The 144,179-nt window shown below is 37.4% G+C and overlaps 6 protein-coding genes across 9 annotated transcripts; 2 read left to right on the top strand and 4 right to left on the bottom strand.

Annotated features, from left to right (window-relative positions):
- Positions 1-28,235: 28,235 nt before the first annotated feature.
- On the top strand, positions 28,236-45,087 carry LOC127504950 (hormonally up-regulated neu tumor-associated kinase homolog). Its single transcript, XM_051880122.1, has 10 exons — positions 28,236-28,811; positions 31,951-32,243; positions 35,286-35,341; positions 35,849-35,987; positions 36,130-36,257; positions 38,838-38,973; positions 39,093-39,270; positions 40,439-40,522; positions 40,622-40,853; positions 43,093-45,087. The coding sequence occupies exons 1-10, from the start codon at positions 28,596-28,598 to the stop codon at positions 43,848-43,850; spliced, it is 2,220 nt and encodes a 739-aa protein (XP_051736082.1). The 5' UTR covers positions 28,236-28,595; the 3' UTR covers positions 43,851-45,087.
- Positions 45,088-48,373: 3,286 nt separating this feature from the next.
- Positions 48,374-64,902, bottom strand: selenoi (selenoprotein I). 2 transcript variants are annotated; one of them, XM_051880120.1, is made up of 10 exons: positions 64,708-64,902; positions 60,604-60,672; positions 57,975-58,083; positions 54,566-54,640; positions 53,535-53,797; positions 52,543-52,651; positions 52,375-52,423; positions 52,032-52,212; positions 51,714-51,896; positions 48,374-50,927 (listed from the first exon to the last, which is right to left on the bottom strand). In XM_051880120.1, exons 1-10 carry the CDS (start codon positions 64,762-64,764, stop codon positions 50,820-50,822), a joined length of 1,203 nt encoding a protein of 400 aa, XP_051736080.1. In that variant the 5' UTR covers positions 64,765-64,902; the 3' UTR covers positions 48,374-50,819. The 2 variants fall into 2 exon arrangements, with proteins under 2 accessions (XP_051736080.1, XP_051736081.1); XM_051880121.1 differs by having other exon boundaries at positions 50,862-50,927.
- A 985-nt stretch (positions 64,903-65,887) lies between these two features.
- si:ch211-197l9.2 (protein SOGA1) lies at positions 65,888-84,846 on the bottom strand. The gene is given in 12 exon segments (XM_051880892.1): positions 65,888-66,934; positions 69,559-70,930; positions 71,045-71,088; positions 74,225-74,476; positions 74,672-74,833; positions 75,070-75,156; positions 76,030-77,148; positions 77,426-77,491; positions 80,455-80,610; positions 82,229-82,297; positions 82,299-82,454; positions 83,820-84,846. Coding segments are annotated over 12 exon segments (4,125 nt in total). The 5' UTR covers positions 84,315-84,846; the 3' UTR covers positions 65,888-66,787.
- A 3,287-nt stretch (positions 84,847-88,133) lies between these two features.
- Positions 88,134-100,968, top strand: osbpl2a (oxysterol binding protein-like 2a). The gene is made up of 14 exons (XM_051880329.1): positions 88,134-88,269; positions 92,871-92,968; positions 93,074-93,185; positions 93,288-93,363; positions 93,524-93,658; positions 93,748-93,845; positions 93,929-94,111; positions 96,440-96,547; positions 96,733-96,822; positions 96,977-97,103; positions 97,481-97,600; positions 97,974-98,097; positions 98,212-98,302; positions 98,612-100,968. Exons 2-14 carry the CDS (start codon positions 92,932-92,934, stop codon positions 98,712-98,714), a joined length of 1,404 nt encoding a protein of 467 aa, XP_051736289.1. The 5' UTR covers positions 88,134-88,269; positions 92,871-92,931; the 3' UTR covers positions 98,715-100,968.
- A 3,726-nt stretch (positions 100,969-104,694) lies between these two features.
- Positions 104,695-116,479, bottom strand: cables2a (Cdk5 and Abl enzyme substrate 2a). 3 transcript variants are annotated; one of them, XM_051880216.1, is made up of 10 exons: positions 115,894-116,478; positions 113,971-114,063; positions 111,205-111,282; positions 109,690-109,786; positions 109,309-109,477; positions 108,953-109,003; positions 108,208-108,302; positions 107,761-107,867; positions 107,050-107,254; positions 104,695-106,970 (listed from the first exon to the last, which is right to left on the bottom strand). In XM_051880216.1, the coding sequence occupies exons 1-10, from the start codon at positions 116,418-116,420 to the stop codon at positions 106,830-106,832; spliced, it is 1,563 nt and encodes a 520-aa protein (XP_051736176.1). In that variant the 5' UTR covers positions 116,421-116,478; the 3' UTR covers positions 104,695-106,829. The 3 variants fall into 3 exon arrangements, with proteins under 3 accessions (XP_051736176.1, XP_051736179.1, XP_051736178.1); XM_051880219.1 differs by lacking the exon at positions 111,205-111,282 and having other exon boundaries at positions 115,894-116,479; XM_051880218.1 differs by lacking the exon at positions 108,953-109,003 and having other exon boundaries at positions 115,894-116,477.
- Positions 116,480-117,755: 1,276 nt separating this feature from the next.
- On the bottom strand, positions 117,756-138,837 carry xkr7a (XK related 7a). Its single transcript, XM_051881035.1, has 3 exons — positions 138,274-138,837; positions 126,199-126,398; positions 117,756-120,450 (listed from the first exon to the last, which is right to left on the bottom strand). The coding sequence occupies exons 1-3, from the start codon at positions 138,789-138,791 to the stop codon at positions 119,486-119,488; spliced, it is 1,683 nt and encodes a 560-aa protein (XP_051736995.1). The 5' UTR covers positions 138,792-138,837; the 3' UTR covers positions 117,756-119,485.
- Between the last annotated feature and the right edge of the window lie 5,342 nt (positions 138,838-144,179).

Genomic DNA, 144,179 nt, shown 5'->3' with positions numbered 1-144,179 from the left:
TTTCTTCTAAAGTGAGTGTTGCACTTTTTCCTCAATTGAGATGAACATTTGTTTTTTGGTTGCACATCCCCTCAGTTGCTTGAGCATCTCTTTTTAACTTTATTTTATTTTATTTATTTATTTTTTGTCAAATTGCAGTAACCACCATTATTATTTTGACCTGCACAATATAATGTGTAAAAAAAAGTATGAGGAATAATGATTTTTTTTTTTTCTTCGTATTTTGGTCATCTAAATGATGCGGAACAGAGTCTAACAACTCAGCATTTATTTTTTAGAAATTACATAAAACATATATTTAGAAGTTTCTGTTTTGTATAATAATAAGAATTTTTATTTTTATTATTATTATTAGGTTTAGAAAAAAAATCACTTTTATTTAATGGAGGCTTATGATTTATTTTGTATGAATTACACAAAATTCAGCCTTACTAAATACTTTGAACCTGTTCGGTCTGAGCTGCCCATGTAGCCTAAACGTTTTACTCGATAAAAATTGAGTCCATTTAATATTTAAAATATTGTGTATTTTTCAGTAACATTTTAGGTTATTAATATTATCAGTTAAGGTTAATATTAGGTAAGAGTTCGCATGGAGAGCTGCACCTGATGTTAAAGAGTTTCATTTTGAACTAAACGTTGCACGAGACTGGCCATTCAACGTGGAAAACAAATCCTGTAGGCTGGCTACACTTGACTTTGTAACAACCTTTATTATTATTATTATTTGTACAATGCATTATTAAAGACATTTAACTGATTATGCCTACTTAAATTATTTCGAGGTCTGTTATAATGACATGAGTTTTGATTGTGTATTTTAACAAATTATGAAACAATTTATTCTGTTAATGTGGCTTTATTATGACGACTGCATCACAATATGATCACAATAATACATCCTTCAGCTAATTATAATAATAATAATAATTATTATATCAATTTGGACGTCTTAACTTGAAGCAAACGAATACATGAAACGATTATTTAATTAATTCGATTTTTTTTATAGGCTATGTTGATCTTGAATTTATAATTTGCAACAAGCGTTTATATATTTTGAATTTCTGCCTTTATGCTGATTGTATACAACAACATTTAAATGCTTTAATCTTTTTTTGAAATGATAAGCTGATCGCAGCCTATTGCAAAAACTGTTTAGCTTATTTTTTGTCCTCCAGTCTGAATATGTGTATTTATCTGCAAACCAGCATATCCTTTCCTTTTATTATTTTTTGAGCATACTTTCGTTCCTGTTTTCTTGCACCTTTAATAGTTAGTTCATGGAATGACACGCGCCTAATAATAACGGGCCTTTTTCAGCTCATAATAACGATAAAGCAGATTAAACGCTGCACGCGCTTTTTTATATCTCGCAGCTCGCCATTAACACATTTCTGTGTAATTAACTCGGCATTGCACAGCTAATTTTTAGACTTATTTATAATTGCATTGAACAGAATATTTTTTTTTACAAACGTCTTCACAATAAAAGAATGTGTTCCTTTTTGTCTCGTGACGCATCAATGAAAATGATCTGCGCACTTATTGCACAGATGAGACTGCACTCACGTGCAAAACGCGTTTGTTTACTAATCCTTGCTCTGTAACCTCTGGCATCACTGGACTCAAACCATGTCGGCTGGTTAAACTTTAGAGTCGGAATTGCTGTGTCTGGGCACCATATTGTTAACAGTTATTTTGCTAGTGCTAATGGCCGCGTGGCAGCCAGCCAAGGGCTTTATAGCGGAAGTGGCAGCGCGAGGAACGCGGGTATATGGGAGGAAGAAAAAACTATTAAGAAAAAAAATCCTTTGAAAGAAGGACGAGAGAGACCCCATTGCGACCCACTGCTGCCACCGTTATGTGTGTGCAGATATGAGAAAAAGGCCGATCACAGAACCGGTAACCGGCGGTTAAATGTCTGAGGGCACTGAAGCATCCTCAATCCGCCTCAAATGAAACGACACGCCAAACCACCCGTGACCCACAAACCCATTCATAAAGTTAATCTCCCCGTGAAAATGCGGTATTTCCTAACGTGCACCATATACCCTGATGTATTTACCGTATTTATGACAGTCTTTATGGGGCGGCGCGGACAGGGACCCCCAGCGACTCTGCCGGTATTGACATTGGATTTACGCGCTGAGCGTTACGACCTGTCACGCGGGAGTGTAGCGAAACACGCGTGGGCAGAGGTCAACTTTGTTTGTGTGACAAAATTATTAAGGGGAAGGAAGCTGAGCTGGCATGAAATATGTCCTATCGTTGTCCTTCCTTGCAGCCCAAAAGGTGAAAAAATTATGGGGATAATTTAGTCACAAGATTTCACAGGACAAGTTAATATTAGACTGTTTATTAGGATGCCCCTGTTTAAAAAATTGTGGTTTGCTGGCCTTTGGCCTCTCAGTCTGACCAGAAACCCCTCAAAAACAGCTAACAGACCAGATCTAAAACTTACAAACCAGCTGAATAATATTATAGTCTTATAGTTAAGCTACTCTGATTCTAAATGCTTTTGGTTTTGTGATCCATTCTTATTAACTTCTTATTAACTTCTTAACAATATGTTAAATGGATGAATTAATGCATTACAAATAAGAAGGGATGATATAAATAATCAACAGGCTCTCTGGAATTGGAAGTATGTGTCATTTTGTGTTGTTTTAATGGTTGTTCATGTGGTTTGATTGGTTCAAAAAGAAAATCTTTTCTCTCTTTAAGGATTGTAATAGCGATCCCTTTTTTGGTTTGTTTAGATTCTGATTTGTTGAATCTGTAAATTATTTTGCCAAATAGTAAAGCCACTGGTTTTGTTGGTGACAGTGTTTGAGGGCTGTTGGCATCTTTGTTTTTGGGAAAGATTGATATATTTCACTTGAGATTGGAGAAAATGATGGTAGTTTCTCATTTTAGCCTCTAGAGGGTGATGAAATGGTTTCTCACTCTGTAGACCCACAGCAGGGAGCGTGAGCATCACTCAGAGGGTCTCCATTCCTCTTGGGACAACATTAGCACTGGACGGATGAAGTACCAGAGAACTACTCCCTCTTGTAGAGCACAAGGAAGAAAGGAAGGGAGAAAGAGGAAGTGTTGAATAGAGAATAGGAAAGAGATCGTAGGTCAGATTGGGGGGGGGGAGAAGAGAATAAAATGAAAAGTTTAGAAAAACGTAGAGAGCGAGCAGGTGTTTTTTATGAACTCTACTCTCTTGAGAAAAGATAGTGAAAACGATTTAAATCCAAAAGCAATAAAATCATGAATGAGTGAACCGCTCAGAGGAAATGACTGGGGAAAGTAAAAGGAGGAAGAATAAATAAGGAGCAAAAGACACTTTTTTTTTTTTTTTTTTTTAGAATGAATGCGCTTAACTGAAGTTGGAAGAAAGATTTTTTTTTTTTTATCTTATTGTTACAGTTAATGGGTCTCATTATTTAGAAAAGATTTGCAGCCTTTCTGTATGCAAACCAAGAACATCAGCCGAAGGTAGTCATTTAAAAATCAATTCAATTTAAAGATCAAATAAATACCAATATAAACCAATATATAGGTTTGCTGCATGAGAAAAAGCTCTTCCATCTGCATTCTTATTATTAATTCTTTTATATATATATAAAGATCTGTAGAATACAATCCAGCGTTCATTTGGTAATGTAGTAATTAAACTAAAAAAAACTAAAAAGTGAGAGGTTGTTCCTATTTTAGAAGCACATATATACTTCAGTATGTAAAGTGTTTTATGTGTTTCATGCTCTCACACACACATGCATAAGCATACCCACACACAGCAAGTCTTATTTTAGACATTTTAGAGCGTGTAATTGAATGTAATGGTATACTGCTAGACTTTTGGAAGAAACTAGCAAAAAAGACCAGAGAGTTGAGAATTACTGAACTGGTACACACATAAAACATTCCTCCCTCCAGCGATCCATCAGCTGTCTGTTTTGTCCGTCAATCTTTCTTTAACAGTTCATTAACACATATACACTCACACACACTCTGTTGTTTAATATTTAAGGATGGGTTGCTCTGTCCCATGCTCCTTAAGCGCTGCGGTGTCCCCTGGCCGGGTATGGTTTTAATATACATATCTGTGTATAGGACTAATAGAATTATACTGTGTCTGATGTCTTCTCCGAATTCACACGGGCATCCTGCCTGGACACCTGCAATAACACCGCAAGGACCTACTGAAAATATCCACACTGTCAGGCAGCCGCAGGGCAGCCCTATTCCGGGACCTGGACTGTTTGATATTTTATGAATGGGAGGAGAGGAGAGGATGGAGGAGAGGAGAGGATGAGAGGATACTGGGGATTAAAGAAAGAAAGAGAGAGAGAGAGAGAGATCACACGTGTGCTTATGTACACACAAAAGTTGTTTTCTCTTCCTTCAGGTTGTCATCAGAAGGGCTCTCACACACAGCACACATATGGAACACTTTCAGGAATCTGACTCATTGTATTTTAAGGGCACATGGTGCAGGCAGTGAGTGAGTGAGTGAGTGTGCGATGAGGCTGGATTCCACAGACTGACATGCTGTGAAGTTCATAATCTGGGATTCAGAATAAACGTTTTAGGATTTTGAGAAAATTATGAATTCGAATTAGTGTTTCTGAACAAATCAGTTGAGTAAATGATTCAATGAATCACTCAAAAACAATCACTGTTATTTCAGATTCAGTCCATCAGTTAAATAAATCAGTGTTTGTGAATGAATTGAGGTGATGATTCAGTCAGCCACTTGTTTAAGTGTTTTTGAACAAATCAATTGTATAAATGAGTCAACGAGTCACTCATAAAGACAGTGACTTGTCTCCACCTACTGGTGTATTGATGTAACCTTCAGAAAGAGTCATTGAAAAATCCCCAAAATGTAAAATAGAAACATTTTCAATAGTCTCAGACTTTTGGACTCCACAGTATGTTGTAAAGTCTTCTTTTATGATTGGCCCCAGAGACTGAAAGAGTATTGAAGTGATTAAGTGGGTGAGTATGAGATGTGTTGTATTGTGAGTCATTATATCTGTGTGTGCGCCAAAGAAAGGAAGAAACACGACAAGAGAGTAGCCTAGGATTAACAAGTGGCAAGAGAAATAAAACTTTTCTTTTCTCTATATTCCAGTATAGGTTCACCAACTATCTCTCTTATACACACATTTGAAGAGGCCTAGGAAATCCATATAAATTAATAAAATGTAAAGATAGGGAAAGGAACATGTTTTTGTTTCTTTTGATTTTTCAGATTTCCTTTCCTCTCTACAGTATGTGGAGAGAAAATAGATGGGTGGATTCAACTAAACTGCTAAACTGAGGGCTTTTCTCTACATGTTTGTGTGCTAAATGTGATATATAGAGGATGGGAAAGATAAAAAGTAGGAAAAGCAGTAGATAAAATGAAGAAATAAACTGAATAAATTAACAGAAAAAAAGCAAAGTTGTTTAACTCTGTCCCATTTCCCTCTCTCCCTCTCTCTTTCTCTCTCTTCCTGTTTTATATGCCCCTTTATTCCCTTTCCTGCTGCTCAAAGCCAACCACCATGAAACCACTGCCACATTAGAGCCTTTAACTGGCTATGGCTGGCCCTACACTGGCATAGCCACCCCGATCATGCCACTCCACTCCTTATCAGTGTCAATCACGTTTCATCATTCTTCATTCTTCAGCTGTCATCACAGACAACCTTTAAGAGAGCCCATAAACCCAAATCTCAGTTCCTGATTCATGCTAATCCAAGACCAGTTTTTTTTAAACCAGCACATTTTTAGAGTTGTTCTTTATTGGGCTGGGCGCAGAATGTTTGTAACATTCGAGAATGGAATGGCGTCGTAAAGACCAGCTGGACTGGCATGACTTGGACGTTCTGTTAGAATGAGGTCATCAGCATGAGATGACGTATTTCTGCAGGGTCATTTTATGAGACCAGAGTCCAGTTGTGCAGTTTCACGGTCACATGTGGTCACGAAACACCCCGGTCCCCAAAGAACGCATACACTACCGTTCAAAAGTTTGGGGTCAGTAAGATTTTTAGAAAGAAATTAATAATTTTATTCAGAAAAGATGCATTAAATTAATCAAAAGTGACAGTAAAGACATTTATAATGTTACAAAAGCTTTCTATTTCAAATAAATGCTGAACTTTCTATTCATCAAAGAATCCTAAAAAAATTGTACACAACTGTTTTCAACATTGTTAATAATAATAAATGTTTCTTGAGCATCAAATCAGCATATTCGAATGATTTCTGAAGGATCATGTGACACTGAAGACTGGAGTAATGATGCTGGAAATTCAGCTTAGCCATCACAGGAATAAATTACATTTTAAAATATATATTGAAATAGAAAACAGTTATTTTAAATTGTAATAATATTTCACAATATTACTGTTTTTACTGTATTTTGGATCAAAAAATGCAGCCTTAATGAGCATAAGGGACTTCTTTTAAAAACATTAAAAAATCAAACTGATCCCAAACTTTTGAATGGTAGTGTACACATACACACACTTTACGCCATATGGTCACTCCTATAAACCTTCTCTTCTCAATGATGCCATCACATAATCAGCCAGATCTCACCAGTTCAAAAGCATTAATCTCAACATGTGGTCAAACCAATGCATTTTGATTTTTATATATATATGTGAAACTCCAGAACAAAAGCAAGCATCCAGTTGTGTTGGTGTTACACTTTGTTATAGTTTCCATTGAGTATAATTTATTCGATTTTTAAAATGAAAGGAAAGAATAGAAAGTAAGGTAAATAGGTAAAAAAAAAAAAAGTAAGAAAATATCAAGTGGACAAAAGTTGAAACAGGTGGATGTCATTATTCTTAGTCACTGCGCTCATTAGCAGTTGTGGTTGGGTTTTAATCTAACGAGAGAGAGAGAGAGAGATGAAGTATGTGTGATGTTAGAGTATATGAGAGTAAAACACTGAAAGATACAGCCAGACAACGCGTAGATGATGTGAGGTGATCAGTCTTTACGGGCTAACGCTGCAGTGTTTATCAAAAACACAGCTGGACATAATGAGACAAAACAAGACCTCATGCGTGCGTGTTTGTGTTTTTATGATGCGCATAAAAAATGTTACATATTAGCATGTGGCGGAAGTGATTAAATGAATGGTAATTGAATATATTGTGTGTGTAAATCTGTTTGTCAGTTCTTGTGTTTGCGTAAGTGTCCTTGTTCAGATTGTTATTCACCTCTAATTGCCTGTGGTGAACGCTCACTAACTATCTTAAAACGTTGCTCTTGAAGTTCTGACAAACAACCAAATAACTATTTGCACATCTGTGCTTGTCTAACACATTTCACTCGTGGATGTAATCACAATACTATCTTGTATAATAGCGTAATTGCATTCAATTCGTAAACAGCCATTTAGCTCACCATTTACACAATTCAGACTATTGAGAACTCACGCAGCATTTGCAACTTTTCGAACATCATCAGGCCATGCTGAACCCCAAAAACGTCTGTTTATAATTGAAAAACTGGCCATCTAAATACATATTTATGTCAACAAATTGATGACAGAGTTTTGACTAAATAAAATCCCTATCATTACACTAAGAACCATTGGCATGCTGCTTGTCTAAACCAATTTAATCTGCTGCGTTAAAAAACACAAAGCAGGCTTTTTCCAGCTCTTGATTCCTGCCAAATCTATATACGCCTCAGCACAATCTCTTACAAGGGGAAAATATCCATCAAAAATGAGACAAACTTGGGGTAATAGTTTAGACACTGTAACAGGAACCCTCATGTAAACAAGATGATTTTATATATATACACTCTAAAAATGCTGGGTTAAAAATATACCAAGTTGGGTTAAAAATGGACAAACATAGCAATTGGGTTGTTTTGAACTAGTGGTTGGGTTAAAGGGGGGGTGTAATGCTGTTTCATGCATTCTGACTTATTTACATTGTTAAAGAGTTGCATTCTCATGCTAAACATGGCCAAAGTTTCAAAACACGAGTTGGACGTATGACGGAGTATTTCTGAGCCAAATACATTCCGGATTCTGATAAGTTTCGGAAAGTTTTTTTCGAGTATGGCCCTGTATCACGTCATAAAGGGTGGAATTCCTCGTATAGGCACTTCTCCCTGATAAGCGTGCGCACACACATCTCCCAGAGTGAGAGCAAGAGCACGCCCATCAACGCGTTTCGTTCGGGATACGGAAACCGAGAGATTTTTCAACAATGTCACCAAAGAAGTGTGTTTTTGGTTGTGAGGGAAAGATTACCTTTTGCAGCTTCCCAAAGAACCCAGCATTAAGGAAACAGTGGATGCAGTTTGTTTTTCCAGGGCAGCAATGGAGTTGTGCACGTATGTTTGCTTGTTCCTGGAATTTCGGTGATGAATGTTTTGTAAACAAGTCCCAGTTCGAAGCTGGATTTGCTGATCACGGGTGGTGAGTAAAGCTGCATCAAATGTCTGTGTTTTGTTAGCAACCTGCACGCAAGTGCATATAATGTAAACAACACGAACGTTTTTGTTCCCTTTGTATTTATAATGATGTCGCAGCTTGCAGACGATCGCTACGCAAAAGCTGCACACGCTCGTGACTCTTTAGCTCCGCCCACAGCATGCCTCCAGGAGCTCAGCTTTTTCGAAAAGAGTCGGTACATCGTATCTATCTTTTCTAAATATGATAAAAACAAAATATTTTCTGAGATATGAAGGATGCAGTACTACTCTGAGATTGTGTGTTATGTACCCTTGAGTTATGTACCCTTTAAATGTTTGACCTAACCTGCGAGTTAGTTTTATTTAACTGAACTATTGTTTAAAAATTACTATATTGCTTGCTTAAAATGAACCCAAAATAGGTTGGAAATTAACATTTATTAATATGTTTAATAAATGAACATTTAATAATAAGTTTAATAATTAAATAATAAACATTTATTAAATTGCTTATTAACAAATGTTTACCTTTTGATTATTATTATTGTTGCCTCTAGTAATTATGTGTCTGATTTTTAATTTCCAATTTTTTTGGGTTATGTATGTGTGTGTGTGTGTGTGTGTATATATATATATATATATATATATATATATATGCCTAGTTCTGTCATGAAACTCTAGATGGTGCAGGCTGATGGGTCCTTAACACAAATGATGATATTCTCAGCGTTAACTACTTGGCACAAGCTGATTGGTTCATGTCGCATCTGCAGCCATTGAGCTTGCTGCTCACAACAATTAAATAGCTGTTTAGCATTCACTATAGCAGTTTGCAACCCTCCACCATCCCCAGCTCCACCTGTATAGATCTGCAGTATGTCATACACAGCAGTGTATCTGAGTGAGTATTGGCAAGTTTGTGTACTTGCTCTGTAGCAGCAATAACAGCAGCAATAATCTACAACTACAGCAATAATCAACAGCAGCAGCAGCAGCGTAGCAGATCTTTTCCACCAAGACCAAATACATTAACATTGTCATATCCATTATACCATGTTAAAATCTTCAGAGAGTTCTCATGATAGAAATATATATATATTTCATATTTTTTGAAAGCAACTTTTATTTCAGCAAGGATTCATTAAAGGTGCAATATGTAATATTTTCTGTCCACTAGAGGTCGCTAGAGGCCTATTCAAAACAAAGGCGTAGCTTGATGACGGCAAGTTTGAGAGCGGAATCTTGGGACATGTGGTCTTCACCTCACAGCCGGTGGAAAAGAATCGGGATAGGACTCGGGAAGAAATAATGTTCATGGATGCATTTATTAAAATTACTGTAGTATGAAGCAGAGCAGGACCGTGTGTTGTGGGAGCTGAACGAGGCCGCTGGAGCGATTGTGCAACACACGCCGTGAGCAGCTGAACTTTTATTATGCCACAGTCGCCGGCGCTGCTTCCGCTTTTCCGGTCATGAGTATGAGGTAACGCAGCTCTGTTTATCATATTAGATACATTTGAGAGTGTTGAAAATGATGATATAACATTATTCTGTGCGTTCGCTCAGCGGCTGATGTGAGACACTTGTTGAGCACTGCAGTAAGATAGATCAATTTTAGAATATCATATTAAATGCTGGATGGCTTGTGTTGATAAATGGCATGCAATTAATTTTAAAACGTATTGTATGATGGAGAAAATCCTTACTGTTACTAAAAATAAAGCTGCATCTGATTATGCTATGTTAGCTACTTGACAAAATAGTGTTTTTCTCTGAGGCATGGTAAAGCATGGTACTCGCAGAAAAATCAAGAAAATTAGATTAGAAAGCGTCTTTGGTGTTTCCATGGTTTCTACAAAATAAAACGGAGGGTTAACACGGGTATGACGCAATTGACAGGCAACTCCTCACACGTCCCGGAGCCTTGATTAAAATTGCTATTTTCTCACAATTTACAAATAGTTGCAAACATTTGGGATATTGTAAGTACTCAAGTGAACAAAATATATAACACCGGCCTAGTAGTTTTTGGATATTTTACTGCAAAATTCTTACATATTGCACCTTTAAGTTAATCAAAAGTGACAGTAAAGACATCTATTATATGCTATGAGATTTCTATTTCAAATAATGCTGTTCTTTCTATTCATGAAAGAATCCTGAAAAAAAAAAAAAAAAACGTATCATAGTATCCATAAAAATATTAAACAGTTTAAATATTAAAATATTAAACAACTGGTTTCAATTGATAATAATATGAAATGTTTCTTCACAAAATTAGCATATTAAAATGATTTCGGAAGGATCATGTGACACTGAAGACTAAAAATTCAGCTTTGCCATCTCAGGAAATACATTTTAAAATGTATTAAAATAGAAAATAGTTATTTGAAATTGTAATAATATTTCACAAATATTCAATAATTTTGCAGCCCTGTTGAGCATATAAGACTTCTTTTTTAAGAAACTTTAAAAAAAATCTTACAGACCCCAAACTTTTGCACTGCAGCGTACATATAACTGTCCCTGACACGTCCAAATGGACCATGTAAACATGCTTATTTAAATATGGCAGCAGAAAGTACTTTTAAATCAGGAACAAACTTTAGTCATGTTTAAATGATCCATTTGGATGTGTCAGGGTCAATCAGCATTTTGTTTTGGTCCTTGCTTGGATTTAAGCCTCTGCTGCCAATATCCAACTTTTTTGCAGACTACCATATTTAGACGTCTGGCACTGTCTGGCAGTGATTTCAGAATCGCACAAGCACAGTATTTGGACTGAACAGGTTCTGAATGAGACAGAATAATTATAGTCTTACGAGTGTTTAATGTTTCTCACGTTTAATTCTTATTTGCTTGAAAGGCACTATGTTTTATGTTGAAGCGTATTATTTCATCTGGTGGATACACTGATAATAACTGTCTTGTAGTTGTTCTTTACCACACTGTTGTGCTGCTGTGGTCTGGGCATAATTCATCTCATACTGAACCTGTGGACAGACTCTCAGTGGGGAGGTGGATCATTTTATTCCCCCTGATCATTTCATAAATCAAATCACTGGAAGAATGAAGCCGCATAGTAAAAACAAAGCAATCCTCCCCGTCACGTGGCCTTGTGGTGAGGACTCGGGATCTGTGCTGAAATATGATAGAAAAGCTGCGGTTTTGTTCTCTCCTTCTATTCATATCACACTGAGGGCTAACTTAACAGGCTACAGGATGTCTATGGTGGCTCTGTGGGGACAAAATTAATTTGCATTGAAAGGTAATGTTGTGTGGATAACCAAGGACTGAGGAGACCGCGGTACAGTGGCTTTTATTTGATGGATGAATCGAAATAAGTTGCCAGACAGCTTGGGTTTGGTTTGTACATTGGCGTTCCAAAGTGCTGATGGTTCGTTTGTTACTCATAATGCCCGTTTTGCTGTCTGTGTTGTTTACCTCCACATGTTTTTGGCCCTGGTCTTCACATCTGATGGCTGTTAGGTGGATAGTGTAGTGACATTTGTTTGTGTCTGGATTGAGCCAGCAAAAGGGAAATACTTATTTTAATGTCAAACATCAAGACTCTTGCACTCACTTCTGACCTTGTTGAGAGAGTAAGAGCAAGAGAACATTAATGACATGTTTGAAGAAAGAGAATGGCTGCCTTCCCAGATCAGATCATGCTGGCTGCATGGCGCCATCATCAGACATTAAGTGGAATGTCAGCACACAAAAATAAGTCATGTTTCATCTATTTTTTTATTCTTAAAATAATAATCCAAAAGTCTGAAACCACTAGTGAAAATGCTTCTGTATTTATAGACAATTTATACACAGAATAATAAATATCTAATTTTCTTCTCTTTTTTTCATTATTTCTTCTTCATTTTAAATTATTCAAAATTCTAAAAAAAAAACAAAACAAAAAAACTCAGTTTACTTCCATAAAATAGGGCAAATAGATTTTCTCAGTGTAACTAAATAAATAAATAAAAACATTTTTTATTACTAAATATTAATGAATAATAATAATTATTATTAAATTATTAGGTTACACTTTATTTTAAGGTGACAGTTACATTGTACTTAAATAAGTACTAATATTAATTAACTTCATGTACTTACTATAGAGTTAGGGTTAGGGTTTGCTTTACGGTTAGTTACTTGTAATTAAGCATAATTTACTGTTATTACTACAAGTACATGTAGTAACGTGTAACTATGTCCAATTATTATTATTCAGTATCACATATTATGATGTATGATCATACATATGCATATTATTATCAGTGTTGGGGAAAGTTACTTTTAAAAGTAATGCATTACGATATTGCGTTACTCCCTAAAAAAGTAACTAATTGAGTTACTTAGTTACTTTTTATGAAAAGTAATGTGTTACATTACTTTTGCATTACATTTTCTCACCTGGGCTGGGCTTGCTTGTTTGTTTTTCAATAACAACAAAAAAAAAGTTATATTTTTTAGCAAATTTTAAGGCCCTTTCACACCAAAAGTGAAATGAATAAGCCTCAGGCTGAAGGAAATGCATATTTACGCCTGTACAGTAGAGGGAGCAGCTCAAACAAACCTCTCATTTGTGCTGCCATTCTGGATTAAAGAAGAATAAGATACAGGAGAAGGAAGTCTCTTATTTCTAAATCTAATATAAAGTAATTTTTGTTTATTAGTATGGTTGAATTGGATCATTGAAGGTCAGCAGCAAAGACATTGGTTAATAAAGTGAGATTAAATACACAAAGTCTATTTGTGTAATTTAATATGGTTAATTATTACAGGTTTAGATAAAATTCTGAGATTGCATTTTACTGTTTTTATTCATTCTGAGGAATACTGAATGTTTTCGTGCGAGTGAGATGAGTAAATGCATGTTCACATTTAGTCTAGAGCTACAATAACGTCATGTTCACACACAGCGCACACAACAACTCCTTTATTTCTCTCAACATGACGACAGGAGAGCTGTCAGTCAATAAATGTGAAAAAGTAACTTAGACATTTTGTTGTAAATTGAAAAAGTAATGCGTTACTTTACTAGTTACTTGAAAAAAGTAATCCGATTACGTAACTCAAGTTACTTGTAATGTGTTACCGCCAACACTGGTTATTATTATATTAAATATATGATTATAATTTGAATAAAAAATCATAAATAAAGTTAACAATAGAAACATCACTGTGAAAACCTAAAAGAATGAAATAAAATGTTGTGATCTAAAATGATACAAAGCCCTGGATTTTAACAATGCCATGAAATCATGTGCAGTTCTCCTGGGAATACAGCAGTCATAAATCATGTCAGACACTTTGTCTCTGGTCTCTAGTAGGCAGGGTTCAGCTGATCCTGACTGTCCTTTATGACACACTTACTCCCTCAACTGTTTATCCACTCAGGGCCTCTCTAGTTCATGTAGCAGATGACGCTCTGGCCGCTCTCAACTGCTCAACCTTCATCAGAAGAGATGAGGGACCAAGCTCTCTCTCTCTCTCTCTCTCTCTCTCTCTCTCTCTCTCACACACACACACATGGACACACACACATTTTCTCTCTCATATAATATGGGATTTTTCTTTCTGGAGTGAATGAGCGCTGAAATTACATTTCGCTGAAGTTTCCATCGTAAAACGTCTATGCGGAATTACTTCTGGCTTTCGACATCGCACTTCTCCCTGCTTTCTTCTCTTTTTTGTCAACAGCTCTGTGAGAGAAAGGAGTAATAAAACATAAGAATTTTAACCAGCTCTTGAAGCAGTCGTTTTTAATTTGCTCTCCAGTGGGATTTCAAGGGCTCTGGGCCCTGTTGATCCCCCTCGACTCGACCCGAACTTGTTCTAAGCACTCAAGCATGATGGTCTGAACTTCACAGAGAGATGGAGATGGGCGGGGCTGTTCCGCTGTGTGTGTGTGTGTTATCCATGTATGCATAGAAGCTTGTGCTTTAGTTAGAAAATAAGTGATCTCATTATCATAATGATCTGTCCCTTTTACATTTTATGGTCATGGACTGTGCCTAAATTGTTAAGAAGGAACTTCTGTGCGAATGAGCGAGGTATGTCTGATCATGGTATGTTTTTCTGTGTGTGTGGTCTGTGATCCTTAGCCTGGCACCTGCAGCGCTGCCGTCTCTGCACCCTGGGGTTTATTTAGATGAGAACTTACACAGACTCACACTGATGCCTAAAGAGCAATCCTCCCATCATGCATCTCCCAAAGGAGGAAGTTCTAAATTAAAATCAGCCTTTAGAAATGAAAGAAAATTTACAAAGAAGAAATGGGCAATAGAATGACTGTTTGACATCAGTGGGGTTTCCCTGATAATATGGTTTAATGGTCTTGGATGCCTTTTAAAGAACATTTTATTTTACTTTAATTACACTATTTTCTTGTTAGCATAGAAGTAACTGTTTGAGTATTTGGCTTTTGGTGTGTGTGTGTATACCATTTAGAAGTTTGGGGTTCAAGGCTGCTTTTATTTAATCAAAAATACAGTAAAAAAAAAAAAATATATATATATATATAGTAAACATTATCACTGTGAAATGTTATTACAATTTAAAAAATATATATATATATTTTAATATACATTAAGATGTAATTCATTCCCGTGATGCAAAGCTGAATTTTCAGCATCATTTCTCCAGTCTTAGTGTCACATGATCCTTCAGAAATCATTCTAATATTCTGATTTGCTGCTCATGAAATATATTCCTTGTTATTATAATTGTTGAAAACAGTTATGCTGCTTAATATTTTTGTGGAAACTGTAATACCTTTTATTCAGAATTTCATTTTATAAAATAATTTAAATGCATCCTTTCTTAATAAAAGTATTAAATTCTTTCAAAAAAAGTCTTGACACCAAACACTCTATTTTTTTGTATATTATAACTTCAAGCATTTGGTTTATATATACCTCTTATATGGTCTTTGAACATCCATGTTAAATAAATGTATTTTAAAGCAAGTTCTTTAAAAGGTTAGTTCACCCAAAAATGAAAATTATCCAATGATTTACTCACCCTCAAGCCATCCTAGGTGTATATGACTATCTTCTTTCAGACACAATCGGAGATATATATAAAAATATCCTGGCTCATCCAAGCTTTATAATGGTAGTCAATGGGCTGCCACATTTTGAAGCCCAAAAAAATGCATCGATCCATCATAAAAATAATCCATCCGGCTCCAGGGGGTTAATAAAGGCCTTATGAAGTGAAGCGGTGCATTTTTGTAAGAAAAATATCCATATTTAAAACTTTATTAACTATAATAACTAGCTTCCAACAGATGGCCGTATGCATCAATTTGCAGTGGAAGAGTGACCTCTGACCCGACGCATGATGTAATCATGAACGCGGAAGCGCAGAGGATGGAGCAAAACAAAACACCAGTCATGAATTAGGAGTCTAAAATGAGAAATTTTAAAGAGAAATGTTGGAGGATTTTGATGCTTGGGTTTGTTGCACAGCCATATTTGTTTAAACCGTGCGAAGCTTACGATACTCCTACATCCTGCGTCATACGTCGCGTCACGGGTTACTCTTGTGGCGCAAGTCGACTTGCACAGTATGCGTACGGTCTTCTGCCGAAGCTAGTTATTATAATTAAGTACTTACAAAAACCCATCGCTTTGCTTCAGAAGGCCTTTATTAACCCCCTGGATCCATATTTTTATGATGAATGGACGCATTTTTGGGGGGTTCGAAAAGTTTTTTTTTTTTTTTTTTTTTTTTTTTTTTTTATACTCATTCACTACAATTATAAAGCTTGGAAGAGCCTGGATATTTTTAAATATACCTCTGATTGTGTTTGGCTGAAAGAAGAAAGTCTTATACACCTAGGAAGGCTTGAGGGTGAGTAAATCATGGGATAATTTTCATTTTTGGAACTAAAAACTAACCCTTTAAAGTCCCCCCTTTACAAATCAACAGATCAGCACATTCACACCAGCACAACATGAAGCTGTAGCCTCATTGTTCCTCTTCTCCTTTTTCTCCTCAGCTCTCCACAGCCTGGGTCACTGTCCAGATATTCATGACATCTTGGTATACTGGCCTCTGTTTTCACTCTGGGATTTGCAGAGGAAGGAAAAGTGTGAGAGAGAACAAAAAATAGTCAGGTGTGGGGAGTGTGTGTGTCTGGCATCCATAAGCCTTGTGTGTGTGTGTGTGTGTGTGTGTGTGTGTGTGTGTGTGTGTGTGTGTGTGTGTGTGTGCACTTGGCACTCATTTAGCAAATGTGTTGTGTGTATGTGTGTTTAGCGAGTTATGACCTGCTAAAACAGCCACATCTTAGTCTGCACACTGTAAATCAGCAGGAAGCACCAAACACAGCAGGGTGATTGGTGATGTGAGGCCACACCCCCTAATTACTGCAACCCGTCATGCCAATGTGCTAACGATGTTCCTCGCAGCCAGTCTTACTCCATTTAACCTCACTGTATTTAATCAGTGACCTAATTCCAATAACAGAATTTACCTTTTGCTCCTCTTTTCCTCCTCTTTATGGCTGAATTTCCTTACACAGAACCTGAAAATAGAACAGTGTTTATAAACTGCTCAAGTGTTATATGTATATAAATAATACTGCCTTACAACTTTCCAAAATGTTCTAACTTCTTTGCAGGTTCATATATTTTTCATATATTTTATTATTTGTTCAATTTAAGCAACAAGCAATTATATTGTAATTCTTTTCAGTTCTTTCAGTCTTTAATATTTTTCTGAGGTTTGGAAAAACATGAGCATGAGTAAAATATTTATATTCAAAATATTCCATATTTAAAATAATTATTTTGGAGTTGGTAAGCAGGAAGTTCTGAGGAAGAAACAGGAAATTTGGACATTTTTTGTCTTTGGAATAAATTGACACATTCCGAATACGTTTCTGAATGTGTCAATAAAGACCTAAAGTAAAAAACAAACTATTTCAGAAATATGATGACATTTAGCAAATATAATAAAAGATCACTGAGTTTAGTACTTATATTATACTCTTGTCACATAATATGCTTTACTAGATCACATAAGAAGCTTTGACCTCAAAATGCGTTCTCTAGTTATTACTTACAAAAGAGTATACTGAAAAAAAAAGAGAAAATGATGGTTTATAATAATAATGGATCACCATATGATTCGCGGATTTACTGCTCATAGCCTGAACCCCTTTGTTACAGTGTAAAAACTCAATTCAGAGTGTACATTCTGTTCACCAGCCGTGGCACTGAAGGTGTTAACCTGTTGCATGTGAAGCTGAAAACAGCTACGAGTATTAAACTCACACATCATTAGTGAGGTGTAAATCCCCATCCCACACAGACACACACTCACACATTGAAGATTGTTTTTGTGGGTCCTGGAGGCATACCACTGAAAATGGACCCAGTTTAACACAAGTTGCTTTTAATTGGCTGTTTCTGCCTGGCAAACAAGGTGTGCCATTAACAACATAACACACAGAAATATCAGAGAGTGAAAACACACTCACTCACACACACATACATAAACTCTAAAGCAGAGCTAAATCAATATATCTCTCATGGTTTTTCTGTCTAAATGAAGCATTTCTCATCGTGTATTAGTGGCAGAAGTTGGCAGTACAGTCAGCGTCTCTAGATCTGCTTTATAGCAGCAGCAGCAGCACAGTGTTCACCGAGTGAAAGTGAGAGAAAAGCCAATGCGGATGTGGGGGTGGCATTTGTCGATTTCTCATTTCTCTTGAGCTGAGCTGCGGTTTCTTTCCCATCTTAGACCCGATGACTTTATTAAATAGCGGTTCCTTGGCAACCATCACCCTCCAACACACACTCTTTAACCACACGGCCAGCTGCTGAGTTTGGGTTTGATGTGGCATAGCCACAGTATCTTGAAACCATGTGCCCAAAAAGAGGAAAGAGTGGGAAAAGAGGAGTTTATCAGGCAGCGCAGATAAATATAGACAAGTTTTTTTTTTTTTTTTAATCTGAAATTTTTTTTTTTTATTATTATTATATATTTATTATTATTATTGCTTGTATTTATATATGATTATTAACTTTTATATATTTATTCACCAACTGTATGATTGTTAAATATTACGTACTGCACACAGTGGTTTCAAAACATATTTAGACACACATAAAAATATATGAATGTACTGCATTATATTACAAAATATCAAACCAAGTGTGATTTATTTTAATAGAAGACGGCAAAAGCACATTTTAAGTGCAATTAAAAAAGATGTTTATTTTATTTTTATTTTAAATTATAAAACAAAACTGCGAACTAGATAAACTGTGCATGTCATATTATTCATCAATCCCTTTCTCGTTAAATCAAATAATTTTATAATAAACTTAAAATTTATATGCTTGCATATAAAATCTATATCTTTATAGACACTTTTCTGTATGTGCCTGCAGTGAAAGGCATTCTCACATGGTTTCATACACTCGCCTGAGTTAGAGTTAACGACAGATTAGAAATCTTTTGTTCAGTGGAGCAGACAGTCTCTTGCATGACTGCTTTTAAGTTTGGCAACGCATTTAATATGTACATTAAAATCTTGCCAAATTAAGAGCAGATTTTTGTTAACACTATGATGCATTAATGATTTCAGCAACCCACAACCACACGTGTATTGCACGCACACTCATTAGCAGCAAATTTCAAATCATCTCTCATCTCTGTTGCTCTTGTATTCTCAGCAGGTATGAGTCTGTAGTGAGGACTCATCAGTACGCAGGTTGTAATTCATATTTGGCCTGAGGAGCAGAGGAGTCTTTACAGGCCTGAGAAAACACACGTGTTGTTCCAGTCTGTTTCCTTTCAATAAAACCCGACACTTAGCACTTCATTTCAGACCACTTCTGATAAAATGATGCAGGTTAGTTACAGAAAGAAAACAAAGGGAGCTAGTCAAAGAGACAGAGAAATGGGCAGATGAAGAAAGATAGATAAGTCAGTAATTCAGCAGAGCATTTCAGATGTTTATTTCTTAAAATAATTAAGTGTCTGTAAATGGAGGGTGATAGAGGCGTGCTCAGCACAGCACAGGGGGAATATTTTACTGCTGTAATTTTTAATGCGCCTTTAAAACTGCCTCTAAATTAAGAGTGGGCTACAATATATTATAGCCCATTATCAACCATTCACACATACAAACCCCAAAGCCCAAATCGCATTAACATCAGATCAAAGGTTTCAAGATTGATAAAAGCTCTATAAATAGACACACAGTACTGTTCAAAAGTTTGGGGTTCGATGTTTTTTAAAGAAGTCTCTTATGCTCACCATGGCTGCATTTTAAAAAAAATTAAAAATACAGCAAAAAACAGTAATAGTAATGGTGTCACATGATCCTTCAGAAATCATTCTAATATGCTGATTTGGTGCTCAGAAAACATTTCTTATTATAAATGTTGAAAACAATCTTGCTGCTTTACTGTGATGCATTTTATTTTTCAGCATTCTTTGAGCAGCATTTATTTGAAGTAGAAATCTCTTGTAACTTTATAAATCCCTTTACTGTAACTTTTAATCAATTTAATGCATCCTTGATGAAAAAAAGTATTTTTTTTAAAATTAAAACTTACTGACCCCAAACTTTTGAATGGTAGTATATATGGCTGTTTATCTGAATACACTGTAAACCTGAATAAGTTGGGCTAACTAATCGGTTATATCAATTTTTTTGAGTTATGATGTTCCCAATTTTAAGTAAGCAGAACTATCACGTTTTGAGTTTGTAGTATGCATGTTAATTGCTCCTAACTTACTGAGTTAGCTAACTCATTCATTTTGATAGCAATTAACATAAAAGATTTAGTTAATTAACTTTTTTAAGTTGTCAGAACTCAAAAAAGTTGAATGAGAATTTTTAAGTTAAGAAACTCAAAGTTTAAGTAAGATTTTTATTTTGTACTCATACATTTTTATTGTTCTTAACTGGAAATATTTGAGTACACTAATTTATAAATTTAACTTAAAATTATCAGGTTATCTCAATGTAAATATTTTGCTAGCTATAACAAACTAATTCAGAAAATGCCAATTTGCTAACATATTAACAATAGCATGGTATAGCACTTACTGAATGAGTACAGCAACTTAAAACTTGTAACTTACCTGCTCTTACTTGTCACCATGATGGGAACTCTCCAAAAACCCACATTAACAGAAACTCTTCTAAATTAGCATAACAAAACATTAATCACTACTAAATCTCCCTTACCATTAATCTTGCACACACACACACACACACACACACACAAAAAAAACATTATATAACACTTACTTTAGCATCTACTCTCCCTTTCGAGTGCCATGGGCAAAGCATGCTGAGAAATAGAAATCCCAGCCCAGTTTCAGTTAAACTTAAGTTTGTCTAAATTAAACGAAATGAGTTCATACAACTCAAAACAATGAAACAGTTCAGTTTACTTGAAATATGTGAGTGCTGTGAACTCAAAAGAAAAAGAAAGTGCTAAATACTCATAACAGTTCATTTAACTGAACTAATTTGTTTAATTTAAGTTTGTCCTACTCAAACCAATTAAGTATTTTGAGCATTAGGGTTTACAGTGTATTTTTACGTATTTTTAATACCATTTTATGTCCTTATTTAGCCCTGCCCAAGCAAAATGGTACAAATGGAACATTTAAAATGGTCTTTTTCCTTTTAATATTTTTTTCCATTCAATTTTCATGTCACACTTTTTCAGTATGTCTGCATGTTCTATATCTAGAACTGTCCGTATACATCTCTTTCTCGCTCGGACACACATACGGAGGAATCCCTCCAAACCCACCCTCAGTTCTATTTTCAGGAGGAAAGCCAAAGGCAGCCATTAGCTCACCGCACACTGCTATTAAACTCAATATAACACCCTTTCCATAAAACACATCCATTATGCTGTATGGTCTCTCTGCTGTTGACTTTGGGTGCATGGATGACCATATGAGCAGGAAATCACTGGTATTGTGGTAAAAAAAAATAAAATCTGTGTGTTCAAAATGAGGCAGAGAGAGTCAAATAATTGTGAATTTACAGTCAGGGACGTTTATGGAGAGATGGATGTCATGGAAGTCATTTTTTGGGAAGATTTTTTTTTTGCATGAAAAATGCTTTTGTCGCAGCTTGCTGCTAATCAGTGACAGAATGGCCAGGAAATAAGACTTGCAAATGCATAAGAGGTATAAACACTGTTTTTTTTTTGCATGTGCAATTAATGAAATGCACAGAACAAAAGCCCCTTTCTTGTTCTATGCTTTCCCGTTTAAAACGATTTCCTAGAGAAACTTAAAAGCTGCATTTTTATGTGTTGTTCAGAGTGTGAATCATTATAGAAAAGGCTAATTCAGCAATGGCTTGTTTTAGTGCGAGTTTTACAGTGACCACAAAATGAATTGTGTCAAATGATTTATATTACAGGACTACGGTGGAGTTCCAATCCAAACAACATCGAATTTGTAAGTTATTTGGTCTCTTTATATTTTTGTGCTGATTGATTCATTTTTGACCTGTATTAAAAGGTTAAAAACCATGAAATCCTAATCTTAGTCTTATATTAGGTCAAAATGCCTTCAGATTCCCTAGAAAACTGAAAAGGCTAAATTGACATGTAAAACAAAAGTATAATATATTATGTGACTTATTTATGTTTAATTTTGTATATTATAAAATGTCAAATGTTTTGGTGTTCAGGCCATATATTACCCAGGGATAAAAATGCTGTGGTTTTTAGTGAAACAGTGAAAAATGTCACTAAGTAAATCACACAGTCATATAGTACATTTGATGGTTTCTAGGGCGTTGTTAGGTGACTGTTAGGTTGGTGGTGATTGTTAAGGGGTTGTTAGCAGCAGTACCGTAGCAGATCTTTTCCACCAAGACCATATATTAACATGTTCATATCTATTACCATGCTAAAATTCTTCATAGAGTTATATAGGCTAGCATGCTAGCGTTCATGTTTATAATCAAAAGAAAGGTGTGCTTTATACAAACTACTGTACTGTACCAGGTATTTTGACCCCAAAAGTATACGTTTTCTCTCAAACAAAAGTGTTAAAGAAGTTTCCCTCTAATGCCCTCTTCTGGCAACTTCAGAGAAACATTCTGATAGCTCAAAACAGACTCTTGAAAACATCTGGGATTTATGCATGTTTTCCCATATGCAATGGAAAAGTCTCTGTTTCTCACATCTACATGCATTCTTACATGATTAATGATACATTTATCTAAGTTTAACACTTTCATATTTGTTACAGCACATCCACGTTAGCACGTCATTCACTCTAACAATTCAGAATAACATCCACTATACACCAACTAATCTCTACAGTTGCGCTCTGTTGATTTGGGCCCTAAAGTCTGTGCTTTTAGCCTCTACACACACACAAGTAACAGCCCACATCCTTTAGAAGGTGTGCAATTTACGAGCTGTGAGCGCAGCGTGGCAGTTCCACCATCTGAGTTGCTCACAAACTCACACACAGCTTTTCATTAGCACACAGTAATTAAGCCACAAGCTGCATCACACACACACACACACACACACTACTCAGAACACTCACTAAAACATCACACATGTTATTTTATCCATCTCTGTCCCGAAATAGTGCGGTTCACCCTTTAGCGGGACGTCGAAATGAAGTTTTACTGAGCAGCTATGTCTGAATGAACATTGGTATTAATGAGAACTAAATGTCTGACTTATTACACACCAGTTTGTGTGTGTGTGTGTGTGTGAGTGAGTGAGATTTCTGAGATGTAGTGTGTGAGACATCTGGCCATGGTGCTCAGGAAATGACTGCTTCACTTCACTGCTGTCATCACCCTGCCCCATGTTACACTATGTGTGTGTGTGCGTGCAGCAGGTCTTCATTAGCTGTGTTGAAGCATTTTCAATGTAATTATGGTTTAAACTCGATCCCATCTACAAGCTTACAGACAGGACAGTCTCTCTCTCTGTCTCTGTTCCTCAGTTTTATTTGCTTTCATTGTCTTTCTTGCGGAGCGTTCTGTTGACAGCACAAGGCCTCTAAACAAGCTGTGATGCTAGCAGTCAATGAAGGTGTTTGTTTGAATTTAGTGCTGCGTCAGGACATTGTATGATTAGTACTGTGTGTTTGAGTCAGGCAAAATGAAATATTAAACACATTTGCTGACAGTATCCGCCATATACCATTGAAAGAAACACACACACGTTGGGTTTCCATGTTTTATGGGGACTTTCCATTGACATAATGATTTTTATACTGTGCAAAATGTTCTGTCCTCTAAACCACAACCCTCACAGAAAACATTCTGCAGTTTTACATTTTACATTTACAAAAAAAAAAAAAACATCATTTAGTATGATTTATAAACTGTTTTCCTCATGGGGACCAAAAAATGTCCCCACAGGGCCAAAAATTACTGGTATTACTGTGTTTGTGGGGACAACATATTTTTTTTTACCAGGATTATATTATATATTATGTTATATATATCATTTAAACAATAAATTGTTTATTAAAATAAACCACTGTTTCTTCTAAATAAATTAATAATAAAGCACTAAAAACCAAAATCAATCATTTTAAATGTTACAAGTGAATTAAAGGTGCAGTGTGTAATTTTTTGCGGCATCTAGCGGTGAGGTTGCGAATTGCAACCAATGGCTCAGTCCATCGCTCACCCCTCCCTTTCAAAGCACATAGAGAAGCTATGGTGGCCGACACAGGACAAAGATGTCGTTGTCTGAGCAGAGTAGCAGGTTAAGCAATGACGTTTCTTCTTACTTCTAACAAAGAACGGTTTCTACTTTTAATAAACCAGACAACTACTACTACTACTACTACTAATTTGTGCGTATTCAACGTAGTGATGATGCAAGCTGCCTCTAAAAACACCAACGAAGAAGAAGAACAACAACATAGTGACAAAACATGCTCTGTACAGCAGTTTGTCCATTTAGGGCTACTGTAGAAACATGACGGCGCAAAATGGCGAGTTACCATGTAAGGGGACCCGCGGTGTATGTAGATAGAAATGGCTCATTCTAAGGTAATAAAAACGTAACGGTTCATTATGTAAGGTCTTTATACACCACTGAAAACATAGTTATGTATATTATATTGCATTTATGTCAATAGATCCTCCTAAATATTATATTATTAAGACATCTTAATTTAGGCAAATTAATATTTCCATACTGACAACCCCATATATGTATGATTATAGTAAACCATACAGTACCCTTAAAAATATTTACTGGAGTAAAAATGTGGGACAACTAGCTGCATGCTCTACTATGACTTAGGGACTTAATATAATATAAACAGAGTAAAAAAGGTTAGATAATATATTTTCATGTGTAATTCAGCCACAAGAGGGCAACCTTTCCAATGGTTAGTACTTGTTCATTCTGATGAAAGCTGACAGACTGTGTAAACTGCTGTTCAGAGCATGAGCACATGTTGTTGAGAACATGCTGTATGACTTAAGCAAGCTTAAAGGGATAGAAATGAACATTTTGTCATCATTTACTCACCCTCCTCATGTTGTGAACTGAAAGAACATAAAATAAGACATATTATTTTAGTAATATACTAATATAACATAATAATATTTAACCAATACATTATTTCACGCTATATTTGTTTAAATAAATGAAAAATAAAACACTAAAAACCAAAATCAATCATTTACACACCTTCCTCATGTTTTCCGAAACTAATAACTGTTTTTCCATACAGTAGTCAATGGACTCCAGTGTTGTTTAATTGCTAAGGTTTTTGTGTTCTGCAGAAGAAAGTTCTACAATGACAAGATGAGTATAAGATGACAGAAATTAAATATCTGGGTGAACTGCCCCTTTAAAAGGCAAAACAGACTGCACATGTATCTGCTTTGTTTGATCCCCCAGCTATTCTTTACTTTATGTTGTTTACTTTGTTGTTTTTCCATGATAGTGCATTTTGCAGGGAGATGTTTCTGCTGATATTCTTCGTCGTGAAGATTAGCATACTAGCACATAGGCGCGGAGATGCTCCAGAAGGGTTTTAAAAAGTTATTTAGTGTTAAGATATGCTTTAATGGATTGCTAGGGATTGGTTTCTTACAGAGCAGGAAATGGACGGAGGTTTTCAGCACTATTAATTTGACCACGCAGTGTTTTGCCAAAGCCTCGAGGCTGGAACACATTTTTTGGGGGTGAACGCAAAACGTTCTGTTCTGTGCGTCTGTGTGTTTGCACATTCTGGCTCTCTTTGTCATGGCCTGCTTTGAACCATGGATATAAAACTGTTGAGGCACACACACATACACAGCTTTGCCATATAGGGTCTCTCTTTGTTTTCTCAAAGTGGATAGGGGAGATATGAATGAGAGATATTTACCGTACTGCAGTGTACATATGACTGTGTGTGTGTGTGTGTGTACAGTATAGTGGTCTCATATTCCAGCCCCTTGCTGCTCAGTTCATCCCTCTCCGGTGGATGAATGGAGCGAGCGAATAAGAAATAAAGAAACCTGACCCCAACCACACACTTATCCAACAATGGCCTCTCATTCAAGCACACAGACCCCTACTAACACACTCTGGTCCAAGGCCAAAACCAGATGTGCACTTACCTTTCTAAAATCATTTATGGTATTAATATCAATGCCGCTGTTACTTCCTCATCGTCATTATAGTATCTCAAATGATAGTCACAATGACAAGACCCTCATTACAGCATGAGATTATTAGCCAATGAAATCCGTCCACCTCATTCTAGAGGTTTTAGAAGCTTTTTGAGTTAATAATTGCCAGAGATTAATTGGGTGGGAATTTGACACTGTGTGATTAATGGGGTGATTATTTCTTTCATAATTTAATTTCTGGTGTAGTGGAGGATATTAATCTCAGTTGTTGATACTGAATGTACAGGTTTTATCCAAGAAATATATTACTGGACCTTAAAGAGACAGACACATACAAAAAGAACATTATTGGAGCAATATATGAAAATTTGACAATTAAGGGGTTAGTTCACCCAAAAATGAAAATTATCCCATGATTTACTCACCCTCAAGCCATCCTAGCTCTTCTTTCAGACGAACACAATCATAGATATATTTAAAAATATCCTTGCACCTCCAAGATTTATAACGGTTGTGAAGGGTGGGTGGGGGCACAAAAAAAAGATCCATCCATCATAAAAGTAATCCATATGGCTCCTGGGGGTTAATAAAGGCCTTCTGAAGCAGAGCGATGGGTTTTTGTACGAAAAATATACATATTTAAAACTTTATTAAAAATAATAACTAGCTTCCTGCAGATGGCCGTATGCATTGATTTGCGGCGGAAGAGTGACCTCTGACCTGCCACATGATGTAATGATGAACACTGAAGCGCAGAGGATAGAGCAAAACAAAACACTGTTTGAATAAATTGCGCTATTCGCGCGTAGTTGGACGCTTGAACATTTTGAGTTGAATCGCTTCATTCGCGCGTGAAATTCACTTCACAACAGACGTGAATTCGCGTCATGAGAGGGGCTTCTGCCAAGCTCCAGTCTCGTTTCTGCACACTTCCTCTGAATAAACACATCAACTCGTCAGCGGGAAAGTAGTTGTAAAATACGGCGAATAAGCTCAACTTGCCGGCTTTAGCTAGCTTGTAGTCTTAATATGTATATATATATAGCTCAAATTGAGTAAAGAGAGTTTTTTACAACTTACCAGATTGTCCAACCTCCTCATTCACTTTCTTCCAAGCAAGATCCTTTTTATTCCTGTTTCTATAAAAGTATGAAGATGCATCGTACAGCTCCGGGTATCCACATACAGCGACGATGAGTTTGTCCTCCATTGTTGTTTCGGATTTCTGCCTCCTCTCGCTACGTCGTAATCACGTCACTACTAGAGCAATCTCCTGATTGGTTAACGTGGCGCGAATTTTCGCCAAAGTTCAGATTTTTCAACTCGCGTGATTCGCGCAAATCACGCATTACTTGCGTGAAACGCCCAAAACACTCAATTCGCGCCGCAGGATGTCCATTCGCGTCTTTGCATTGACTTAACCTATTTGTTTATGCGTACGGTCATCCGCCGGAAGCTGGTTATTTTAATTTAAAAAGTTTTAAATATGGATATTTTTCATACAAAAACGCATCGCTTCACTTCAAAAGGCCTTGAAGCCTTATGGATTTTTTTTTTTATAATGGATGGATTCATTTTTTTGGGCTTCAAGCCCCCCAACCCCCACTACAATTTTATATATGGAAAAGACAGGATATTTTTAGATATATCTCCGATTGTGTTCGTCTGAAAGAAGAAAGTCTTATACACCTAGGATGGCTTGAGGGTGAGTAAATCATGGGATAATTTTCATTTTTGGCTGAACTAACCCTTTAACCCTTTTTTATACTTACATATGAATATAAATGTAACACTAGAGACTTTTAAAAAATTACATATATATATATATATATATATATATATATATCTATGAACTACACAGAGTATTTAAAATATTTTAAAAAATGTATTCAAACTTTTATATTCAAATATATATTCTTAAATTATTCAACCTTATGCACTTATATCCCTTATATCTTAAATACCACCTGTGCACTTATACATTAAAACTCTGTAACACAATTTTTGGGAGCTGTGTTTTTCAGTTTGCGTTCTTCTGCGTGTGTGAGTGTGTGTAGGTGGGGGGTCATTACGGTGTAGTGTGTCCTCTGACTACGCTAGGCTCACAGCATCAACCTGAGACCAGATACAGTTAATTATCTACCAGGCACACACACACACAAAGACAAGGGTGCATGAACTAACCAGACTGACAGAAGAACCTTCCGTTGGACCGAAAAGAGACAGTCTAGATGAAAAAGACTGATAAAGAGAGGTAGATCTGAGGCTAGAGACAAGTAAAAGACAGGTACCTGGTCCCAACACAGGACATGAGATTGTGGATCAGCATCAGGACTAAAGAAAAAAACTCATGAGAGGAGCGAAGAGTGGATATTCTCCTTCTTGACAGGACAGACCAACACCAACAGCTAAAGAAGAACCAATGAGACCAGCCTCCATCACACATGCCCTTCCTCCCTTGCCAACCTGTCTTCCACCATCCTCTACCTGTCTGCTCAGTGTCATCCTGTGGATCTGCTAGCAGACGGACATTACTGGCATCATGCCGGCTGCGTTGAAGTCATCTCTGGATGGGAGCATGACAGATTCAGGGGAGCTGGAGCAGGCGGCACCTCCCTGTCTTGGAAAAGTGCCCCGCGACCTTCTCCAAAACTTTCCTCACACTAAGCGTGTGGGCAGCTACCTGGTGGGCAAAATGATCAACAAGGGCTCGTTCGCCAAAGTCATGCTGGGCATGCACATCAGTACAGGAGAGAAGGTAACAGGCACACACCCAGTCTCTTACACGCAGACGCCTGTCAATCACAGGCACAGTGTCACACACTAAGGGTGTCAGTCATCAGTGCGCTGAAGGGTTGTCATCCATTTTTCATGCTGTCTCACTGTCTCACCTTTCATAGCGACTCCGTCTTGCCTAGTCTCTGACACGCACCGCAGTAATAATCCATCCACACAAACACACTCGCACTGCTAGAAACGTTTATTAATACAAAAGGCACTTTATGTTTAGTGGGATGAGATTTAGTTCCATTGTAAAAATCATCAGTTATTAATTTAGTGCATTTTATCTGTTAGTAGTAGTGTTTCAGTATTTATGCTGATGGATTTTTATACATGCTAAACTAGCGTGTAGTTTGTTAACATTTTACAGTAAGGCATTAACTAACATTCACTAACAATCAGCAGTACATTTGCTACAGTATTTATAAATCTTCGTTGACATAAGTTAATAAAAATACATTCATTGTTTATTCATTGTTAGTTCATGTTAACTCAGGTCCTTTAAATAATATTAACAGATACAACTTTTGATGTTAATAATGTATTAGTAAATTAGTTTGTTAATTCTAGTTAACTAATGTTAAGAATTGTAACCCTACTGTAAGATGTTTGTCTGCAGACTTATAATAGATATTAATGATATGTAGTGGTACTTTAGATCATTGTTTTAGTGATAGGCTGCAGATTTTTTTATTTTTTCCTGGAAAACATTTCACATGCGCCTACATCAGCGTTGTTCACTTGAGTGAAAAATCTCACATGAATTTGGCATGCCACTTATTTCATGTGAATGTATTTGCATTTGCATGTAATGTGTTGTGTACATGTATTGTTTACATATAAATTACATTATTTATTTGATTATTACTAAATACACTGCCCGGCCAAAAAAAAAAAGGCACTGTTTGGATTTTTATAGGCAAATACTTAAGAATCTATGAATGGATCATTATTATAGTGATTATTATGTTTCTAGCATGTTATATGTTTGGCAACGGTTCTTTTATCCCTTAAAGATGGAGTGTGTAACTTTTCATTTCTTAAACAACCATGTAGGAAGACACATCATGGCCATATTCCAGGATGACAATGTCAAGATTCACCAGGGTTAAAATTGTGAAAGAATGGTTCAGAGAGCATGAAGCATGAGTCCAGACCTTAATTTCATTGAGTCTTTGGATTGTGCTGGAGGAGACTTTACAGAGTGCTCACCTCTTGCATTGTCAATACAAGATCTTGACCAAAAATTGATGGACCTCTTGATGGAAATAACATCACAACAATGCAAGAGGTGGGCACTCTGTAAAGTCTCCTCCAGCACATCCCTAAAACTTACACCGAGGTTAAGGTCAGTGCCAATTCATATGTGAAAATGATTCTTCATGCTCCCTGAACCATTCTTTCACAATTTTATCCCTGGTGAATCTTGACATTGTCATCCTGGAATATGGCCATGAGACATCTTAAAGGGATAGTTCACCCAAAAATGAAAGTTCCGTCATCATTTACTCACCCTCAGGTTGTTCCAAACCTGTATAAATTTCTTTGTTCTGTTGAACACAAAGGAAGATATTTTGAAGAATGTGGGAAACTGAACAATTCTGGGGTAGTATTTTTTTTTTTCCTTCTATGGAAGTCAATGGTGCCCCAAAGTGGCCTGGTTACAAACTATATCTTCCTTCGTGTTCAGCAGAACAAAGAAATGTATACAGGTTTGGAACAACTTGAGGGCGAGTGAATGATGGCATAGTGTTCATTTTTGGGTGAACTATCCCTTTAATACATGGTTGTTTAAATGAAAAGCTACACACTCCATCTTTTAGGGTTAAAAGAACCGTTGCCAAACATATAACATGCTAGAAACATAATAATCACTGTAATAATGATCCATTCATAGACTCTTAAGTATTTGCCTATTAAAATCCAAACAGCAACTTTTTTTTTTTGGGCCGGGCAGTGTATATTGCAAGTATAGCAATAATTAGTACATTTTTGGAAATTCGGAAACTTCTGGGTTCATCATGACACAGACAAACAGAGAGAGAGAGAGAGTTTTAGCTCAACCTATCCTCCTCCCCTTACTGTGGTGACCTGAGCTTTCATGGGTCAGTAACTGTGGCCTGTGTGTGTGAATGTTACCAGCTCTTACACACATCACTGAGCCCTTCCTGACCACTCTGTTTACCTGAACAGGTTGCTATGGTGATGCCTAAGCACGCATCACCCCCAGCACAATCCTAGAATTTTAGAATGTAAATTATTATCATGGAGTTCTAAAGAGAGGGACTTTGAGCTATAGTGTGTGCAATGCTATGGCTCTGCCATTAAAGGGATAGTTCACCCAAAAATGAAAATTACCCCATAATTTACTCACCCTCAAGCTATCCTAGGTGTATATGACTTTCTTCTTTCAGCCAAACACAATCAGAGATATATTAAATATATCCTGGCTCTTCCAAGCTTTATAATGGGAGTGATTGGAGAATGAGATTTTGAAGCCCAAAAAAGTGCATCCATCGATCATAAAACATACTCCACCCGGCTCTCAGGGGTTAATAAAGCCCTTCTGAAGTGAATCAATGCATTTGTGCAAGACAAGTATCCTTATTTAGTATCCTTCCGGCGCAACAGCCACACACATTCAACTTGCGTCTACAAAGCGTTAACTTTGTATGCCATGGCGTAGCGTAGAACGTCATGGCATTGTGTAATATGTCGCAAGTTAATGTTTTTATACATCGATCATCGATCATAAAACGTACTTTTGCATTCTTTTCCTGACGTACTATGTCCTATGTTATAACACTTAGTATGTCACATCATAAAGTAAATTATGAAAGTTATGGGGTAATTTTCATTTTTGGGTGAACTATCCCTTTAAGGATGGCAAGCTCACCTAAATCAGTTTTATATACTATAGAAGTCTTCTTTGAACAATATTGTCTTATTTGTGAGATCTCCAGGAATTTAAGGAGAAACAGCTGTGAAGTTAAATGAAAGATTTCTTATCAAATACTTATAAGACTAAACTGTCCTCTTACATCTTTATTTCTTCCAATAAGTTTTACGTGAAACACCTGAGAAAATGAAGTATAATCGCTCTCTGTTTCTGTCAGGTGGCGATCAAGGTGATAGATAAGAAGAAGGCTCGTCAGGATACATACGTTTTAAAAAACATGAAGCGTGAACCCCGGATTCACCAGCTGATCCGTCACCCCAACATTGTCTTGCTGCTGGAGACGTTGGAGACGGAGAACTGCTACTACATGGCCATGGAGCTGTGCGGAGGAGGAGACCTCATGGACCGAATCTGTGAACGCAAACGGCTGGAGGAGAGAGAGGTCCGCAGGTACACCCGCCAGATACTGTCTGCCGTGGAACACCTGCACCGACACGGGATAGTTCACAGGTATGGACAGGACATGTTAATTGACATAATTACACCCACGAAAATGAAGTGTAGAGATCATTTGGAACTTAAGGGATGTAGGGATAGTGGGGTGGAATGAGAAAAGGAAAGGAAAACGCTGAGTGCTTTGCTCTATAGCAGACTCTAGCTATAAGAGCCTCAAAATAATGTGTCATAGATGAGAGAAGTGTGTGTAAAAAAGGATGAAATCAAAGACATTTTCTGAGGATACATTGCCAATAAAAAAAAAAATTGAAATGGTTTTACAATAAATAAAAGAAATAAATATAAAATTCTAAAAACAAAAAAAAAAAACGAAATTTGTTAATATTGTTCTTATTCTTATATTTTATGTTAAATAATTAATATCCTCAATACGAAATGTATAAACAATCTAAAATTATACAATTTTTTTTAAATTTATTATTATACACTTATGATGTAAATTACAATTAATTATATGTATATATATATTTTTTTTAAATAAAATATGACCAATATAATCATGTATGACCAATTGAAATCAAAGAGCAAGTGTATGTTTGTGGGTTTACTTTGGGGATAAATTTAGGATTTAATTAATTAAATTTAAAATTATTAATACAATGAATTATTAATAATAAAAATTATATAAAACAAATCTCAGTTCAAAATGTAATTAATTTGTTCATATTTTTAATTTTAGGATTTGATATAATTTATTTATAAGATTACTATTCCAATATAAAATGTATAAAAATATCTAAAATTATAAATTTATTTAATACATTTTAAAAACACATTTTGCTGTTTAGGGGTAGGGTTAGAGTAAAAATGAACCTAAAGTAATAAAAACAATGGAAGTCTAAAGTATGTCCTCATTTAAACAAGTAAATGTGTATATGTGTGTGTGTGCAGTTCTCTGGTCTGCCAGTGAAGCCTAATTGAGGCAAGAGTGGGAATGTCATTAGCTTCTCATGACATCATCAGCCAGATCCACTATGGTTAACACATCATTCACTGACTTCCTTACTAATGGAGTCCCAGGATGAAGCAATGCTGAGGTCTGTGTCACACAATCCACTCAGTAAAGAGACATTTTTAGAGTATGTCAAGCACCAAAGGACGTACATCAACCTACACGCCACACACACACACACACACACACACACACACACACACACACACACACACACACACACACACACACACACACACACACACACACACACACACACACACCTGCAGGGTTAGTCAACATATACAGTCCCTATGGTAACGACAGGAGTGTGTGGGTTCATGTCCATTTCAGTTCAAAAGTTCACCCACTTCAAATGACATTAATCAACCCAAATCAAACTATTTTATCAACTGGCTCCACAAACACTGTCTTTATGTATTTAAGCCTGTCTCTGCTGAACTCTCACACACTAATAATACCCCCAAAAGCTCAGTCAAACTGCTGGACGGTGGTCCAGTTTTCCCCAATACACGCCATGTCTGTCAGAGAACTTTAATTCTGGCAGATTTTCAGAGTAGTTTTTCAACTCTATTGAGCCTTTTCATTTTTGGACATTTTAGGGACAGTGTCTGTGTGTGTGTGTCTGTATGTGTGTGTGTGTGTGTGTGCGTGTGTGTGTGTTAAGGAACGTTAGGCCGCCCATTGAGCTTTGAGATGTCAGCCATGTCAGTAAAAATGGAGGGAAATGAAAATAGCTTTGAGGGCTGTGATATTTTTATAGGCTTTTCATATAATTTCATATTAAATGTGAGGAGCGTGCGGTCGTCAAAGTGAGTGTGAGTGTTTATTATGAAGTGGAAAGAAAGGGAGAAAGAGGGAGTAAGATAAAAGGAAAAAGAGAGGGGAGAGTGTAAAAGTAAAACTTGGCAGAATGACTGAACATCCAGGACCACCAAGCTTTGATATCACCAACAATAACTCTCGTAGGTCTGTTCTTTAGTACAAATCCCTTTTTAATTCACATTTTTCATTACATTTTGTGTGCTGCTAGAGGTTCTTGGCTGGTCATGTATTCCTGCACATGGAGAAAGTTGATCTGAGTTCCCTATCAGTTGGACCCTCATGAGTGTTTGTATATAGTGGGGTCACAAAGTCTGAGACCACTAGTAAAAATGCATCTGTTTAGCTTTTCCCCCCCTAATGTATTACATTATATTATCATAATTAAAAGCCTGACTGAAAGTTGATCCAAAGAGCATCTTGTGCTTCTATGGAAACCAGTGTTGTTATTGTTAACTAAAACTAGTAAAAAGGACTACAAATGGCTGGTAGGGACTACACTGAGCTTCTTCCTGGGTTGGTGACATCACAAACCCCAAAATTTAAATAAACCCCGCTCCCGGGAACACGCAACAAAGGGGGTGAGGCCACGTTGGGCTGCTTTAGAAAAGAGGAAGAGTGTTGTTGCCATGCCGTCATTTTACGCCAGACTGCTTCACAAATGATTCTCCAGCTTTGTTGTTGTTGAGCAGCCAAAGTGCAATCTGTTAAAGCTCCGCCCTCTTCTCTAAAGGGGGCCGGGAGCAGCAGCTCATTTGCATTTAAAGGGACACACAAAAACGGCATGTTTTGCTCACACCCAAATAGGGGCAAATTTGACAAGCTATAATAAATGATCTGTGGGGTATTTTGAGCTGAAACTTCACAGACACATTCTGGGGACACCAGAGACTTATATTACATCTTGTAAAAGGGGCATTATAGGTTCCCTTTAAACTTGAAAAACTAAAAATTACTCAAACTTAAAATTAATATAAAAACAGAAAATATAAAAATAAAAACTAATTCAATACTATAATAGCACTGTATATAAATAATACTAAAATAACACTGATGAAAGCAAGAATATTATTTTGCTCAATTTTCTTGTGTGAGTGGTGCACCAAGAAATAGTGCCAAATATTACCTATTTCTTTTTTCTTGCAACATTGGTAAGTGTTCACAATCCATTTCCAGATTTAAATTTGAAAAAGTGTGAATTTTGGATGGAGGAGTTATTTTTAACTAACCTCCTTCATCTCTGAATACTGTGTTTTAACTAGGGACTTGAAGATTGAAAACTTTCTACTGGATGAGCACAACAACATTAAGATAGTTGGTGAGTGTGTCTTAGCTTTTGACTCTTTTTACATAGTGTGTAAATGTATATCATTTAATCTAAGGAAAGTTTTTTGTCTAAGCTTTCTTACTGTAATACATTAATACCTCTAAGAATGACTTATAACCAACTACTATGGTTGCAGTAGTACACACAAATGCAAGCACTTAGGAGAGACATCTCATTTACAGTCATTTAGCAAAACGTATCAATTACCAATGAGGAATATGAGTAGTAGCATCAACCCATGAAATGGTCACAATCACTGTAATGAGACTGAATGGGTCAGTGCTATGCTTCTTTGTTGCCTTCATGTATTTTATTTTAGGCTTTTGAAATCTGTATGATTTATTCTTTAATGCCTAATTACAAAAACATCTAAGAAAGAAAAAGCAAATAGAGAATTAGTTTATTATACAGTCTGCAATTGACAGTATCTGTATCAGAAACAGTGGACAGTTGTATGTTCATGCAAGTACACTAACATATGAGTGTGTTTGTGTGTAGACTTTGGTCTGAGTAACACTCTGAAGGCAGATTCTCTCTTTCTGGAGCTGCTGAACACTCAGTGTGGCAGCCCTGCTTACGCTGCTCCTGAACTGCTGGCCCACAGGAAGTACGGCCCTAAAGTGGATGTGTGGTCTGTGTGAGTACACAAACTATATGTGTATGTCTTCTAGAAATGGCAATCACATATGTATGTAGATAATGCCAACTGACTGTGGGTTTGTAAATGAAGATGGGTGTCTTTTTAATGTGGCTCTGTGTGTTTCTGTGTTTGTGCATAGGGGTGTGAGTATGTTTGCCATGTTGACTGGCACTTTACCGTTTACGGTGGAGCCCTTTAACATCAAGCAGCTTCACCAGAAAATGGTGAATGCAGAAATCAGTGCGATACCGTCGGACATCAGCAAAGGTAAAATGTATGGCAGTGAAAATAGCAGTATTTTCTTTGCACTAAGTGTAAATAGCTTTTAGTTGCTATTTATACTGGTGGCAGTGTATAGTATATTATACAACAGTATGCAACAATAACAACATATTCAGTGTATTTGATTATATTTAATCATAAATGGATGCTGCCTTGTCTCCATCCCTAAAGCCCTCCCCTACACCTGCTCCTAACCCAACCTGTTCAACACTTTATTCCCACTATTAAATCATTTTAGGCAATTTATTTCCACTTTTACGGATATTTTCTTAATTTTTACTTAAAATAAACTGCTCTCCGAACTGCTATGCAATGGGAAAAGGAAGAAGAATGAGTTTGGAAAAAGGTGGATTCGAACTTGGGTTTTGTCTGGCTCAATCAGACAATTGTGGGCGGAGTTAGTGTAAATAGATGGGCGGAGTTAGTGTAAATAGCCTCTGCCAACAAAACTCCAAAACTGTAACACACACATAAACGTTTTTCTATTATGGTGGGAACTTTCCATTGACTTTTTTTCTTGACATTTACTATCCTCTGCTATCATCTAACCTGAAACTATTGGTCCATACAATGAAGGTGATTTCACTAGGTGAAAGGTGATTTTACTATCCATGTGGGGAAATTGATTCCCATCATATACACAACCATTCAAAAGTTTGGGGTCGGTAAGATTTTTTTTAAAAAGACATTGATATTTTTATTCAGAAAGGATGCATTAAATTGATCAAAAGTCACAGTAAAGACAATTATAATGTTACAAAAGATTTCTATTTCAAATACATGCTGTTCTTTTGAACTTTTTATTCACCAAAGAATACTGGAAAGATGCATCACAGTTTTCAACATAAGAAATGTTTCTTGAGCAGCAAATCAGCCTATTAGAATGATTCTGAAGGATCATGTGACACTGAAGACTGCAGTAATGATGCTAAATATTCAGTTTTGTCATCACAGGATGAATTGCATTTTAAAATATATTAAATCCGAAAAAAAAGTAATATACATTGTAATGATATTCACCCCAAATTTGTGAACGGTACTGTATGTGCACACACTTAAAATTCATCCCTAAGGAGTTCTTCATCAGCACAAGATACACAGAGAGAGAATGAGAAAAGAGAACGAGAGAAGAGATAAAAGGTGTTGAGTGCAGTAGTGCATTTCAAAGTGTCCTCCTCAATCAGATCAAGAGATCATCTGATCCGGCACATTAATATTAATCTTCATGAATATTAATAACAGAGTATATTCACCAATCACAAAAATAGATACACTACAAACACGATGACGCAAAATGTCTGCTAGTGGAACAGAACCCGGCTGGGTTCCCCGATTCCATTGCAGGTTACATTACATCATTGTAAGGTAGTTTGTACATTACGTATGGTGAATTGCCTCCTGTTTTTCTGAACTAGCACATACATTGTTTATTAAAAAGAAGAGTATCAGAGTAATGGAAGTTAATGGAACAGATGCAAGTGCATTTATCTGCAGTATGTACTGATTAGTCATTCAGCAGTGTCATGTTGGACAACATCTGCTGAATCAACTCAGAAACTCAAAAGTGTGTGCTGGATATCATTTAGCATAATAATATATAAAGTAAACATACACTGAAAAAACACCTAAATTAAATAGTTCAAAAGTATTATTTAACATCACTGAATTTATACCAACAACTTTTTATGTGTTAAATCAGTTAGAAAAATTATTCAGACATTTTTGATATATTTTTACTTGTGAGTACAGGACACTATATTTATGTAAGTGAGGATATCAAAATAAAGTAAACTGTGACATATTATACCCAAAAAAGTCTTCATACCGTGGACTACCAGTAAAACTGATACAAATTTGGAACCAAAAATTATTCAGACACTTTTACCTGACCATGTTTTGCTTAAGTGTTATCTGACATAATTAAGATTAATTTTTTCTGACACAGTTTAACTCTGAAATCATGTCATATTTTATAACCATTTTTTAAACTATAGTGAATAAACTGTATTAATGAATGAAATGTTCAAGGTGTCTGAATACATTTTGGTTTGACTGTAGCTCTTTAAGCTAACAACTGAGAGCTTTTTACAGTGTAAAACAGTCATTACTGTCAATGAAGTATGGTGGAAATGAAGTATAATAGAAGCTTACGGTTTGTCATTTTGTGTGTTTTGTTGGCATCCCGAGGCTGCTGTAATGGCACTCTAAATGAATGAGTAAATGTGATCGTCACTGTCTAGTGACACAAACACTACCTTCACACACACAAGGCCAGCGCAGTGCCAAACTGGCACTCTGATCTGAGGAGTCCCCCCAGATTGAGAAGAAGGCACAGGGGAGCAAAGTGCTTCTTGAATCTGATCTGCCCTTCTGTAAGAGAAACCTTGAGAAGTTCAGTCTGGGTCGGACACACACACACACACACACACATTCACTCACACACACATTCACTCACTCCTCTGACAAATCAGTGTTGAGATCTTCTGTGTAAGGTTAAAACCGAGTTTTGAGTCTCTTTTAGCAGTGTCAAGATGTCAGTGTTCTCTCTCTTTTTTTTCTTTCCAGCGGCTGTACAGTTTGTTTTGTCTCTGCTGGAGCCAGAACCAGCAAAAAGGCCAACAGTAAAAGCAGCAATGGAGGATAAATGGTTGAATGAGGGTTATGCCAAGAGACCCCTCCATACTGTAACTCATAAAAACAGGTACCTGCAAAATGAAATCTAATGCTAAAGCTACCTAAAGGAACAGAGATGCAGATATCTTAAAATATCCATTCAACATTTCCTTATGTGTATACACATGTTCTTTGTTGCTTCTTTAGGCTGCGTCCTGAGGATCTTAATTCAGCTGTGCTAAACTACATGACTGAATCTCTAGGCTACGGTCTTTCTGATATCATCCACACTGTCATCAGTAACAAGCCGTCTGCCATCTTAGCTTGCTACCATCTACTGCTGAAAAAACTCAACAGGCATCAGAAAGTTGTGAAGACCATGAAGGTAAAATGATATATGAAGACAATACATTGCATTCCAAAGTTTGGGGTCAGTAAGATTTTTTTTAAGTGTTAGTTCACCCAAAAATAAAATTTCTGTCTTTAAGTACTCACCCTCATATCGTTCCAAACCCGTAAAACCTTGGTTCATCTTTGGATCACAAATTAAGATATTTTTGATGAAATCCAAGAGGTTTTTTTTTATCACCAATAGAAAGCAACGTAATTACCGTCATTCGAGGTCCAGAAAGGTACTAAAGACATCATTAAAACAGTCCATGTGACTACAGTGGTTCAACCTTAATGTTATGAAGCGACGAGAATACTTTTTGTGTCAAAAACAAAACAAAAATAACTTTATTTAACAATTTCTTCTTTACCGTGTCAGACTCGTACGTAGTTGACGCAGTGAACGCAGTTCAGCGCTTCCGTGTTCACGTCCGAACAGCGGCTCAGTATTGGCCGAGCAGTTCACGTGAGCACCAAAACGCATGTGTGTGATGCTGACGCTGGAGCCAGCCAATACTGAGCCGCCGTTCAGACGTAAACACGGAAGCGCTTAACTGCGTTTACTGTGTCAGATGCTTACCAACCAACAGCCAATCGCGTGCTTTGGACAGTCACTGAAACACAGTGTGTTGTTTAAACATATGTTCAAGCGTTTGAGGGGAAAAAATGTTAAATACCGACAGAAAATGTGACAATTGTAGTGACCCAGGATTAATTGTTAACCCCAGGTTAAACATGTGAAACACAAGATAACCCAGAATTCCATTTGCCCAGGGTTTAGAATGACCCAGGATTAACTTTTCAAATGTGAAAAGCCTTTTTGAATAATAGAAAATTCAGAAGAACAGCATTTATTTAGCAAATCTCAAAATTAACATCCGTTTTTTCATACTGTACATTGTAATGTTGTGATGCCTAAATTTACTTGTAGCATTTAAAATGATTGATTTTAGTTTTTACTTTATTTACACAATATAATAATGAATTTTAATATCAACCATTTATCAGTTATTGACCATAACATGAGAATAATTATCAGCATTTCTTGTGTCCCTCCATCTTGGAGGACAAAACTCATCACAATACATGATGCTATGATACTTTCTAGGTTGGCAGATTATTAGGTTTTGGATCACAGCTAACATGTCAGTTATTGTCCTCAGAGAGAAGAGAACAGCGAATGGAATCTTCTGAATAAGGGCCTGTCGAGAGGGAGAAGCAATGCAAGTGCAAAAAGTCAGCAGCAGGTGATTTTTCCAGTTATATTTCTATATTCAAGAATTGCATCTTGTGTCTGAAACACTCATGAACACACAAAACATTTAACACACTCTTTCCTTCATTAGTCTCCTCAGAGTGACACAGCCAATGAGAGGAGCTCAAGACAGGCCAGTAAGAGCCAGAGGAGCCAATCACAGGACAGAGATGCCCAGAGTGGCATGAAAAGGCCTGCGGAAACTATTAGACCAAAGCAGCCAAGCCTAGTGGACAGAGCAGATTCCCAAACCTCAGTCCCTTTGGATACAACTAATGAGATTGCCATACTTGTGGAGACACACGATGGACTGATTCCTAAGGGTAATGCACATGTTTATAGGAACAATCATCTTTTTTTTCCTTAATAGAGTGCTGCAGTGATGATATATTTTTGTAGGCCAACCTGAAAGTTAGCATCACCCTGGTTCCCTTGACAAAAAACCAATAGGCTTTTGTATTATTGGCGAAAATAAGCTCTGTGACCAGCAAAAGTTCACCATTGTTACACATTTTGTTCATTAAGCTTTTGACAACTCATTCAATCTTTATTTAAAATCAAAAAGTTGGAAAGTTTGCAAGAATGTGAGTATAAACACAATCGAGGCTGTGGAAGTGAACTAGTGAGTAGATGAGTTTACCAGTTCGGTGTGATGATGTTAAATGTCCCAGACAACATCTATGTCCCAATTAGCCACTTGTTAGCAACCACCTATATAACAGATCACGAGTGATTACTGATTTATTTTATGTCGTAGAATAAAACATGAAAATATCTTGAGCTTGTGATAGCCACAGACCTTATTTCAGGCTTTTAACCAAAAACCCATTCAAAAAACCCATTGACTTTGGGACAGTGGAACCAAAAGTTAAAAAATGCTCACTAATTTCTGGGTTTTTGGACTTATTCCTGCAGAACTCTATAATACTATTACAACCCGAATTCTGGAAATGTTGGGACGTTTTTTAAATTTGAATAAAATGAGAACTAAAAGACTTTCAAATCACATGAGCCAATATTTTATTCACAATAGAAAATAGATAACATAAATGTTTAAACTGAGAAATTTTACACTTTTATTCACTAAATGAACTCATTTCAAATTTGATGCCTGCTACAGGTCTCAAAAAAGTTGGCACAGGGGCAACAAATGGCTGAAAAAGCAAGAAATTTTGAAAAGATTCATCTGGGAGAACATCTAGCAACTAATTAAATTAATTGATATCAGGTCTGTAACATGTTTAGCCTTTAGAGAGGCAGAGTATCAGAAGTAAAGATGGGCAGAGCTGTGAAAGAGTGCGTAAAAAGATTGTGGAATACTTTAAAAATAATGTTCCTCAACATCAAATTGCAAAGGCTTTGCAAATCTCGTCATCTACAGTGCATAACATCATCAAAAGATTCAGAGGAACTGGAGAAATCTATGTGCGTAAGGGACAAGGCCGAAGACCTTTATTGGATGCCCGTGGTCGTCGGGCCCTCAGACGATACTGCATCACTCATCAGCATGATTGTGTCAATGACATTACTAAATGGGCCCAGGAATACTTCCAGAAACCACTGTTGGTAAACACAATCCGCCGTGCCATCTGCAGATGCCAACTAAAGCTCTATCATGCAGAAAGGAAGCCATACGTGAACATGGTCCTGAAGCGCCTTCGTGTCCTGTGGGCCAAGGCTCATTTAAAATGGACTGTTTCAAAGTGGAAAAGTGTTCTATGGTCAGACGAGTCCAAATTTGACATTCTTTTTGGAAATCACGGACGCCGTGTCCTCCGGGCTAAAGAGGAGGGAGACCTTCCAGCGTGTTATTAGTGTTCAGTTCAAAAGCCAGCATCTCTGATGGTATGGGGGTACATAAGTGCATACGGTATGGGCAGCTTGCATGTTTTGGACTTTCAGCACTATGAATGCTGAAAGGTATATAAAGGTTTTAGAACAACATATGCTCCCCTCCAGACGATGTCTATTTCAGGGAAGGCTTTGTGTATTTCAGCAGGACAATGCAAAACCACATACTGCAGCAATTACAACAGCATGGCTTCATAGTAGAAGAGTCCGGGTGCTGAATTGGCCTGCCTGCAGTCCAGATCTTCACTTATAGAGAAAAATACGTCAAAGACAGCCACAAACTCTTCAGCAGCTGGAAACCTATATCAGGCAAGAATGGGACCAAATTCCAACACCAAAACTCCAGAAACTCATAACCTCGATGCCCAGACGTCCCAGACACTGTTTTGAAAAGAAGGGGAGATGCTACACCGTGGTAAACATACCCCCGTCCCAACTATTTTGAGACCTGTAGCAGGCATCAAAGTTTAAATGAGCTCATTTAGTGCATAAAATTGTAAAATTTCTCCCTTTAAACATTTGTTATGTTATCTATGTTCTATTGTGAATAAAATATTGGCTCATGTGATTTGAAAGTCTTTTAGTTTTCATTTTATTCAAATTTAAAAAACATCCCAACATTTCCAGAATTCGGGTTGTATAATTTGACTAATTTTGAAATTCATACAATGCATATTCAGCTGACAGAAATTGTATATGTGTGTATTTTAGTCTCAACGTTTGGTGAAAAGGAGATGCTTCGTGTCTCACCACCTAAGTGTTCCTGCAGAGAGGAGAGCGGCACCAAACTCTGTGACTCTGCCCCTTGTGATGCCACTGTAACCATAGACACCTCTAGAGACTCCCAGACAATGAAAACATCAATCAAACCACATGATCTGAGACCGGCTTACTCTGACAAATATCAGGCGCTGGACTGCGAATATCAGCATGATGACAAGTTAGAGAAGTTGCAGACGTTCTACTCAGAGAAAGGGGCTTCTCCCAGAACGGGACAGCGCTTTAAGGATCTGTTACTGGCCATTGAGGAGAAAACCTACAATGCTCGCCACCTCAGCGCCATGGAAACCACAACACAAACCTCCCCTTTACCCCGACTACGTCACACTGGAACGCTGAAAGAATCCGCACCTAGAAAAGTCACTTGGGTAGGGCTTACGCGCCACACAACGGCTGGCACCGGCTCCTCACCTTTCTTGGTAAATGGGTCCAAACCGCCACTGTTTCCATCTCAAAGACAACAAGCTCTCGTCATTAAAAACCTGAGACATGCAAAGGAGAAGAGGAACATGGGAACGGGAGGGGTAGGAGGGACAAGCCTCCCCAGTAATACAGCGAAAAGAAACTCAATTCAGTTGCGAACGGCTATACAGCGAAGAGTAACAGACCTCAACCTTCCAATGCTTCCGTCTGCTTTACAAAACAAATCTGACAAAAAGACAGAAATACTCCGAATGGATTTTGGGTGACATTTGAGGCCTTCCTAATAGGAGTATTCTGGGTTCAATACAAGTTAAGCTTGGTCGACAGCATTTGTGACAATGTTGATTACCACAAAATGAATAATGTTCATTTTCTTTAAGGCAAGACAGGCAAACCATTGTTTTTTCATGCACTGGTCAGTTTTCATAACTTGTCTTATTTCACACTAGTGGAAAGAAAACACCTAAAATATACATTTACTGGACTTACACTTCTATCTATTTGCGTCTGTACAGTACGTCTTTAAAGGCTGTTTTCTCAAAATTTTATCTGATGCACTAAGACAGAAATCTCCACATCAGTAGCACTTACATGCACCAATCTTTCCAAATTTATATCTATAATCTGAAGGTTTTTACAGAGGAGTTTGTTCATATTTATATAACATTTTATATCTAAAAACAGGGTGAAAATATATTTTTTAATTTATGGAGTGACAAAAAAGATATCCGAAATCCCCTCTGTAAAAACCTGTAACTCTAGTATATCAACAAAATGAAACGAGAATGTTGAATCTGGCTTTATCCAATGTTAAGATTTCTGTTTTGGAAATGTATGCAAATCAATGCATACTTAATTAGATAATTAGATAACGCCTTTGCACATTTAAACATAGCATTTCAGAAAACTTGTAATACAAAGCAGTTGTTTTTAAAATACTGTGATTAATCGATCAGAAGTATGATGATTTCTATTCGTTTTTTGTTCTATTAATTTTTACCCATTTCATTGCAAGTGCCTCTCTCTATTTGTTGTGGTAACATTATGCCACCATTGCCGACATTATGCTATCCGCTCTGTAAAGCAGAATAAGATGTCATCTTATTATAATCAACATCTCTTCTTCCCATTACCTCCCCTCTTGCCCTCCATACTCTCTTTCTCTACCCTAATCCCTCGGTCCCAGGACAATTCGACTACTCTTAATTGTCTGGTTGGGATTTGACTGATGCCCATTGTAGGTTTTAAGCTCCTATCATGTTTCTCGCTTTATGAATGAATGAATCTCAATGACATCACTCAACTATGCCAGTCGGTGCCAAAGGATGAGGATCCGTAAGCCAGCTTATGAGGAAAATGGCTAATATAATTGAAGTATTTAACTGGGCACTTAGAATTCAATGAAGTACAAAACTATTGTTCAGGAATGTGGAAATGTAATTTTGGTACATCTTTTTTTTTTACTTGTAACTTGTGTTACAAATAAATTGACAGGATACACAATTCTGGACTACTTGCGTAATTGTGAACATCTAATTAGGCTAATGTTTGAGTATTTGAGGTGTGCCTGTTTTGTAACGTCTATGTTAAATGAGCAACTGTGTTGTGGCTGCTCCCCAATGGCCAGAAGGGTTTTGAATAATGGACATGTAAAGGAATCTTTCCCTCTTTTCAACTGGTGAGGAGCTCATGAATTATGAACACTTTGTTTTGGTACATGATATGGTTCTGAGGGGGCTTGGCCTTTGTGTGTGCGTGTATAGATATGTGTGCTGGAGAGAGATTGATCCGAAGTGAGTGTGGCATGTCTGCACCTCTCCTCAGACTTGTAACCACATCGTTCCCCAACTTGAGGACATCCTGAAATAATATAATCCAACTTTTTTCAATTTTATTGCATTAGGTAACAACATATCAAACGGTGGCATCTGCAAACAAATGCTGTTCTTTTCTCAATTTACTTTTGCAAAAATACTTTTAACCCACTTTGACGTGAAGGTTATTTTTAGTGTATGCACGCTACCATTTAAAAGTTTTTTTTTTTTTAAACGTTATTGAAAGAAGGCTGCATTTATTTGAACAAAAATACCATAAAAGAATTTTGTGAAATATTATTACAATTTAAAATGTTTTCTATTTTAATTTATTTTAAAATGTGAGTCCAGTTTCTTTAAAATAAATATTACTTGGTTGAATATTTAGCTATATAATGCAAAGACATTCATTTTAACTGTGCAGGCTTACATGTTTAAGAGTATATGAACATGTCAAGCCAACTGGTGGTCTGACCTCAAATACACCAATGGCTTATTGTCTGGACATTACCAGGGTGCTACCATTACCTCCAAGACAATCCCATCTGTCTCTCCTTTAATTAAACACACCATAGAGGAAAATAACAAATATGTACCACCTGAGTGACTTAACTGGAAAGACGCTACAGGGGTATCTTACTGTACTTGGCAACCTAGTGATGAAGAGGCACTTCACCTCTCAGTTCCATGGGAATGAATATGTGATACATTTACTGTAGACCAAGATCATGTCAACGTTTGCTTTTTGTCCAGAAATAAGTGGTTGGACAGAATACACTATTATGTGTCTTCATATCCTTGAATAGTCCTAGATTTCTCAAGCTTAACACACTTAGAGCCACGCTCTACTGTTCGAGCTACAGGAATGTTAATAACAATTTATCCAGTGGACTGTGTCGAGGTGACCAGGCTCTTGTCAAGCCCAATCTTGCGTTAAACAAGCCCAAACTTGCCTAATACCAAAGATAATGTATAAATCACCAATCAAATTGAAAAATGATGGACTTGCACATATGAACATTCCCTGATTGTAAACAATTCTGTAAGGGAAAAATATCCACGAATAATTTTTCATTCATAGACTTTAATGTCTCAATGAATGTCTAATTTGCTGACTATTTATAATATCAAACTCTCTCAAAACACCGCACAAGGCTCAAATTGCGCGAGAATTTTAAACCCCCACGTGCTTTGGTAAACTGAAAGGTCGCGCGCCGTTAATCCCGGTTTGAATTAAAGATGAGTGCCGGGGCTTCTGGGTCAAGCATAAGTGACACCGCTCGGGGCTAATAGTAAGTAACCCAGGTAAAACTTAGCAAAACTTACAACCGCATGAAAAACTACAAACATTAGTACACGAGGCGGGAAAACAGGTCCTCATATTCGAAGGTTTGTGTGTAACGTGAGGTGCGGTCGAGTCTGGACTGTCAGCACCTCGGCCTGACTTGCGTTTCCCAGGAAATAAGGGCTATACACCGGCCCTCTCCGGTTTCTAATGACGTGCATGCATTATTGAGCGCGCTCTCCCGGGCAGGACGGTGCGGTGCTGCTAGAGGTACCGGGTCAGCCACGCACAAAACGGACCGCGCTCCAGGAACATTACAGTGACACAGGCGTTGTTTAATTCATGCAACCTCCGATTAACTGTCAGTTTAAGACCAGGATCATCCCGTGAAATTGCCCTGACCCTCAAACACGTGTGTTAAAGCGATTTTTACTAAATATGGTTTAACAATTCTTAAGTTTCTGAATTCTGAACATATGTCACAAATCACTGAAGTCAGGGTACAGGGTTGTGCTAACACACACACAAAAAGTCTTCATTTTTATAATTAGAGTTAAAACACAATAGGCCTAACTATTATTATTATTTGATTAGGTTCCTAGAAAACATCAATGTGAATATAATGTGGACTGCACGACTAAAAAGAGGTTTCAAACAGTTTAAGTCCAGCTAAAGTAAAATGTTTATAGTATTGCAGTTAAAATCACAATATATGACAAAATAATTGCAATATATGTTTTGCAGGCAATAATTTATATATATATATATATATATATATATATATATATATATATATATATATTATTTTGTATTATAATTGCAATTAGCATCTATATATATATATATATATATATATATATATCTCTATATATGTATCTCTATATCTCTCTCTATCTCTCTCTCTCTCTCTCTATATATATATATATATATATATATATATATATATATATATATATATATGCCTGCACAACATATATTCCAATTATTTTGTATTATAATTGCAATTAGCATCTATAATATATATATATATATATATATATATATATATATATATATATATATATATATATATATATATATATATATATAGTAGCAAACATTTGAAGTGGATCAAAACCTTTAATCAAAGTTGTCCTAAAAACCTTCTTCTTAGGACAACTTTGATGAACCTTTTTGATCCACTTCAAATGTTGACTACTGTATATATACATACATACACACACACACACACACACATTTTAAAATATCTCATCACACTTCAATAACACTTGCTAAAAAGAAAAGATTAAATATTTTATCCAGTTACTTGACCATTAACTGACATCAGTGAACATTCAAATGTGTGTTGCTGAAATATTAACAAAATATCAGGGTTCACTTTAAGTAAATATTTGACATCTAAGGAGTTCAGCTGACAAAATTTTGGAAATTCCTGCATTAGGCTAAAGGGCACAATGTCAACTGGACTCTCTTAAAACTCAATTTCATACATCATCAACCTCTCTTGGGATACAATTTTCTGTATTTTCTTTTCAATTAATACAGCACCACATAAGGCTTTGGTTATGAAACAATATTGGTGGTGCACTATTCAGTACCTGAAACACAGAAGATGCACTGACTGTGCCTCTGAGTGAAATCCTGCCTGTCCTGAGACTGGCGTGTCAAAATCTGCAATAGGACAAAATGATACTGTGGATACACTTACATTTAATGGGGCAGCACAACAAGATAATGTTACAACATGGCTGGATTTTGTTTTACACTATGCAGAGGTTTGAGTGTTTTTATCCCACTTTAGATTAAAAAGAAAATGTATACAATTGCTTGTTCTCGAAAGCATCACACGAATGCAGTTATACAGCACTTCAGAAGAGTACTCCTGCCACCTGTATAGCTCGAAAACAATCACATTTAAGAGGGATACAGTTTAAAAATGAAAATAAGAAACAAAATTAATGCATCAAGCAGCCTCTCTGACAGCAGTCTCCTCTGACAATACATGCACTAATAACTTCAAATGTGCCAATTTGTGAAGTAAATTTGACCATCAGACTATGCAAAGAATGTCAAAGTTCTACCACATGCAAAGAAAAAAGCGCCATCTGCTGTCTAAAAAAAAAAAAAAAAGATCTAAATTTGCAGGAGTGCTCTTAGGAATGAGCTTCATCAAACCGTTCTTTAACAAGTAATATATTGCAAAAGTTACTGGACAGTATTTAGATATTGACATTACAACAAATACAGAATTTGCTTTGGATATAACATTCGGTTATGTAAGTAATCCATGTCATTTCTTGATTCATGTGAAATGGGAGGTGTTTGGAGGATAAGAAATATGTACCTCACTGTATTATGGAGATTAAAAAAAATAAAAGATGAACAACAACAATACAATGTTATAGCAACATGGACAGGCTGTACATGTTTAAACATTAATCACTTGGTTTCGCTGACTGGCTCTCATCTCATAGAAACAGAACGTATGGAGGCATGAGGTTTCCAGAGTGAGAGTGTACATATGTGTAAAACACATGCACAGATATATACATACAGTACATATGCACATACACACAGACACTCATCCATATTATATATGGACATACATACATACATACACACATACATTCAGCTCATGCACACTTCGGACACCTAGTGAAGGTTAAAAAAATTCCTATTACCATCATATAAACCGTCATTCCACCAAACAAAATACGTACACAGACAAAGTAAAGGAAAGTGAGAGGACAAAGAGAAGACTGAATGCTGGAATGAGCTTGACGCAGGCCATGACACCTGTAGTTTGCAGGTTTAACGGACATGTTGGTGGCACACAGACTAGTGCTTTTATCGTGTTTAAAGAACGGAGCGAGGTTTGACTCGCTCACTCCAAGTGCACCCTCTCCTGGTCAGGGTTTGAAGCGCACTCTTCATTCAAGCACAAATAAACTCAATAAAAGCTTACTAGTGGAGCAAACAAAAAGAAAACTGGAAAAAAAATGAAAATCGGCAGGCAGACACACCATCACCAATGTAAAAAGGAAACAAAAACAAAAACTTATCCCAGATAGAGTTCCCAAATAGTTCAAGTTCAAACTGTCAGATGTTGTGATTTGAGCCACGTGTGATACTATAAATAAACTACTTGCTTGTGTTCACTGTAATTGAGTGAAGTCTTCAAACAAGTCATCTTTGAGGTGGTTTAAATTTGTCTTATGTCATTATTACAATTCTATTTAGTTGTAGAGATCAGCAAAAGCACCATAGTTTTAAATAAGCAATTAACATCCCTGTTCCCTCACACATATAAATAAGCTTTAATATTAACTGAAAATTAGACCGTTTTCCCAGTGTTCTTATACTGTCTGTTATAGAAACATAATTCAGTAATGCCTCTTTTTGCTTTAATGACACTGAAAATAATTTAAAAGACATTTCCCCCAAAATTAAGCAATTGAGGCCAAAATTAAATGCAATTAAAATCTTCAAATTGAATAAGCTAAAGACATTCATCACATCCTATGTGTGTCCATCATCATGTGGTTTGCTACATGTGATGGAGTGTGTTGGGAGTGAGTGTGATTCATCTGAAAGAGAGAGCGTATAAGTGAGATTAACCATTCAAGGCTCCTAGTATCTCAGCTGAAAAGCACATTTCCTTAGGAAACAAGCGAAATCCCCAGCTTCACGGATACCACACAACCAAACTGTTTCCGCTCAGAGCGAGCAACACAATACAGTTCTTTCTGCGAGGAATAGGCCCTGTTACACTGCTGCAAGTCGAGGCACTGTAGGTCCTGGGCTCAGTGGGTCCTGTTGTACAGCTGCATTTCTGAGCTACTGAGTCCCATTGTGTAATTGTGTGTCTGAGCCCAATATGTCCTATGGTGCAGCTCCACCCCTGGGCACAGTGGGCCCCGTGGTGCAGCTCTGCCTCAGGGCTCAATGAGCCCCATGGTGCAGCTCTGCCTCAGGGATTAGTGGGCCCTGTGGTGCAGCTCCACCCTCTTGTTGATTGAGCAGCATCCTCGGAATAAGAAGGCGCGTTTGGTCAGTACAATTTGGTTTCCTGGTGTTAGCTGTGTCTCCTTGGTGATTGGTGAGAGTCGGCTAGCTGAAGAGCATACTGAGATAGCTTAGACCTCAGCAGCCTTCAGGCCGATTTTCTCCTCGTCCTGTCAGTCCGAATTGGGCTTCTTCAGTGAGAAAGCATATATGTTAAAATGATCGCTCAGCTGCTTCACCTGCACAGGGAGACAGAAAGAAATGATAATGAGAAAAACATCACAGCTAACAAAGGATATTTACATTATATTGTTAAGAATAATCATTTATTACTACTATCATTATTTATAATTAATGGTTTTATTAGTTATTATAATATTAATTTAATATGATGAATAATAATTGGTTATAAAATTATATATATAATTATACATACAGTCAAACCAAAATGTATTCATTTATTTTGAACATTTCATTCATCATTACAGTTTATTCACCATAGTTTAAAAAAATGGTATATAATAAAATATGACAAGATCTCAGAGTTAAACTGTGTCAGAAAAAATTAATCTTAATTATGTCAGATAACACTTAAGCAAAACATGGTCAGGTCAAAGTGTCTGAATAATTTTTGATCCCAAATTTTTATCAGTTTTACTGGTAGTCCACTGTATGAAGAATGTGTGTGTATAATATGTCACAGTTTACTTTATTTTGCTATCTTCACTTACATAAATGAACTATAGTGTCCTGAACCCACTAGTAAAAATATATCAAAAATACCAAAAATTTCTGAATAATTTTTGGTTTGACTGTGTGTGTGTGTTATATATATATATATAAAAAATTCATATTTTAATATATGATACATACTAATAACAATAACTAGGGATTATTAAATATAATAAATAATTAAAACTATATCAATATTAAAAACAACATAAGGAATTCTTATAATAATTTGAATTAATAAAAGGTTCTTCATGACTAACTAATAAGCAGTCTGTGTGTGTGTCTGTACTCACCACTGATACTCCATAGTGTATGTGAGTGAGGAGGACTACAGCGGTCCATATGTAAAGGATAACCGTTTCACTTTGCTGCACAGCCCCAGATATCACTAGCAACACCACAGCTGTCATCGGCAACAACAATAAACTCAATGGCTTGCATCGTGTATTGCTCATCTGGCATACAATGAGCTTGCACTGAGGGAGAGAAAGAGAGCATGTCAGGAGCAGACATTTGACTAAATGTTTCAACTGGAACTAAAAGGCATCCATTGTCATGGCCGCACAGCTTGTTTATCTACACCATAGAGCTAGAGGACTGTGCACACTCACAGTAACGTTGGAGAAGGCTGTTCCCACCATGAGATAAAAGATTCTGGGTTGCCGCTGGACAATGTCTGTAGGAGAAAAACTGATCCACAGTGTAGACAGCACAAACAAGACGACGGGAGAGAAAAACGGCAACAAGGCCTCATACACCGAACTGTGCTTCAGGGTGTTATTCCGGTACGCCCTAAAAAAAAAAAAATAAATAAAGAAAGAGTGAGAACAAATATCACTGCTCCAAAGCATACATTATTTAATAGAACATCAATGAAGTACAAAGAGTCATTTTCAATGTAGTCCAGTACTGTGCGTTTTAAATGAGGTGCAAGAGGTCTGGAATGAAACTTACTTAAAGACATTGTAGAGGCTCATTGGCAATGTTACAACAAATAAACAACCTGTTAAAAACATGAAATTATCCTTTAATTTGTTAGTTTGGTCTGAGAGCCAATGAAAACACAGCATATGATGTTTTATAACTGTAAGAGGAGCCAATGAAAGGGCAGAGTCCACTCACTGACAATCATAACAGTGAAGAAATCTCTGTAATAAATATTCCAAACAACAGGTTGGTACCAGGTTTCCACGCCAACCAGCGCTGTTATAAAGTACACGATAGAGATAGTCTGAAAAGAACAAACACAAAGATCATTACAATGCCTTTTTATGGTAATTATTTTCATTCAAGGATCAATAGATTAATAGTATTAATCTATTGTGTGTGACATGCAAATAAACTAAATTTTACCTGCAAGAATTTTATTACATATTTTTAAAATACACTGCCATGCAAATGTTTGGGGTCAGCAAGATTTTGTTTTTAAAGAAATTTATTTTTATTCGGCAAGGATGCATTAAATTGCTTAAAATGTCAGTAAACACTTTTATAATGTTACAAAAGATTATATTTAAGAAATGCTGTTCTTTTGAACTTTCTATTCATTGAAGAATCTTGAAAAACATAACATGGTTTCCACAAAAATATTAAAGCAGCACAACCGTTTTCAACATTGATAAGAAATATTTCTTGAGCAACAAATCAGCATATTAGAATGATTTCTGAAGGATCATGTGACACTGTAGACTGGAGTAATGATGCTGGAAATTCAGCTTAACATCACAGGAATAAATTACATTTTAAAATATATTCAAACAGAAAACTAATATATATATATATATATATATATATATATATATATATTATATATATAACAGTTTATATTGTTATAATATTTCACAATATTAGTGTTTTGCTGTATGTTTTGCTGTAATTGCAGCCTTGGTGAGAATAAGCAACTTTAAAAAACAACAACAAAAAAAATCTTGCAGACCCCAAACCTTTGAATGGTAGTGCATATTGTAATATACTGAATTAATATTAGGCATTTTTACATTTTAATGAATATTATTATATCACATTAATATTGTCTTACGTTAAATAATATATGCAATATCAATTCAAATATTGATATATTTTAATGATCTTATCATTAGGTCATAATAAATTACCACTTGACTGATGTCGTAGCCCCAGGGCAGGAACAGAATTCCAGTGTTGTACTTCTCCCAGTGAGACAGTATGAAGGAAAACAGGACAACCCATAACAGATAATACAGGGTCACCACACTGACGCCCGTATCACCACGTCCAAAGACAGAGTACACTGTAGCGACGAAGAACACGCATGCCCAGCTGTCCAGGCCGTGGTCAAATAGTTCACCCAGTGGAGTGCTGGAGTTTGTTCTGCGAGCCTGTTTTCCATCCACACCATCTGCATGAACACACACAACAAAAATATTTAAGAGTCACATATGTAGGCAAACACACACTCCCATGCAAGTGTTGGCAATCATGCCATCACATCCGCATGTTTCAGAGATTCTCTGAAAGGAATATTCACAGCTCTGTCCTTACCAAAATGGTGAACGTGATTTTACCAAGTACAACATGTTCCTGGATCAACATCTTTGTTGATCCTGAGACAACATTCCAATCAACCAATCAGATTTGAGGAAAAAGTTTACAGTTTATGTCAAGTTTAGGCTTACAACCAGGGTTAGGTGCTTCTACAACAGTGTTATTCACCTACCATTTCCCTCTGATTTTAGGGATAAATTATGGGTTTAGGGGTAGGAATAGGGTTATGACTAAATTTTCAGACAAGAATGTTGTTCCAGGATCAAAATGTCCCTGTTTTGGTCATCTAGTGAGTTATTAATGTATACAGCACACCTCAGTAGGTTTATAAATGTACACAGGTGAGAGAAAAGATTTGATTTGTGTCAAAATATCACACCTGTGCATTAGACCCTAGTACAAATAATAGACCTAATGTTGTCTTTATGTTGTCATTTTAGTTTATGCTGTTAACAAGAATTGTGAATTTTTTGGAAAACCCTATTAAGCAAGAACTTGTGCCTTAAATTAAACAAATGAATTTATTTTGCAAATGGATTCTGAAACAATAAGACCACTAGTTAACAGAAGATTGGCTACTTAACATTAGTACTATTTAAAAAAAACAAAAAGAGACACTTACCTAAGGTATAGGCCAGAAAGTTGAACAAACCAGCAGCTATCCACACCCAACTTGGCACATGTGTATAGCCTTGCCCTGTGCCACACAAGAACACCCACAAAATAATGAGTCCTATTTGTAAGTAGGTACAAACTTGGTAACAGCTTTAAACTTCGATTTCAATTCACAAGCTTGCAATTTGATTCACAAACGTGTGATTCGATTTAATATAAGTTAATTTGGATATATACAGTATATCAAGTACAGTACCTGGCAAATTTTCTCAAGGAAAGAAAAAAATGTCATGACGACTCGCTTGTTGTATTCCTCACTTGTAAGTCGCTTTGGATAAAAGCGTCTGCCAAATGAGTAAATGTAAACGTAAATGTAAATATAGTGCATAGTATATTTAGCAAAATGCTCCACTCTAGTTTTCATTTTTCTAGCTGGCTTATCTGAGGTAAATGTAACTTTATGTGATATATTGTTTACTGTTTTAGTGATGTCTTTCTGCAGTTGAAACACTGATTGAGAGATTACATTAGACATGATAAGGATTTTGGTAAGCTGTACTGTATCTTTTAACATAGCTTCTGATGTTTATTCATGTTTATTATATGCTGTAACTAGTATTAAAGCGGAAGAGATAATCAGTTCACTCGTGCTCCGCGCTGCCGTTTCGCTTGAATTGAAGCACTACAGTGATCTGTCATGCCACATTAAAGAGCGCCAAAATGATATTTATTGTTTGAATTTCATGATAAAATGGACAGAATGTGTTTCATATCAAAAGTATCAAAGGACAAAGCTTTGGATGGGACACATGATACAAAGGTCTGTTAATTTATCAGCTGAAAACAGCATAGACAATAAGATCAATTCTTGGTATTTAAGAATCAATTGAAATCGAGAAATCGAGTTTTTTTTACCCCAACACTAACTTTTATAGTATACTAAAAAATACAATAAAAATGAATCCTTTAAATAATGTTTTATATACAGTGCACAGCATACATGAGTACACCCCCTCTGAAACTTCTGAAAATCAGCAATTACTCAATTACTTAGAAGACACGTTAGGGTTCTTTAGAGATATAATGTTCCAGCAAGTCTGCTTAATCAATTACCAAAGAAGCATGTCAAAATTATTCAGGAAAATAAGATTCTTATCAAGGTGATAAAATGTTGTGTAGCAAAAATGAGTACACCCTCCTAAAAGTTACTAAATAAAATGAAATAAAAATTTTCTGGTGTAAGTTTAAGGCAATGTTTGATCAACAGGTAAGTGTGTTGAACCAAAACATTTAAAGAGAAGTCATTTTGTGACAATTAAAAGTGTTATATAGCCCACTGAATCATTCTCAGACTTAATGCTGACAACAATGGAACCACTTGGGAGAGAACTGTCAGGAGACTTATTTCTTAGCACAAAAGAGGACAGGGGTACAAGAGGATTACCAAATCATTGTTTTAAGTGTGAAAATATAGCAAAAGTAACACAGAAATTCAAAAACAATAGACCTGTGACAAGGCCCCTGAAATAATCAGGCCTTCATTTTAAGCATTTCATTTAGTGATGAGGGATTTTTTTGCTAGACAAAGAGCAGGAGAAATACCATGCGAGTGTCTCAGAGCCAGCAAAAGCTATGAGAAGAGTGACTGTTTATCTCACAGAGTAAGATGCAGCCTGCAGAAATGACATGCATGGTTGTTGTTCTCACTGGAACTACCTACTGTAGCCAAAGCACAATAAAGTCAGTTAGCCATTTCCAAAGCCCATATTTACAAAATATAGATTCTGGGAATCAATACTCTGGTCTCATTTTGTTTGACCAAATCAATCATTTTGGATCTAACAGCATCCAAAATGTTCTGGTGTTGCTAGAGGAGGAGTACAGTGAGAAGTGCCTGGTTCCACAGTAAAGTTCAGTGGTAGTAAAGCTCTTATATAGGGATGTATGAGTGCTGAAGGTGTGAGGGAGTTGTGCTTTATCAGTGCTGTCATGAATTCACACGCCACTGTGCAATTTAATACACAAACTTGAAACAGAAGATGTTACCCTTTCCTCATTCCCTGCATTTTTGGGCATTTTTTCAACACGACAATGAGGAAATGCATTCTCCCAAGGTGAAAAAGCTTCTGTGGAAACCTTCTGTATTGCACTCATTCTTAACACTCTTGAGCAGCTGTGGGGGATTCTGTAGAGACGAGTTGAGCAACAATCCCCATTAAAGATCAGGGCATTTAAGGAGCTCATCATCCAGGAGTTAAACAGGACAGATGTGACAATTTGTCATGAACTTGTACACTCCGTGCCAAGAAGGGTCAGAGCAGTATATTCAAAATTATGGAGGACATACTAAGTACTAGAACATTATACATTTGTTGAATTAAATCTAGGGTGTACTCATTTCTGCAATCCTTAATTTAAACAAAATTGGCTAATTTACTAATTTATGGCTATTAATGACATATATTTCTCAGTTTTTATTATGTATATGTTTAATACATTTTAGTTTTTCCATCTTTCCATGAATTGTATTAATGATCAAAGAAAATACATCTTTTGTATTTGTTCAGAGGGGGTGTACTCATTTATGCTGTGCACTGTATATATGTATGTATATGTATGTGTGTCTAATATATATATATATATATATATATATATATATATATATATATATTTCTACTTTACAGCATTTAATTTAATATACATATTTAATCATTTATGTATTTGAGTCCAAAAAATAGTAAACAGCAGCATTAAGCTAAATATTTTGCTATAAAAAGTTACCTAAAATGCCTAACAACTGTTGAATCTTTTTCTTAATTTTTTTGGTTAATTTATGAAATGAATTTAACTTTTCAATGCTACATATCAGTGATAGGACAGTTTGAGAGACCATGTTTGATTATTGCTACAATTCGCTCGGCTGTAAAGCTGCAAACCCAAGACACTGTCACTTTATTACTGCTTAATGAAAAAATAGATTTGTTACTGCACAAATGTCACACTACTGAAAAATGTAGTTAAGTTTGTAGCATCACTACTTTTCATTATTCACTCCACAACACTGAATGTACAGTGCGTTTAAGCTCTGTTATGCACATGTGAGACAGCTGTGAATGTGTGCAGGTGTGGCAGTGTATGATGACTAGTTGATAATTGTAAGAATGATGAGCTGGAAGTGAGACCTTGATCCTTGTCATATAAAAAAGAAACATACTTTTAAAATACAAAAACAGAGGTAACTTTTTTTTCTTATCGTTGTACATAATCATTAATCGGTAATTTTTGTAATCATTACAAATATGTTAAGGGCTCCAAGCTTTGATGAAGAAGAGGGCATTAACCAACAATACATAATGAATCACTACTAGTGCATAAAAACTATAACAATCATACACACCAAAGTTTATTGACCTCACCTGAGGCATAAAAGTCAAAGTCGAAGAAGGACAGCATGGTGAAGGTTAGTACCAGGAACATGAACCCTGTAAACGTGATGAGGTTTGGGGCAATCCATGTAGGCAAAACCTGAGACACAGAGAGAGAAAGAGAAATTAGCAAGTTGCAAACGGTCTGCTCCCCCTCACAGGTAATCAGATCCAGACGGAACATTCATTAATGTTGCATATATGCAATTCAATGAAAGCAAAACACAGCGTGATGTTATTCTTTGATGTGAAATACCACTATACATTTATGGATTCAAAATATTTTTATAAAGATTGACAAGAAATACTCATATTTTTATAACAAAAAAAATAACATGCGACACAATATACACCAATCAGGCATAACATTATGACCACCTTCCTAATATTGTGTTAGCCCTGACCCATCGAGGCATGGACTCCACTAGACCCCTAAAGGTGTGCTGTGGTATCTGCACCAAGATGTTAGCAGCAGATCCTTTAAGTCCTGTAAGTTGCAAGGTGGGGCCTCCATGGATCGGACTTGTTTGTTCAGCACATCCCACAGATGCTCGATTGGATTGAGATCTGGGGAATTCAAGTCAACACCTCAAACCATTCCTGAACCATTTTTGCTTTGTGGCAGGGCGCATTATCCTGCTGAAAGAGGCCACAGCCACCAGGGAATACCGTTTCCATGAAAGGGTGTACATGGTCTGCAACAATGCTTAGGTAGGTGGTACGTGTCAAAGTAACATCCACATGGATGGCAGGACCCAAGGTTTCCCAGCAGAACATTGCCCAAAGCATCACACTGCCTCCGCCGGCTTGCCTTCTTCCCATAGTGCATCCTAGTGCCATGTGTTCCCCAGGTAAGCGACGAAGACGCACCCGGCCATCCACGTGATGTAAAAGAAAACGTGATTCATCAGACCAGGCCACCTTCTTCCATTGCTCCGTGGTCCAGCTCTGATGCTCACGTGCCCACTGTTGCTGCTTTCGGCGGTGGACAGGGGTCAGCATGGGCACCCTGACTGGTCTGCAGCTACGCAGCCCCATACGCAACAAACTGCGATGCACTGTGTATTCTGACACCTTTCTATCAGAACCAGCATTAACTTCTTGAGCAATTTGAGCTACAGTAGCTCGTCTGTTGGATCGGACCACACGGGCCAGCCTTCGCTCCCCACGTGCATCAATGAGCCTTGGCCGCCCATGACCCTGTCTCCGGTTCACCACTGTTCCTTCCTTGGACCACTTTTGAAAGATACTGACCACTGCAGACCAGGAACACCCCACAAGAGCTGCAGTTTTAGAGATGCTCTGACCCAGTTGTCTAGCCATCACAATTTGGCCCTTGTCAAACTCGCTCAAATCCTTACGCTTGCCCATTTTTCCAACATCAACTTTGAGGAGAAAATGTTCACTTGTTGCCTAATATATCCCACCCACTAATTTATTTCACCTGTCAGTGGTCATAATGTTATGCCGGATCAGTGTATCATAATATATAATATAATAACAAAACATTTATATTAAATATTATTTTAATTATAATATACACCAATGAGCCAAAACGTCAGCTTATCTTTGTAAAATGGCACAGCTTTTTAAATATCTAAACGTACACTCTTAACATCAGTCAATCAAGCATTATATTATGATAATTAAGCACTATTTAATGACAGAACTTTAGTAATTAGAAGTAAAACTTGGTAGCCATGTATAAATGCATATTAGTCATTTTAAATGAACTTAGGACTGGTGGTGGTGCTTAAGATGTTGTTGGTCATTCAGTGTTTCTGTCAAAAATAGATAATAGTAATAGATAATAATTATTATTAAAAGATAATAATTCTATTCTACTACTAATAACAATATGCAACGCACTAAGGAATGAGGAGTTGCTGGGTTCATGAATATTAATCACGTTGTCAGCGTTAGCTCGAACTGATTTGCTGAAATCAAAACAGGGACAGTAACAGATGAGTGCCAGCCAATGAGATTGCCGTTTGGCCAATGGCTAATGATTTACATTATTTAGTCACCCAGAGTGAAGATTTAGTCGCATGTGCGAGTGTTTTTTTACTCTTATTGTAGAGAATTGCCAACATATTTGTCCCTCCGCTGACCACTGTTGGCAAATTCTCAGCACTGCTGACCAGAAGCAACCCACAAGCCTTGCCATTTCAAAGAAACTCTGACCCTGTTGCCTTGCCAGAACAATTTGTCCCTTGTCAAAGTCACTCAGATATTTTTTCCTGCCCATTTCTCCTACACCCAACATGTTGATAATGAGAATTTTGTTAGGAGAAAATCAACGATACTCACTTCACCTGACTGGTCATAATGTTTTGTTCAGCTCAATGTATAATTAATATAATATATAATTTGAATACATTATAATAAAATATTTTTGTTTTGTCATATTTGAAAGTGTCCTTTGCATATTCTTGCCCTAATTTCAGTCTAGCGTTTTAATGCATCCATTATTTGTGTAAATAATAAATTGTTATTTAAATAATACAAATAAATATGAATCTATCTAGTGAAGTGATATTATTTTCATTTGAGGGACAGAATGCCCTTGTGCATTCTGGGTAACATCCAAAATGTCAGTCAGGACTCTGAACGTTCTCACCTTTACCACTGAGTTCCAGAAAGGGTGCATGACGTAGATAGAGAGGGGGTTGGAGTCCACTGCACTGTACTGAAAAGAAGAGAAAGACACCACATTAACACCCAGATCAAGAAGCGTGAATGTTGAAAAGTGCTCACAACAGAGTGTTGCTGCTGTGTGAACTAATATGGCACACTGTTTCTGCTAACTTCAGATGAGATTATTATTAAAAATGTTAACTACATAATATCACTGAATCTCTAATTAGCTTCTGCCCAAGTGGCTGGCACAACTGGGAAATAAACTCTAAACTTCAAACCTACAGACAATTTAGAATGGCCTGAATGTAATAATATCTATCAAATATGAAACTCTTCACTTCAGGATATTATAATGTGCAGTATGATTCAGGGGTGAAGGCAGATCACTTTTCAACTGCATGTGTTCACTGCGTGAGGTCACACTTGGAGCTTAGGGGCAGGGTGGCCATTAAAGCCTCAAACATCTGGATCTGGGAAAGTCTGTATCAAACCCTTGAATCCCTGAAAAGCATGCTTTCTAAAATGCACAATATTATTATTATCAGTTCAATTTGCTTCGGTAAAGAACAATTTAATGTTAAAAAAATCAATGTACACAAAACACACTTATTTTACACAATATTTAGCCAAATCACATACACACACAAAAAAGAAAAGAAAAAAAAACCCTGAAAGCAAAAAATTGCTTACTATCCATTTACAAAGATGTTTCTAGTGTCAGTTCTGTTAATCAGTGATGTGAACGTTATTATTAGCCGATGCTGCTAATTTTCAAAATAATCAAATATCACTATAATCATTTGTATCTGTCACAGGAGGATGTTGTTTCTGTGTATGTTAAAAGAACTTGCAGGAAAGCGGTGTCAAAATAGACAAGCCACGCACTCTTGCATTTTCTAAAAAATCTCATTTTGAGAGATACATTTAGCTTAACAGTGTCAATACAGATACAGGGGTTAAAAAAAATGCGAAAGTCATGTGTGTTCAATGACCTCTACAAGTATGTGCAAACATGCAGAGCAAGAATAGCACATACCAACTCAGCAGCCTGTAGGCTACACCCAACAGCACAAAACACTGGGAGCAAATAAATACAACTTATCAGACCAAAAGGACATTACAGCAGGAGACACAGAGGGTCAAAGCCACTTTCATTCACACAGAACCACTCAGAAAAGCAGAAAACTCTCCGTCACACCCAGGAATTCAACCTCTCGGCCCTTTTAGTAGATCCACACCCTTTTAACCAAACTATCATGTTCAGAGATGCCTAACACCATCATGAATGTTTAGCAACTAACACTGATCATCTTATAGTGTCCAATAACTGATATGCAAAACTGACTCATAATTGTTTATTCCAGGTATTAAACACAATAATAAATACATAATATGCATTATGAGAATTTCAACAAAAACAATAATGTCATTAGCTGTTTGAGATATGAGCAGTCAGGGTTTCTTGTGATCATTTTTGGGCCAGTTTATCTTCAAAAGCGTCCTGCTTCTAGCAAGACAAACAAGTACAAACAAAACAAGGAAGGAAGTTACATTTTCTGTCGTTTCCTGTTGAACAGACAGCGGTATATAATGGCATTATTGGGGGCTATTATTTAGAGATCCAATAAATGCTGATCATCAAAAGACTGTTAAGTGTTTTTTTAATGTTTTTGAAGGGAGTCTCTTATGCTCACCGAGGCTTCATTAATTTGATCAAAAATACAGCAACAACAGTAATGTTTTGAAATATATTACAATTTAAAATAACCATTTTATATTTGAATATATTTTAAAATGCAATTTATTCCTGTGTTGGCAAAGCTGAATTGTCAGCATCATTACTCCAGTCTTCAGTGTCACATGATCCTGAAATCATTCAAATAGGCTGATTTGGTTCTCAAGAAACATTTATTATTATTATCAATGTTGAAAACAGTCGTGCTGCTTAACATTTTTGTGGAAAGCATTAAACATTTCTTTTGGGATTTATAAATATCATGAATAGGAAGTTCAAAAGAACAGCATTTATTTGAAATAGAAATCTTCTGTCTTTGCTGCCACTTTTGATTATCTTAATGCGTCCTTGTTGAAAAAAAGATTTAAAAAAAAAATCTTACTTTTGAACGGTAGTGATTAAAAATAACAGATTTAGGCCCGGTTTCACAGACAGGACTTAGATTAAACCAGGATTAGGCCTTAGTTCAATTAGGATATTTAAGTAACTTTTATAAATGTACCCTAGAAAAAAACAGTACTGATGTGCATCTTGAGACAAAACAATGGCTCTGACATATTAAGATATGTTAGTACAAGTTGCTTTCAGTTAAATCAGCTCAAACATGCATTTTAGTCCAGGACTAGCTTAAGCCTTAAGCTTAACCCTCTACAGCACAGCGTTGCCCTTAGGCAACGGAAAGTTTTCTTAAGCCCTATGTTTAGTAAATTTTTCTTTAAATGATTACAACCAATTAGAAAGGTCGAGAAAGTACCAAAGAACAGTCCAGTAAGGTGTTGGAGTCACTATCAAGCACTATTAAAAGGTGGGACGTCCTGTTCTGACACATGGTCACAGGAGCACATGGTGTGAGAAGGCAAGATGATTTGCTTTAGTAATCTGTACATAAAAAATGTGTGTGTGTATGAAGGTGTAGAGAAGCCTTTTGTCAGGTTTTATGAAGTTTTTTTTTTTTTTATTTTGCATGTTCAGAAATTCAGTTTTTCTTTTCGTTGCCTCAGGGACAACATTGTGCGATAAGGGGTACTTTTCGAGGATATTTTGGACAATACCTCACATTGGCCATAATGTGTTATAAGAAGGGAAGATGCAGGGTTCCTGGGTGTGCAGGAACACCCAAAGTGATGTGCAAAAATTGTAACATGCACCACTATTTCACAACAGAGAAGAACTGCTTTTTGAAGTTCGTACGGAGTGAAATCTTATTACATGTAGTACATTATATGGCATGACACACTACATGATACAAACATACGCATGTATCAAATTCAATATATCAATGTCTTTCAAGTGTTTTCCCTTTTTACTGAATGATTTCTTAACATTTTTTTTGATGATAATTTTCTCTATGACTCTGTACCATTGTTGCACGTTGCCCTGAGGCAACGAAAACATATTTTGGGGTTGGGGAGTCAAAAAAATAAAAATTATCATCAATAAAATGTTCCCAAATGAACCAAAAAATTATGTGGAATATTTTTTTTTTTCATGTGCCATCAACATGTGTGCAGTAGAGGGTTAAGTAAGTGTGACTACTGTTAAAAAATAAATAAATAAAGCCAATTATCGTCTACTACCACCCAAGAGACACAGATTAAGCAAGCTAATGCACTGGAGAATTTGCTGTGATATTGTAAAACTATAATGACCATGAAGACAAGTCACAGGTCGTGTATATATGCAACCAATGGATAAACAGCTCTGCATGTCAGTTGTGTCAAGTATTTGTACTGTAAACTGTATCAGAGCACTGACACTACATTGCCATCTACAGACTAGTATTACGTGAATATTGAATGAACACAACCAACAATTAAAGTGAAAGCATGGAGAGTGTGTGACTCACATGCAAATTACGTCCCAACCAAAGATCCTTGTTGGAGGCGGAAACAGGAGCCCATCCCTTTACAATTTAACCCGGTTTACAAACTAACCAACATAACATAAGTACGTAGGTCAACTAAAACACAGTTGGACCCTGTGGCCAGCTGGTAAAAGTACACAGTCGCCTAATGTTTATAAATGAAGATCTACTTTCACTGGCGGTTTCAAGTCACTGTATCACACCAATGAATTAGCCGGTTAATTCCACTAATATGTCATTTGAACTCTCAAATTTTATGTATAAACACTAATAACTAAATGATGCATCAATTCTTCATACAAATTCGAGAGGAAATATATTGTTTCTCTTTAAAGGTGACAATGAGCTGCAGTTGTCCTTTCTATAGAGCGGCACACACCGGCAGACCTCATGCTTTCATGATAGCATTAACAGCCCGGCACGGCTAGCCGACACCCTAAAGTCCTACACGTTGTGCAGAAAATGATGGATAAGAAGGGCCTCACCTTATACTTGTCAAAACCTGAGAGTTGCTCTTGGGTGACATAGTCATAGAGAGCCATGATGACCGCTGCACGGCTCTGAGACGGACCAAATTTCACAACCCGTGCTGTGTCGGCTCACAGTATCCGCAGTGCTGCGCGTGAGCGATGACTGCTGTGGCGTGACGCCTGAAACTCCGCCCACAATCCAATGTGTTATTTCATAATAAAAGCCGAAGTGGATCATCCTCGTGCGAGGGACCCCCATCTTATAAAAAACAAATTTATAGAATTAAAAATATACTCTAATTCTAAATATGTCTAAAATACTATTTGGAAAATAATATTCAGTTACATTATTACGTTGTTTTATTGTAATACATATACATTATAGTACTAATTTATAGTAGTAATTTTTTATTATTAATTTTATTTTATTATTATTATTATTATTATTTTACATTTTTTAACACTGTTTTTTCTCTAAACTTTTCCACTGACCCCCTAACACTCGCAGTCCTGTGGGTACTTAATTTGAAATCCCTGGTGACCTGGTCTAGTCTACGTGAAACATTTACAAATATATCCCTGTATAGGCTAATATGCGCTTTATTACTAAAACGATTATTTTACATTACTTCGAGTTTGGTCAGGGGTTAGTTGTCACACTTTTTATTTCTGTGAATAGGTTCATTTTTTAAATTAAATTGCCAGATAAGCACATACCTATTTATGGAACAAAACAGCTATTTAATAAATTGTTTTTATTTTAAATGGAATATATAAATTATATATGGACACATAGCTCACTTATGTTTGCCTTTAGCTCGATATTCACTATGGTGTTATGCCACTGTTTACACACTAGGGGTCACTACCAATCTAAGAATCTAAAAAAAAAAAGTCCCCTCAGTAAAAAGGTTATTCTGTCCTGCACACAACTCAATATACAAAATGTTTGTAGATTAAAAGTAAAACTAATAAACTTCTCCTGCATTTATACGGCATTTTGGTATATACATCCGACAATTATTCAAAGATATCGTTTAAGGGATCTTACCTGGTGCTCCAATACACTATTATATCAACCCTTTTTTTGTTCTTGTCTATGCGTACTGTGATTGTGTGCATTTTAGTCTTATTAAATGTGAGTAAGCAGCTATCATAAAGACCTTCCCTAAAATGAAAACAGAAAAACTGACAATTTCTTCTGACAAATCGGGATGTTTTTAATCACACACAGAAATAAAAGTAATCAAAATCACAGGACTCAAAATCACTTACATTTTCATTACAAAAGTATTTTTTTCTTTGCTTTTGTGGTTACAGGCAGCTCTAGAGCAAAGCCTGGAACATCATTACTAGGGTGCAGCATCCTTAAATTAAGTAATAGGGACCAATTTAATAACATTTATTAACACGCCATATAAAGTATCACATTTCAAATAGTTACAATTCACAAAATTAGTCTCTGATTAAGGTGCTTGGCCCCCACAATTGTTGTTTGCAGCTATTAAACACAGATCATGTTACATTTAAGACAGCTATGAGAAACAAGTCACATTTATTAGGCATCTAATAACATTTAAACAATAATTTTTCTACAAACATGCTATTATGCATAAGATATTATAAAAAAAAACAATAGTAAATCATGTAACAGATAATTATTTTCAGATATGTTGCTTAATTATATTTATATAAAATTTAACAAGTCCATCAAGGGTCAAGAAAGTGAAAACTGGAGGGGATCTTGCTGGTATTGTGAACTCTTAACATCACTATTAATTCTGTACAAGCCCTATTTGTGCCTCTAGCAAATGTAGTCAGATTTGAAATGATAATGCTGGAGACATTTCCCTAACTCCAGGCCCAGAGGGCATCTTCAGACTTCTTTCATGTTTTTTTTTTTTAGAGGGAAATTCTGTGGAATGGATTTTAACATGGTAAAACAGAGCTGAAGGCAAAATCAAATTAACCAAAATATTTAATAAATACACAAAAAAGGGGCAGAGAATATGTAGAAATTTGTGAAGAGTCCATGCAGGCCTGCCAATCCCTGAAGGATCCGCACAAGGAGTGCACATGATGACTCTGCTTCCCATTAGGATAGAGGATCACCTTTACCACGAGATGAGGGGTTTTCGTGTTGGCGGGGCTTGTTCTGACTGTGTGCGTTCCGGAGGTTTTTTTGTGAGGGTCGAGCAAAGCAGGATGTCAAAGAGCGTGAGCTGCAGTCACAGGCTCCATCCTGGCAAAGAGAGGGGGGAAAGTAAGGAGATATTCTCAACTCAGCATTGATAAATTAAGTGACATTAAAGGAATAGTTCACCCAAAAATGAAAACTGTCCCATGATTTACTCACCCTCAAGCCATCCAAGGTGTATATGACTGTCTTCTTTCAGCCAGACACAATCAGAGTTATATTAAAAAATATCTTGGCTCTTCCAAGCTTTATAATGGGAGTAAATGGCATTTTTTGAAGCCCCAAAAAGTGCATCCATCCATCATAAAAGTAATCCATAGGGCTCCAGGGGGTTAATATATATGTTATAATTATGGATTTTTCTTACAAAAACGCATCGCTTCACTTCAGAAGGCTTTTATTAACCCCCTGGAGCCGTATGGATTACTTTTATGATGGATGGATGCGCTTTTTTGGGCTTCAAAAAAATGCATCATTCACTTCCATTATAAAGCTTGTAAGAGCTCCAATTGTGTTTAGCTGAAAGAGGATAGTCATATACACCTAGGATGGCTTGAGGGTGAGTAAATTATGGGATAATTTTCATGTTTGGGTGAACTATCCCTTTAAGACAGTGGAGGCAGCTCAGCTTTTTATGCATGCAATGATCTTGTCCCGCATTTCGTACTGTATTACAGTTTGGACTCAAACAAGTGATTGCTTAATCAAAAAACTTGAGATGTTGTATAATCGGGCTCTAAAAATAATAGCTAAGAAGCCAAACCAATGGCATCATTGTCATATTTTAAAAAAATGGAATATGCTTAGTTTTACAAATTTGAAAGATTTCTCATATATAAAATTATTTTTTAAATGTTTGCACAATAAGGCACCATCTGTTCTATGTAAACTGATAAAAAGACAAGATGTCACAGGTAGAACCACTAGGAGTACAGGGGGTGGAAACTGTAGGATTGATTTTCGGCAGAACCACACAAGGGCAAAGAGACTTTTCTGTAAAGGGCTCCCAACTCTGGAACATGTTGCCAAATGAGTTTAAAATAGTACATGATTTTAAGTCTTTTACATTGATGGTAAAGCGCTGATTTAAAACTAACCAGAGCTGTTCACATATTTAAAGGTGCAATATGTAAAATTTTCTGCCTGCTAGAGGCCTATTCGAAACAAAGGCGTAGCTTGATGACGCCAAGTTTGAGCGCGGAATCTTGGGACATGTGGTCTTCACCTCACAGCCGGTGGAAAAGAATTGAGATAGGACTCGGGAAGAAATCATGTTCATGGATGTGATTATTAATGTTACTGTAGTATGAAGCAGAGCAGGACCGAGTGTTGTGGGAGCTGAACGAGGCCGCTGGAGCGATTGCGCAACACACGCCTCACGAGCAGGAGAACTTTTATTATGCCACAGTCGCCGGCGCTGCTTCCGCTTTTCCGGTCATGAGTATGAGGTAACACAGCTCTGTTTATCATATTAGATACATTTGAGTGTGTTGAAAATGATGTTATAACGTTACTCTGTGCGTTCGCTCGGCGGCTGCTGTGAGACACTGTTACACACTTCAGTAAGCTAGATCGATATCAGAATATCATATTAAATGCTGGATGGCTTGTGTTGATAAATGGCATGGAATTAATTTTAAAACGTATTGTATGATGGAGAAAATGCTGTATTACTGTTACTAAAAATAAAGCTGCATCTGATTATGCTATGTTAGCCACTTCACAAAATAGTGTTTTTCTCTGAGGCATGGTAAAGCATGGTACTTGCAAAAAAATCAAGAATATTATATTTAAACAATAAGACTAAACGTGTTGAGCGATATAACAATAATTAGTTTTCTGTCTATAAATATATCAAAAGAGTTGTTCCCTTGTCTATTAAAACGTAATATATTAAAGCGGCTTTGGTGTTTCCATGGTTTCTACAAAATAAAACCGGAAACCGGAGGGTAACGCGGGTATGACGCAATTGACAGGCGACTCCTCACACGTCCCGGAGCCTTGGTTAAAATTGCAATTTTCTCATGATTTACAAATAGTTGGAAATATTTGGGATATTGTAAGTACTCAAGTGAACAAAATATATAACACTGGCCTAGTGGTTTTTGGATATTTTACTGCAAAATTCTTACATATTGCACCTTTAAATTTAATTATTGTTGTAGTTATCCATGTTACCAGGGTTGGAAGTATCCCTATTATAGGTATAGGTTATTTTGATGTTGTGTTCGATTTATTTTATGATTAGCAGTTTTTTTTTTTTAAAAAAGCCTTTCTAGGGACCCGAGATGCAAATTAGCTTATGCTATACTCTCGATGTACAATACGTATTTTCCAGTGTTGACTGGAATCATGCTTCTTTGTACTGTCCCTATTTAAATAAACGTATAAATAAAAAAAAAATTAAAAAAAATTGAGCGAGTCTAAATCACTAAGGCTGACTAAAAAGAGCCAGTTCATAAGAATCATTTGTTCATGACAAAACTTCATATGGATACACACAATGTTTTCCAAAGTGACTGGATTTTAAATGATTGACGCACAATTTCATTTTGCATTTGCGACCATTTTAGTCACAGTCTAGAGCCCTGACATATCATTCCCTCAACACCAAGCTTTCTATTTAGTTTACTGTCAAGTTTTTGAATAAGTTAAACTTTGCTACTAACCTCCAAGCCTTTGTTCCTGCTGATTGAACCCCTGTCGATTTGGCGCTGGGTTTGGGTCTGGCTCTGACACACTCCTTCATCTTTTTGGCTTTGTTTCATAAATCTGCGGTTCACGATTTTGGTGATGCTGTCATTTCTGACCAGTGGCACCGCTGGTATACGAGACGGGGGGTGCTCAGATTTCTTTGAACCCACCAGACCGATGTGATCCCTACGAGCCACTGGCGCTTTCTCCACCTCCGGGTTGGTTTTCTCTCCTCGACCACACACGTTACGCAGAAACTCCTGGACCAGACCGTACTTGTGGACTCCTACAGTTTTACGACCGCCAGGTTTATCGCTGACCTGCGTTGATACTGAGCTCGGCCTGCTAGATGTCGAAGCACGTTGAGACAGAGCCCACAAACCACGTTCCTTAGCTCCATAATCCAGCCTGGAGGAGGCGCTCAGAGATGAGGAAGAGGACAAAGAGGATGTAGTGAAGGAGGAAGAGGATGAGGGTGAAGTGGAAGAGGAAGACTTAGAGGAAAACGGAGAGGATGTGGAGTGTCTGCGCTGTATTTTCGGCGAGGTGGAATGTGGCTGAAACCGTTCTGTTGGACCAGGTACCCTTTCCAATGACGCTGACGTTTGCTGGGTTCTTGCGGAGACAAATGAAGTCACCCGGGGTGACCAGTGCTTTGCAGCATAAAGACATCGAGGGCCATCGGTCTGTAGCCCGATTGTGGTCACCTGTGGTTGGGATTGAGTTTGAGTTCCTGTACTCACAACACTCACCACATTGCTCCCAAACTCCTTTCCTCTTTTCCTCTCTAGAGGGCTGGACTGCGAGGTTTGAAGCACACTTGCTGTAATTTCCTTCATGTCATCACTCAAGTTGGCTGAGACGTCCAAGCTATTGAAAGCCAAGCGTGAAGGGGACGCAATACTGGAGGTCTGAAGACCTGAACAGGATGTAGAACTGATGACAGCTATTGAATTTCTCTCTGTCAAATTTTGGTGGTCAATCGGCATGCTACCTAGCCAGTTTTCATATGCAGAGACCCAGTCTTGGTTTACAAGGCCACAGGAAATGGCACTGAAATGTGGTTCCTGGCTCTCCTCACACTCTTCCTCCTCTCCTGCTACCAGAGAGCTCATCTGGATCCTTTTTGCTGATGGTGGGCTGAAATATATACGAATGCTGGTCCTCTCTGGAGCAGTGTGGCTTCTCTGGGTCAGCTCCTGGTTTAGGTTCAAACCAGGGAAACTGGAAGGCATGATAGGGCAGTCCCAAGTCTTACAGGCATCTTCTCTGTCCAGAAGGGCAGCTTCATGACTGAGGTACTTCCAGTTCTTGTTGGGTTTTGCTATGCCAGTTTTGAGAGTCATCCTGTTGGAACAGCAAACTCTATTAAGTAATTAATAAATCTCAAAAAAATGGAGAACTTTATTTGATAGATCATTTGAGATGAAATTACTCAGTGTGAAAACAAAAGAATCTGACCTTTCCATTTTTCCATCTTTGGTCATGATCTTATTCCTGGGGGACTGAAAGTGAGACAGAAAGATTATTATTTGTTCACTCATGATTAGTGTCATTTTAAATATGTAAAAATATTAAATAAATTACATTACATTTCAAATATATTACAACAAATACATGACAGGGGTTGGAAAATGAAACACCTGGTTTCAGACCACAATAATTTATTAGTATGGTGTAAGGGCCTCCTTTTGCAGCCAATATAGCATCAATTCGTCTTGGGAATGACAGATACAAGTCCTGCACAGTGGCCAGAGGGATTTTGAGCCATTTCTCGTCCAAAACAGTGGCCAGGTCACTATGTGATGCTGGTGGAGAAAACCTTTCCTGACTTGCTACTCCAAAAAACCCAGTAATAAAATATTAAATATTTAAATCTGGTAATAAAATATTAAATATTTAAATCTGTGCAGACCATGGGAGATGGTCCACAAGACCACAAGTCTTGCTGTGTGTATTGGTGCATTATCATACTGATTCACAGCACCCCCTTCAGGGTACAATGTTTCGACCATCAGGTGCACATGGTCCACCAGAATGGTTCGGTAGTCATTGGCAGTGACGCACCCACCAATCACAGTAGGGAATGCCATGATATTGCAGCCCAATCCATCAATGATCCACCCCCATTCTTCATTCTGGGTGTTAAGCCTCTTTGGGGCTTCTCCACACCGTAACTCTCGCTAATGTATGAAAGACAGTGAAGGTGGACTCATCAGAGAACAATACATGTTTCACATTGTCCACAGCCCAAGATGTGCACTGTGTTGGCACCAGTGAAACTGACATTTGGCACTGGCACGAATGACCAAAGGTTTGGCTATAGCAGCCCGACCATGAATATTGACTCCCGATGAACATTTTTGGTGGAAACAGGAGAGTTGAGGTGCGCATTTGGGCAGTGATTTGGGCAGCTGTGGTATTTTTTTTTTTGGATACAATCCAGGTTAATACCCGGACATCCCTTTCAGACAGCTTCCTCTAGCGTCGACAGTTACTCCTGTTAGATGTGGTTTGTCCTAAATGGTGGTATGCCAATAATACCCTGGATATCATAGCTCTCAATACACCAAAAAGACTTACTGTCCTGATCACCGATGAGCCAGCAAGACACGCACCAACAATTTGTCCTCTTTTGAACGCTAATATGTCTCGCATTATGTTGTGTGGATTGCAATATTTTATGTACAGCTGTGCTAATTCAGCCTTCACACTCTGCTCTTACTGATGGAAGTGAAGATTGGTCACCAGGCCGCGCATATATATAGGCGTGAAACCTCCAACACTATATTGGCCAGTGTTTTAGTTCCAGCCCCTGTATGTAGTATAGAAAATATTGTACCTGTACAGCAATATGACCTTTCAACAGAAAAATATCTCTAAGTGAATCATTTTGAGACAGGGAATCCTTCTACTATTACTTAGGGATGAGCATTTTAAGATGCACTATAATCACTGTCTTATTTAGGGAAAGTGTGTCAGGGAGACTGTTAGGGATTACAGAAAAGAAAACAGCAAGAAAACGCTTTGATCAAGAGAATAAAAAACGGAAAAATTCCTCTGCACTCCAATCCAGGCTTTACTTAACCCCATCAAAGAACTGTCACTGTCTACATTCCAATTTTATTCTTAGCATCTATGATAATGAACAGACAATTTGTTCAAAGGGAACAATGAAACTGCTGTCAACTTGGAGGACAACAATTTAAAATCATGTTGTTTTAAAATAGAAGGTAACATCTTATGCATTTGATCCTCTGAATAATGCTTACTCATTCCTCTCTCTCCTCCTTTCCCTCAGCCCTGCACAATGTTACCCCCGTTTACTGTAAAGGAAAGTAAACTCCTTATTTGAACTTCGGCTGAGCCTTGATAAGTGTCTCTGTGGTCACTGTGGTTTGGCTAAGCCTTTTTCAGAGTCAGAAGTTGTGATTGAAGCTGATGCCTGTGCTCCGCCTGCTGTCCTACAGTCCCAAAAGGGGATTAGCCTAAATTCTGTTGCCATGCGGCCCTTTAACTCACACACACTCACGGGACTGTCTCAGATCTCTGACCTCTGTTGCTTTAGGACTGTGAAACAAAGCCATTTGGCGAGTATTATAAATTAGTATAATGCATAAGCCTAATTAGATAGAATAGTTAGAGTATTATAAATTGCATTGGGGATTTTAATTATTTTAATAATGATAGTTCAGACTTCAGGTAGCAGTGAGCATGCATACACTACTGTTCAAACATTCGGAGTTAGTAAGATTTTAAGATGTTTTTGAAAGAAGTCTCTTACGCTCACCATGGCTTCATTTATTTCATTTAAAATACAATAAAAACAGCAATACTGTGAAATATTATTACAATTCAAAATAGCTGTTTTCTGTTTGAATATGTTTTAAAATGTAATTTATTCCTTTGATGGTAAAGCTGAATTTTCAGTAGTTACTCATTACTTTAGTGTCCCATGATTCTTCAGAAATCATTTTAAAATGCTGACTTGGTGCTCAAAAACATTTCTTATTATTATCAATGTTGAAAACGGTTGAGCTGCTTAACATTTAGTTGGAAACTGTGATTATTTCATAAATAAAAAGTTGTCACTTTTCACCAGTTTGATGCATCCTTGCTGAATAAAAGTACAAAAAAAAAATCTCACTGACCCCAAAAGTTTGAAAGACAGTGTAGGTCGCGAAAAAAATTTGTCACTAAATAGTGGAAACAGGTAAATATAAATATTAATAGAATTAAATTCATTAACACTAGTTATTGCATTAGATATCATGAACTAATGAAAATATGCTAATTTCTACATACACTAATATATTTTTAACATTTTGAAACGAGATAAATTAACATTAGTTTATTAGAATTATGAATAAACATGAATTAACAGTAGATTAACCTCGATTAATAAATGCTTTAAAAATGTTTCTTGTTGTTTTAATACCTAATGCACTAATAATGTTAACCAATTGAACTACAGTATATAATAATTATAAATTATAGTTCTATGTAGAACTTTAATGGAAAGTGTTACCAATTAAATAATAGTTGATCCAAAAACAATGAACAATTGCGTCTAGGTAGACCTTTTTTGATTATTGACGTTGCAAATTATAATTCAGTGTATTACACAAATACTTTGCATACCTGCATTTTTCTATTTTGCTTTGCTGTCTTCGACCTTTCACACTCTAGACGCACATGGTTCAGGTGTTCTAGCAGTTCCTGCCGCTCAGAGCTCCAGTTGCTCTCACGGACCTTCAGCTGTCTTGTCAGGTCCATGACTGCAGTGTAGGACTCGGCTAACAGGTGCTGAAGCTTCTCAACGTGGTCCTTCTGCAAAGCCGCATTCAGGTCTGATGGACCCTTTATTCCTGCCTTCCCAGCTGGATCCTCCAGCTATAAACAAACACAATCAACTATAAAACGATGATGGTGACTTTTCTGCTTTTTTAATTTCATAAAGCTTTTTTAAGTCCCTACAGGTCCTAGAAGAGGCGATGACAGAGAAAGAAGAGGCGATGACATGAGAACCAGGCAACAGGTTTATCGATGCTCTCTGAAGGGAATTTACACTGATATTCTGGTTCTCACCCTGCTTATGAGGCTCTTGAGCTCTGTACACTCCACGGCCCACGCTGCTTTGGCGTTTGCAAACTGCCGGACGACAAACTGGGCTGCCCTGTACTGCTCCCAAAGTTCAGAGAACAGATCCTGCAGTGCTGTCCTCAGGTCTGTCAGCAGGGCATTGCTCACCTGAGAGAGGAACACATGGGGCTAAATGGACACTGGGCAATGGGAATTTATCTTCCCCTGTTGCCCATTTTCAAAAATGCTATTGGGCTAATCTATGTTCAACTACAGTATATTTTGAAAATATTATTAATGAAGTTTTTTATTGCATACGCATTTATAGATAGTGTTGTAACATGTCTACCAAAAGTGTTTGATTATATTATTGTTACCTTAGTAATCCTCATTCTTTTTCATACCTGAGTGTCGCATTTCTCTTGAAGATTGTTCTTGCATGCTCTTGACTCTATATCCTTTAGGAGATGAATTTCATTCTGACAATAAATCTGAAATTAAAAGATATATCATATAACTTGGTGTTTCTGAGTGAAATAAACTTACACCCTTTGAATATTTGAATATTTATATAATTATTTTCATAAAATAAGTGAAATGTAAGACATGCAATGTGTGAAAAATGCATAATTATAGAGAAATTATATATAAAAATGTATTGAGCATAATTTCCAATTTTCTCAGATTATCTCTATATATTAGCTCAAATAATGCAAAGCATGTGAAATATTATGGACAGTAACTGTGCATATTTAGGTTACATTAAATGGTAAAAAAAAAAAGATTTGATGGGAATATATGTATAGATATATCGTTGAACATTGTTAGTTGGCAAATTAAATAAATGAAAACTTTTGGGATTTCACAGAGCCCAAAAAGTGCCCAAAGTTGATGAAGCACCCAACTACATTATGCTGTTATTTCAACTGTGAATAAGAATTCGGTCCCACTTTATATTAGGTGGCCTTAACTACTATGTACTTACATCAAGAAATAAGTACAAAGTACTTATTGTGTTCATATTGTATTGCAAAACACTTTTGCTGTGAATGAGGTGGGATATGGGTAAGGTTAGGGACAGGTTTGGTGGTATGGATAAGTTTAAGGGTGGGTTAAGGTATAAGGGATGGGTCAACAGTGTAAGTATAAATGTAACTGCAGAAATTGATTACAGATGTAAGTACAATGTAAAAACATGTATGTACACAATGAGTGCATTGTATCAAATGATTCATTTAAATGTAAGTACAGTAGTTAAGGCCACCTAATACAAAGTGGGACAAGAATTCCTATAAAGAAAATCTTATCCATCTCCATCAATAAAGATGCATAACCACAGCAGCAAATGTTGTTGCCCAATTTACCTCAAACAGGTTCTTTCCGTCTCCGTTGGGTCTCTCTCCCTGCCGCCACTGCTGGATGAACCATCGGAGCTGCAGAGTGAGCAGCACTAAGCTGTCCTGGTTACTTCCTTCACATTGACGTTCTTGATTTGTTGCATCCTCTTTCATTATACTTAAATCTTCACCAAAATGTAATATATTCTTTTCTGTAACGGGCCCAGTGTGCTCTGAAGTGGAGCTTGACAGCACCTCCAACTTTTCCACAAGAGCACGCAGCTGGGCTTGTAACACTTCTAGTCCATTGGTCAAGGGACTCAACATGGGGTCCAGAAGCCATTGATGTGTCTTGCACTGAGGATCTACTGTCGTTTTGCTTAGGTAAGGGCCACCAGGAGTGGTCTTATGGGTACATGTAGGTGATAGGCCATTTTTAGCTGGGGCTGTCAGGAGCTGGATAGTTGATCTGACAAGCAACGCCTGGTCATGGATGGCAAGAAGACCTTCTAGATCCTTCACACCAAATGTGCAGTCAGACTTGCATTGAGCTTGTCCATCTTCCTCTTTAGTCTCTGCAAAAAGCTCCTGTTCCCCACCGATCGGCCCTTCTCTGTGCATGTGGATAGAAGAGTTCTCCATATGTTCTTCCTCTGCATGCATCTGGTTCTCCTGCATACTATTGTGGATAGTCAATGCATCTGCTTTCTCTTTACCATCCAGACATCCACCTCCAAGAACCTCCTCCTGCTCCCCAGTGCGAAGAGTCATTGCTAACCCTTCACCGGCCCCCTTCACCATCTCCTCTTCTTCCAGGCTTCCTCCTCCTCGTTCACGCAGTTCACTCATCTCTGCCCGCAAGCCACGGTTCTCCACCTCTAGCTCCACTATTCGACGACTCAGCAGCGTAGCTTCCTCTTCCACCAGCCGCAAGTGAACTTTGACCTCTGCTTCTCGGGTATGGGCGGAATTAGTCGTGCCTGCTGCAGCCTGGTTTTCATCCACCTCACCGTAAAGCAGACGGTATTTGGCAAGCTCTTCCCGCATCGCCTCACTTTCCAGGGCCATCTTTGTTAGCTTCTTGCACATGAGTGCAGATTCCTCTTTGGCAAAGTGGAGCTGGCATTTCAAATCAGCACTGTCATCCTGTAGAGAACACAGGTGTGTTAAAATGGCTGGCATATACTTTTACTAATACATAAACACAGCAAGGCTACCTTGGCTATCATCACCATGTCTAACAGGGTTCTGTGCCACTAATAACTGAATTGTGATTGCATTTTAAAATCCTGTTCAATTGGATGGATAGATAGATAGATAGATAGATAGATAGATAGATAGATAGATAGATAGTGGATAGATAGATAGACCAGCACCAACCTTTACAAATCAATCGGTTACACTAATGTAACTTCTAACTCACCTGTGGAGAGAGTTTCTTTTCACTCTTGCCTGATGTTGATCTCAAACTTCTTCTCTTCAGAGAATTCTGTGGATGCACCATATCCATAATAAGTCTAAACACATTTTAACAGCTTATATAACAGCATACTATGGCCATTGCAATTTGTCCCTTAAGATGATGTCCTCCTATGGGCATAAGTATTCAATTGAGTTATATTCATCATAGTTGTTATTTTCCATCATACCACTGTCCAATGCATTCCAATATCCAATGAAATGTGTGACTGTAAGGAAAGTATGCACCTAATAAACACACTTAATCATGTTCGTGTGAGGTGGCAAGAACTCCAACTCTATTACTCCTCCAAACATCCATACTGCTCCAAGTATGTCAAGAATGCTGGCTAGAGTCAGTCTATCTGTCTGCTGCTTTGTCTGGGAGAATCAAACCCTTAAAAGTACAAAGAGCAGAGGAGGAGCATGTAGTCTCCATATTGACTTCTTTAAATGTTAAAAATAACTTCATTGATTCAATCCAAACCAAGACTAGACTGTCGTAATTTAACTGTAACACCAAGATAAATGTCTTTTAAAGGGGTCCTTTAAATATGATTTTAACTTTAGTTAGTGTGTAATGTTGCTGTTTGAGCATAAACAACATCTGCAAAATTACGATGCTCAAAGTTCAGTGCAAAGGGAGATATTTTCTTTTAGAGAAATCGCTTTTTAAGGACGCTATTTCACACTTTTTCACTTTTTAAAAACAAACTGGTGGTAGGGATTACAACGAGCTTCTTCCTGGGTTGGTGACATCACAAACCCCAAGATTTGCATAAACCCTGACCCTGGGAACACGCAACAAAGGGGGTGAGGCCATGTTGGGCTGCTTTAGATAAGAGGAAGAGTTGTTGTAATAGAGTGTTGTTGACATGCCGTCATTTTCTTCCTGAGTCTCTCCATCAGTGTGCAATTCCGGTTTGAACAAGGTAAAGGTGCGGTCACACTGCACTTTTTATTCCATTGACTTCCATTCAAACGCATGCGAATGCATCAGACCGGAAACGCAAGCTCGTGCGAAAATTTTCGCATTTCGCTGCGTTCCAAAGTTCAAGTTTGGTGAACTCTGACCTGCGAATTCGCATCACGTGAAGACGTGCGACCAGTAGAAGATCGATTCGTCACGGCATGACCTCTTGGCTGAATTAATAGAATGATATTTTTGCAGTAAAGTCGAGTAGGTTGTATATTTTTACATTTTGAATGTATTACTTTAAGTTATGTGTTGAATTCATGTTTATAAAAAAGACGCTGTAGACCGTGACGTTATATCACAACCATTACAGCATCCGAAGAAATTTTGCACGTTCAAAGTCTAGTGTGACCGCGGCTTAAGGCTGAACACCGTTACTGACAATAGTCATTTTGGCTGCGGGAGATTCTCCAGCTTTGTTGTTGTTGAGCAACCAAGTGCAATCTGTTAAAGCTCCGCCCTCTTCTGGAAAAGGGGCCGGGAGCAGCAGCTCATTTGCATTTAAAGGGACACACACAGAAACGCTGTGTTTTTGCTCACACTCAAATAGGGGTAAATTTGACAAGCGATAATAAATTATATGTGGGGTATTTTGAGCTGAAACTTCGCAGACACATTCTGGGGACACCAGAGATTTATATTACATCTTGTAAAAGGGGCATTATAGGTCCCCTTTAAAAGTACAGCTTGTTGCTTTTGAGATTATAAATCAAGATTGCAAAAAGATTTTTGATGAGTAAAGTGTTCATATGTAAATCATCATGTTTCAGGTAGTGTCAGGCTCACACCAGGCCTTGATAATCTGGTTGTAGCTGATTTGTTCTGCTGGTGAGGATCAGGAATGGGCAGCAGCTGTCTGAGCTGAGCTGCTGGGATCCACTTCTAAGCACTGAATCCTGGATTAAACTGAATGCGTGCCGTTATTAAAGACCTACAGGCCTTCATTGCCAATAAAAATTAACTTTTTTTCTGTGCATTATGTTGGTATAATGATGGCAAACACTATTTTTTATTAATATGAGATAGTGAAAGTAAAGAACATGGCTTGTTGCTAGTATTTTTAGTACATATGTCGTAACTTCACGTCATAAGACCCACATTTAAGCATATGATATCTGGCTTGCAGCCAGGGTTGGACAACGACAAGGATCTCCCCTTCAGAAGTGGTTGGTTTCTCACTCTCTCTTCACTCTTGTCTTTCAATTGCCCCATTTTTTTTTCACTTCTCCCCCTCATGCATCCACAAGTGAGAATGACAGCTGTGGTTTGAATTCAGACCCTTAGGTCATTCTATGCCCTACCCAAGCAGTCAGCTGTCGGTTACACCCACTACATACAGTTGGGGTGAAGGTCAGATTGTAATCCTAACGGCATCACAAAATTAAGTCTACGCAACAAACAAGAATTGCTGTAAAGTGATACATACAGTATATAGTGATATAAGGGACATATATAAAGGACGTACAGTACATATTTGCATTTAAAAGTTTGGGGTCAGTAATTTAATAATACTTCTATTCAGCAAGGATGCATTCAATTTTTCAAAAGTGACAGTAAAGACATTTATAATGTTACAACATATTTCTATATTTCAAGTAAATGCTGTTCTTTTAAACTTTATATTCATCAAAGAGACCTGAAAAAAATGTATCACGGTTTACTCAAACATTTTAAGCATAGCCACTGTTCTTCACATTGATAATAAGAAGAAATTTTGACAACAGTACGTTTCTTGAACACCAAATCAGCATATTAGAATGATGTGACACTGACTGAAGACTGCTGAAAATTCAGCTGTGCCATGACAGGAATAAATTTCATTTAAAATATATTAAAATAGAAAACTGTTATATTAAATTGTAATAATATTTCACAATATCACTGTTTTTAAGGTCCAATAAATGCAGCCTTAGTGAGCATAGTCAGAATTGATTTTGACTTCTTTCAAAAACAATTAAAAATCTTGCAGAAACTAAACTTTTGAATGGTAGTGTGTGTGTTTTTTGTGGTCGAAGCACCTGTGATTTGTCCATCTCAGCCTGCAGGACTTGCTTCGCCACCTCCAGATCCTGCAGCCGTTCACGCAGCTCCTCATTTTCCCATTCTAGCCTTGAATTTTTCTTTTGAATGACCTCAAGTTCGCTGTGCAGGCGAAGGGAGACGCTTTTTGCCACCTGGGAAAACAATATTCATATAGAGTTAAGTAAATACACTGCAAACCATGTGTCAGTGCTAACTATCCACAAAAACGTTGATGTTAATATGATAATGATCTTATGCCATTCCATTCCCTTGGAGAATATTACTAGACACAAGAAGCTCTATTTAAAGAAAATAAATATCTGAAACTTTAAAGGGAACATTGCAAAATGAGGATTAAGTTACCGTGTTTCAGCTGTGGTTTGTGACATTGAGGATGCGAGGAAGTGAAGTGATAAGTTAATCATTTTGCATTCAATATGGGTCGCCTCCTTTGCTATCCTTTGTAAAGCACTCATCCTCTACATGCTCAAGGGGTTGCTAACAATTGCTAATAATGCCAAGGGAAAACTGTTTAGAGTACATGTGATTATGCCATTGCAATCAGCGCATGACTTTTCTTTTTTATAGCGCAGGGCGATTATTATCAGTATTGAATTCCAGGACCTACTCCACAATCTTGGATTTCTCTGTGAAAAATGTAAGTTAATGATGAAAATGTGGAGTAGAGCAGACATTGAAAAGGATGCTGTGAGATATCAGTTTGCAGGACACTCCCGTGGGGGTTGTTAAGGACTGAATAACTTGAAGGAGCGCTGGTGAGGACGCTGAGCAGTGGACTGGACACACACACTGGCCCAGTTTGTGAAAAGAGGGTATCTATTTCTCTCACATGCCTTTAAAATAGACTGGTCATGGACATGCCCACAACACACACCAGCAGCTGTGCTTGAATACTTCCCCTCTCAGATACTGTGGCTATAGTCCTTGACACATATACCATCCATACACACGCAAATTCACACACTCTTTCATTCAACCTTGATTCCTGAGTAATACTTCACGTTGTGTTTCTGCAAAACAACATTTTTACACTTTACTCAGTGCAAACAAAGAGCCTGGAAGAAACCTGAGGAGTTTGTTTTGTATAGTCTGGAGGAGGCAGATTTCAAAAGAAAAGAGACATTTTATATGGGTCACCCTGCTGTGTAGATTGGTTTTTAATTTGTAACGTTCCTACACAAGCTCTGTCGCTGATTGGCTGAGAAGTTTAAACCAAAAAATGCTTATGCTGTGAGTGGCCCACCACAAATTGAGCTACACCGATTGTCTGCCAAACAGAAAACCGAGGGTTTTTCTACTCATTTTACCAGTTGGACCAACTCCAAAAATAAAACCACTCTCAACACATGTCAAACTATAAAGCAAAGTGATATTTTCGCTCTCACTAAGCCCTTAGTAACACAATTTGGGTCACAAACCACAATGGAAAGATTACACAATCCATCTGAGTGCATGCTGATTCATAAAAACAGAGTTTTGACTCATATAATGACTTACTATTCGACATTTAATTGGCACTAAGCGTTAAGCAATTTTGATAAACATCCTGTCCTGATGAATGCCACGGATGGACTGCATCCAAAACCCTAACAGTGGTTTTCCTGTACACACACCACTGTAGCTTAATTGCACCCAAATCATGAGGGAAATATTTATTTAATTACAACCTGAATGTCAGTCCTCATACAAGTACTTTCTCACACAAACACACTCAACATCAGCAAATCATGACTGTAAGCACATCCTCACCCTAATATCATGCTCAAGCGTTCTGATAAGCTCCCCGTCGACCTGTCCCGTCTGGGCTACGCGCAGGCTGCCGTCTCTCCGCTTTCCTGAGTCGGTACTGTAAGATGCGACAGGCCTTATTGGCCTGTTCCAGCTGCTGTCGGAGTTCCTGCAGCTGGTATACATCCTCCTCCATGTACATGTCTCTCATCTCCAGCATCTCTGAGCGCAGCTCCTCCATTTCGTCCTGAAAAGACAGCCAAAAATGGTCTATGTAAACTTCCTCAATATTGTGGCAGTATTGCGCCTACCATAAATGTCTTGAAATTAAACTTTTTGGAAGACATGAGAAAAATGTATGCATTCTACTTAGTCTAATGCATATGTGTTTGTGCATGAAAGAGTGTTTCTTATATCACTTTTAATTTTGGCCTCCAACCAATTCGTCCAAGCCAGCATTGGCCTTATGTGTCGAGTGCCAGAATGCTGTGCGCATTAACCCACAGAACCAGAGGCGCATGCCAAGATTGACGCACTGTACTTCTTGTCGCTTTCAGGGATGCATTGCTGGCACTTCTGTTGACTTCTTGATTTCTACTGAGACAACTTGCACTTAATCTTGTTCTCTCTGTGAACATGTCAGAGACAATGAGGGATGACACAAGCCAATTAGCGAAAGTGTAATCTTCTAAGAAGAAAGTAAATCTTACAGTATAAGCCATATCACGTGCAGTTTATTTTTGCTTTGTTTATGTGCCTGTTCAAATATGTTTAAGTGTAGCAGACAATGTTAACAAGCATGATGTATTCTGAAACAGATCAGGGTTTGTTTTAAATCTCTCTCAGAATTACGGTACATAGGCCTACAAACCACAGGGGGAACTATGGGTTTTGTTTCATAAGGGAACGCATATGTATATTGCAAATATTTTTAAATACCAAAAAATGTCCTAAGCACAATTTATTTTCTTCCTTGAAAAGTTTGCCAAATTAGGTTTATGTCTCTTTGGAAAAATCATGTCATGAGCTTAAACTGTTTTTTGAACATTGTAACTGGTTTGTAACCGGTCCAAGGTGGATTACCAGCTCTAAACAGCTTGATCAAGCTCTAGATCAATAGTCCAGCACATCATATGACATGGTTTATGCCATATTAGCTCATAAAAGTATGATGCTTAATAATGATAATCCATCAAAACCGGCTGTTACAGTTAAGATACCTGAAACAGACCCACACAAATAAATAAACACACTTTTGCAACAATACATAGTTTTGTAATTACTATCCAGTCATCTTTAAAAAAGCTACTACTGTATGTTTATGTTTCAGAAAAGCATTGTCAATTGGTAATCATCCATATGCACTCAATGAGATCTGTTAGATGCTTGACAATGTCCTCTAAGATGATGTCAGATAAATTAAAACATGTTCACTACGACAAATGACCTTTGTGGCAATTATAAATGATTGCCTCCTGATATTTAAAGGGCAGTTTATCATCAAACATATCCCACTTTACATGAACTCCCCCTAGTATAATTTACACCATGCAAAAATTATTATTTGCAAACAAATCAATAACGAATTAATGTATCAATCAATCAATCTCACCTTTAAATATTCATTTTCCGATCTCAGGTCGTCAATCTCTCTCAGCAGATCCTCATGCACCCCATCAGTAAAGTCTCCAGTCAGATCCGAAAATGCCACAGATGCGCTCAAGTTCAAGCGACTATCCAGGGAAACGTAGGACCTCTGGTCTCCAGGAGAGATGCTTCCCTCGCCGAAGCCAAACCCCGGAGACAGGGTGGCACTGATCAGGTCATCATCTTCTCTATGTTCTGATATTTGCTCAGCTAAATCGTCCATCATCTCTTCGTCGGTTCCTCCGTGACAGACCTCACCACACTGGGCATCAGTGGACTGCTTCTGCTCCTCAGATGCGTCCGAGATCTCAGAGCTGCTGTCCGTGGAAGACAGTTTCCCCGTAGCACAGCCAGAGTCCTTACTCAGGTCATCAGACGTGATGCTTCCATCCGATAGCTTTCTTCTCCCGGATGATTTACTGCGATTGCTTTCGGAGCGTTTTCTCGACTCTGGTTTCATCTCCTTTTTCCCAGCATAGATGTTTGGCGTGACAGATAATCCACGCTTTGGTTTCTTGGAGTGAATCTCCTTAGTCTTGTTCTGTGAGGGTGCTGGGGCTGATTTTAGAGTACGCGTTCGCCTGAGGTTGTTTTGACGTCATGTGTTGCACATGATGCCGGTGGATTTGTCTTGACTGCTGGTGGCTGCTCGCGTCTCCACAGGCTTTATCCTGCCCGTCCCGTCCATGATGGGATGAGCGTGCAGTAGACTCAGGATTCGCCTCAACTTTTGTCTTTGTCATTGTCGGCGTTCAAAGATGAGAATCTCCTCTTATTCACCTTTCATTGCTTATCCTATGTGAAAAAAATAAAGACAATTCTGAATGTTTATGTTTCCAGGCAGTAATGAGATGAATAATGCCAGTAGAATCCACTGAAGAGTTTGTGTGAGATGAGGTAAAGTTAAGGTAAATCCGAGTAAAGCCGTTAGTCTAGTGGTTGAGTGAATATCTCTACTGTGTGTGTGGCCATGTGCTTTAAAAACTCTAAAATCTCCGCCCCACAAACAGGAGCTTTGCTCTCTCTCTCTCTTTTTCTCCCACTCTGTCTGAGTCAGGGTTAACTCAGCTTTACTGGCATGATTACGAACAGCTACAGTAGTGCCAAACCATTGCTTTACTAGCGTAAAATTATAGGATTTTCCCAGACACTCCTGCATATTTGTTAAATATTTAATTGAATGCACAGTTATTTTTATTTTTCAGTTGCATTATTCACTGATATCGGTAACAGTGTCTGTAGGCCTATTATTCACATAAAATCTAACAAGATTTAATAAGCTTGATTAAGGGAAGAAAGTTTATCACAACTCACGCTTCTCAATGGCACGCAACTAAACCTATGATTAAAACATTGCTCGGCTGACATCTAGTGGCTTCAAATGGTACGGAAGATCCTGAGGAGATATTCAGGTGGTAGACTATGGGCTGTCGCCTAGGGAGGGGGCGAGAGGTGGTCCATAATAAATTAGCAGAACATAACTTGCGAGATATTATTATTCAATATGTACTCGAAATTGAAATAGAAATTCGTCGAATCTATCTTATCCACGTTTCTATTTAGCGAATTTAAATAACACACAGAGATGCACATAAGAGTCTATGTAACCTTTAAAAACACAAACCACAATAACAAAACATACTAAAAAACCATAGGGCTTTTCACACTGCGCTTAACCCCGGGTTATTGTCTTTATAAACACCGCTTTAACCCCGGGTAAAGGAGAGTTTCACACTTGTAATTTAGATACAGGGTTAGCACCGCTTTTTACCCAGGGTTATGAGCTTTTCCGGTGTTAACTCTGCATTGCGGTGCCAAACTTGTACAATGTGAAACGATGTTGGAATGTTACAACTAGATGCTTAGCCAAAGACTATATGTAACGGAGGCCAGCTAGTCGCTGTGTGAGTAAACCTCACTCTGATCTCAATAGATGTTCTAGTGACTGACGCTAGGTGTTGCAACATTTAGCTTCATTGTTAGAGCGTCCGACTCCCACGCCGGAGACTCAGGTTCAAGGCCCGCGCAGAGCGGGGCGAGTAGGACCTGGGTAGTGGGGTTACATTGGTGCCATGACCCGGATGGGAGTGAGGTTTAGGGGGGCGAGTGTATCTGAGGCCAGCTAGTAGTCGCTGTGCGAGTAAACCTCACTCCTCTGATCTCAAGAGATGCTCTAGCGACTAACGCTAGAGGTTGCAGCATTTAGCCTCCTCGTTAGAGCGTCCGACTCCCAGGTTCGAGGCCCGCGCAGAGTGGGGCGAGTAGGACCTGGGTGAGGGGTTACATATAGAATAACACAAGACACGAATGGTAGACAGTGCAACGCGGAATAAGTCCCGCCTTCTAAATAAGAGCCAGTCGCTGATTGGTAAAGTCATCGCATTACTACAGCGGCCGTTAGAAGCTCCGGTTCCTATAGAAACAGTCAGACGCGCGCCTCCGAAATGAAACGCGAGACGCGCATTTAGGACTGCACATGCGCATTAGCTTGATCTAGCCTGAAAAATACAGTTTCTTGTCATGATTCGAGCATTTAGAAGCAAAATTTATGAGACAGTTGTTGTCAGATTTCATTGGTGATTTCAAATATGAAATTTAATCGAAAGCTTGGCAAACAGCTTTGGAGAATTTGATGTTTTCCCCATTCAAAGAGATAGGAGCTGCACTTGAATGCCCGAGAGGCGTTTCAAAGATGGCCGCCGAGTGAAATGACTTGTCTTAAAGGGACTTTGGCTTAGCAACTGACAACCAATCGCGTGTCTTATATTCACGCGCTTTGGTCAATCATAGAAACACCTCACAATGTAGGCCTAGCTATAAACAGCCGTTTCTGCGTATGATAGGAAAATGTTAAACGGCGATGGAAAACGTGACAATTGGAGTGAAGAGACCGTCATTCTTACATTTATAGTTTGAAAAGTTCACTCAAGAAAAAAACTTGATATTACAGTCAGCAATGTGTAATATGAGGACGCGCAATGCTAGCGCATTTATGTAAACAGGTCACGTGCTGCGTTTGTCCAGTCAGTGATACTGACACCGCAAATATGCAGATAAGGACTTTATCCCAGGGTTTAGAAATGTGCAGTGTGAAACGGTATGAATACCCAGGATTAACTGGTAACCCCGGGTATAGTATGAGCAGTGTGAAACGTGAATAAAGTTAACACAGGATTCTGTTTACCAGGAGTTTACACTGACTCAGGGAACTGACCAGAGCAGAGAGCCATTATCATCAATTATAAAAAGAAACATCGTTAACAGTTTTTAAGGTAGTAACATACTAACTATTCATGTTAAATTAAAGTAATACTGTTTGTATGTGTTTTATAACAGGACCTCAACAGGGTGTGGGATTGTTTTGCACTACTTTAAACGTCCCCAAAAGTTCTGCAGTCATAACGCAGCATAACGTCATTTCCACACACACATCTTAACTATATCACGTGGTGAAGGTACACTCAGATACGAGTAAATAAAAAAAATAATAATAAATAAATAATAATAGGCTACACTTGCAACTTAGGCTACTTTGTGCGTTACAGTGTGTCTAAAATGCAAAATAATAGTTAAAAATCGTTAAAAGTTGTATAGGGCCTAAACAGCTTGTGAAAATAAAATCATTAAATTTTATTTGTTAAATGCTGTTTTATTTTTCTTATCTTCTTATGTTTTATTTTTGTAATGAGCTTTTGTAAAGTCATACTTCTGTTAACATAACAGGTATATTGAACTGCTTTTACAATGGTTACTGTTAATAGTGTAATAGCTTTTTGGTGAATTGTATTAAAACCAGACCAAAACAATCTTAATACTCAAACTAAATCATAGCCTAGTAATTATTAATGTAAAAATATTAAAAAACAAAAACATTCAAAATGTATTGTCCCCGTTTTTTAATAGATAATAACAAATGAGATTTCGGGCATATTCAGAAATCTGGTCACCTTAGTTAAAATATGACAGTGTAATCTATTCTATTTATTTATTTATCTATCAATGTTTTGTCTATAAAACTAAATAATTCAATCTATCTGTTCCTAGACAACAGTCATATTCAATCAAGGAGTGCCACTGCCATAGCCGACGGCGATATTTATTGTTAGGATTATAAATAACCCACATCCCTGCCTTTTTAGTACCGACCCCTTTATGTAACATCCATATAGCCCCGCCCCTTCAAAAGGTTATTATCGTGCGTTCGCATAGGGGTCTTCTTTCACAATAGGCTACTTCCTCTGTCAATCAACTTTTGCCCCGCCCCTCTGCGTTTGGACCCCTTCCTTAACCCTCCAATCCAGTTTGTCCTCCCGTCCTGGCGAAATGTATCCGCCCTACTGTCAGTCTTCCCAAACTGGGCGCTTGTTTTCTGTCCCACCGGAGAAAGGAGCGATCCAGCTTTACGTTATTGAAAGGTAACGCGACACACACTGTATACAGCCTGCTAAGCAAGATCGACGTTACACGTCGTGTTATTTTGTGCCTTGTTGGAGGTTTTCACTATATAAAACGGGTTGTTGAATAATATGCGGGTGTATTATTGGTCAAGGCTCACGGCTAGCGGCTAACGCGGGTCAAAACAGCTCAAGCCAAACACTCCGTGCCTTCCGCCCGCAGTAGATCTAGTTTGGAGATGCCGAGCGAGGCAGGTTATTCATAGTACCAAATATGTTTGTATATCTAACAGTACATAACCTGAATGTCAGCCTGCCCTCATGCACGGGTGGCTAAACGTTAGCTAGGTTATGATATGGATGGGTGAATGAGGGTTGTGTGTTACGCTCATATGGTGCTTAGTTACCGTGTTCATGTGATCGTGTATTAAGCAGTGCATTCTGAATGTCTGTTAAGTAATATCTGGATCAGCTGTTTGCCCTGTAGTTTTGATGGGTTAAATCTGCCCCATTGTATTTAGTGGCACTCATTACACCCGTCAAGATGGTGAGAAAGATGCCTAACTCATCAATTTGTTAGTTGACAGCAGTACAAATTTTGGGGGAAGTATTCTGACTTGATTAAGAAGTTGAATTACTGAGTTGTAGTGTATACTCACACATGACTCCAGTCTTCTAGACGAAACTTTTATATTTTAAAACCGCTAATAATACATTTATTTCATATAGTTCTTTCTGTCAGTTAAGACTGTGAAGCTGCAACAGTTAGTAAACTAACTTTATGCTTCAAATGTCAATATAAAGTCCAAAACTATTGGTACTATTGCGATAAATGAGAGCCGGCTAAACAAACAGTAGCTTACAGAGTTTAAAGTTGTCTTGGCAGCAAGTCATAGACCATAGTATATAATAGAGCTGCACGATTCTGGATAAATTAAGAATCACAAATTTTTGGTTTAAAATAGATCACTATTCTCCCACGTTTCTGAACAGACAACTAAACAAAATAACTAGAGAAGCACCAATACTAAATTTCTCCACCGATACCGATAGATAGCCGATTATTCAGAGTGATATCTGCCGATAACGATACAGATAGTTTGGGGGTTCTGCCTTTTATACCTTCTTTTAATGATAATTAATAATTAATCATTATATTTTTAATTATTGTATTTCGAAAGAAATGCAAATAAACACTTTATTCTCTCCATTTCATCAACTTGTTTCAGAGTAACTGATATCAGTTATAAACAAACACATTACTCAAATTAGTTTTAACACACATTAACTTAATTCTGAAGATTAAATGAATATTTCTTAACTTTCTGAATGTTATTAATTCATATAATTACTATTAATATTGAACATCATACTGGTTTCTTAGCATTTTCTTTACACAAAGCCCAAATGCAGTGCATTTTTCTGCCCTCTTTTGATTGACAGGACATATCAGCCCTGACTACCGGATGTTTTTTAACTATCGACCAATAGCCGATAGTGTGAAAATTCGCTATTATCGGCCGATATATTGGTGCATCTCTAAAAAAACCATGTAATTCACTAGAGGTTTAGACAAAATGTTAATTGCTGCAGTCTATTTAAAATATTTAATCAATTATTTTATAAAAATCGGTCTGAATGATTCAATTACTCATAAAGACTTCACTTATTTCATAACTGGATGAATCAGCATTTATTCATTTTTTTTACAAATCTCTTGAATGAATAATTCAATGACAAATGCATTTTTTTAACCATCACTTGTCGCCACCTACTGGTGTTACTTTAAAAAGTTGATTTACTCTATTTTGATCGCTTCTGTAGACATCAGTGTTTATATCTGAACTATAAACATTTATCCAAGTACATATGTGATAATATGAATATTTGTAACACAGAAATAACAATAATGTAAGGTTGAAAAGACTGTTTGTAAAGCTGTTTCATACTTATACATGACAACTGCTCTCTCTGGCTCAGCGGCAGCGCGAACACAGACCTAAATGTTCGCTTTGATCGTACTTGTCAAAGGTTTAATAGACACAGGCGAATTGTTGTCACTTCAAGAATAAGATCACGTAGGGTGTTTGAATCAAGATCGTGATCTTTTAATGATTAATTGTGCAGTTCTAGTATTAGTATATAAAGGTGTTTTTGCACAGTAAATTTTACAACTTAAAAATAAATGGCATTATTTAGGGGATCTATGACATGTGCCATAACAAATTGTTGCTATCTAAATAATTTTCTCCAAGTATCACCAACAGGAACTGCTCAGCTTTTTCTGAGAACCAACTACTTGTGTGGTTGTCTTAGTCACCATTGATCTGTTGCACTATTATTTTCCAGTCAGTTGTATGACTAGATTTCTCTGTTCACTGTCATAGCCAAAGGTCATGCATCCAACTTTCACTTTAGCTCAAAGATTCTGAGGTATTTTATTTACTTGATTATTTGGAAATGTTTGAAATAAAGCATAAAAAGTTAAATGATGTTGTGATCTGTCAATATGTTATCTAGGGAGTTTTCTTGCATATATATGATTGAATAATTCTGTTAACGTATGTTTGGGTAAGGTATGCAGTGTAGAAAGGCTTTGTATATTGTGCAATGTGTGTATGTAAATGGAGTTAGATTATATTTCTATTGATACTTTAAACAATATTGAACTTGATCTTTAAAAAGCATCTTCCAAAGTCAACCTTTTCATGTTTTCTACAAATGGTCTGTCTCATGTACTGTAGCGTCCTACAGTTTGGCTGCCTTGCACCCTATCCTTCACATTTGTTCTGATCCAAAGCGTGCGGTCAGTCACAGCCACCTCTGGTCTGCATTCATTTCAGTTGAGCTACCTTGAATTTGTGTGGTTGCAAAACGACCGGGCCTACGTGCTGCTCAGCCAGCCAAGACTTCCTCTATTGGCAGTTTACCACATGGGTGTTTGAATATGTGATAGCTGTCAGCTTGCTAAGTGTCTGCTTTGCCTGTCTGTATTTCAAATAATTTGCATGGTGCCCGCCTCTGTTATATGGCCAATAGTTTTTTAAACTGGTTTGCATTTTGGTGATCCATACCTATGTAAGTGTTTTTGAAGAGAAGCTTGAAATATGATCCTTTGTTTTATAGTTTTAGCTCTCTATTCCCATTTCTGTTTGTGTGGGTCAATGACGTGATGCTCATTTATTTGTCCTTTTTTTACTTATTCAAAAATACATTACAAATATAATTCATACAATTATTTAAATACACTGTTTATGATGAACAGTTTTTTTCATTTTAAAAAATGTCAACTTTCCAGATATGATAAGGAAGAAAAAAGCCTTATTAAACAAATGCAAGTCTTGAAAAGTGCCGAAGTGTTTCAGCATAATTAATTTTTTCTTGCAAAGTCAAAGTCATATGGTGCAAACATCATGTGGTGAAACCAACATGCCAAAAAAAACCCCCACACAAAATAGGAAATATTTTGTCTCGTTTTACATTGTTGTAAAAAATATATATTTCAGATTAATGCTCATTTGAACTTTCTATTCATAGAAGAATACTAAAAAAAAGTATCATGCTTTCCACAAAAAATTAACTGTTTTACAAAATAATAAGAAGAAATGTTTCTTGAGCACCAAATATGATTTCTGAAGGATCATGTGACACAAATTCAGCTTTACCATCATAGGAATAAATTACATTTTAAAATATATTAAAATAAAAACTCTTTTAGCTAAATTATATATAATAATATTTCACAATTACCGTTTTAATGTACTTTTAGCAAACAAATGCAGCTTTGGAGACTTCTTACTAATCTCAATATTTTTCCTTCATTATGTACTTTTATTGAAAATGGCATAAAAATTTACCAAAACCATATGAAACCAACATGAATATGTGTTTTAAATTAGATTTCTTATTTTCTTTATAATGAACACTCTTCGTCACTATTATATGTGCTACCAGGACGTTTGCGCATAATTAATGAATGGGATTTTTACATTAAAGTGGTCATGAACTGCATTTTATTTATTTTATAATGTTCTCTGAGGTCCACTTATAATGTTGGCAAGATTTTTACATCAAAAAACTATGACATCATACTGAGACAAAATCTGAAACAAGTCGTTTTGGCAGCTTGGTTTCAATAAAAGCTGTTTTTGGACTAATGAGGAAGTTTTGAGTTTTGAAACTTACAGGATACAGTACAATAACCTCTTATATGTCAAAAGATCAAGGAGAATTTGATTTCTCAGTTCATGCATATTTAATTAAGCCCACACTGTGAAGAGGTAAAGTCAGTTGCAATAATGACGATCGGATGCTGACTCTCTCTCTCTGCTATGAGCTGCCATTGGCCATTAAAGGATTAGCTTGCGGACACTCTCATTAGGTGGTTTTGCCAAGCACAGCTGTTTAAAGACTGCAGTGAGGTGACTGGATTTGTTCTGTGTTCAATAAGGGAATAGATAGAGATTGGGCCAGCATGAATATCCAGTATGTTCCAGGTTCACGGCATAGTAGCCTAAAGTACATTAATGATTCATTTTTATTAGTTGGACTGATGATGTCCAGCTACAGTTCTCTATATCCATTTAATTTTCAAACCAACTGTGCTCTGGTTTGATCTACAGAACACATTCAAGCTGTGAAACAATGCCTTCTGATTGACATCAACAGCAACAACTGTCCATCATGAACAGCGAGGAAGAGTTCTATGATGCTGAGACAGGTACGTAATGTTAGTTTAGTACGTAAGTATGTTAGTACGTAAGTTTAGTACGGTACATCACATTTTCCCTTATCACCTATGGCTAAATCTCTCCTTCCATCTCAGGTTTGGAATCAGACGACTCGTGTGAAGTCAGTTTTAAAGATGCCTGCGTCTATGCGAGCAAGCAGACGGTGAATGGCAAAGTGCCGTCTGAGAATGGAGTGTGGGAGAGGCGGTAAGAATGATGTGAAATAATATCCAGCTTCCAAAAACAGAATGTGAAGATCTTTATCTGTTGGACTGTGTTACGTATTAATGTGTGTGTCCTTGTGCTTAGAACTACACTTCCAGCGCCCATGTTCTCCAGAAATGACTTCAGTGTATGGGGCTTCCTGAAGAAATGCATTGGAATGGTGAGCGCAAGCTACTTTGGCCAAACAACAGCTTTGTCAAAAGTGCTCCGTTCAAACAAAGCATGAAATATGAACTTGTAAAAGAGACATATTATTTAGATTGTGGTGTAGTTGTCCACATGCCATGCCATTTCTATCTGGGAATACTTTATCTTTGCAGGAGCTGTCCAAGATAACAATGCCTATTGTTTTCAACGAACCGCTGAGCTTCTTGCAGAGGATTACAGAGTACATGGAACATACATACCTCATCCATAAAGCTTGTACACTTTCTGACTCTATAGATCGTATGCAGGTTGGTGCCTCCGGCTCCTTAATAATTTACTTTCACATGTGTGCTTGCATGGAAGACTTAAACAAATCCTTTTGCATCTCATTTGTCAGCTTGTCGCCGCGTTCGCCGTTTCTGCAGTTGCATCACAATGGGATAGAACTGGAAAACCTTTTAACCCTTTATTAGGAGAGACTTTTGAGCTTACAAGGTAAATCTACAGAGCATTTGAAGACAAATGCTATACCTTCTACAAAATAAGCTTGCACTAATAATTTGCATATTTATGCTCAGGGAGGATGAGGGTTACCGTATGATCTCAGAACAGGTGAGCCACCATCCACCAATCAGCGCCTTCTACGCAGAGTCACTCAATCAGGACTTCTCGTTTCACGGCTCCATCTACCCTAAACTAAAGTTCTGGGGGAAGAGTGTGGAAGCGGAGCCAAAAGGCACCATGACACTTGAGCTGTCCAAGTGAGTTTTATTCATGTGGCATCACTATGTACACTATGATCACTTTCTTTATTGGAGCTAGAGAGTCATTGGGATCCTCAAGCACAGTCGGACCCATGAGCAAAGCACATAACTTTTCCCTGCCCGTAGTGTACTGTAAGTTGCTTTGGAAAGCATTATTTGCTAGATAAGTAACATGCTGGAATGTACATTTATTATTCAGGATGTTTTGTATGTGTATGGGTGAGATTTTGGGTGTGAGTTATGGCTGAGCTCTTTTTTTTTAAACACTTTTAAACACTTCTACAGAATTTATTAATATTAGTTAATGTTAATTTCAACATTTACTCATACATTATTAAAATCAAAAGTTGTTAACATTAGTTAATGCACTGTTAACTAACATGAACAAACAATGAATGACTTAATTTTTATTCACTAATATTAACAAAGGTGAATAAATACTGTAACAAATGTATTGCTCATTGTTAGTTCATGTTAGTTAATACATTAACTAATGTTAACGAATGAGACCTTATTGTAAAGTGTTACCCTTCTTTATAACATTTATAACATAACTTTTTTAACACCAACAATGAACAATACTTCTACATCATTTGTTAATGTCTACATTACTAATACATTTTTACAACCAAAAGTCACATCTATTATCATTAGTATATAATAATGCATTGTGAAGTATTATGAACAAACACTGAACAATTGTATTTTTAACAACTAGCAGATAACAGATATTAACTACAGTGCTCAGCATAAATGAGTAACATTTTAAACAATATCTCAATGAACACAAAAACAATTTCCAAAATGTTGACAAGACTAAGTTTTATATCACATCTGTTTAACTTATAACATGAAAGTAAGGTTAATAATATAACTTAGAGAACAAAATTTTCAGTTTTACTCAAATTAGGGTGATGCAAAAATGAGTACACCCCACTGAAAGTCTCTGTAGCAAAGCTGAATTTTAGACTACAAATGTCTAATTTAACAAGAATTCAAAAACAGGTGAGTCTAATTCTTCATTACACAGGTATCCAGCAGACAGTTGACTATAAAAGTGTGTTAAAACCCCTTCCCATTTCATGCTGTCAGCAATGGCACCACATGGAAGAGAAATGTCACAAGACCTGAGACAGAAAATAATTTCTTTACACCAGAAAGGTGAAGGCTACAAGAAGATCAGCAAAGCTTTACTTATCAGTCAGAATACTGTAACTGCAACCATCTCACAGAGACGAGACGTCCAGGTCGTCCACAGAAGTTAACACCTCGACAGGAGCATCTTCTGATGAGAAGGGTTGAAGAAAATCGGCATGCAAGTTCACTGCAGTTATCTGAAGAAGTAGAAAGCCAAACTAGGGTGACTATTTCCCGTGACACAATACGGCGTACACTGCAGAGGAATGGCATGCATGGGTGGCGTCCACCCAAGAAGCCTCTCCTAAAGCACAGGCACAAAAAAGCCCGTCTAGAGTTTGCCAGGGCCCATGCTGACAAAGATGAAGACTACTGGGACTCTATACTCTGGAGCGATGAGACCAAGATAAATGTTTTTGGAACTGATGGCTTCAAAACTGTATGGCGTCGCAAAGGTGAGGAATACAAAGAAAAATGCATGGTGCCTCCAGTGACACATGGTGGTGGCAGTGTCCTTATGTGGGGCTGCATGAGTGCTGCTGGTGTCGGGGAGCTGCATTTCATTGATGGCATCATGAATTTACAGATGTACTGCTCTATACTGAAAGAGAAGATGCTACCATCACTCCGTGCCCTTGGTCGTCGTGCACTTTTCCAACATGACAATGATCTTAAACCCATTTATGAAGAAGAACAGGGTGAAAGTGATTCAGTGGCTCCTGATCTGAACCCAATCGAACACCTATGGGGAATTCTGAAGAGACAAGTTGAGCATCACTCTCCATCCAGCATCCCGTCTCTAAAAGAGCTCATTCTTGAAGAATGGAAAAAGATAGATGTTGCAAAATGTCGCCAACTTGTTCATTCCATGCCTAGAAGACATTAAAAATCATGGAGGCCATACAAAGTACTAGATGTAGTAGTTTTTGTTGTGGGGTGTACTCAATTTGCATCACCGTAATTTGAGTAAAACTGAAAAATGTGTAATCTAAGTTATATTATTAACCTTACTTTCATGTTATAAGTTAAACAGATGTTATATGTCTTGTCAACATTTTGGAAATTGTTTTTGTGTTCATTGAGATATTGTATAAAATGTTACTTTTCAAAGGGGGTGTACTCATTTACGCTGAGCACTGTATATTTCTCTTAGTTAGTTAACTAATGTTAATAATTTTTTTTTCTCAGGCACAGAGAAGCTTACACATGGACAAACCCTATGTGCTGTGTGCATAATGTTATTCTGGGTAAACTGTGGATTGAGCAGTATGGGACAGTGGAGATTGTCAACCACAGGTATTTCATCTCTTTCCTTTCTGACACTAAATATTCAGCCTGCATTTTCACTCTATACCACTTTCCAGCATTTAAATAATGTTGTCGTATAGGCTACTGATCCACATGTATCATTGTGGATCAATGTTCACTCAGTGGTTGGTGCCTTTTTCTTGACTGGAAAACCTCCTCTCTGTTCATTTTAGCACTGGGGACAAGTGTGTGCTGAATTTTAAGCCATGCGGCATGTTTGGCAAAGAGCTGCATAGGGTTGAGGGACATATCCAGGACAAGAGGTGAGCAGTCATTTGTATCAAATGTCAGCGGGTATATCTGGCTCCTAGCCTGTAGTGTTCACACTGCAATCCACTGTAGCATCAGCAATGTCTTTTACAGCTGGATTGTATACGTGCTTGTATCTTTGACTCACTGTGTTTGGGTGTATTTCAGTAAAAAGAAGCATCATGTTATCTATGGAAAGTGGACAGAGTGCGTATATAGCATTGAGCCAAAAGTCTACGAAGCTAACAAGAAAGCAGAGAAGAAAAGTGGAGGAGATTCCAAGAAACACAAGCAGGTAAAAGGTTGTGTGTGTGTATATATATATATATATATATATATATATAATATATACACACACACATTAGATTTCTCTGATGTTTGAAATCCAAAAAGTGAAGTATTTTTGAAAATCCTCTGCAGTGCATTTTCCTTGGAAATCACTTTTTGTTTCCCTCCTTTGTATTAACATGCAATTTCAGTGAAAGGTGAAGGTAAAGACAGTAGGTTTTAGCAATGATGCTACAGTAACTGAGCCACCTTCACCTTCTAGAGTTTGTTGTTCAGTTAGTTATGCTAGTCCATGTGGCTTCCTGATCTTGCTCTATCTGTAGTCTTTAATGGTTCTCATGTTTTTTGGGGGCATTAATGGTAGTCCTCTATGCATGTGATTAGGAACAGGGTACAGGGGGCGATGATTCAGATGAAATGCCAGATGTCCAGGAGACAGTCGCTATGATCCCAGGCAGTACTCTGCTGTGGAGAGTAGCCCCTCGACCGCCACACTCGACACAGGTAACCACAACCTTGGACTTTCACATGGTATTAAAGAAGCCATATTATGCCCTTTTACAAAGGCTTGATTTTGTTTTTGGGGACTACTAGAATAGATTTTTATGATCAAAAATGTTCAAAAACGTTACTTTTCACTTCGCCACCTTGGAATTATAAGGTTCTATCTGCATTTTGAGCAGTTTTGAGATAATGAGCTACAAAGTTTTTGCATTCCATACTCCTTTGTAGATAGAACCTTTTTGTTTTCTAAAAAAAAAAAAAAAAAGTCCCAAAATGTAAAAAAAAAAAAAAATCACAATGTAAATAAGTTGCCACAGAATAAGAATATGTGTACTTATTTCGCTCTTTGTTCTCTTTCCTGGATTCTATTCAGATGTATAATTTTACTAACTTTGCAATGACGCTTAATGAACTGGAGCCTGGCATGATTGGAGTTGTAGCACCAACAGACTGTCGCCTGCGGCCGGACATCAGAGCTATGGAGAATGGGGATATAGGTATGGACAATCTCTCTTTTGGCCCGTTCTGTTACCATCTGTCCTGTAAGCTATCTCTTGGATGTTGCTCTACTTATTTTACCGCTAAATTTAGAAGCTACTCTTAAATTCCAGATACTGCAAGTCGAGAGAAAGAGAGATTGGAAGAGAAGCAGAGAGCTGCCAGAAGAGAACGTGCTAAAGATGAGGAAGAATGGTCTACGAGGTGAGGATTTGGATTAAGAGCACAACAGTGACCGCCCACTGTTTCAGCGGTGTGGTTTCTTGGATTTGTTTTGCACATTTACTCATTTTGTCCGTAGGCATTCAAATAAAATTCTGCAATGAAGTGTTGAACCAAGCCAGCCAGTTCTGAGACTGCAGATTACAACATTACAACATTCAAAAAAATAAAAATGAACTACACACTAAATGATTGTAGAAGTTTAGGGATTTTAAGGCTTCTACAGAAGCACATACCATCATTTTTCTAAGGAGATTCTGAATAGTATTTTCAATTTTATAACCTTTTCAGATGGTTCCAGCAAGGCAATAATCCGTACACTGGGGCTGCAGACTGGATCTTCAAGGGCGGTTACTTTGACAGGAAGTACTCTGACCTTCCAGACATCTACTGATTCGGTTGGGAAGACTGAAAGAGGCTTGAGATTCATCCTTTGCTCTCCTTCATTCAATCCATATCATCTCCTCTCCTTAAGCTCTTTTCAATTTTCCCTTTTTCCTTTGTCGGAATGCGAGATTGAAGTGAACAGTTTTTGGACAAAGCCTCTCCACAACTTCTGCTTTTCACTAGAATCTGGAAATTCAGTGTGAATTAATTTATTTATTTTGAGAGGTAGGGAATGCCTTAAATTATTCACTTTTTTGATGTTAGATTTTGAGTTAAACATTCTGTGCAAACCTGAATAGGTTTAGAAATTGCTAGTTTATGTATGTGCTAACCTACCTTTCCATGTGTCTCGCTAGTTACACTCAGGTATTCATTTTATGGGTACAAGCGGTTAGAAGAAGGCATCATTGCAGTGCCATCTGTGAAGATAGCCAATGTTTGTTTGATTATTGAATCGTGGGGCTGCTCAGAACCTATTAGAAGAGCTTCATTTGTGTTTTTGTTAAAACTAATGTTATTTTATCTCTTATATGCTTTTTTCCCTCATCTCAGAAACGTGATATGTTTTGGTATGCATGATGTGCAGGAACTTCATAGTTATTCTGCCTGATTTTCAGTACCTGAGAAGGAAAAGGAGTTTAGTTTTCAGAATCCCATCTACGTTCAGAAATCACGGTTGTATCTCATTGATAGTGCCGTTTTGTCACCATGTCCATGGTACAGGGGAGTTTACTAAAGCTAATATTCTCATTCCTCATTTTAGATCTGTTTTGTTTTTGTTCAACAGACGAAAATGAAAGCTGCTTATGAAAAATGTTTACTTTGTAGTAAAAAAAAAAGTTTTTTAATTGTTAAAAAAAAGCTCTTATAAATAACAAAAATCCTATTACATCCTGGCATCGATATTTTGAGTGTGTTTATGGTTGCCAAAGCCACTTTTCTCTTGTAGAAACTAAAGCCATATAACTCATCAGGACTGCAAATGTTGAGTGATCCAGCCTGGTGAATGAAATGGAGATGGGTGCTAATCTGTTTCTTTTGATTTCAGCACTTCATGGCTCACGAACGTCAAGGTGCTTCATCTTAGCCCACATATATGCTCACATGTACCAAAAATGCTCAGAATGTGCTTCACTGCTCACAAGCTTTTTGCCATACAGCAAGCTTCATTTTGCAAGGACTAATTTTTTTTCCACACATAGACTAGATGATCTAGAAAGACACCACTGTATTTTATTTCGAAACTTTAAACAATACTGTGATTTTTAACACTCACAAATTTCAGAAGCTATGCAAACATTGATGGGAATGTCTTGTCTGTCTATGAATTGTACAATTTTATGTGTCAATAAGCTTCCCTGTTTATGTACAAACACTTTGGTTGGCCTAGTTCAAAGGTGTCAAGCATGCTAGTACTTTTGCTGATGGTTTTACACGCTCTTGTTGGCTGTTTTGCACAGCCTAAAGTTGGGCTGATGTGTGGTTTGATGGAGACACAGATGTATGTAACTGCAGTGATTAATAACACTCATCTAAATATTAGAATTGATTATCATCTACACTTAATGGGAGTTCATCATTTATTGTGTAGCACAAGAATATTTTATCTTTAACATGTTCCATGTAGTGCGTACAATTCTAAAAGCCAGGCTTCGGGCCGTGGCATACTTCAACGGAAATTTAATTCCCTATTTTATACAATATATTGTGGCATGTCTAAACTTAAATAATTTAATCTCACTACCAATGCTTACTAGCAGTTAGAAATATTAGTATATTATCCCACCAGCTGCTAACTTAACGGCTTTAAATGTCCTTTAAATCTTGAGACATTAAAAACAACTTATCCCCAATTGTCTCATGATTTTGTGCCATCTTTATCCTGTAGCAATCACACGAGGTTAATGTACAAGTAAACCTGGTCACACTGAATGCAACTATGTAAAGCAAACATACACTCAGAAATGTCAGTTTTAAGTAATTCTGTGTGTGTGCTTGTTAAACTGTTTATATAGGTCATGACACTAGGGATTGACTGTTTCTGTTGTGAAACTCAACATTTCACAGGTAGAAGCCCGAATTGTACCACTTTGGTGCTATGATGGCTTTACATAATTGTACATGACGTATTGTGACTTTTTACTACATTTGTATAGATCACGTGAAATGCACTTAAACTGTTGAATGAATCTGCTCATTTGTAAAATAGCAATATTAATGATATATGTGAGACCTCACTAATTAAAGAAATTTCAGTTTGCTCTTTTGTGTCTCAAGGGACAAGCTTCAGTTTGGAATTTTTGACAAACCATTTGGGAGAAGCTTCAGCTTCCTTCATATGTAAGATGGTGAGAACGTTTGTGAATTATATCTGTTGTTCTGCATTGACCTAAAATGTGAACTGAACTTTATCAAAGTTAATGTCATTGATAAAGAGGATCTAATTAAACACATAACAAAAAAAGCATGCTTTCTGTCTTTATTGATAAAGTTGGTTCTGATTTAGAAGTGGGATTATAAGATGATTTGATCATTTATTTGAAAATGATTGCCAATGCTCAAGAGACAAACCTTAATGGCTACTGAATTGCTCCAAGGTCAGAAAAATAGTGCTCAAATAAAGGACTTACTTGGACAGGTTGTCTAGCTTTATACTCAATACAAAGGCATATAATAGTTCAGAAGAAGACAAACAATCCAATAATAACTGATATGGACTTCTTCCCAGTACACTATTCATAAATACAATGAAAAGAACCAGACTTGAAAGCTAAGAGGACAATGATCCTCAACACTCCTGATATAAACATTTAATGAATTGTTCAAGACAGAACAAGCAAGAAAATGCCTTGGACAGTGCTGCAGGTAATGTATTTGCCCAGCAAAGTGCAAGTAATTTGTTCTAAAATGTTTTAACTGTGGCACATGTTGAATCGATGCCCTCAATACAGGCCTGAATGTAATCTCACACCTCTAAAACGTTACATTTATCACTCCAGTCTGTCAGTTACAAACTCGGCATATATTGACGTGCAAATACCAATTACAACAAAGGACAAAGAAATCTCCACAAATCAAACACAAGCACCGCCCCTTCAATGGAAGCCAACAGGTTGAAAGTCCAAATTCCCGTTTCAGTGCAGCTTCAAAGTGCTCTACACAACCCCAGCCGAGGAACGAGGGTCTTATCTAGCGAAATGATCTGTCAATTAAAAAAAAAAAAATATATATATATATAATTTTTAACCACAAATGCTCGTCTTGCACTGCTCTGCAATGCACCACACATTACGTAATCACGTTGGAAAGGTCACGCATGACGTAGGCGGAAGTACCGCGGTAGGGTGAAAAACGCCATCTCATTTTCTCCCCCAACTTCAAAATCGTACAGCTTTAAGCCCAAAAACAAAAATAAAGTTTCATTAATTAAATTTGGTTAATTGTGTAGGCTAATTAAACTCGTTATCCTTTTCAGGGTGCCATGTTTTCAGGTGATAAATTAAACCATTCAGAGTTAAGTTTTTCAGCAATGATTCGCCTGTCAGTAATTCAGATTTTGGTCATGTTGAAGTGCGTACACACTGCTGACGTTTATCCATGTTGTGCACACAAAATATTGAACATCACCAATTTAGTCACTGATTTCATCTGAAAAAGATTTTTCCCCAACTATTTTGGATTTCTGAGGTTTCGATAGGCCTATGTATATATATATATATATATATATATATATATATATATCACTAATAGTGTTTGCTTAGTAAACTACCCTAAGGGTATTTTCAGAGGGGTTTTTTTCCTGAATGTCATACAAAAAAAGTAAAGACTCGTAACTCCAAAACTGTAGCAAGGAGAGTCAAAAGATTGGTATCGTTTGAAAGGAAACTTTTTAAATTTGGACATTCTCATGCTGAGAAACTGCAAATTAACAGAAAAAAAAAGTGGAAAAAAGGGAAAATTTACATATCTTTCTAATTTAAAATAGAATATCTCATAAAGGAAACAAGGGATCATTCTTTTTTTGGTGATGTTCCCCTGAGCTGTATCTGGATCAAATTTTGTGGTGAGCATAAAGAAATCAAAAGTTACAGCATTTGGAACCAAGGTAGCCTATTTGTTTATCCACTGGCGCCCCCTGATGGGCATTCTTTAAATTCGTTCTTTCACGTGGAGTAACTCGTGATCGATGCATGGGATTATGTTGATCTTGGACTCATTTCAATCGGTAAGTAATCCACTGTATGTAATGATGTGCCAATCTATGCATGTTTCATGAAGTTATAAGCTAAAATGCCACGTGAAATCTACATTTTAGTTTTAGTTAGCATCTGTGCGCCTGTGGGGTTTTATGTGTCCTAATTGCATGATCAATATCTCATGATGGGCTTATTGGATTATGCTTAATCGTGAGAATCTGCTGTAAATAATAATGTCTAATTTTCCACAATTGGAGCATGTTTCATAAAGCTACGAGCCAAAACGTAACATAAATGCTGCATTGGTTTATTATTTAGATATTGGTCTTGCGGGGCTTCACGTACAAAAACTCACTCAAATTTAGTCAACGCCCGAAACAATTATGCTTGTTGTATTCTACTCCGTGAGACCTTTTAAATGACATATAACACATGATTATCTGAGCTGTATGATGCTTTTGACACATTGGAGTACATAGTACAAAAAATATTTCATAAATTATGATTTAAAAAAAAAAAAAAAAAATGCATTTTTAGCAAATAACTCAGCAGTACTTAGGAGTTACTGAAAGTGGCTACATACATTGTAAAGTTCAGACTCTAAGTTTTCAAATGACACCTATTTTGTGATGATCAAGGCAGCAGTTTTGAAAAATATGATTATTAATTTCTTTGTAGCTAGGTGGTGCCCGCAGGCGGTACACTCTGTTTTAGAGTGATAACTCAGCACTCCTTAAGAGTTGAACAAAATGGTTGGATGCATTAAAAAGCTGAGTTTCTACGCTTTAAAATGATACCTACTGTCTGTTATTTCTGTCAGTGGTTGCTTAGCAATTTGATTATGAATTTTTTCACGGGGGGTAGGACTTAAGGGGTTGAAGAACAAGTTTGTTACCATATCTGCTTTTGGACATTTATTTAAATATAAATCTCATATTCCTCAGCACTTTTTGTGGTCTATGTATATGAACAGTTTAGCAGTGCGCTGGCATTGGGGCAGTTGGGACTTCTGATGAATTAGTTTGGATTACTAACAGAAGCCGTAGAGGTGGCTAATAATGGAGGTCGTTATCTTTAAAATATACACAAACTGATCTGGTTCATTCCAGCTAAAACCTTTTCTAAACACACTTGTTTATACTTTCATGTACATACACATTCCTCTCTCCCAGACATCCTTCTATTAAGTCGGTAGTTTATACAAATGGCCTTACAAGGGCAAAACTGGATGAACTCTAATAGACAATTGTTTTTGGTTAGATTTACATAAATTGTGTAATAATAAACTGAGACTTCCAATAAGAACAGATAATGCCTAAAATGATAGAACAGCTGAAGTTAGCAAAAGACATTTTCTTCCACATTGTGACGTATTTCTGAGTGTAATGGACTATCAAAAAAAAAAAAAAAAAAATGTAGAGATGGTACTTGATTCTGTATCCACCAGTTGTTGACTGGATTGTGAAATGTGGCCATTGCACTTAGAAATGAATGGGAGCTTGGAGTTGATTGCAGAGGGACGGGCTTTAGATGAATCATTCACAATAAGATGAATTTACAAAATAGGTTGAATTTGTACCCTTCATTATGTTTGTTTGAGCAGTCTCACATAGCTACTTCTTGCTTAACTACTGGCACTGGGTGAACTACCTGCATGTCTGAACAACAGACATTTCTTTTTTTAAACAGGATATCTTTTCATCTGTTCTAAAAAAACCTTTTCCAAGTAAAGAGACTTGCAGATAATTTGACATGTATAAACAGTGAGAACAAACTTCACAGACAAATGAAACAATTTAAAAACATCTTTATAAATGCAAATAGAAAAAAATGACAAAAACACAGCATCTAAACATCACAACAGACAGGACCCTGTGGACCCAGTTCAGTCCAAACTAAAGGCTGGCTCACACCGCCCAATAAACAAAAACATCCAATGGTTTTTGGTTCAACCTTGTTGTCTTTTAATCTGGCAGTGCAAACCAGCCTCACATCACTCTATGACATACTGCTAAAATAGACAATTTTGAAAAATACATCTTTTTTTCATAGACACGCTCACAAAAAACAGTATTCTCATGCAGAATGTCACAGGATTCCCCTCACAGTGTTTGTACTGTTCTACCTCCTCAAAAAGCTTCTACGACAGTATCACAGGAGTGAATGCATTCACATACAGGGAGATTTCAATCAACACGTCACACGGTTTTCCAACCGGATCTACAGTCACATTCACATGTCAAGGTGTGTGATGACTCGGTATTAAAAAGATTAAGAGACGGGAAGTGTGGAAAAAATTATGGCAACAGAACCGTACTGACAAATGTAATAGAAAAGGCACTTCATTCTTCAACGCTCAGTGAAGACTAATAGTGACGTATGATTACCTATAATTCTCTCCAATTCAATTCCCCGCTCACAGTTGATCATTTGCCTTAGCAATGTGAATTTTGACCAGTCCGGATTCCTGAGGGAAAGGAGCAAATGCACCATACAGAACCATCACGTTAAAAAGGCCACCACTAGATGGTGGATATGTGCTTCTGCTTCTCAGTCAAAAACAAAGTTGTGTATTTCTGGTAATGCTGCACACTGTGATACTGTCCAGGTTCTGAAAGTAAACATGGGCCATTTCTATATGGTGTATAAACATTTCCAAATGATTCATTTACATCAGAGAAATAATGATAAGACAATATTGTATGAACACTAACCAAGAAGATTCACCAAGGTTAGGTAGTATTCAACATTGCACAACACAAAACAGACTCACTCGGTCAAAGAGGCGCGGTTTCCTCTGTGACCAAATACACAACAGTTGAATATACAGGTGTGGAGTTATTTGTAAAAACCTACTGTACCGTGAAACATACTCAATCAACGTTGCACATAAGATCATTAGGACACCGTATATTGCCAAAAATTAAGCATTTAATCACTGTAACTGTCACAGCTGTGCATTAAAACTGAGAAAATCATGTTAAGACACTGAAAAACAACTGGTAAATGGTTCAGTTTCTGTTTAAAATGGCACTCACATATTCAAAAGACTTTTTACATTCAACGCTACCTAAAATTCATTGCGGTGTGTCTCCTTAAAGAACACTGTATCACTGTTAAACCAATGTCTAGTTGGTAAATGTTTGATGACAAGAAAAAAAAAAAAGATAGATAGAGAGAAAAGCACAATTAATGTGCCCGTTAAATGTCATCTCTAACATAGAGTGCCAGGCTGGATACGCATCGGAATGCCACACATACCCTAAAACGCATCAAAAATAAAAATAAAAAATATGTGAAGCGTCATCAAAAATATAGTCAGTATTCATAAATTATGAATTCTAATAAAATTAAAGTCATTCAAAAATAAAATATTGCATAAATAAAGTGATGCATTAAGAAAAAGCTTTAATAAATGATGATTGATCAGCGATTGTGGTATTAAAAAATAAAAATACATGCAAAAAAAAAAAAAAAAAGATGTAAATCAGTACTTCAAGTAAGCCTTTCTCTACACATGTATGATTTATAAAATCAGATTCGTGAAGTAAACGAGTGAAGATGGGAGTGTCGAAACCACTGGACATAGCTTAGAGAAATTCCACTGATCCGTTTAATCAATAAATAATACAAATAACCTTCCATAACTGCCATAAGATAAGAATGCCATCTCTCCAATCTACAGACAGCTGTTAAAAGAGTAGTTCACCCCAAAATGAAAATTCTGTCATCATTTTCTCACCCTCATGTTGATCCAAACCGGTTTCTTTTCCACAGTAGAAAGTATTTTGAGAATGTTTCAGTGTTTATCCATACAATGGAAAATATATATACAGTCATACAGGTTTGGAGCGACATCAGGGTGAGTAAATGAAGACAGAATTTTCATTTTGGGGTGGACTATCTCTTTAAGGGCCCTCTCCATTTCAGCCCTGCTGCACTAGCCTGCGATAGTGAGGCATGACCTTGCTGTCTGAGAGGTAGAGTGCCATCTCCAAGGTAACCAGAACCGTGAACTCCAGGGAAATCAACTCTTTGCGATTTATTCGGAAACGCTCCTCCAACCTCTATTCAGAGAGAGAGAGAAAAAGTTACAACATAAATCATAATAAAAGATAATAAGATCCAAATCAGTAAGACACTTACATCAATCAGTTGCTTGACCTCTTGTTTCTTGAGGTCGCTGCTAATCTTGGCAGCTAGTAAAACGCAGGCGGCAGACACCAGCTTTCGGTTGTGCTTGTTTAACCTCCCTTGCAGAACCAGCTTCTCAAAGTAAACATAGGCCATCGCTATGGTAACCGGCTGTAGGCCACACTCCTCACTCACAGAGCGCATCTCCCTTTTCAAACTGTGGTGCAAAGTAAACTTCATTAGAACCGATTTACAACATGCCCATAAAAACAGCTAAAATATAAAATCGCATTTCAAGCTACTTTATTTCATTCGGCCTTAAAGGGATAGTTCACCCAAAAATGAAAATTCTGTCATGATTTACTCCCCCTCAAGCTGTTCTAAACTGTATACATTTCTTTGGAAGACACAAAGGAAGATATGTTTGTAACCCAAGCAGATCTCGCTCCCCATTGACTACCATAGTATATATATTTTTCCTACTATGGTAGTCAATGGGGGCGAGATCTGTTTGGTTACAAACATTCTTCCAAATATCTTCCTTTATGTTCAGCAGAACTAAGAAATTTATACAGGTTTAGAACAACTTGAGAGTGAGTAAATGATGACAGAATTTTCATTTTTGGGTGAACTATCCCTTTAAATGTACATAATGTTGCGATAGTGTTATGTGCAAAACAACTGAGGCCCCCAACCATTTATTTTACATAAAAATGATTTTACCTTCTGATTTTGCTGAGCGTCAGCTTTATATGAGGAAACTTCTCCTTGAACGTCTCGTTCATGTCTTTCTTCAAGTCAGACGGTTTCACATATTCAATAACCGTTGTCTGGAGGGGACAAGGTGACTCTTATTATCAGTGTAAGAAGAATGTATGGCTTTTTATGGCTACTAAACACAATCATGGATGCAAGCATTGAACTTTTACAGCTAAAGCCTAGCCAGCTGTGATACATAAGATATCATGCTTCGTGTCTTTAGCTATGGTTAGACCATACTGAGCCCTTAGGGTTATCTTATGACATGCTGATATGATCTGATATAGGTCATAAGCTGGGTTCAAAGATTATGAATAACTATCATGCTGTAGTGAAATGCAGATGTCCTTTCAAAGCCTTTTCATTGGTAACATGCTACAAGAGATTATTGACTCTGTGTTGGGATCTTACCACATAAGATGCGAAAATTAACACTCGTTTGTGCTTCCCACATGGCCACTGGGGGTCACTGAGTAAGTTGGGGTCATAGTCTGACAGCTCCTCACCTAGCAAGAGTTAAAACATTAAACATGTATGTACACATGTATGGATTTTTTTGAAAGAATTTAATACTTTTATTAAATTCATCAAAAGTGACAGTAAAGATAATTATAATGTTTCAAAAGATTTTTATTTAAAATAAATGCTTTTGAACTTTCTATACCTCAAAGAATTCTAAAAAAAAAAAAAAAAAAAAAAAAAAAAAAAACATCGATCACAGATTTCACAAATTGTTTCAACACTGATAATTGGGCTGAAACGTTAAGGTGACAACGTCGACAATACAAAAAACATATAGTCGAATAGTTTTGATCTCATATGACCTATTTTAAAGGACTGCAATAACACGGTTTTAACAGTGGGGCGCTGTAACGAAATCTGCTCCCAGATGCAATCTAATAGAAGAAGACATGGTGCTTCAGAGTGCAAACAAAGCCGAACTATTAGTGTGTTCAACTTTGTTTGGAAAGTTTAACACAACTACAAAAAACAAAAAAGTGTCATATGCAGGGCTGTTCTTACGCCACAGATCCATATTCTCATGAAAATAGAAATTGAATAGAGTTGAATCTATATCCGATTCGAATCACAAGCTTATGAATAGAAATCAAATCGTGAAAAATGTCAACGTCCAGCCCTAATAAAAACACAGTACCAGTCATTGTAGCAGTTGGACTACTGATGACTTCTGAAGAGGGTGGAAAACCTGAGGGAGATTGGTCTATTCAGTTGGCTTGAAGTTCATTAAAAAGACATTTTCAAAAGCTGAGGTGATTTCCTTGTTTTATTTATTAGTTAGAATAGATATAACTCAATATTTAAACTAATTGCTAAAGCTGAATAATCGATCAAAGACTACTGATTAATCTGTGAAATAATCGGAGACTAGTCGATTAATCGTTCTAATAATGATTAGGTTAATCGATTATCAAAACTTTGGATAAAAGTCCCCAATAAATAAACATAAAAATGCTTTAATGAGCACATAATGTATCTGCACATGTAACATACCAGTATCTTGTATAACTGTGCTGTTGATTCGAGAAGGGGTGAAGTTTTTCTGCCCGTTGATACGGTTTCGAGACATTGGCGTCTGAGCTGTACTGATGTCAGGAGGGCAACTGCTCTTCTGCCTGACCAAGGCATTAGTTGGGAGCAGAAAACGGGCATATGATACTGTCTGCAATGCACACAAAATTCCAGGGCTATCAGTGTAAACGCAAACATATACATTGCAACAAAACACACACCCACTGACCTTGCACTGCACCTTGCACAATCCCGCTTTAAAACAGATAGTAATACACCACCAAATAAACAACCAAGGAGGTTTCTAAGACACATAATCATGCCTTTTGCTCAATCTCCTTAGAGGAATTTATCCCATCTTACCTTTCCAAAGTCCACCTCCACTCCCTCTAATCCAGGGACCATTTCAACTCCACCACCAGAAGAGTGTCTCTGTCTCTGTGCGTCTAGTTTAGTGTCACTGCAAAGGGTAGATAAATTATTAACAGTCAGAATTTAATAACTTTTCTCTGCACTGAAACAATCTTTCATTCAGATATTGAGATAAAGACTCCTCTGTCTTATTGGTGTTGTCTGATACGAGACACGAGCAGAGCCTGTTTATACACCAGCATCAGGCTGCAGTAGACTGTTTGTTTGCAAATAATTCATTTACAAGTTACTACAGTTTCATTATATTAAAGCTTAGAATGATACATATTTGTGTTTTTAAGAAGTAAAGGCACAATGACAAAATGAAAACAAAAATCATATTTATATGAATGATGTGATTGGCCAGTGTATGACAGGTGGACAAATCACTGAACTCTGGACTTCCAAATGCAAAATCCAATCATTTCTAAAAATCATGTTTGATTAATTTAAAGGGTTAGTTCACCCAGAAATGAAAATTCTGTCATTAATTATGACAGTATCTGTTCCAAACCCGTAAGTCCTTCATTCATCTTCGGAACACAAATTAAGATATTTTTAATGAAATCTGAGAGCTTTCTGACTCGTCCAGCAATTTAACCACCACTTTCAAGGTCCAGAAAGGTACTAAAGACATCGATAAAACAGTTCATGTGACTACAGTGGTTCAAACGTAATATTATGAAGCGACGAGAATACTTTTTGTGTGCAAAAACAAGCAAAAATAACGACTATATTCAACAATATCTTCTCTTCTGCTGACGCAGGAGCCGGCCAATAACGAGTCGGCATTCTGACGTAGAACCTGGAAGCGCTGAACGTAAACAGCATAGGAGAATGACACAGAAGAGAAGATATTGTTGAAAAAAGTCATTATTTTTGCACACAAAAAGTATTCTCGTCGCTTCATAAAATTAAAGTTGAACCACTGCAGTCACGTGGACTATTTTATCCATGTCTTTAGTACCTTCTGGACCTTGAAAGTGGTGGTTAAATTGCTGTCTATGGAGGAGTCAGAGAGCTCTCGGATTTGATCAAAAATATCTTAATTTGTGTTCTGAAGATGAACGAAGGTCTTACGGGTTTGGAACGACATCTCACAAAGATGAGAAATTAATGAGAGAATTTTCATTTTTGGGTGAACTAACCCTTTAATGCACCTCTTCTGAATAAAAGAATTCATTTCATAAAAAGAAAAAAGAAAATAAATAAAAATTCATACTGACCCCCAATTTTTGAACGGTAGTGTACATTAAAATAATTTGAAAACATCAGTGCAATTTACACGCTCATCATCCAGCTTTGTGAAAATCCCCCAAAATATTTTCTTTGAATGAATCATTTAGTCTTTGGAACATATTTCATAGTCCAGGCTCTACTTAAAGAAAAGAACAGTTGATTTGTCCATCCCTCATGGATTTGCATGATATGAAATGAGCTGTTTGGCTGACTGTGGTGGCTCTGTACCTGATGTGATAACTCTCTCCATACGGCAATACAGAGAAAGCAGCACACAGGGATCTCTTGGCACAGATCAGCACAACCCTGCAGGACACAGATGGCAAGTGCACACAGAACAGACAACATCAGTCACCTAATCAACAAACCATCACAGTACACCAGCCATGTTTCGCCCTAACAACAAGTGCATATGGGTCACAACAGCATGCAGCACAAAGCAAATGGGAGATCTTATGGCAGTGGAATGACAAAATAAGCCAAAAAGGTCAATCCATTATTCAACCACAAATCTTTAAATTGTCAATTTATAAGCAGCATGTAGCTTTCCGTGTCATAGTAGATTGGTCAGCATGACCAAATCTGATTAAAACAAACCCTGTCACATTTCCCAGGAGGCTGAATGGCATCACAATTAACAGGTCAGCAGCTTGTGACATGAGTTATGCTCAATGAGGTCGAAGGGCCATTACTGCTGATGTCATGAGGCTGGGGGTGAATGTGCACATGGGTGAAGGTGTGATTTCATGGTTGTTGATGTAATGCGACATTAAGCCAGGGGGTAAAACTGTGTTCTGCTTAATATACAAGATAATATCAGAAAATAACACTCCTTTCCTATTTCTTTTCTTTCCTTCTTTTTGAAAGGCTGTCAAATCTTTTTGCACTGCTTTGTTTTTGTACGATGATTGTTCTTGCTAGAGCTTTGTTAAAAGTACCGACTTCGGTACCTAGTCGGTACTGGCATTTTAAAAATGTGATGCTTTGAGCGGATTCGTAAACACCTCTGACTGGCCATTGTGTTCACACACTCATCGGATATGTCTGTGATTGGCTACAATGATCAACACGGAAGTGTTTGAATTGAATTTGAAAGCGGGAGCATTTGTAAGCAGGTGTATATCAGTGGACAGGTCCGCGATAGATGCCTGCTTTCAAACGCTCCCATGTGTATCTGTGTAAACACTCGGTAAAGAGCGTCATTGATGACTATTTACAACGTTTTTACAGCGTTGATCATTGATATACACCTGCTTACAAATGCTCCCGCTTTCAAATTCAATTCAAACACTTCCGTGTGTTGATCATTGTAGCCAATCACAGACATATCCGATGAGCCGTGAACACAATGGCCAGTCAGAGGTGTTTACGAATCCGCTCAACAGCGCTCAAAGCGTCACATTTTTAAAATTTCAGTACCGACTTGGTACCGAAGTCGGTACTTTTGACAACTCTAGTTGCTTTCGTTTTTTCTTTCCTAAAAACTTTTTAGGAAAGGAAAAAGAAAAGCAAAAACTAAAGGGATAGTTCACCCAAAAATGAAAATTCTGTCATCATTTACTCACTCTCAAAAGGCTCCAAACCTGTATGACTTCTTTCTTCACAAAAGAAGATATTTTGAAGAATATGGGTAACCAAAGACTTGATGGACCCCATTGACTTCCATAGTATGGGGGGGAAAAAATGAAAAATACTATGGAAGTCAAAAGGGCCCATCAACTCTTTGGTTACCAACATTTTTCAAAATAGCTTATTTTGTGTTCAGCAGAAGAAAGAAATTCATACAGGTTTGGAACAACTTGAGGGTGAGTAAATGATGACAGAATTTTCATTTTTGGATGGACTCTCCCTTTAACGATAACCTGTGTAGAATTAACCACCAAATAAGGTCATACATAAGTCATGTTATGTTATGGTGCAATAAGAAAAAAAGAAAATAACACTTTACTGACGCAGGATACAAAAGTCCGTTGGGTTTATGGCACATATATAAGTAAATAAGTTAGAGGGAGAAATAATTTAGAGGGAGCAAAAAAAAAAAAAAAGAGCACTTTTGGAAGCATTTATCTTACGTAACGGAGTTTCATTACATTTTAATGGCTCTTGCCAAGGTGCAGTTCTACTTTCAGAAGATGCCAGTGATCTATAAGGTTCCATTCAAGATTGATTTAATTCAGCCCGGTTCTTCCCTGTGTAGGCAGACACATCTATCCCCCATTTCTTCTGTCTAAGAACCTAAGTGAGTTATCCCAGTGAGTACTTATGCCAGTTATTAAGTTAGCAAAGGAATCGCAGAGTCTGCACTGTTTCATTTAGCATGAGAGCGCACTGCAGTTATATAACAAAGAACTTTACTTCCTGAGGAAACAGTCCAGCATCCACATAACCAACATCCATTTTTTATATTCACCCTATATGACTTGAATCATGGGAACTCTATCCTAACTGTTGATAAGAAAGTGCTGATAAAGGACCAGGACCAATTATTGTTTTAAATAATTTTTGAAAATTAAAAATAATAAAATAAAAATTAATTAAGTATTATTTAGAAAAATGAGTAACTTAATTTGGTTTAATGCATTTTTTTTTATTTAAGAAGCTGAAGTTCAGCAAAATTATAGAAAATTATTAGAAATTAAATAAAATACTGTCTGAAAATTTTGTCCTAACCCTATCCCTCCCCTTAAACCTAACTCTACCCATAACTTATCCCTGAAATCAAATGGGAAATGATTAGTGAAAAACACTAATGTAGAAGCACCTAATCCTGGAAAGCCTAAACTTGACATAAACTGTAAATAATCGGATTGGTTGATTGGAATGTTGTTTCAGGATCAACAGAGTTGTTGATCCAGGAACATGTTGTACTTGGTGAAATCATGTTCACCCTAAACGGATCATGTATTACAGACTTAATATTGGAAAAACAAAAAAAAAAAACAAATACAGGTCCTTCTCAAGGGGAAAATATTTCTCAAACCATGTCAAACTCACCTGCTCCCTCGAGTATCATACGGTCTCATATTCTTGATGAAGTGCACCTTCTTGGAAACCTTTGTCCCTGGAGACCCAGAAAGGTTACGAGTCCTGAAAAAAGAATGTAACAAAATGTAGAGATAAATACATGCGACTTTAATTTGTATAAGTTTAGAGACAAATTGTGATGGATCAAATTGAAGGCTTAATCTTATTGCCCTTGGCTATAAATTAAGGCTTAAAGGTCGCCCATCCAGCATCAGTCTATCAGCAGACCTTACATAAAGGGATGAGAGGGTGAGGGGAACAGAACAGGAGATGAAGGCAAGCAACAAAGAAGACAAACAGGAAATGATGAGCATTTGTACTGCAGTGAGATCATGAGGCTTGGTTCACATGAGCAACATCACCTACCTACCGGCAGATAAAGCTTGTTTTGACTGGTTGATGTCCTTTAGGCTATACTTCTTTGACTGACTTAGCAGTCTCCTTATTAAAACTGCTCTCAGTTATCAACTGACAGCAGTGAAATCTTATCACCATATAAGCCCTTCCTATGGGTCTTCCCTAATCAGTGTCTCTGTTATCACAGTTACAGAGGACTTCACTTTTAAAGTCAAATGCAAAGTCAAACAGGACAAACAACTCACTCACTACACAGAATATAACCGTCAAACATTTGTTACTCTTAATTAATAACTGTGTTCAATCAGGCAGACAACACACGCTTTATCACAGTAACATCTTTATTTAGGTCTTTTAACTTTGTCCAGAGTAAACCGGATTATAAATGAATGATTCTTATGAGCCGATTCTTTTAGTGAATCACAAAACGACCTGAGTAGTCTGATTCTCGAACGAATGTGTCTTATGAGCGAGTCCTTTTTAGTAAATAACAGCAGCTCGATTAGCGAACAAATGACTCTTACATAAGTCGGTTTCTATTGTGAATCAAAAATATACAGTGCAACTTAAATAGTCCGGAAGAATAAGTTAGTGAGTCTTTTTAGTGAGTCAAAAATGCGCAATGCAGAATAGTCTGATTACCGAACAAATCACTCATTTGAGCTGAAAACTTATCAGTTAATCAGTCAGAGCAGTAATTGAATTAATTTGACTCACTTTCTGAACTGCAAGTTATTACTTTCTTCATGTCCAACTCGAAATTAACCAAGAATTGATGTTATATCGAAATGCAAATCAGAATAACGTTAGTTTATTTTCAAAATGTAGTTAACGTTAGAGATAGACATTTTTTTTATTATTATTATTATTTTGTAATAATTGGTCATTTATATTTATAAGTATTGGTAAGTATTTTTATTTAATATAAAGTTAGGACCAACATTTCGATAGCCTCACTAAAGTTGAATTTGTATTTCTTTAAAGTACTAAAAGAACCGGAACCGTTAAGGACTCGGAACCAGAAATCCTTACGATTCCCAACCCGACCCGTTCATTTTACCAGATCTCAAAAATGTCGCAGAAATATTTCCTGTCAAACTAATGCCTAGAAAACAAGACATCAAAGATGAAAATGAAAGTTAAACAGTAAGGCGGAAGTCAGTACTTCAACTTATAGATCTGTTTTTGTTTTGATTTGCTCGTACTGTAATATACACTGTTTACAATACTGCTTCAAAAGTCATAAACAAATGTAAACACCAGTAAACAACAGGCCAGACGCAGTTGACTGTCCATCCTTATGGTATGAAATCAAAAGCGTACTAAAATTTGTAAATAAACATATCTTTCATAAACATATATAGCCTATTCAGAATTGTTTAGGACAGATGACACCTATAGAAAAGGGTTACATCACACATTTACTCCACAGTTGTTATAAATGATGTAATTTTTGAATACAAACCCAGCTAGAGAAAAAAAATGTCAATAACGTGTATCATTGTTTGCCAACCTGCGTTGCCAAACAAAACTCACCTTTGACGGGATTCAGGCACAGGGTTGGAGCCCGGGAATTGACTGGGTGGTTTACTTGATCCTAAAACCACATTCAGTGGTCCAGAGGTCGGTGAAAGAGGGGGTCCCTGGACTGACAAAGGATCTGCTCGTCCATCCTCCGTGAAAACGTCGCTGCTCCCTTGGTTAAATAATGGAGGAGGGCTCAGAGGAGCAGGGTAAGTGTTAGTCCTCGGTACAGGGGTCGCTGCCCCTCCACTGATGGAGGATGACACTTGGGTGAAGGTTCCATAGCTGCTGGTTGTCGACAAAGGGGGACCCGTCACCGCCGACGTACCGACATCCACACACCGGCTCTCGGCTTCCCTAGGGCCACCGATTCCATTGCTTAGATTGTAAACCGGTCGTCCGTCCAAAGATATATTGGTGAGAAACAATAGTGCTGCTTGTCTGCGACGGGAATCCCGGCTTTTCCGCAGGTGTTCTTTGTGTGGTTTAGCTGAATTAGTTCTCGGACAGACGCGAGGACCGCAAGCAGCGGCCGCCATTCTACTGTGAGTAAGCTAAAAACAGACAGAGCTATTAGACCGGCTGAGGAATCGGCCACGCCCTCTGATACCTTATTGGTTCAAATTCCTGACACTTGCATATAAATGAGATTTTGTCACAGCGGATTGGACGAGAGGACTTAGTTCATAAATTTGTACAATAATTTGGCTTCAAATGTACAGGACACTAGGAATCTGAAATACATTGATCTTTTTATTGAGAGTGACAGTTTAATAATATTATATTTGTATTAATTATTAAATGTTTATTTCTAATAAGCATTAAGTTCCCCCCTTAAATAATTATCAGACTTTATTCACCCTATATTTTATTACTAGGGAATATGAATATCCATTTATGCAATTTCTTGTTGTATTCACACTGTAATGTTTGACTAACGCTGCTGAGTGCTCTATATGGTAATGACAGAATCTCTCCATACTTCTGTTCTGCTCCACATGATGCTGTAAATTCAATGAACATGTTGGTTAGTATAAGCCTTTCTAAGCAGTTTTAAGCACAGCTCATTACAACAGTTAAAGTGTCTAATCTGTTATGTAAATATGTAATGTGACGTCTGCAACAGCTCCTGGGATAATAAAAGAGGATAAAGAAAAGGAGGGAGAAAAGTAATTTCCGGATTCTTCAGTTTGATAAAATGTTGGCAGCAAGAGCCATAATTAGAAGTTCTTGATAGCCTTGCAATAATACTAGGCTTCTTAATAAAGACTTATTTTTATGTTGTTTAAATACATACACAAATGCATTTTATGCATTTGGATATGCATTGCCTCAACAATATAGTTTGATATTGTTGAGGCATTGGTTTGAGAATACAAATATGTCTGAGAGTATTACACTTGCAATTCCATATTATGTGATGTAATAAGGCTTGGACTAATATTTCATAATCTACCGGTCCACTGTTAGTGGGGTATTATCCCGATCCTAGTCAGTCTGCTCAAAATACTTTCTGGAGTTTTGTTATAAACTGTGAGATAATGTATTGCGTAATGTAGTGTTATGGATGTTGATTTAGTGCCTGTGGCATTTTGATTGTTTTCAAAATGCCTAATCTTCTTATTTGCAAGTTTGTTTTAGTTAAAACTGCTTCCAAGTGACATAAAAACTACATAATGTGAATGTTCTCATCTTCCTCATTGCTATTCAGCTGGTTTCCACATGAGTGCAGTATATATCAAATAAAAATCATTGGCTGTGACTAGTAGTGACTGTACTTATTTTTGGAATGGGTGCTTGAATGAAAAACACTGCTGTGTTTTCATTTAACTTAAACTGACAAGCAAAACAAAAGACACTCTTTCAGTTGATGCTTTGGTCAGGTCGGTAAACACACAATTTTGCTTGCTTTATTGTCCAAATAAAACACATGGCTGAAGATCGACATCCTTTTTACAGTCGACGGCAACAGTCTTGCAGGTGCAGTGTAAGGCTTAACGTCTTTCAGCGTGTCTATGGTCAAATCCAGCATTAACCAGAGTGAACGAGATTGATCCACATTGATAAAGTACAGGATACAGAGGCTGTGCTGAGGTGTTCCAGCTAGCACCAACATGGTTACACATATGGACGTACGTAATGGTTATGGCAAGGTGTGTAGTTACAGTGGACTTCGCAATTACATGATATCAGTGTAAACAGCACAAACCCACAGATTATTCATCATCTTTCTATTCAAAAACCCAATAGTCAATCAATGCAAAAAATGTTATTTTTGTACACAGCAGGTTCACTGCTCTATGTATTCATGACCAAATGTAAGAAAAAAACACTGAAAAGTTATTAACTGAATTAAAATGTTAAATAAAATGAGATAAAGAGACTGAATGGATTTGTTCATAGGCATACAAAATTTTCAAATTCAATATTCAAACATATGAGTATTATTGCACCAAATTATGTAAATGACATGAAATGGCATAATCATAACGCTGATAACTTTTCATTAATCCATAAAAAGAGAACAATTTTAAAGCATATGCTAAATGATTTCCTTCCCTTCAACTGTCATACAAGTACTTTAAAATTTGACCTCAAAATCTTTGATAGCTTAAACATATTTGAAATACTGCGTATTACCATACGTTCATATTACAGGCATATAAACCAGCTTGTTCAGGGTTTTTTGTCCTTGAGATGAACATTCATTCAATTCTCTTTAAAGGTGCACTCAGCCATTTTTCAGCATCAGACCCATTATTTCCATCATGACACAAATGTCCTTTGAGAACATAAAAAAATCTATGACAATTTTTCACTTGAAAGGTGAGCAGAAATGTCCACTGAAAGAGACCTTGATTATTGTTCTATAGTTTCTTTTTTAAATCATAAAGGGTCTTTGTTGCAAGCAAAGTATGATCACTTTTCTTAAAGGCAGCAATTTTGTGCTTAATAAAATGCCTCATGATGTTATCAGAAGCTCAACCCTTCCATCTTTCTTTATAGACCACAGAATCAAAATGTTTTCATATATATTCATCAATGTTTTAAACATTAGCCACTGAGGAAGGGTGAAATGCACCTTTTAGATGCTGAATAGCCAAACATAAGAAAGTTGATTAAGGCCTTTAATGAGACAACTCACACGTTGTACTTGTACCTATTACAACCTCAACAGCCAACAAACTGTGACCAAGTGGATTCAGTAATTGTGGTTTACAGCAGCTGCCACAAGAGATTTAAAAACACCCAGAATGGTTTGAAACTGTGTTTAGGATGTGTTTAAGCACCATTGCTGTTAATGTACCACATTGATATGTTGTTTTATTCATGATACATTTACCGTGGCCTCACTGCTTTTTCATAAACTTGCTCGAATTGAACCCCTGCCTGGCCTCCTAACCCAATAACCTGTGGTAATGTCTAATGTCACCACAGGGTGGCTCTTTTCTAGACACTAGTGCATAATGTTCTTCCACTGACAATAAGAGTCAATAAGAGGTCATGTGGAGATCTGACAAAATCCACCAAACAAAGCTGAAGAGAACAGACTTTTTTTTTGCACGCTAATACATTACATCTTTTTTTAGAAGCTAAGAACGTTTCAGACTGTCGTCTCATATTCCATCACTTCCTTGGGTGTGCCTAGACATCGGTACTGGATCCTCGGTGTGACCGGAGCGGCACTTTCCAGAACCAAAATGGTTTTTCGTAGTCTGCGGTCAATGAAGTGGGCGTCCCAGGCTGGGTACTGCTTTCTGGGAAGGTCGATACGAATTACCGGCCCCTCTGTCCTTGGGGTGAGGCGAGGCGCGGCGGTTCGTGAGGCCTTAAGTGTCCGCATCTTAAACACTTCTCCAATGTCTTCTCTCTGTACTGACTCTCCTCCTTTAGTCCTCTGCAGAGTCCGTGGTGGGCTGCTCACCGCGTCCAGAGGAGGAACGGAGGTTGGCGACGAGATACACGGATCTGAAACAGCACCCACCTGGACACCACAACATCCAAGATAGGCTCCAGACACAGGGCCGTCAGGGTGCAACAGGCAGTAGTAGACAAACATAAAAAATGTGCCTAGAGCATAGCTACAGGCCACTACACACACCACCACCACGGCGTAAAAGTCCGAAGTGCGCGGGCTGCGGTATATGAACCACACGGCAGTGAGGGCCACGTTTTCGCCCAGCACTATGAGGCTGTAGAGCAGCATACGGCACCGAGTGGGGCCCTCACGGACGCTGAACCAGCAGAATATGTACACGATGCCCACCATCATGTTGTAGATGATCTCCTCCCACTTGGACATGCAGAAGTCCGTCTCACCTTGGATGATCCAGAAGGTCATGGCGCACCAGTGGGCCACGATGAAAATGCCGAAGTAGAGCTGGAAGATGGAAACGAAGAGGGCGAAGGCCATGGCGCGGGCTCCCACTGTGAACAGGTGCCACAGCATGTGCACCACCACTGCTTTATACGACATGGGAAGTTTGTCATCACGAGAGTCCCGTAATGCCTTCTGATAAGACGCCATCATCCAGGCCAGAGACACCAGAGAGGCTGACGCAGACAGACCTGGATCAAATGAAGCACAATGAGAAAGAGTAACAGAGAGAAAATGGAAACAAATTAACAAGGTACATTAATTAAAATGATTGTTGGATAGTTAGATGGTGTTTCAGTGTATTAGGAAGGATGCCTTAAAGGGTTAGTTCACCCAAAAAATCTGTCACTCACCCTTGTGTCGTTCCACATCTGTAAGATCTTCGTTCATCTTTGGAGCACAAATGCAGTTATTTTTAATGAAATCTGAGAGGTTTCTGAAACAACCGCTTTCAAGGTCCAGAAAGGAAGGAAAGACATCATTAAAGTACTCCATGTGATTCCAGTGGTTTAACACCAGTGTTATGAAGCGATACGAGTTCTTTGTTTGCGCAAAAATACATAATTTACCACTTTATTTACAAAATAATATTATCCAAAGCGTGTTGATGCAATAATGTCAGCTCTCGCGTGAACACAAAACACTGGTGTCTGTGAGCCGTCACGTTACCTCAGCTAATGCCAGCTGCTGAATTTGGCATCTTTGCCGTGTTTGTGCTTTTTTCTGGATTATTTCATATACAATTATCAAATAATATGGCTTGCTGTGCGGTTATATGGTCGATGCGGAAGATAAACAGAACACACGTTGTTGGATCGTCTTGGCATTGGCTAAAAGTTTTGTTTGTGAGATTTACTATGACAATGGCTGGAGAATATGCCTCTCAAGACACCACAAAATCCGACAGCACTGCTTGGATATTACAACTAAAACTGCTGCACTATTTTGAAAAATTATATTTTGGACGCGGGCTCATTTGTTTGTGAGAGTCCGTATACAATCATATAGAGTTTTACAACATAAACGCTGCTCAGGTTGCATAATTTCTTGAAGAATGATGATGGAGAGCAGATCATTCAGAAGAAATGTGATGCAAACAATGGATAATATATCAATATTTCATGGATTCAAGGCTTTTATGGACAAAAAGTGCTGTTGTTTGTTTTTCAATGGACATTTTACCCGAGTGCGACAGATCGGATTCATTTAGCGATCTCTATTTCATTATAAAGGTATGGAGTCCCATTTTGATTTTGCGTGTTGTCATTTGCACATCTGACACAACCCTTATTAAAAAAGAGTTTATTCAAGTGTGCTATTAGTATACTTCTTTTAAACCAAAAATAAAAATAATTTTATATACTTCTCAGAAATATACTTTATGTACTTCTGAGAAATATACTTAAAATTGCACTTAAGTATACTTGACTTATACTGACAGAAAAGTCTAAGTATATTTGGCCTATACTTGGACTTTTGATCGAGATATACTTAAAAGTATATTTATAAAAGTATAGTATAAAAGTACATTGTTTGAAAATATTGATTTATAAAGAAAACAGATATATTCCTAATTCTGAGTATCTGAATTTTTGTGTAGGCTAGTCCACTGGTAGTGTGCATAGGAATTTACTTCAAATCTACTTCACTCTTTCCTCTCCATTGACCGAATTTTCAGGCTATATGGTAGGGGGTGCAAAATGCAGGAGAAGAAGAAGCTGAAACAAGCCATGGAAGATTACTCACGCAAACGTAAAATAAAGCGATCATCAAACATTAAACAGTATATAAATCAAAACTGCCTAACGTTACTGAATGAGGACTATGAAGCTTTTACTCCACCTGTGTTTGATCATCGTTCTGAATCCCATCCAGACGTAGTCTTTGACAAAAATGCAAATTTCTCAGCTTTTTGTTTAAAATGTTTCCCTTTTTTTAATGAAACACCCACATTTAAGTGTTGATAAAAAATGATTCATGAAGCTAGAATAAAATGTTTTTAAAATGGAAAGATTTAAAGTACAGTTAAAGGTATAAGTATAAAAAATAATACTTAAATAGGAACATAGTAGTATACTTAAAGTGCAAAAATAATATATAAAAAGTAAAAAAGTACGTGTGATGTTATGTTCAGAAAACTAGTTTATTGAGAATATATTTCAAAGTGTACTTTCATATACTAAAAATGTACTGCTAGTATACTTATAAGTTTACTTGTAGTACAGATGCACTACAAATGAGAAACATAGCTGTGAACTAGTTGTGTACCTAAAGTTTACTACTGTTACACTTATAGTACACCTAAACGTATACTTCAATTGGGCCAATTTAGTCCCAAGCAGTATTAAAATAGTACACTTACAAGTTTACTACTAGTACATTTAAACTAGTATACTTACTACATAAAGTATACTTTAAAAATATACTTGAACATTACTTAAATACTTGATAAAATGAACTTGAAGTATACTTCCTTATCGTAAGGAAAATTACAATAATATTGTTGCTGGAGCATCTATATCGTATGAAAAGAAACCGTTGATTGACAGTAAACCTTTAGAAATTTCAAATGATATAACTTATCTTTATTAATATTTTAGATAGTATCTAAGATAGATAGATAGCTCCTTTAGCCTGCTAACATGATCACATAGCGCTAGGTGGGCGTGGTTTCAGCATCCAGGCACCTCAGTTCCAACCACGTCCCGCCTCTTTGCCCATTTTCAGTTATCCGGGAGTGACGCGCTACCAAAATGGCAACGGACGCTTTTTGTCTTCAAAAATGCTCTTCAGAAATCTACAGGTGACGTCACTGACACTATGTCCATATTTTTTACAGTCTATGGTCTGAACCAGCTCTGAACACAACACCCATGGTTCGTGATGCTCTCGTGAACGCGCGTTGCGGATCGATATTTTCGTAAATAAAGTAGTAAACTTTTTTTTGCCCAAACAAAGCACACGTGTCGCTTCATAAAATTGAGATCAAACCACTGGATTTCATTGAAAATATCTTAATTTGTGTTCCGAAAATGAACGAAGATCTTGCAGATGTGAAATGACACAAGGCTGCGTCATTAATGGCAGAATTTTCATTTTTGGGTGAACTTACCCAAGAAGCTACTTGGCTATTGTTTAACACTGCATGGCCTATAAAACAATAAAAAAGAAATATACAAATATAAATAATAAAACAATTAATTATAAGAGGAATATAAAAATATTTAAGCATATTTAAAAAAAAAAAAAATATATATATATATTATTATTTTAACATATAGATTTTATATTTTCTCTGTACTAAAGCCAAAATTAATTAAAATATTATGTGGACAATATTTATTTTGTATTAGCCTAATTTTATAGTGTATCTTTTTAGCCCACTAATATATTAATGTTAGATATATAACCTTTAAAATAAACAAAAAAGAAAAAATAGATTTGGCTTGATTTCCTACTGTTGAAACATGGACTGTTAAAAGGAAAATAATAATAATTGTGATTAGTTTTATAGCTTTATACTCTTATTTATATGACAAATTGTCACATTTGTTTCTCTTTTTATTTCTCATAAGGAATTTTAGAAGACACATCAGAGACAAAACTGATACTTGAGCAGTAAAATACTTCAAATTCATTTAAAATCAAAAATGATATGTATAAAATGAGTCAGTATATAAAGAATGACAGCACACCCCAGCATCCCTCTCAGAAAAAAATGAAATTCTGTTGAGTGCTGTAAGCTCTTTAGAAGCTCTCATGAATATTTAATCAGGATCCTGTCTGGCCATTCATCAGCTCACCCATTTAGTCAGGAGCAGTCAAAACGGAAAATCTCTCCTAATCAGCAAAAACATAATCATTAGCTAGTTCTCTAGCCGTCTCACATTGCACAGAATATGATTATGAGCGATTATGACAGACCCAGCAAAGCACCTAAATCATAATATCAGTCTGGAAAAGTGCAGGTCAGGACAGACCAAGAGAAAACTCTTGCACTGATGCCTTTATTCTCTAAACCGCTGACTGTGAGGTGGATGAGTGCCCTGGTCATCTCCTGAGAACTGGATATGCTTTGTTATGGAATCACATTTTGGCTCTCCTCAGGTTCATTTTTATCCTTCTGGAAAAAGATGCCTTCAGCAGTCTGAATAAATGTAAAACGAGTAGGGCTGCCAAATTGTAAATATTGCACTAACATGTTAACATGTTAATCAGAATGGCGTAGAAAGAAAGACAGACATCACGTCAAATGACAGCTTTTAAACAAAAATCACGTCCTGTAGTTAACTAGCTCGGGGCGTTCTTTAAAAGTCACAGTTTGCGTTTTGACATTTGGATAAAATTCCTCTGGGAATATCTGACAGTGGCTGCAATTGTTCCCATGGAGCTGAACCAATGCAACAGTGAGCTCTCGCAGCTCTGTAATCAAAGGCACCTGTCAGGTGGGTTTGTAACTATTGCACGTCCTATTCCCTCCTTACAGAGCCAAGACTGAAGCAATCAAACTACAATTAAAGATGATTTTAAAATGTCACCATTATGATAACACTCACATGAACATCTAATGAGGTAATATTCTAAATGATCCTTTGATTACTGTAATTTCCATGTTAAATTATTTACCTATTTAAGATTATTCATTGCAAATTTGGACTGTGCTCTTCCAGGGGACAATGAATGAAACAAATTGTGTCTTAACTGCTGCTGGATAGTTTAATCATTAATGAAACTACTTAAAGATTCATCTGATAAAATGGTCAGTTTCATGCACAATGACCTGAAATATGTATAACCCATTGCCTTCCATATTCAATCACACTTATCACATCCTCAGTAATTTTCCAGCTAATTTGCAATTGGATTGAAAATGAGATGCTATGCAAATGCGTGCTGTGAAATTGCACTTTGATCCTTGATGATGGCCAAATGAAATTCTAAAACGATTTGTATTGTGTCACATTAAGTGCATCACACTGCAAGAAGGCATTGAATCAAACTCTATATTCAGTGACCTGGTGGATAGCAATATGACAGATGCAGTAGTCTCTGCCTCAGACAGAACGCCCACAGACCACCCACAGCGTGTTTACTGACCGTCTCATGTATACCGCACTCAAAAATGGACTGAAATCGCCAGTTACAAACTGATTGGCTGGAGGTAACAGAGGTTTTTTCATCAATGTTCCTGGAGAACAAGGCTTTTGAAGAAGAGCTAATCTATGGATATATAAGTTTGTGGAATCAAAGATATTTAATATCTTTCAAAGAAAGATATTTCAAAAGAGAAGTGTATTTCCTTCTTTGTTGTCCGAGTCACAAAAGTGTTACAGAAATCTATTTCAAATAAATGCTGTTCTTTGAACTTTCTATTTATCTGTATATTAAGCAGCTCAACTGTTTTCAACATTGATAATAATAATAAATATTTCTTGAGCAGCAATCGGTATGTCATTTTAAAAGACAGTAATAATGTGAAATTTTATGATTTCAAATAACTGTTTTAGTAATTTGAAATCGTAATAAAATTTCACAATATTACTGTCTTTATTGTATTTTTAATCAAATAACCTCTTACCAACACCAAACTTTTGAAAGGTATGTCTGAAAAAAGTTACAATCAGTACTTCTAAATATTGAGCTAAATTCTGATCATGAATTTTATATACTGTCGTGCCGTTATTTGAATGAGTCTATTATTGTGGTATAATTTATATTAGATAGCCTTGCCCTTAAAGAACACCTAAAAAGTGGTCGGTTCTTAGCTATAATAATTTGTAACTTGGGGCAGACTTTCTGTCATAGTCAAAAGTCTGGCTACTCGAGACTACTGATGAAATATGAATATAATAATTATGACCCAGACAAATAGCACAAGCCCAACTAATTCTAGCATACTTGGACTGAAGCGGTTTTAATCATAGGTGTCATCGACTTACCCTGCAAAGGGAGGACCTGGCCAGTCTGGACCATAATGCTGAGTTGCAGAACGAGCTGAGGTGCACTCTTCAGGAAGGTTTCCAGCAACCTCAGCATGCTGATGTCAGCGTTCTCGAACATCGTACGCCAGTAGAAGTGTTTGTGCTCGTGGTCCCCACGCCAGCGGCTTTGCACGCCCAGATATAAGGCATGGACATACCTGATGTAAAAAAGACCTCCAGGTAATTTCTGAACAGAACACCAAAACTTGTATCAGAAAATATTGATTATTTTAAAAGGTGACTCTTACGCTTTTTTATTTTACCTTTCCTTTAGTGTGTAATATAGCTGTTTGTGCATGTAAACAATCTGCAAAGTTACAAAGCAAAAAAATAAAAAAATAAAAGTGAATCCGTGACTTAGTTATGTCACCATGATACACATTTGCATAGTGCCCGCCCTCAAAGAAAAGTTGGGTGATTTCACAATGATGAGGAGATGCCGTTTTTTTTCGCTGTGACGGCAGAAAAAACATTAATATAATAACTTTCAATACTGACGGCGTAGTTATGATGCTCATGAAGCCTCGGGGGCTTAAACACAATTACTGTAAGGAGTGTTACATTTCCGACACATGCTCTAAGCAGTTGACCAATCAGAGCAGATTGGGATTTTCGGAAATTAAATTTGACAATTTCTGTAATAATATTGTATTATACAGTAAATACATTATTTTTCTGTACACATTTTTATTTAAATTCATCTGCCCTTGTAATTTTTATTCAAAATAACTTCCCCTTCTACTCCCTAAATTGATAAGTGTACTATCAGAGTAGTAATAAAGATGTTTGCCATCATAATGATGACAGTAGCGCACACAAAAGGAATAACTGTTCTGTGCTCTGGCACGGTTAGCGCTCACACTGCATGCGAACCGCGCTCGAGCCCAACCGAACCATGCTCTGGCCCACCTCTTCCAAGCGGGCCAGGGCCTAAACGAACCGCGCTCGGGCACAGAACGGAGCGATCACACTTGTCAAACGAACCAGGCTTTGGGGGTCAAATGCGCTCAAGCACAGTTCAGAGCGCCTAGTGTGAGTACACCCTGAATGAGCGTCACCTGTGCACCACACCGGTCTCGAGTCCCACGGAGGAGGTCCCGAAGGATAAAAGGAAGAGTGACGACAGTGCAAAATGAGAGAGGACCAGGCCTGGAACATTTATGTTGGGGCTGCTGCTTTACTTTAGTTTTGTTGTTTGTTTATTTTATGATTAAAATGGTACATTTGCACCCGATTTGTCATGATACCGGTTCCCACCTCCTTCCCTAAAATTTAAACTTTGTTACAGACAGGAACCATCTTTCGACAAGTGAAAAGAAGTGCTGCACTTTTTTTTTGCTTTAAATCATGTAAATCTATCCCCAAAAATAAAATTATGAACTTGTGAATGAGCATAAATTGGAACTTTAATGCAAATTGTTTTATAGAATTATTTGGAAATTGGTAATTCCATAATTCAGTCAGGACAACTTAAGTCAAAAAATTACCAGAGACAAACTTTTTAGTCAATTTTTTATTGGCATATTTTGCTGAAGTTACATTTGGCGGTATGGCTCTGTTCTAAATTCCCCGTCCTTTTCATGAGCTCCATGAAAGCTAAAACCGGGAACAGCAGCAGCTTCTAGGGACAACCTCCCATTTTTTTTAACTGGGAGAGCAGCACAAAATCCCCCTATTGAGAACAGAGCATGCATCAATGACAACAGAATGACACTGATTAAGTTAAACACAAGTTTAAGGAGGAGCTGGGGGAGGAGGTGGGTTGTAAGCAGCGTGCAGTGGAAGCAGCCAAGCGAGCAGAGAGACGGAAGCTGCGTTTAAGTAATGCGCCTTATTTGAGAGTTGCCAATTGAGTCCATAGAAATCAGATCAGCTGATATGGGTGGGGTTGGAATTTGCGAATCAGCTGATAGCGGAGCTTGACTACGAGGCCTGCCTGAACTAATGCAGAATGCTTGATTTACCCTCAATGCCAGTCTGCAGACTTTGAAAAGACCTATAGTCTGCCTATAATGTGACTGCAACCAGCTGAAAAAGGCAGTACACTTGTCTGGGCAGACTGCCAGTGCACTATAGAGTGCTCCAGCATGTCATGTTCTTGTCCTCAGCACCACGGTCGACAGGCTGTTGCAGATGTCTTGTGAGACACACCAAGGTCGCTCTTCAGATTACACGGATGTCAGAGAGCATGTTTTCACAGGGGGGATCACTGTCTCTTACTTTCGTTACTTCAAAATTTCCGAATTTACAACCCCAGAACTCCTCTGTTTATCATGTGAGATGGATGTAAGTGCCAGAGGAAGCATTCCTCTATGAAAGAGAGTGTCTTTTTGAAGACATGAAGCAAAAACTGCAGCTGTGCATTCAAAACATATTTATGTGAGCCCCTTGAAAAATCTGCCTTTCACTGGACTTAATTTGTTTCATTTGACAGGAAGTGCCATGATATTTCAGTCTGTCTCAAGGGTAGCGAGAGTAATAGGAGTGTTTGCAGGATGTCAGGAGATTGGCAGAATGAATCACCCTGACTTGATGAGGTCTATAAAATTGCTCCACATCCTTCTCACAACTTGCTGTGCGAGAGAAAAAAAGCCTCTAAAAGAAAAATCAAGCAATAGAGAGCCTTGGAGAATGGCTGTCAGTGAGCGAGCCTCAAATTTGACAAGAAACACACAGTCTTTCTTTCTCTGAATAAAGATTTTCAATGACACAGAAAAGCTTTCTTCGCTTGTAAAATTCAGCCTTCTGGGCACACCGGATGCTATCACACAAAATCAAACTTTGAACCTTAACCATGCAACTGTTTTTTTCTTCAAGAAAATGAAAAAAGGGTAACAAACAGGCAACTCTATGGCTGAGAAAACATCTCACAAACAGCCACCATTGGCAGGCAATGCATCAGTCTCCATGGTGACAACTGACAAACATTGCAGCTGACAAGCTTGGCCCATTACTTAACATTACCCAATTGGAGACAATCATCTGTTAGGTCTGTGCTTCACATAAAGACTCGACATGTCGTCCTCTGAAAAGGACTTTCTAATAAAAAGATATGCAGGCTCACCACCCTGATTATGTTGCTGTTCACCTACCATTAAACTCCTTTTGAATTCAACAATATTCAGAATGGCCAACTGACCTACTCGTTTACTCCGATGGCACAGCTAGCCAGTCAGCCCTCAGCTATTAACTGGCAGGGTTCCTGTAAATCAGTTATGTACTGGACTCTGCTAAATTACACCCTTGAGAATGACAGTGGAAAGACAGAAAGAAAGAAAGAAAGAAAGCAAGAAAGAAAGAAAGAAAGAAAGATGTTCTATATCAGATTTCCAGCTGGCTAGAATCAGACTGTCATTATTTTTATTGAATAGCAAAGCCCTGCTGAGGTGGTTATGAGACAGTGGATCATGTGATCATGTAACAGAATTAGGAAAATGGAAGTGCTTTCTATTTCCTGTTGTCATATACAGTACATTTCTTTCTTTCTTTCTTTCTTTGCTGTCATTCTCAAGAGTGTGATCAGATTTTTTGTAATCTTTTTTTATCTTTGGCCCTTTAGGTCCTTTTAAAATTTAAAAAAAAAAGCTTTATGACAATAGGCTACTGACTATAAATCAATTTAGGACCAACTACCAGCCAGAGAGAAAGCAAAAGACCACCACCTGCATCACTCCTTAAAGGGTTACTTCACCCCAAAATGAAAATGATCCCATGATTTACTCACCCTCAAGCCATCCTAGGTGTATATGACTTTCTTCTTGCAGCCAAACACAATCTGAGTTATATTTTAAAAATATCCTGCATCTTCCAAGCTTTATAATGGGAGTGAATAGTAACTGATATTTTGAAGCCCAAAAAAGCGCATCCATCCACCATAAAAGTAAAAATTCTCAGAACTCAACTCTCTCATGAACGCGCGGATGGACGTTACCAGAAGCTAGTGATTACAGTTTCTAAAGCTATTATTTCTGGATATTTTTCTTAGAAAAATGCCCCCTGGTGTCGTATGGATTATTTTCATGATTTCTTTTTTGGGCTTCAAAATCTCAGTTACTATTCACTCTCATTATAAAGCTGGGAAGAGACAAGATATTTTTATTATAACTCAAATGTATTTGGCTGAAAGAAGAAATTCATATACACCTCGGAGTAAATTATGGGATAATTTTTGAGTGAACTAACCCTTTAAACTAATGTTTAATATCCTTATAGTTAAACATTACTTTACAAACATATTCAATAACTGAATTATTTAATGTATTCAATGAACACGTGACTATGCAATTAATATTTAGCATATGCAAAAATATATGACAGAAAACAAAGTGCAGTGGCCAATGGTTGAAGGCTCTATCATCTCCAGAATATATTTTTATGTTGAGTATGTAACCCCTGCGGTTCAAACCACCTGCTCTAGGCGGGACCTGAACCCGGGTCGCCGGCATGGGAGACAGGCGCTCCCGGGAGACAATGAGGCTAAAGACCACCTCTTCAGATCAGGGGAGTGTGGTTTACATGCACAGCTCTTACCGGCCTACATCCGTTACACTCCCATCCGGGTCACGGCACCAATGTAACCCCTCCGGTTTGAACCGCCCGCTCTAAGCAGGACTCAAACCTGGGTCCACCGGCATGGGAGTTAGGCACTCTAACAAGGTGGCTAAACACCACGGTCTCTAGCATCAGTTGCTAGCCTACATCCATTACAAATATATAAATCAGTTCAGACATATAGGAATAAACATAAAGCATTAGTTAAAGCTGGATATTTCGTCTCTGTATAATAGACAGAATCCCATCAGTAGTATTTGCATTGCACTGCTAAACCCTTCATATCAGACATACCTTCAAACAAGCACAAGCCTAAATCATACTAAAACACACACTGCCTACAGCTTCCCACAGTTTATCAAACACAGTAACCACAGCTTAAGTTTTATTAGGTTCCTTTTCTTGTCACAGTTAATCCCAGTGCACCTTCTCTCAGGAATATGTCTCAAATAGGCATTAAGCTGTTTGGCCAACAGCAACAGACATCCATCCCCTATCTCTCCTCTAGAATGTGTCCTCGGTCCTCCTTGAAAGGGTTTTACTTTGATATCCAGGGGGTGAATCAATCATGCAGTGCTTGCAAATTATCTCACTGTCACAGGTGAGACTGCTTAAAAAATTTTGTTTTTCACCTTCCCTCTTGCTGCCTTACTCACACTTTATTTCTGTTTGAGTCTCAGCTGAAAATGCCTCATGTGTTTTTGGATCTTTTGAAAGAGAACAAGAATTTTAAGTACACTCTTGGCATGCTCAATAGGGAACCACATTTGAAGGAAAAAAACAAAAAACGTTCCACTGATTGAGCGATTCATTCAGTGAGTGCAATAATAATAGGCCTGATCAGCCCTATAATCACCTGCCAGAAAGAGTTCAAACTTACTGTCCAAACAGGATGTTGACTCATGTTAGTAACAGAGAAATTTAATAGTAACATATTAAATAGTGTGAACAACTCTGGGGCTGCATAAACACATCAAATTTACAATTCAATATTGATTCTTAAAATCCCAAGATCGATCTTTACTCTGTCAGCGTTTCCTCCACAGTTTGCAGTCTGTGACGACATAATAAATCTGTGTACCGCAAAATACTACGAAAACACGTTATCTATTGAGTTGTCCATCCCAGTTGTCCAACCAACGCATTCTCACTTGTGAAATGTGGTTATCCCGTTTCTTCAGGAATTTAAATGGTTTCACAACTAGAAGCTCCACAATGTTGTGGCATCATTGATTCTTACTGTGAGTGATGACATGCTGACCGTTTCAAGATGGCGGGCACACCAATGTGTCTGAAGCGGTCGAATGTGGCATCTATGTTTACATATCTACGGTGCCATTCACGAATCAATGACTCTTAAAGGGATAGTTCACCCAAAAATGAAAATTCAGTCATCATTTACTCACCCTCAAGTTGTTCCAAACCTGTATGAATTTCTTTATCCTGCTGAACACAAAAGAAGATATTTTGAAGAATGTCAGTAACCAAACAGTTGATGGGTCAACATGATGGTGAGTAAATGGGTGAACTATCCCTTTAAGAGTCTATTCATTTTAGTGAACCAAAAAACAGTGCAAACAGTGTAGTATGATTCACAAACAAATGACTCTTATGAGCCGGTCTTTTTCATGAATCATTCAGAACGATTCATGAACTACTGCTGAATCAGCTCTTTACTGAATGAATCTGTATCTGTCAGAGCATCAATATCACCAGGTTATGATTACTTTCAGCATGATTACCAGAGGTGCACATAAGTGGTGCGCAGGTGCGCATGTGTGGTAAAAATAAACGATGCGCACCAGAAAAGGAAGCGCTTTTGAATACCAATATTTTTGGGGACCAGCTCACAGGAACACGTTTACTTACTGGAGTAGGATTTTTCTCCATCTCTGGTAAGATAGCAATCATGATAAGTGTGTTCTTTAATTATTAGGTGTGCAGCGGATCGCAGTTAATCCGTGACAAAGACTATAGAATAACACAAGACATGTCACTCGTATTGTTTTGAATGGGATAAAGTGTAACGCGAAATATGGCGGAATAAGTCCCGCCTTCAAAATAAGAGCCAATCGCCGACTGGTAAAGTCATCGCGTCACTGCAGCGGCCGTTAGAAGCACCGGTTTCTATAGAAACAGTCAGACGCGCGCCTCCGAAATGAGGCACAAGAGACGCGCATTTAGGTCTGCGCATGAGCATTAGCTTGATCCAGCCTAAAAAATAAATTTTTGTCATGATTCGAGCGTTTGGAAAAAAAATTTATGAGACAGTTGTTGTCAGATTTCATTGGTGATTTCAAATATGAAATTTAATCCAAAGCTTGGCAAACAGCTTTGGAGAATTTGATGTTTCCCCATTCAAAGAGATAGGAGCTGCACTTGAATGCCCGAGAGGCGTTTCAAAGATGGCCGCCGAGTGAAATGACTTGTCTTAAAGGGACTTTGTCTGTGATCCGTACGGATAAGGTTCAGCGGTTCGGCACGCATGTGATTCGCGGATTAACTGCTAAGTTTAACCATCATAGAGTGAAAGTTTATCATTTGGACGTGTTTTGTCTCGCCGATTAACACATTCAAACGATTTGTGTTAAGCGGAAGAAGAGGCGAAAATCGGGACACACCCGAAGCGCACGCACGCAGAGAGAGATAGAGAGAGAGAGGCGCTTTTCAGACAGCGCTCGAACACCGAATTGATTCCTCTTTCACGTTTACTTTCGCTTGAACGGACACATACACACAAAATTATGTCAAAATACCTGTCTCAGCAAGTATTCTCTTGGTTATGTCATTAGCAAACAGTTGAGAAAGAAACCGGATGTGTGTCAGTATATTCGGTCCGTGCGTGCATTCCGTCTTAAAGTGACAGCAGCCTAATATTTTTGCTGTTGTCTGTGTCATTAATGTTAATAAAAAAAAATAAAAAAATAAATCATCATCTACCATGTGTGAGAGAAAAGAAGATAGTGTGTCGTGTAAAGTGTGAGTACCAAGCAACATCTCCAGGTGCTCCCTTGAGAACCAGACCAAAAAAGTAATGCGCGCCCCAAAGATTACTTTTCACCTAATATGCTCTAAGAGTTATTTAATATTAAATTATTTAACATAAATGTTTATGTTTCATGTTTTAATACATGTTGTCAAGATATTTATTAAAATGATTAAATGAAACTAAACTAATATTTGGAAATGAACGAAAACATTCACCTTCATTTTTTAGGTTCAACAAACACTTCTGAAATGCATGAAGTCATTTCTCTCAACACAGCCTGTGTAAAGGTGCCTTTTCTTCTCCAGTGGTGGTGACTGATCCTGATTGATCCTGCTCATCTAATGCTGCAGGGAACATGGAATCGAAAACCGTCTTTGAACGTGTTCAGTGAACCAGGTCAGAGTACTCAGAGGGGACTCTCGGGTAGGGCACACTTTTTACACAACAGCAAGAAAATAAATATTTTATTGCACATCACTTAGTCATATCATTATTTTATTTCTTATGTAATTACAAGCCATGAGGGGAAATTGCTTTATAATAGCTAATTTTCATATCAAACAGCCCAGTTTTCTCTCCCTCTATTCTCTCCCTCTCAAGGAGGCATCTTTATTTTCACATCTACTCTCCACCCTTTCACTCCTCATCCGTTCTTCTTTGCAACAGTTCACTGCTCTCTCACTCTCTGGCTGTCTGCTGCAGGTAAGACATGTAAACACTACAGCTTTAATCCCTGTAATGCAGAGATGTGACAAGCTCAGTGCCGGTGGCAGCTTTAATGGCATTACTGCTAATTCCAATCAAACAAAGACAGAGAGCCTGGAAAGCTCTGGCTGGAAGCTTTTAAGCAAAGACTCAGTCAGAGAGTACTAGTTAAAGGTGAAGAACAGAAAGAAATCCATGTGTGTTTATTGCAGGTCAAACAGAGGTAACACGAAAATGGCAAAATGTACTTCTTAAAAGGTGCTATTCTTAGCAATACTGATAGAAAGAGACAAAGAGAGAGCAGAAGATATTTCATTAGACATCAGCCTGCAGTGCAAATGATGTTTTACATTCTGAAAATATTATATATTAATGGGAATGTAGCTCAGAAAGGCTTAGGCTAAAATTTTCAAGGCTAATTTGTGAATAAAATGGGATAATGGTTTGATTTATTCAAATGAGATGAAAATTATTTCCCAATTCTGCCTTATTTGCTGGCTGGCTGGCTTGTTTTGAATTACAAATATCCACATTCTCTTTCTGAAAACTGATAATTATGGCAAATATGCTATCAGAAAAATATTCTAAAATAAAAAGGTCAGGAGGAAAAGCACAAGTGACAGACAGAGAATGACACAGACGGCATTTGAAGAACAGCACATGTGTTGTGACAGAAGCATAAACGAAGCTTGATGGAAATGACCGGCAGCTTTGTGATATCAACGGCAGCAAACATCATTAACCCTGCGTTACCCTGCAGGTCAGCCGGCAGCAGTGTCCAGTCAATCTGTCACCGCTGATCAGCGCAGGCATTGAGAGACAGGCACATCACCGCCTCTGTGTTTACAACCACAATTACACAGCACTCACTCACTACACATGCCTCTAATATGTGTGGGTGTGTTTCTATTGATTTATATGTGAGTGGATTAAACTTTTGGACGTGATTGTGGGCTGCAAATTTTCTTCTTGGCATTATTATTGAAATTGCTTTGTGTGTTGCAGCACACTGTCTGTCAGCAATCAAGACGCACATTCTGCTCATGGCAACCACACTGAGCGAAACGAGTGTGAGGAAGGGAAATCTAATGTCACTGTGTTCCTTGAGCTCAGTTTACCTCATAGAAAATCATCATCTTTATGGCTTTACGACAACTTTTAGGTAAAATCTGCTGCATATAAACACTGCAGGCCCCATCAAGCACAAAAAAAGAATGATAAAGAAAAACATTTCTCATACATCATAGTTACACTGTAAAAAAAAAAAAATCCTTTAAATTTACCGTAAAAAGAAAACGGCAGCTGTGGTTGCTAGAAATGTATCATTTTAGGTTTTACGGATTTAAACTTAAATTTACAGTAAAATACTGTATTTCATTAACTGATGTAATGTGAATTTACATCCTACTGAAGAACTAATATCTGTTTTATACCTTTATAAAATACACTTGAAACCAAACACAGTGGTGATGAGAGTCACATGATGAATCAAAGTTCATCACAAGCAGCTTTTTCACCAGCTTAGAAAGTTAAAGGTGCACAGTGTCATTCACACAAACACCATCATGGTAACAGACATGACATTAAAAAAATGCAATAAACATTAATTTTACAACATTTGATGTAACATAAAACCCTAATGTGCATAACTGAATAGAAAAAAATAAGGAAAACTAAGAAGAAACAAGTTATTTCAATGAAAATACATCAAATGTGAAGTAAATGTGATGTAAATTTTATGGTATTTTACTGGAAAAGTAAAGTTTCTGTACTATATACAGGGAATAACTGTAACAGATCTAACCGTACATTTGTGTAATTTTATAGTAAAATACCGTAAAATGTGAAAAAGAACAATGCTGCATCCAAAATCGAATACTTCTCTACTATATAGTACGTGAAAAACAGTATGAGAACAGAGCAGTATGTCCGAATTCATAGTTTTCGAAAAACAGTAGTCGAAAAGTGCCTGGATGACTTACTACTTCCGGCGAGATTCTGAAGTGCGCATACGATGGACACTTTACTATCCCATGAGGCCGCTGGAGAGGATTTGTGAATGGAGTTGAAAGGACGTAACTGACACTGGTAGGTCATGTGACAGTAACGGATGTAGTATGTCCGGATTTACAGGAAATAACTGTAATAGATCTAACCGTACATTTATGTAATTTTATAGTAAAATACAGTAAAATGTGAAAAAGAACAACGCTGCATCCGAAATTGAATGCTTCTCTACTATATAGTACGCGAAAAACAGTATGTGAACAGAGTCCGAATACATGGTATTCGAAAAACAGTAGGCGAAACGTGCCTGGATGACTTACTACTTCCGGCGAGATTCTGAAGTGCGCTTACGATGAAGGCCCTGTCCCAAATGGCACCCTAAACCCTCACAGTCTTCCTCTGAGTCCGCACTTTCATGACGTAATGCCGCTTTGACTGCTGGGTAGAAGTCCTCTGCGTACTTCACAGTCTTGCGGGCTCAGCAGAAGTGCGCATCGAGGGCACATAGCAGCTGCAAAGGGGGCGCTCACGAGCACCCTTCTTTAAGCTTAAATGATGAATGGGACACCCTACGGTCTTGTGGACTTAACGGACATGCGCACGCAGCGGCCATTGTAAGTCCACAAGACCGAAAGTGCACATGAAGTGTGCCATTTGGGACAGGGCCAGACACTTTACTATCCCTTGAGGCCACTGGAGAGGATTTGTGAATGGAGTTGAAGGGATGTAACTGACACTGGTAGGTCATGTGACAGTAACAACATGGCGGATGTAGTACGTCCGGATTTACGGGGAATAACTGTAATAGATCTAACCATACATTTAATGTAATTTACAGTAATACCATAAATTTACAGTTTTTGGAAGTGAAAAAGAACAAGTCATTGTAAAATTTACAGTAAAAATTCCCAATGACATTCCCAGAATTTCCTGCGTGACACTTCACATTTGGTGTATTTTCGTTGAAATAACTATGTTTAGATCTATTACAGTTATTCCCCATATATAGCACAGAAACTTTATGTTAACCAATTAACAATTTTTCACCAGTAGCAAGTCTTTTACCGTTAAAATCATGATCATTTTTTACCGTGTATGCTTAAACCACCGGCATTGGTAAGTAATATGAAAAAGAAAAAACTCTTTTCACTGGTCTAAAGACAAAGGGATTTCAGAGTGTGTGCATAAGGCGATTTCTGGTGGACAGATTGAATGTGTGGATGAGTGGAGGAGTCTCTCCGGGAGATTATTGACCCAGAAGCTCATGAGAGGTGGAGGAGGAAGAGGAGGAGGAGCCTACAACCAAACGGCTTGGAGATAATGATGAACTGGCATGGGACAACAGGAAATACAAGGAGGATCCCTTTTCCTCACTGACTGCAGGACATTCATTGGCAATGCAAACTAACTGAGATATGTTGCATAAATTCTATTGGCTTTTTCACATTACTATTTATATGAACCACTAAGGTTGATTCTTGAATTATTATAATATATATGGTCCCCTCAAATCCAAATATGTGAAAGCCTATTTAAATAAATATTGACTGCATAAAAAGTTTTCCCTAATATTTTCATACTATAACCCTTGCCATCTTGGTACTAGTAGTTTAATCTTATGCCCCTGAATGCCTCTAGACGTGGGTGTGGATATGTTGTAGAGAGGGCATGCCAGGGGAACGCACAGGATGACAGAACAATATGATGCTGAATGAACTGCTGATGTGACACGTTAAAGGAATCTACTATTTCATTATATTGAGCTCTACACACTCACGTACCTCCAGACCTGTGCCAGCTGAAGAATGTGTACGACGCTTTGGAAGAGCCACACGCAGGCTCTGCAGCAGCTCTGAGCCCTGCTCCGGGTTCCGGTGACCGCAGCGGAGCGGCCAGCGCCCCGCTGATCGCTGTCCTTGGTGCTGAAGTGGCTCTCCGCATTGGACGCCGCTACCATGGCAGCCGCAACCGTGCCGCTCCCGTTGGCGTCTGAGTAATCGTACGCGAACCATCGGAAGCTGAGCACCTGCACCACCACAGACGGAATTATTATAAAAACGAGTGTCAGAGCGAACCACCAGTAGTCCCGCCTGAGATAGTAGTCGGCAGCCAGCCACAGGTCTGAAGCCCCGTCCGAGAAAAAGACCAAGAGGGCGCAGAGGGTCCAGCAACAGTCCAGGAGCGAATACTCCTTCCCGGCAGGACGCCACTGGGGCGAGCGCTTCTCCAGCCCGGGGAGGCACGTCGGCGGAATGTCATTCTGCAAAGAAACGGCTGTACCGTCTGATTTCGCGGCCATGTTTGTTGTAGAAAAGAGAGTAGATGGAATGGAAAGGAGAGACGGACGGGCGGGTGGGAGTGAGTGAGGGAGGGAGGGGGTCGTGTGTCTGTGTGGGAGGGAGAAAAGAGGGCAGGGACGAAAACGCTTCTCGTTATTCCTGCTTGAACATCTAGCTCCTGTTTTTCCACCTGAAAGCAATTTATCACGGCAGTCGATGCCAGTAACATGACATGACAGTAGGTGTGCATGCACGTGTTTCGTTTTTATTCACAAGCCTATAATGTGATATAGCTATGATGAATAACACCGCGATAGGTGGATGACATCCAGAGACGAAAGGTGCCTCTGCAGTCCTGATTCAGATTCAGTTTAGCGCCTGTATCTCGTTGTCTCAAGGTGGATAAGTTCAGATCCAATTATGTTACAGCCACATAAAAATATGACCATGCTTTATCGCTAAATGCAGCCATTATTCATACACATTGAAACAAATCAGTTCAGTAGCATTATGTAAGTTATTTAATTAGTTAATGCAAAAAAAGTATACACATTCACACACATATTGATTTATATTTTTATATTATATTTATAAAAATACCCTGAGTAGCCTATGAGGTGGGGCTGGTTTGATTGTATATAGCTAATAGGATAAAATAGTAGGCATATTTTGTTTTTTTGTAAGTCACTTAAAAGCGCCCGCTAAATAAATACATGTAAATGTACGATAGACACAAAGCTAGAGCAGTTAAAAGTGCTTCTGACTCTTCAAAGTCTCATTGCCTTGTAAACAGCGGCGCCCCATGGGTGTAGTAGCTAAATGAAGTCATAATCGTCTCTTGTAGTGCAAATGCATTATTTTAAAACAGCTCCCACCACCACAGTAAGTACATATTAACATACAAATCTGTGTTGAAAAAAGCAAAGAGAGAAAATTTAGTAATCAGTAGTCGAGCCTACTGATAAGGCTAACCAAAGGTTTACTGCAATAAAGATTTTTTTTAAAGATACTTAGCTTTTCAGAACACTTAACTCAAGTTGTGCAATAGCAAATACCGAAATATCCAAATACATGCTATCCTTTATGTATTTTTATATTTACTAATCATTCAAGGCATAACGCTGCGTTATGCAGTGATAAGACATTTCAGAGCCATTTCTGTGCTAGTGCTGCCCCCTCCTGGAAATGAGGGCTCTGATTGCAGTTTGGCAAGGACATATATTAGTCCCATGGAAACTTCACAAACTGGGTAAGCACAAATGCTAATGAGAATAAGGTAACTAGACAGTTCATCTCTACTGCCTGGTTTTAAAAGTGAGATGGGATGACATCCCCCACATAGCAACTTTGTGCCGGCCCAGATCCGGCCCACATCTGCCATGCACGGTATGATGATCTGGGCCACATGTGGCGTGGAATGATGGCTCTTGGGTGGACCGCTCCTATTTGCCAGATCTGAGCCACAAGCAGGCCATAGCAATGCCACATGTCAGCCAAGAGCAAAGAAATAAACCAGAACCGGACCTTGTCTGAGCCACAAAATCTTTATATATTATTTATAGAATCATCTTAGCAGTAACAAGCCTGTTAACAAGCAGAATCACTGAAGGAAAGAAGAGAACAGAAAAAAGAGACAGAAACACAAGAGCTACAACTGAGATATAGCCACAGCCTTAAATGAAATCAACTGAAGATAAAAAAGACATTAAATCTCTCCAGATCTCAGCAGAGGAGGATTAAACAACTCCACAAACTGCATTACATATTACTAACCAGGGTAGTGTTTCCCAAAAGCATAATAGTAGGGTGACCATATTTCTCATGGTGGAATGGGGTGGGTAATATGACCATTTTATTTGTAATATGAGAAATTTTATTTCACTATAATTATTGTTATATATATATATATAAAAAGACATTTACAAACAATATGACAAATACAATAGAGATACAAATTATATAAACTTGTTTTTCAGATACAATAGGTTTATTTACCATGTATACATTTATTTAACATAATTTGCTGTTTGATTAACATTAATGACAAACAAATATTTAATCAGGCTACTGTCCCTTTAAGATTGAATCCATGGATGTAATATACTGACACATATCCGGTTTTCACCTACCTGTTTATGTCCACTTAAGCCATAACTGACTGTATTTACATGAGATACTCCGCACGATGGACATTTTGGCAACTATGTGTGCATTTGACCCATGATTTGACCATTCAGGCGCAATAGAGATGACGTGTTTTTGTAGGCAAAACCCGAAAGCGAGTTAGCATTTTAGGACTTCCGGTTCCATCGCCCTAAAGTCTATGGGTTTTTTGAATGGGTTTTTGCCAAATTGCCTGAAATAAGGTCTGTGGTTAACAAAGCCTCTAAATATTTTCACGTTTTGATCTACGACATAAAACACACCAGTTATAACACGCTTGTGATTTTTTAAACCTTTATTGTGTCTTAGAAACGGCGGTTGCTAACAAATTGCTAAAAGGGACTACTTCCTTTGGCAGGGACTTTAGACGTCATCATGACAAACAGGACATTTGGACAGCATTTCTCATGAAAAAGTGGATAAGTATTCATACACAGCGCAGATCATAATCAGAGAGAATGTTTTTAAATAAAGTTGTTTTTTAAATAAAGTTTGAGGAAGTTTGGTGGTGGTGACGATGATCCGCAACCATGTTGTGCTGTGGTCCGTTTATAGCCTACTGTTAGCTTTTTATATCTGATGACTTTATTTAGGCTTCAAAATGTATAAATGTTGTGTTAACTTGTAAAGATGATCTTGATAGACAAAACGTGTAAGTGTCATAACCCTTTGTTAAACACAGAGCTTATTTTTTGCGATTTTCCAAAAGTCTATGGGAAAAATGCATTGCTTTCGATCGAGGGAACCCGTGTGCCGCTAACAACCGGGTTGGTCTACAAAAACACGTCATCTCTGTGGTACTCTATGAGAACTGATCACGCGCTGTCTGAGAGAGCTGGATCGCACGCGAAAGAGAGCGCTTCCGGTGTGCGTCATTCAGCGTAATTCCGCCTATCCCGCCTTCACTAACGGCAAGTCCATCGATAACGAATTGTGATTGGATGGTAATTTTGTTCTACGACGAATTTGATTGGGCTGTTCTTGCGCGACAGAACACCACTACCACTACACGTTCTATCAGTCATAACAAAATTTTAGGAAAGATGAAATACGGAACAAAACATGTTTTTTTCTTAATAAGTCGGGACACTAAAAATAGACCTGAAATACGGGACTGTCCCGGGAAAAACGCGACGTCTGGTCACAGTAATAGTAAGCCTAAGCTGATCGTAGAACTATTGCCACCAATGGAGCTAGGATCAACTTCGGCTTATGGTGCTTTTGGGAAGCGTTACTCAAATTGACTTTATTTCTGTCATTCATCTACAGAATTCTTATTGAGAATTAACAGAAGTTTAACGCTTATGTTTGGTTCATTTGAAGTCACCATAATAGTGATCGGTGTTTCCATTAGTTGAGCTCTGAAATCTTATATGTTTGTTTTCACTGACAGTGGGTTTGTCAAACACATTTGCAGTAATACAGAAAGCTGAAATGAGATCAGATGATGATTTTTAGCTGTTGATGGTTTTATAATTGTTGTGAAGCAGCCTGAATCACTGATGTCATTTGAATGTAATAATTGTATTGTGCCATTAATACATTTAAATTACAAACCATATTTTACTGCAACATGAGATCACACTGTATTACAGAAATGATAATAAAAACAATGAGCAGAAAACAATATACAATAATGACAAACACAAATATGAGCAATCAGCGTATGAATCTCAACAATGGTGACAACAAAATATTCAGACAATCAGGTCAACTCTGGACATCACAAAAAGCTAGTAAAAAACAGAACAAAAACCACAGCAAAACTGCGTAATTTATTCATGCTGTGATGCATGCTGGGAGTTTTGTACTATTGTTCCCAGCATGCATTGTGGCACGACACTTTTGATTGTTACCATTGTTGAGATTCATGTGCTGATACTTGATGTCCTTGTGTGTCATCTTAGATTTTTTTTAAGCTAATTTCTGCAATATAGTGTGATCTCATGTTGCAGTAACACAGAGTTTACAATGTAAATGTATTATACTGCAAAAAATCTTTTCTTATTTAGTATTTCAACATTGTTAGAATTGTTGTAAATATCTAAAAAGTCTTAAATCCAGAAGTAAAATAGCATGTTTTTTCTTATTTTCTGGAAAAAAAAAAAAAAAAAAAAATCTAAATAAAGTGAGTTTTTGCTTAAAACAAGCAAAATGATGATCGAAAATCTTAAGACCTGAGGATCAGTGTGTTTGATTAGGTTTGGAACAACATGCAGACCTGTGGCTCTCCAGGAATTGAGTTTATGATAATCCAGCGTTGTCAAGACACAGATCTGGGGGAAAAATCTGCTGTATTGAAGGTTTACAGAAGCATGTAGCCTCCATAATCCTTAATGGAAGAAGTTTGGAACAATCAGGACTCTTACTAGCTGGCCTCCTGGCCAAACTGAGTATTTGATGGAGAAGGGCCTTTTAGTAAGAGTGGTGACTAAGAAGCTGATGGTCACTCTGGTTGAGCTCCATGATCATATATGGAGATGGGAGAAACTTACAGAAGGACAAACATCATTGCAACACTCCACCAATCTGGGCTTTATGGCAGAGTGGCCAGACTCAAGCCTCTTCTCAGTGAAGACACGTGGAAACCCACTTGGTTTTTGCAAAAAAAGCACCTAAAGGACCCAGACTGGGCAGAAGGTTCACTTTCCAACAGGACAATGATCTTAAGACAATGTAAGAGAAGTTTATGGACAACTCTGTGAATGTCCTTGAGTTAGGGCTGGACGATTATGGCCTAAAATCAAAACCTCGATTAACTGAACATTTGACCTCGATTACGATTAATAATTATTAACAGGAAGTATTAACAGGATTAAAAAAACGAAATAACCGACATGGGAAAATTACGTCGGTTAGAGGTTTTGAATTTCGGTTTCGATTACTTTTCAATTAATCATCCAGCCCTACCTTGAGTGGCCCAGCCAGAGCCTGGGCTTGAACCCAATCAAACATTTCTGGAGAAACCTGAAAATGTCTGTCCACCGATGATCCCAATCCAACCTGACAGAGCTTGAGAGGATCTGAGGAGAAGAACGGCAGAAAATCACCAAATACAGATGTGCAATGCTTGTCACATCATACCTAAAAAGCCTTGAGGCTGTAAAGATGCTTCAACTAAGTATTGAGTTTAGGGATTGAATTCTTATGCAATGTACTTACTTCAGTTTTTCGCTTTGTCATTATGGTGTATGGAGTGTAGATTGATGTGGGGGGAAAAAGTAGTTTAACATAAGGCAGCAACA

This window comes from Ctenopharyngodon idella, chromosome 22 (genome assembly GCF_019924925.1).
Source record: "Ctenopharyngodon idella isolate HZGC_01 chromosome 22, HZGC01, whole genome shotgun sequence".
Taxonomy (NCBI): domain Eukaryota; kingdom Metazoa; phylum Chordata; class Actinopteri; order Cypriniformes; family Xenocyprididae; genus Ctenopharyngodon; species Ctenopharyngodon idella.
Note: the sequence above shows the minus strand (reverse complement) of the source record. Positions and strands in the feature narration are given on the sequence as shown.

What these genes read in the sequence shown, in the direction of transcription:
- xkr7a (XM_051881035.1), bottom strand. Translation starts at nt 138,791, where the DNA reads ATGGCCGCGAAATCAGACGGTACAGCCGTTTCTTTGCAGAATGACATT. An exon ending in CAGCTGGCACAGGTCTGGAG is followed by an intron (nt 126,399 to 138,273) that starts GTACGTGAGTGT and finishes TTTTTACATCAG; the next exon opens with GTATGTCCATGCCTTATATC. An exon ending in CCAGGTCCTCCCTTTGCAGG is followed by an intron (nt 120,451 to 126,198) that starts GTAAGTCGATGA and finishes CATTTGATCCAG; the next exon opens with GTCTGTCTGCGTCAGCCTCT.
- cables2a (XM_051880216.1), bottom strand. Translation starts at nt 116,420, where the DNA reads ATGGCGGCCGCTGCTTGCGGTCCTCGCGTCTGTCCGAGAACTAATTCA. An exon ending in TCCAACTGCTACAATGACTG is followed by an intron (nt 108,303 to 108,952) that starts GTACTGTGTTTT and finishes AACTCTTGCTAG; the next exon opens with GTGAGGAGCTGTCAGACTAT. An exon ending in TAATTTTCGCATCTTATGTG is followed by an intron (nt 107,868 to 108,207) that starts GTAAGATCCCAA and finishes TGTCCCCTCCAG; the next exon opens with ACAACGGTTATTGAATATGT.
- osbpl2a (XM_051880329.1), top strand. Translation starts at nt 92,932, where the DNA reads ATGAACAGCGAGGAAGAGTTCTATGATGCTGAGACAG. An exon ending in GTGGAGATTGTCAACCACAG is followed by an intron (nt 96,548 to 96,732) that starts GTATTTCATCTC and finishes TGTTCATTTTAG; the next exon opens with CACTGGGGACAAGTGTGTGC. An exon ending in GGACATATCCAGGACAAGAG is followed by an intron (nt 96,823 to 96,976) that starts GTGAGCAGTCAT and finishes GGTGTATTTCAG; the next exon opens with TAAAAAGAAGCATCATGTTA.
- LOC127504950 (XM_051880122.1), top strand. Translation starts at nt 28,596, where the DNA reads ATGCCGGCTGCGTTGAAGTCATCTCTGGATGGGAGCATGACAGATTCA. An exon ending in GTGCAAAAAGTCAGCAGCAG is followed by an intron (nt 40,523 to 40,621) that starts GTGATTTTTCCA and finishes TTCCTTCATTAG; the next exon opens with TCTCCTCAGAGTGACACAGC. An exon ending in CGATGGACTGATTCCTAAGG is followed by an intron (nt 40,854 to 43,092) that starts GTAATGCACATG and finishes TGTGTATTTTAG; the next exon opens with TCTCAACGTTTGGTGAAAAG.
- selenoi (XM_051880121.1), bottom strand. Translation starts at nt 64,764, where the DNA reads ATGGCTCTCTATGACTATGTCACCCAAGAGCAACTCTCAGGTTTTGAC. An exon ending in TCTGGAACTCAGTGGTAAAG is followed by an intron (nt 58,084 to 60,603) that starts GTGAGAACGTTC and finishes TCTGTGTCTCAG; the next exon opens with GTTTTGCCTACATGGATTGC. An exon ending in AGCCTCTACAATGTCTTTAA is followed by an intron (nt 52,213 to 52,374) that starts GTAAGTTTCATT and finishes TTTTTTTTTTAG; the next exon opens with GGCGTACCGGAATAACACCC.